Source organism: Bacillus rossius, chromosome 5, assembly GCF_032445375.1.
Source record: "Bacillus rossius redtenbacheri isolate Brsri chromosome 5, Brsri_v3, whole genome shotgun sequence".
Taxonomy (NCBI): domain Eukaryota; kingdom Metazoa; phylum Arthropoda; class Insecta; order Phasmatodea; family Bacillidae; genus Bacillus; species Bacillus rossius.
Genome location: NC_086333.1, coordinates 34862200 through 35002734, shown reverse-complemented (window position 1 = coordinate 35002734; position 140535 = coordinate 34862200). Strand labels below are relative to the sequence as shown.

At 42.3% G+C, this 140535-nt stretch overlaps 2 protein-coding genes across 2 annotated transcripts; one reads left to right on the top strand and one right to left on the bottom strand.

Moving 5' to 3' along the window:
• Window positions 1-49734: 49734 nt before the first annotated feature.
• Window positions 49735-99798, top strand: LOC134531695 (uncharacterized). Its single transcript, XM_063367506.1, has 7 exons — window positions 49735-50308; window positions 58078-58222; window positions 65694-65792; window positions 68067-68423; window positions 73276-73549; window positions 79469-79648; window positions 96908-99798. The coding sequence occupies exons 1-7, from the start codon at window positions 50040-50042 to the stop codon at window positions 97789-97791; spliced, it is 2208 nt and encodes a 735-aa protein (XP_063223576.1). The 5' UTR covers window positions 49735-50039; the 3' UTR covers window positions 97792-99798.
• A 15177-nt stretch (window positions 99799-114975) lies between these two features.
• LOC134531694 (large ribosomal subunit protein bL21m) lies at window positions 114976-127981 on the bottom strand. The gene is made up of 5 exons (XM_063367505.1): window positions 127840-127981; window positions 125491-125643; window positions 118467-118630; window positions 115874-116030; window positions 114976-115209 (listed from the first exon to the last, which is right to left on the bottom strand). The coding sequence occupies exons 1-5, from the start codon at window positions 127943-127945 to the stop codon at window positions 115106-115108; spliced, it is 684 nt and encodes a 227-aa protein (XP_063223575.1). The 5' UTR covers window positions 127946-127981; the 3' UTR covers window positions 114976-115105.
• Window positions 127982-140535: the final 12554 nt, after the last annotated feature.

The window sequence follows — 140535 nt, the reverse complement described above, 5'->3', positions numbered from 1 at the left end:
GAAGTTGCGAAACGCAAGGCTCAGAGACTGAATCCTGCTCGTGCTGAAAAATTGAATAGGTTCATTGTAACAGATCACTTTGAGAAATTGAAAGAAATACTTCTCTGCAACAATTTGTTGGATTTTCCTGAGAAAATTTATAATGTAAGTAGATGAAAAAGGGGGTAGGTTGCAATTTCACAAAGAACCTACTGTGTTTGCTAAAAAGGGTGTGAAACGTGTTCATGTGGTTGCTAAAGAACATGGCGAGAGTGTCACAGTTGTAGCATGTGGTAGTGCTACAGGGTCTGTCATCCCCGCAATGCTCCTATTCAAAGGAATGAGGAAAAGCCCGGCTTGGGAAAAATATTTGCCCACCGGATCAGTAATTGAGATGACTCCGAAAGGTAGCATGATGGCCGACACATTTGTCCAGTTTTTGAAACACTTTACTCGATTCAAGCCTAGTGGAAAGTGTCTTTTAGTTTTTGACGGAGCCAAGTCTCACTTGGACTATAAAATTTGTGATTATGCTGAAGACAATGATATCCTGTTGTACTGTTTGCCAACAAACACAACTCATGAATTGCAACCATTCGACAAAAGTTGTTTTCGAAACTTCCAGATTTACTTGAACCAGTATGCACTGCTCTATTTAGATTTACACAAAGAGGAAAGCGATATTTCAAAACTAAATTTTGGGGACGTTTTCACACCAACTTGGGAAAAGTCAATGTCTCAGGGAAATGTGAAAAGTGGTTTCAAAGTTACAGGCATATTTCCCTTCAACTCAATGATAATAACTGAGGAGGCTTTTGCACCAAGCGCAGCAACGGCATTACCTCCACCCGAACAAGAGATGGCTGACCAAGACCGAGGTTAACCAATTCCACCACACCCACTCTTGGCTCACCCAACACCAGGCACCTCCAGGTTGTCGCAGCTACCCCTCTGCCGAAGTACACCAGTGACATTGTCATTCGAATGCCGTAAACGTCATCGCACTCTATCGACATCATCAACTGACTCTGATGATATGTCTTCCCCAGCAGATTCTTCAGATTCTTACGACATCGGGGATCATGGAAAATCCCTAACACCAGATTCGTCAGCGAAGTCGTCTTCTCGTAGCTCCTTTAGCGAAATGTTACCAACGCCATTGAGGAAGAGGAAGACAGCTGGTAACAGGAAACCGGCTATGAACTCACGTGGGCTGCTATTGAGCAAGCAACTTTTTCAAGATATCGAAACCAGCAAAAAGAAGAACGAGACCAAGAAAAATGCCAAGAGAGGCAAAAAAACAGCAACCAAGAATGAACCCGATGATTTCAATAAAAATGGAGGAAAAATGAAGAGCAAAGCGATTCCAACACGAACTGAGAGCTGGTACTGTACTGTGTGCGACGAAGACGAGGTGAAAGTCATGAGGCGTTGTGCAGTCTGCAGTGAATACATTCACGAAGAGTGTGTAGGTTTGACAGCGATGGACAAGGAGGTGTTTGTTTGCCCTAAATGCCATTTGTGATGTGAAATTTTTATTAAGGTCGTTTAGATTAGTGTAATGTAATGTGACTTGATTTTAAATTTGTATTCTTATTAAAATTTTGCATATTTTACCTATTTTAATGAACTTTTTTATCGCGATATTTTGTTTTATACAATGCTACTTTAAAAACTTGGATAGTTTCGCCAACAATGTGCTTCATGTTACGTAAAGTTTGAACCATTTTACTTTCTAAAGAAATATAAATAAGTGGGCCATATTATATACATATGTTGGGAATATGGCCCGGAGGTAGAGATTTGCAAAACCGTTATTTCCAAAAAAGCATTAAGCATTATGATTGGAAAACATTGTAATATTTTTTTCCCTGAGAGTTAAGAAACTGTACTATAATTTTGTACAGTTTTTGATTGTTTAGTTTACAAAAATTTATGTTGTAATAACTGCCAAACCTTACGTGGGCCATAATACCCTCAGGTACCTTATATTATAGAGCTCTTTTTCGAAAATTTTGGCAACAATTGGTAATAAGCTAATGGGCCTATAGTTTGCTGCCTATAGTGTATTTCCCTTTTTATAGACAGGTAGTATTTTTGCTTTTTTTGAACAATCTGGTACAATACCTTCCATAAAAACCTCATTAATTAATAGTGATAACGGCTTAGCAATGTGATGTCCAGCAAGTTTTATTATTTTGTTAGATATGCCATAGACATCTGTCGAATTTGAGCTTTTAAATTTTTTTATTACTTTTAATATTTCCTTTAACGATGTTGTGCATAGGTAAATTGATTTATTGTTAAATGGGCAGTTAATTTTCAGGTTTACAATAACATTTGTTATTTGACTGTTATTTGTAGAGTTTAATGAATCGGCAACATCAGTAAACAACCTGTTGAATTCTAAAGAAATCTGGTCACTGTCATGATTTATTTTACCATTTATTTCCAGATTATTTACTTCTTTTTCGATTTTAGTGCACCTGCTTAGTTCAGAATTAATTATTTTCCATGTGGTTTTTATTTTATCATCACTTTGAGTGATCCTTTTTTGTATATTCTTTCTCTTTGCCAGTCTTAAAACTTTCCTGTAATTTTTTTGTAGTGCTTATAATATTGCTGAAATTTTGTGTTGTGACAGTCTGTTTTACTAAGATAATATACATTTTTGAGATTTACACTTTATGTAATTATTCCCTTGGTTAACCATGGTTTAGGTTTTTGGTCAGTCCTAACTTGTCTTATTGGAAATGATGCATTAGTGATGTTTATCAATTTATCAGTCAGTAATTTAATTTTTTTTTCAATGTTTGTCATTTCATCAATATTTAGCTAAGTTTATTTACCTAAAATATCTAAGAATGTTTATTTACTATGTCTATTAATGCATTTGCATTTTAAATAGTTAAATTTTCTATCAGGTAGATGTGCTGATTGCACTCTAATTACCTGAGCCATATGAAGTTATACACTCCCTTAACTGATTAATTTCAAAAACGAAAAAAGTAGGTATACTACATTATCTACGCTATTGTACATATTGTTCGGCAACTGTTTACTCAAAAAATAAACACCCAAGAATAGATTTATTCAGTTCATTGTTTTATTTGTAACCCTTTTTTGGAGTTACATTGCGATATTTCAAGAACTTCGCGTGTAATTAACAATTTTAAACGTTCGCCTGTGCAATAATGCGGGCGATACCATGCTTCAGTCTACTACATTTCCAGCCACATGTGAAATATGTATGGTATTTTCGAGTTGAGGGTTGGTGTAAAATTATTGTAAATATTACGTGTAATGTAAATATAGTTACGCAAACCTGAGCTGTGCTTTAATAACTTACCCGAGACTGCTTTCCACAAGAGATTAGCTTGATTGTTGCAGCAGCTTTACTGGAGATCGTTAGGAATATAGCGTAGGCGAGACTGTTTTCAAACAGATGGGGACTTTAATATAGTACCTACGTTACGGCCGGGACGAAGACAGTATTCCACCATAATTTGTTTGCCATTCCAAGTTAATTTAATTTGTTAATATTGTGCAATGTTTATTATTCAAACAGAATACTTTTACGTCAGCTTGATTAAACTTGGAGATATAATTATTTTATTATAAATTCTAATTCTACCTTCTTCACCACCTAAAGGTCTAATTTTAAAAATTGAAGGGATAAAACCCAAACGTTCCTTTTACGTATATTGTTTTTCTTCAGTTTCTTTATTACCTTTTGATTTTTGTCGGAATGTTAATGTTTTTACAAAACTACCCCAATTTCACCTACTTAGGCCCGTTTCGCAATGACACGGAAACTTAAAAACATAAACAAATCACGGGACCTCAAGATATTTATTTTTCACTATCCCTCTGCCATTTCCACAGTGAATGGAAACGTAACAAATAGCAACCAATGAGAGTTAATTTCATGGCTACGAAAATTTAATTAAATTGAAGGGAAAAAAAGTGTCATAAAATAATCTAACACGATCGGGATTTACATATATAATATAAATAAACCACAAAGTAATGATAGAAAACTGGATAGTATGGTATTTTAATCAATTTTTAACAAATTTAAAAAGTAAACAAACATGGTTAATACCACGGCCAAATACTTGGTTTATATTGGATGCACGGAGAAACAAAAACAAAAGAGCTGGAATTGTCTTGCTATAGGTAATCCGTACGGGTCCGTTTCCGCATACGTGCCATTGTTGGTACTCAGTTCCATGAGATTCGTCTCCGTTTATATGATCCGTCTACGCTTCCGTGTCAACTGTAGAACGGGCCTTAGTGGTTAAGTTACGAAACATGGGAAAATGACATTTTGTTACTATTATTACGATTTATTAAAATGAATAAATTGTCGTGGGAAAACTACTGGGTTCGTAAATGGATAGTCCAATTAAAGATTTTACTACACAGTTTTATTGATTGCCAATATTTACATCACTAACAAAGAATCTTCTAAAAATGCCTAATAATCAATTACACTTAAAAATGTTTATTCCCCAGTCACTCGGTTTTCACACACCGCACACCTCGCTGAGCCGCACCTCTGGCGCAACTCTCGCCGCAGAACCCCTCGTGGTTCTCCTTCGCGGGACTCCGTCGCTGCACTCCGCCGCCGCCGTCGCACTTCCCTTCGCCGAGGATTCCCTCGACGCTTACCTCGGAACTTCGCTCGGGACTCTCGCCGCACCCGCGGCACTCTCGCCACCCAACTATAGCCGAGAAGCTCGCTCGCCGAGGAACTACTCGCCCAGGAATTCCACCGCACTTGCGGCACTATCGCCCAGACACTCGCCCCGGAACTGAACTCCCAACAGCACTCTCCTCGGAGGCCGGAGTCCAAGGCTTATATAGGCCCAGGCGCCACTTCTAGTATTCGCGAGCGTGGCTGGGGCCAGTCGCGTCATTCCGCGCCGATTGGTGGAGGGGGGGGGGGGGAAGCGACGACCCTTGTAATCCACTAGGCGCGCGCGGCACGTCTCGTTGCGGCGGCCACGTGACATCAGGGGCCGTGCGGGGCCGCCAGCCAGCTCCGAACCTGCACGCGCCGCGGACCTGCTCCGTTCGTAACACTATGTAGAGCTAGGTATGCATATTTTTTTCTTATCTCTTGCTTTATTTGCTATAGAGATATGATGTATGTATTACAAAACTAAACTCACTTCATTATTGCGCCTTTATAGGTAGAATTTATAAAAAGAAAAAAATCCTAATACATAATTATGTTCGCTCAGGTTCTTGCCTCTCGCATAAGGCAACGGGAACCTCTAGGATTGTGGTGGGCTTAAAATCAGTGGCGTAGCAAGCGGGTGGCAGGGATGGCCCCCGCCAGGGGCGCCGGAGCAGGAGGGGGTGCCGCCATGACGGTTTCGCGTTACTGAACCCCCCCCCCCCCCCTCTTTTAATCCAATAGAGGGCACCATTTTCACTTCTGGCCAGGGGCGCCATTTTCAATTCTGGCCAGGGGCGCCAGTCACCTTAGCTACGTCACTGCTTAAAATCACTCGGTCGTCGTTAAATGGTATTAAATCAAATTCCTTGATTGCTATTCTAAATAAATTACCTTTTATTTAGACAAAATATCACTTCGAGTAACGGCAGAAGGAAAAAAATTCGAAATTAAAATTAATAAATTTGGGGTCCCGCGGAACAGTAACTTTAGCCTAAGTAGTGATAAGTATGTGTATTTATAAATTATAGTGGTACAAGTGGGAAAACAAGTCCGGAAAGAGTAGTTCAAATTAATACTATATTATTTGACTACTATTAACATTTTTTTTGCCCTAAATTACCAAAATCTAAATGATTGTCCACAAATTAATCACACTTTCATCACTTCCAATATTTACTCTCCCCAATGGAGCTCGGCTCGACAGTGGCTCTCCCTACTGCTAGTCTGTTACCCCACACCGCGGACCCCAACTGATTCACGTTACTGACTCGTCCTCCGCGCCACGACACTGTTCCCAGTGCTCCGATATCCGCACGCGAAGCCCCGTCGCTTTTCGCCCGCTATCGCTCGCCAAGTGGTCACTTACCCACTTCACTTCACTGCCGTTCGCTGTTGGGTCCTTCTTTTATACCTCTCAGCTCGCCCCACGGAAAGGTCTCGTAGCCCTCCGAAGTTTCGCGTCCTCAAAGTCCCCCGATTTAACACTCAAAGCTGCGAGCTGCGAGAACATTGGCCTTCTAGTTACACCACTTGACGCGATAGGACTATGGCAACCTGCAGAATCCTCGAGAGGAACAGACAGGCACTGGAAGGTGCTCGCTGGGGCGAGAGGGGTTAGGAGTTAGGGGTTTCTCAGAAAGCGGCCACTATTAAAAGGTCCTTCTAGTTAGCTGTAAGTGGATGGATGTTTGCTACCTGCGCCGCGCCCATTCCAGTCCAGAAGGAGAAAATTTTCGCCAGGAATCCACCAGGCCCGAGCGCTGGTCTGGCTGGCCGGACCTTATCTTGAGCAGCCTCGTAACAATATAAACATACTAGCTATGGTACCTGCCATAGGTGGTGTCTAGTTCCGTTTCGTCAGGAAGTGTTTTGATGTCCTCAGCTCTTTAGACTGTATATCTATGACGATATAAAATAACTGCGATATCCGCAACTTTATCACTGTTGAGTGGTAGGAAAAAAGTATTTTAATGATATGTTTTATTGCGAAATTGAAAAATTTATTAATGACAGGGGTTGGGCTTGACCCACTACCCTCATCACACAAATGATCATGGCTATCAAGCAACCGCCAACACCTCTTGGGTCTTAATACATTTCCACAGACATTATTTTCGTGTTGGCTGTATCTTTCTTATACGTGCATGAAACAATGGGCTGCAAGACCGTCCCGTAGATAAAGATGACATATCTTGATGTCGCCGGACGATTAGCAGAAAGAAAAGCAGTCAGGTTATCTCTTTGTGATCGCCCACTAATCAATTCCCACATGACCATGGCAGTCATTTGAGTTAGGAGTAAAAAGAAGACTCCGGTACGGTACTTATCCTCGCGAGACTTCATGATCATTGTATTTACATATAAATAGTCGACCTTTAAGTGGTAAAAACAACAGAACCCAGTATTTTGAATTTTGCATAACACTATACCAACAAAACTTTAGGTAATAAACTGAGCTTCACAAGCAATTTAATTTCCGAATAAGGGAAGAGGTCAATGCAATCATAGTGTGTTTGACATTAAGATTGGCCAGCGATTGCAGAGATTGGTGTCATGACTATCTATAGACTTACTCTAACTAGGTGGGCCCAGGTGAAACTTGCATAGACACAGAGAAAACTCTGGGCTTGGTAGCTATTTCAGGCGTACAAAATAGGACTTACATTGAGAAAGCAGGATATATCCCCTACAAGAGGATGGTGCGGTACAAGATTTTGACTAGCAGAAAAGGTCTGCCATGCAACATTGGAGTTTGTTCAATGTCGGGTTTAGTAACCAGGGTCGCTTGTTTGGCCCTAATGGTGATGGTGATATAAGTCATAGAATTTTCCATTTCTCGGGTGTAACTTTATAACTAATTTTTAACTACTACTACTATATTTATTTATACACATGAATTCCACATCCATCAACTAGAGAAAAGAGATGAGTATAAAGAAAAAAATTAACAAATTTTCATGAAAGATGCTCCTTCTCTCATTATGGTTGGGCTTCTTTCAGTGGCGTCTTAACTAAAAGCAATGTTGCTACACTTCCATAGAGACTTTTTTTAATCGGACAATGTTGATTTCGATACCCGCTGTAGCAGTTTCAAGAAGAGGCTTTTAGCTTTCTACTGGAATTAAACTATCGGATCATTCCTCTAGAGGAATCATTCCGAAAGCAAGATAGGGCCCCAGATAATATTGTTACGAACTATGTGGGGAGAACTGGGTTCGTAAGGGATAGTCCAATTAGGTTTTATTACAGTTTTATTAATTACAAATATTTACATTAATAACAAATTATTGTACTTAAAATTGTTTGATCACAAATCACTGGCACTTAAAAAACTTTATTCTCGTGTCACTCAATGTCAAGTCAAGTTCCGCAGCTCACACTCCTCATTGGAGCTAGGCTCAAGAGTAGTTCGCCCCTTATCTCGCGCCTGTCCACTCACGCAGTCTCTCGCCACTCAGTCGCCGCACTCTCACGGGTCTCTCACCCTCTTCGCCGATGTCGCACTTCCCCTCGCTCCCGGAACTCTCGGAAACTCCGGAACTGTCGCAGGACTCGTTCTGAACTCCTCGTAACTGTAGCGGAACACTCTCCGCACTCTCGCGGAGACCGGCGTCGCTGCTTAAGTACTTGAGGCGCCTTTCTCGAAGCTGACGTGTCGCGTCATCCTTGGCCGACCCGACGCCTGAAACATCGAAAAAGGCATCGCCCATTCACGCCACTCCGCGCGGCGGCCCGCGAGATTCTAAGGCCGCTCAGCGATGGATAACAGCGCCGAGGAAGGAAAATGCGCATAGGGAGCAGGGGGAGAGGGTAGCGACGGCCCTTAGTAGTATACAAATGGGGACCCGGGGACAGGCTTCAGGCTGTGGATTGTTGTCATAGTTCCTCCGAACGCAAAGATGCTCATGAAGAGTCGATGTCTGCTATCTTGGATTGTTACGTCACTACAGTCATCTTAAATCACCTTTACCCTGACCTGTGCCCTTGACCTTCAAAATTTGCCAAAATTGGGCCAAAAACCGCCAAAATTAATTTTTTCGGAAAAAAATTCCACCAAAAAATTTAAAACATTTTGAAAAATAATTTTTTTTTTATCTATTCTGAGCTGAAGAATCTAGTTTTGAAAGGAAATTTCCCGTTTTAGTTCCCAAAAATTCAAAAATTCTGACTTCGAAAAACCTAAAAAGAATTTTGCCTTATAAGAACGAAAATTCCCCCAGATGGCTAAAATTCCCCGACTTCAAGCCGCCCCTAAGCCACCGAGGTCACAACCTTGACCTTGACCTTCACCATAAACTTGAAATCTTTAATGTTTGACCAAAAAATTCCAAAAACATTCCAAAAAGTATTAAAACAAAATTTATTACTACAACAGTTTAGTTACTTAATCGATTACGAGCCTTGGTTTGCTTCCCGGCGAGAATAAAAATGTAATTCGTTATTAATATATTTTAAAAATTCTTAATAAAAATTAAAAAGTTATAAAAATTTCTTACTTCATTCTTGCATTCTTGGATCCGCCATTTTGGATTCTACATTTTGTTTCCTAGAACTATCCACCATTTTGAATAATGACATCACCACTGCAGTTTTCCTTATAGCCGCAATCTTGAAAATCCGTAATTTTCATGCTATAAAATCAGGAAAAGTTTTAAAAATGTATTAAAAAATGTATTAAGTCAAATTTTTATAAAATGTTATTTAAAAACACCATAGCGATTTTCGTTACGGCCACCATCGTGAAAATCCATAATTGTTATTAGAAAAATTCGTAAAAAAATATAAAATTAATAAAAAATAATAAAATTTTAATATAAAAACACTCCTCCATCTGGAATTATGTCATAAAATCCGCCATTCTAAAATTCTGTTGTTATTATTATTGTAGAAAATCTGGAAAAAAATTAAAATTTATAAAAAAATTAGTTAATCTAATTTTAATAAATTATTATTTAAAAATGTATTTACATCCTTGGTTAAAACCTGGTGAACACAAAAATAAAAAGACTGTGATGGATCCTTCCTCCACTGAAGCCACCAACAGACTGAACTACCAACACAAATTCCATGGTATATATATCGCCAGCTAGTATGATATCACGTCCGAAAACTTGTTTTCGTTTGCTGGAGACATCATCTTGTTTTCATTTGCTGGAGACACCATCTTGTTTTCGTCTGCTAGAGTGCGCACCACCACGTTAAATTAATTTTTACCTACTACAGTGCAGTAATCATTTATTATTACTGAGGCTCCCACCATCTTGAAATTTGAATGTAATCTTGGACATTCGTAATTTTTTACCTATAAATTCGGGAAAAATTCCAAAATTCATCAAAAAAATCACTTATTAACATACTGATTGAACCGATGGATTCATGTCCTTGGTTCGATACTTGAGCAATGTAAAAAAAATTAATGTAAATAATAATTTCAATAATTATATTGGAAAGTCCTAAAAGAAGCTTAAATTACTCATCTACCAGCCTCTAGCAAGCCGATGATAACATATTGAACGACATCTTGAAATTTCAAAATAATTAACCTAGAAAATAGGAAAGAAATTCCAAAAATTCATCAGAAAATCTCTTTTTAATTTACTGATTAAATCGGTTGATTCCCGTCCTGGGTTCGATACTTGATCAATTCAAAAAATAATATTCCGGACAAAAAATAATTATTTCATAAATCATGTTCAATATACTAAAAGAGGCTTACGTTCCTTATATATAGGCTTGCAGTAAGCCGAAATGACCGACATCTTGGAAATCTCTAATTCAGGAAAAATTCCAAAAATCATTTTAAAAAAAAATCACTTATCAAAATAATGATTGACGCGATATATTCCTGTCTTTGGTTTGATTCTCAGCTTAAAATAAGTGTAACTAAAGATCAAAATATTTTTTTTAAAATTTCTGTTTCTCTTTACCTTTCTGGAGTTCATTAATCATTTACTCTACGAAAAACAACACTAGACAAGATACCTGTTCGACGAATTAAATATGTTGACCCGCTGCCTAACACGGAATTCTATATTTTTTTATGCATAAAATACAGTCCAACCAGTTCATTTACAATGCTATACCTACATATAGGCCAAATATCTTCGAACCACGAGATCAGGTCATGAACATTGTCAGATGTATAGACCAGACATTTCCAAACCTCAAGACCTGCTTCGTCGATAGCTAATATAACATATTTCAACCTATCAAGACAAAGTCTTCGAACTGTCAGACCCAAGGTATCATAAAATCAAATACAATCAATTAGACCAATGGAACATGTTTTACGCTTACTAAAAGGCCAAGAATCCCTGGAAAATGTTTTATCAAGACCAAGAGGTTTTGAACGAGTAAATATTCAGAGTTACTACAGATTTTACTACGCACATTTAACGAAATTACACACACATTCAACAAAAAAAGACCACACAGTGCTCGCACTGAACACACAGTACACACACTGGACACACAGTACACACACTAGACACACAGTACACTCAGTAAATGCAATGGACACACAGTACAAACAAGAAACAATGAACACACAATACACACATTGGACACACAATGAACACAGAAGAACACACAGTACACACACACACACAATGGACCCACAGGAACACACATTTAACGAAAAGAAAGCACATTTAACGAAAAGGACGCACATTAGGAAGAAAATCAACGAAAAGGATGCACGATCAAATAAAAGGATGCACAATCAACGAAAAGGTAGCACAATCGGAAGCAACCATTAGCCACCCTAGTGGACACGGGGGTCAGTTACATGTTCGTGGCAAAACAGCTTGCCCAGCTGTCAGACTTCACCCCGCGATGCTGCATGCTGTGGCTGGCTATGAGCACATTCGAAGAGATGGTCATTGGAGAGGCATAAATTTAGGTGAGTGTGCAAGAGCTTGTATCCCAGACTACAGCAGTTGGGTTGGAGGGTCTCCAAGAGGGTTTTTTTTTTGGCTGGGATAGCCATGGCTAGTGACGAATGATGCTTAATAAAGATGTGCTCGGGTCGTGTCAATGTCGGCAGATATGAGCGCCTTGCTATCTATGCCATCCGGAGTGCACAACACCACCTAGTGTTGTCAGACTTAGACCACAGTGTACCCCCAGCTTTCCAGGATGTTATAGGTAGGGTTCAGAAGGAAAGGCAGGGTACATTTGCAATTGCTGATCTGCTACAGCGAACTATGGTGGTGGATCAGTGGATTCCCACCATGCATGACTGGCCTGTCTGGTTTCTGAAAATAGAGTATCGTATGTGAATATTTACATGACATGCTAAGAGACCACATCATACAGCCCTCCACAAGCATGTACAACTCGCACATAGTCCTGGTGTCTAAAAAAGATGGAAAAATGAGGTATTATGCAGACTTTTACCCAATGAACAACGGGGCAGTAAGTTCCCCACCCCCTCGAGTCAACATGAAGGAGGCCCTGGCTGGCCAAGGCAATAATCAGGTATTTACAACATTTGAGCTGTGGTGGGTTATTGGCAGGTGGCTGGAAATCAGGAAAATGTCTGTGTTTACTGTCCTTAACTGTAGGCGGTTCGAGTTCTGAGCGATGCCCTTTAGCTTAAAGTGTGCTGATGGCCTTTGGTGCTTGAAAGATACATTAGGCAGTTCGTCATTACCTACCTCGACATTGTGACAGTGTTCTTGGAGAACCAGGAAGTACATGTTCACCACCTGTCACTTCTGTTAGAATAGCTAGAAACTCACAATGTGACCTGTGTGACACAAAAATGCCATATTGGCTAGAGTAGGAAGGTATTTATTAGGTAAATCGTGAATGAAGCTGGGAACCACCCCAACCCCACATACTTGAGTAAGATCACCGAAACCAAGCTGCCCAATATTCTAAAACAATTACATAAGTTTCTGGAACTAGAGAACTGGTTGCATAATTATGTTCCAAAACTCCTCTACCAATGCTACTCTCTGATAGACATTTTGTCACCATAACAATGGTACTGATGGATCCCCGGTTCACAGGTGGCAGTATAAAATTAAAGACACCCTTTGCCCGATCTCAGATCATCTAGTAGACTGACCTGGAATGAGTGCTCTATGTACAGATCCATGTACAAAAAGGGAAGATGCTGTGTTGTATCAAACAAATGGCAACAGTAGCTTGTGCATAAAACACTGTGTTAGTGCCAATTTTGGATGAGCCGAGAACCACGAACAAGAATGACAAGCTGTAGTATGGGCCCTAAAAAATTATAGTCCTCATCTGGAGGGGAGGACTTTCATACTAAAGATGGACAACCAATGCTGAAGTGGTTGCATACTCTGAAGGGACGAAGAAGAAAGCTGGTTAAAGGGGTGCTCTTCTTACAGTCGTTTGATTTTATGGTTCAAAATGTTCGGGAAGTCAAGAACCAGTGGCCCGATGCCCTCTCCCCAGAACTGGACGAAAATATATGCTTGCCATATAATGTATAGTGGGAGGAAATTCTACCGACGAGTTATTAGCACCAGGATCAAGTAACATCAGATGACCCGATCTGCAAGCTGTTCACATTGGGGATGGACGACGACCTTCCACCTGCATATCTGGCAGAGCTGATGCAAAGGGTCCTGTATGTCCAGAAAACAGATGCAGAGTGCAGACATGCCCAGAACGAACATGAACGGTGTAAAATGAGGATGATGAGAGAAGGGGCAATATACTTCCAGGGAAATAGTCCATACCAAGAGTGGCACATGTCACCAAAGACATGGGAAGCCATGTTTGTTAAGTGTACGACAACAACTTGGCGGGTTACTCAGGAGGCGACCAGACATGGAAGGCAGTGAGATAACACTATCTCTGGCCAAGAATGGCACATGACATGTGGGAGCATTTACACACCTGCGAGACAGGTCAAGTGCGAAAGGCATGACAGAATGATGGGGTGGAACAGCAGTAATCCCGCCTCTTCACCACACTGTCATTCCATCGCTCTGGATGTCATTGGGCCGTACCCCCGCATGTCCTGAGGAAGACAATTCTCGTGGTGGTCAGGTATCTACTTACATGCTGAGTCGATGGGTACAACATCAACAATATCCATGCTAGCATCTTCAGCAACTTAGAGAAGGCTAGCAAATCTGCAAACTACAAACTTTCAAAATTCAGTGGAAAAATTCCAAAATGCGAGGGCAAAAGTCAGCGCACTAGGACAGCGCAGAATCACCTTGCTGTTCGAGATAAAAGCGCTTCTAGTTACGAGGCATTGTATATGGATCATAATTCATCTTCGTGCCGCTCTAACAGCATACACACTCTTATTCTTAGTGTACCTACCTACATTAATGACTTGCCTTCTCACATTTTACAAGGGAGCACAGTTCTCTTTGCTGATGATACTTCAATATTAGTGGAGGGAAATAATGTAAATAATGTCATACCAAAAGATAAACTATTACTTGGACAACTAAACAATTGGTTTGAAGCTAACAAACTTGTTTTAAATCCATCCAAAACGAACTGTATAAATTTTAGTAATAAAGGTTGTATATCATGTGATAAAAGTATTAATTTGAAGTTCAACGACAATGTCATATCTGGAGTCACAAAGGTAAAGTTTCTGGGTGTAAACTTAGATGAAAAACTAAAATACAATGATTATATTAACTCAATAGTAAGCAGGCTCAGTAGTTCATGTTATGTGTTAAGACGACTAGCGGATATGGTAGAATTAGAAATGCTGAAAACCGTTTACTATGCCCAATTTCACTCTGTAGTGTCGTATAACATTGAAATCTGGGGCAATGCAGTAGGAGTTTATAAAATCGTAAAAGAGCTATTAAAATAATAACAAAAGATTAAAAAAATCATCTCACTGTAGACCAAAATTCAAAAAACTTAATAACCTGACTGTCATAAATGAATACATTCTGAGAACCTTTTTATTCATTCATTAGGAAAAAAACAATTTAAAAAAACATAGATATTCACACATATAACACCAGAAATGCTAGAAAATTGAGGATAGTTGAACATAACACTGGGCGATTTGAAAATGGACTAAATTACATGGAAGTAAAACTTTACAACTTAATATCATAGAAAATAACTAACATAAACAGTTTATCAGTAATCAAAAAAAGTAAAACAAATACTTATAGAATATTCTACCTACTCTCTGAAGGAATTCTTTAACTTGATTGATAATATAGAAATTGAACTGTTAATTTGTTGAATGGACTTGTGATAACAGCTGCTTCATGTTTTGCATAAAGTATCAAGTATCGCTATACAGTTAAATTGTGTAACATGTTCTATACTTTATTTTTTAACTTGCATCATGTAAATATTAATGTCTGCACATACATATTTGTATGTAAATGGAACTACATGTTGACGTCCCTCGGCTTCAGGTCCCCGTTTTCCCGTTGAAATAAATGTCCTGTTATGCCCGTACTGCCCTCGTCGGAGAGGTGTGGGTCCAGGCCAACGTGGCCGGGACCGGGAAAGGCGGGACCTGGAGGGAGAGTGAAGTGATTGCGAGGAATGTTGGTAGGTTGTCGCAAGCAGAACACGGCATTAACGAATTTCACGAGCCGTCTTTTATTAACGCTTATAAAGTCCTGCCGCAGCCTGGCGGAACCGTCGCGGAACAAGTGCCCTACCACGGCGACACGGACTCCCTGATGACGGGGCGGTTCTCAAATACGTTTCGGCGCGAATCGTAAAGTTTATTAATGCTAGGCTGACCCAGTGAGAGAGGGCCCGAAGACGGAGCGCTGTACATACGCGGCCCGTTACGTAATGTTCCGTGGACGGCGAAAAGTTCAGAGACTCGTAGCACCACGTTCGCGTTGTAGAAACTGCCCGCTAGACACGTCTCCCGATGACTCGTAAGTTAACAATGCTAAGCTGATTCACGGTGGCAGCTCAGCTGCCGTGACCGACTGCGGACTGAGCGAACGTTCAATCCCGAGCGCAACGTGCGCGGCTCGCGGAGCAACGAACACGTCTGTCTCCGCTCGAGACCAGGACGCGACTGCCTCTCCCCGCTCGCCCGCGGGCCGGCGCCCGCGGGTGGCGGGGAGGGAGGGGAAAATCGGCCGGCGTGGGAGAGAGCTCCGTCCCGCGGCGCGCCAGGCTGCAATTACATACTACGGCGAAACACTTCAGAAAAAGTTATTGAATTATTTACAAAAACATACACGAGACATTGGTTACACAGCGAACTTGCACAATGAATAATAAATAAAATAAGTTAATTACACACATTCAAATCCCTTAATCGTTTACAAATATATACACACTGAAATAAAAGATAAAGTCACATAGAAAAAACACTCGTTGGCATGCTAGGGCGCACGCGGGTGCGTCCCTGGCCGTCGCACACACTGGGGTTCACTGGGGGGGAAAACAGGCCCCCTCAGGCCCGCGTCGGTGGCCAGGTACGGCCTCTGTATCTGGGAGGGTACGACGACTGTCGTCATATGCCCCCCCTCTCCCGAGGCCGTCCTGGCCCCCGACGCCGACCTAGACCGGCAGCCGCGTCCGCGTCCGGCCACTTGTCTGGTCGTCGGAGCTCGTCACGTCATTCCGTCCGGGTCGGGCAAACTGGGGCAGGAGCTGCATCACGCTGCAGCGTAACCCCCCGTCGGTCGTTTGTCTTACGTCGCGGGGTTTGCACTGACTCCCCCACTCGTAGTCCCGGAGGTAGTGGGGGGCCGTCTTCTCACGCGTGGACCGGCGCAACGCCGGTCCCCTCCCCGCGTGAGCGGTCATCCTCGGCTCCCCGGAAGGCAAGTCCAGGACCACCTGCTGGGCCCTGTCGACATCGCCCTCCCCACTGAGGAGCCGGACCGTTACCCCGTCTGTCACGTCCTTGCTCACGTCCGTCCCCGTCACCCGCCGTTCCCAGGAGTGGACGTACCTCCGTCCACGTCTCTGGGTAGGCTCCGGCAACGTCACCACTGGTTCACTCAGGTCGACCAGGTCGCCCTGAGCAGTGTTGTCATGTGTTACATCCTCGATGAGTGGTCCATCAGTGTCGTTGGCGTAGGCGCTGACGTCATCAGGCGGGAGCACCCGGTCCACGAAGCGCTCCAGCTCTGCCATGCTTGCGCCACGCGGACCCCTTCCGCCCCTTCTGACGGGCGTCCGTTCCCCGCCCCCTCTTGCCAGTTGCCAACCACCGTTCCCCTTTTGCTGTCCCCCCGTAGGAGGCTGAGTCGGTGTCGTCGTGGGGGCCCGTCCATGTGTCGTGCCCCAGGTGTCGTCGTCCCTGTCAACGTTCCTGCCAACCCCCCGCAGTGACTTGGGGTGGGCGTGTCCTCGTCGACGTCCCTGATCCGGCTCCGGTGGCGTCACCACGGGGTCACCAAGGTCGACCAGGACCCCTACTGCGACGTTGTCATCGGTCCTGTCCCGTGTGTCACCGTCCCCGTCAGCGTTCTCGCCTGCCACTCGCCGCGACCCGGGGTAGGCGTGTCCCCGTCGACGTCCCTGATCCGGTTCCGGTGGCGTCACCACGGGGTCATCGAGGTCGACCAGGACTCCTACTGCGACGTTGTCATCGGTCCCGTCCCGTGTGTCGTCGTCCCTGTCAACGTTCCTGCCAACCCCCCGCAGTGACCTGGGGTGGGCGTGTCCCCGTCGACGTCCCAGGTCCGGCTCCGGCGGTACCACCACAGGGGCGCCGAGGTCGGCCAGTACACCTTCGGTGACGTCATCCTCGGCCTCGTCACCGTCCACTGGTCCGCTGTCGTCGTGGTCGTACTCGTCGTGCGGGTCGCCTATCAGTCGAATGTCGTCCCTGTGCACCTTAGTTGTCCGTCCGTCGGCGCGACGCACGAGGTACGAGGTGGTGCCCAGTCTGTCTACGATCTCCTGTGGCCCCGCCCACTTAGGAGCCAGACTGGCGCAAAAGCCCCGCTCGCCAGCCGACAGGTGATGACACTTAACAAACACCTGCTGGCCAGGCTCTAGTCGTGCTGGGGGCTGGTGCGTCTGCGACGTACGTCTAGTCAGGTAGTCAGCTTGGCGACGTCGGGCGTCTTCGCGCAGATCGTCCGTGGTCATGTTGTGCAAGTCGGGGGTTGCGCGCGCTTCCCCGGGCAGGGCGAGGTTCCGGCCCTGCACCAGTTCAGCGGGGGAATGGCCCGTGACCGCGTTCGTCCGACGGCGCAGGCAAAACAGCAGCGTCGGCAGGTGCAGGTCCCACTTGGTGTGGTCCTCGTCCAACCGGATGCGCAGCTGAGTTTTAATGTCCTGATTCCGCCTTTCGGTCGGATTCGCGCGCGGATGGTAGGTGGGCGTCGTGTGATGCTCCACCCCCCAACACGCGCAGGACACTCGCCAGCTTCTCCCCGTGAACTGCACCCCGTTGTTCGTCAGCAGGACCGCGGGGTACCCGTATCGCGGGAAGAACTCGCGCTCGAGCAGGGCAATCACGGTGCCGGCTTTCACGTTTGGTACTGCGAACGCCTCCGCCCAGCGGGTGAAACATCCGTGACCACAACAATGAATCGCCGACCACGGGACGTGCGAGGATACGGCCCCATAATATCCACCGCCACAGTGTGGAAGGGATTCCGGGGCCGTCGTGGGACCTGCTGCTCCTTGCCGTCGGGTCGCCTGGACTTCCGCTCCTGGCAACGCAGGCAGGCCCGCACGTAGCGTCTCACTTCTGCCGCGTCGCCAGGCCAGCGGAACGTCCGTCTGACCTCACGCAGCGTCTGCTCCGCGCCCGGGTGTCCCGCCAGGGGGTGGTCATGCAGGTAGCTCAGGACCCAGCGCCTGGCCTCGGGCGGCACGTGGGTCCGCCACCCGCTCGACCTGTGAGCCCCCTTGGTCTGGAGCACCCCGTTCAGGCTCCGGCAGCCCGGTATCACCCCCTCCCCACACTCTGTCAGTCGGGTCCGGGTGTCGGGGTCCCGGAGTTGCGCCGCGTGGACCCACGCCAGCAGGTCAGTCATAGTCTCGGGTCGCGCGTCGGGTGCAGGAGCAGTGGGGCTTGTCAGCGCGTACAACGCGCACGGTCGCGGCACCGAGTCCTCTACCCCGCGCTCACGCTCAGGGAGGAGCACTTCCTCCCAGCCCTGGTCGTCGTGGAACTCATTCTCAGGGTCCGGATTCCGGGACAACTCGTCGGCCAACTGATTTTCACGTCCAGGAATGTGCTCGACCGTGAACGAGAATTCCTGGATCAGCATGGCCCACCGAGTGAACTTAGACTTCCGGCCCTGAGCGGAGTCCAACCAGCGGAGGCATTGGCTGTCGGTTCTCAGCGTGAATGAGCGGCCCTCGACGTGGTGACGGTACCTCTGTAGGGCCCAGACCACCGCAAGGCACTCTTGCTCATTCACGTGATACTTCCGCTCAGCCTGCCCAAACTTGGCACTGGCGTACTCGATCACGCGCCTCTCGCCCCGGTCATCCATCTGGTACAACACCGCCCCCATCCCCTCCCGACTCGCATCCGTCTGGATGAAGATGGGGCGGCTGGGCACCAGGCGTGAGAGCGTGTGACAGTTCCTGAACCGGCGCTTCACCTGTCGCAAGGCCTCGTCCGCGGCGGGGGTCCACCGGAACTTAGTCTTCGGCGACAGTAGGTCCGTCATCGGGGCCGTCACCGTGGCGAAGTCGGGGACGAAGGACCGCAGCCAGTTGAGCAGCCCCAGCAGCTTCTGGAGCTGCTTCCTGGTCTTCGGTGCCCCCTTTCCCTCTATTAGCTCCAACTGCTCAGGTCGGGGGCGGCACCCCTCCGCCGTCACTATGTGTCCTAGGAACTCTATTTCCGTGGCCCCAATGTGGCATTTCTTTGGGGCGCACGTCAGTCCGTGTCTGGCCATACGTTCTAGCACCAATGCCAGATGGTGCGCGTGTTCCTCCCACGTCCTGGACCAGATGATAACGTCGTCCAGATAGGCACTGGCGAACTCACCAATGTACCCATCCAGAACACGTACCATCAGGGTCTGGAACGTGGCAGGGGCGTCCATGAGACCAAACGGCATGGCGCAGAACTGGTAACGTCGACCGTCTGGTGCCGTAAATGCCGTCTTAGGGCGGTCCTCCAGACATACCGGCACCTGCCAGTAGCCTGATTTTAAGTCTAGTGTCGTGAAAATAGTGGCGTCCCCCAGTCCTGCCAGTGCGTCTGTGATATTGATCTGCGGGGGCGGGGCGGGAATGGTCAGTTTGTTTATCGCCTTGAAGTTTACGCAAAAGCGTAGACTTCCGTCTTTCTTGGTGGCCAGCACCACCCGTGAGTTATACGGGGAGGTGCTGGGTTCCACTACCCCGTCACGTAACATCTCGTCAATTTGAGTCTGTATGGCCTCCCGTTCCCGGATGCCAAATCCGTATACCTTCTCAAAGGGAGGGCGGTGCGGTACCATCGGTATCCGGTGCTCCGTCACGTTTGTCCGTCGTAGCCGGTCCGCGGCCGCAAATACCTGTGCCTGAGAGGTGAGGACATGGTTGATGACATCGACGTACTCCTCTGGAACACCGTGCTGAAGGTCTTCTAGGCGAATGACTGACTGAGGGGGACTGGGGGGAACCTGGTGCACGCCGTACACCGTCCAGCGCCCCTGGGTGCCGAAGTGCATCCGGCCAGCTCGTACTTCCACGGTGGCGTCGACCTCGTGCAGCCATGGGACCCCCAGAATCAGCCCCTCGCGGAGCTCGGGGACCACCCAGGCCTCGACATGGCTAACGTGACCAACGATGCTCATTGTTACCTGAGTGATGCCCCCTGCTGCAACGACGGCGTCCCTGGTGGCCAGCTGCACCAGCTCCCTCCGCGGTGTCACTGCCTCCGCTCCCACCAGGTGGGCCGCGATGTAGGTTCGGCTGGCGGCGGTGTCCACCAGGGCCAGCATCTCCCGCCCGTTAGCGCGGACAGGAATTCGCAGCAGCTCCGGCTCCTCGGGGCCGACCTGCCCCAGCTGTGCAGTCGTCTGTCCCCCACCGCCCCCGGCCACCTGGCCGTCCGGGCGTGGGGAACTCGCGGCGAGGTCCGCGGCTCGCTCCGGCGCCGACGTGTTGACGTTCCGGTGGTCCACCTCGTCGACGACAGGTCGACGAGGCGGCTGGTCCGGCCCTGGTATAACCGGCCTCAGGGCCGCGGTGGTGGCGCCGGCAGTCAGCTGTCCCTGCACGGAGATGGCCGGCGGGATGCCTGCACTGACGCTCTGGTTGTCCACCCCGTCGACGGCGTGTCGACGAGGCGGCTGGTCCGGCCCTGGTATACCCGGCCTCAGGGCCGCGGTGGTGGCGCCGGCAGTCAGCTGTCCCCGCAGTTGCCTCGGCGTGGGGACAGCTGATGAGGAGTAGTCCCGTTGTCCCCTGCTTCCCGGCGGCATACAGGACGTTAGTGCGGTAGGCGCCGGTGGTGGTCGACGTGTTCTGTCAGTTACTGGGACTGCAGGTGGCTGGCGGGCCGGGGAGCGGCACCCAGTTGTCCCTCCGCCCCCGGTCCTGCGTTTCCCGCCTGCGACGTGTTGCCTTCGCGCGCCTCCTCCCACGCGGCTCTGGTGGGGCAGAGGCGATGCCAATGGTACGCGTCCGGGCAAAAACGGCATCGCGGCGGACGTTCGTCCCTCTCTCTCGTATCTGTCCGCTCGTGACGTCCTCCTCCTGTCGCAGCTGGTTCCGGGCGTTCCCTGGTGCCACCGCGGTCTGTTGTCCTGCGCGGTCCCGCGCCGCCGGCGTAGCTCACCACGGCCAAGTCACTGTCTGTGACCTCTGTGACGGTGACCCCCCGCGGCCCCGAGCGAGCACGGGGAGCTCTCGCGCCCCTGAGTGCCGTCCTCCACTGCGACATGTCACGTTCGATCACGCGGGCGAGGGCCACGAACTCCTCCGTGTCACGACCAGCAGCCGTCCTCATGAAGGGGCGAAACTCTGGCAGCAATTGTTCGACAATGGTTGGCAACGCCGCACTCACGTCCCCACTTGTCCCCAATCGGCGGAACATGCATAACTTCTCGTAAATGAACTGCTCTGCACTCTCGTCCTCCTCCTGGTTTCGGCAATAAAATGTCCGCAAACACATTGCCCGCGCCTGATCGTTATCAAACCTAGTTTTGACTTGGCGTACAAAATGTCCCCACTCGGTATCAAAACTCCCGGCCATTGACCACCAGTTCCTTGCCTTACCGCGGAGCTGTCCCGCCACTCGCGGCGTCCACTCCGCCCGTCGCACTTCGTACAGTTTTAGGAGGTGTTCACACTCCCGCAAAAACTCCCAAGGGTCCTCGTTGTCTCTCCCCGCAAACTCTGGCAACTCAAACTGCGCGCTCACGTACCGCACTACCGGCCCATCTGCGTCCGCGTGCCTGTCCCCCTGTTCCCGATTACTGTCCTCAACTGTGCTGTCCGTGCTGTTCGCGCCCTCGGCCGCGCCGCCGGACCCGCACACCTCGTTTTTTACGTCCATTTTCGCGGAGTCTCCCTCCTCACACAAGTCCGTTTCGAAACTGATTAGATCGTATCTTTCTTGTCCCGCCTGTTTCCACGCCATCCTGTCCTCCTGTGCTACTGATCCGCGGATCGTGAACACAATCTCCCCCAGTAATACAATACGATCCTCCCCAGCGCGTTATCTTCAGTCCGGGATACCGCTGCACCGCCGTCTTGTATTTCTGTCCCCCACGACGCGCTATCTCTCGCCGAAACGTCTCGTGTTCGCGCCGTTCCCGCGCTGCGTTATCTCCCGCCGGCGCGCCGGCGCGACGTCTCGAATTCGAGCCGCTCCCACGCCTTGCAGCCGCACCTGCTTCCGTTCTGTCCTGCACCTGCGCGCTTGCGTGCGCTTGCGTGCGCTTGCGTGCGCTTGCGTATGCTTACGGCCCCACTTTGGCGCCAAATGACGTCCCTCGGCTTCAGGTCCCCGTTTTCCCGTTGAAATAAATGTCCTGTTATGCCCGTACTGCCCTCGTCGGAGAGGTGTGGGTCCAGGCCAACGTGGCCGGGACCGGGAAAGGCGGGACCTGGAGGGAGAGTGAAGTGATTGCGAGAAATGTTGGTAGGTTGTCGCAAGCAGAACACGGCATTAACGAATTTCACGAGCCGTCTTTTATTAACGCTTATAAAGTCCTGCCGCAGCCAGGCGGAACCGTCGCGGAACAAGTGCCCTACCACGGCGACACGGACTCCCTGATGACGGGGCGGTTCTCAAATACGTTTCGGCGCGAATCGTAAAGTTTATTAATGCTAGGCTGACCCAGTGAGAGAGGGCCCGAAGACGGAGCGCTGTACATACGCGGCCCGTTACGTAATGTTCCGTGGACGGCGAAAAGTTCAGAGACTCGTAGCACCACGTTCGCGTTGTAGAAACTGCCCGCTAGACACGTCTCCCGATGACTCGTAAGTTAACAATGCTAAGCTGATTCGCGGTGGCAGCTCAGCTGCCGTGACCGACTGCGGACTGAGCGAACGTTCAATCCCGAGCGCAACGTGCGCGGCTCGCGGAGCAACGAACACGTCTGTCTCCGCTCGAGACCAGGACGCGACTGCCTCTCCCCGCTCGCCCGCGGGCCGGCGCCCGCGGGTGGCGGGGAGGGAGGGGAAAATCGGCCGGCGTGGGAGAGAGCTCCGTCCCGCGGCGCGCCAGGCTGCAATTACATACTACGGCGAAACACTTCAGAAAAAGTTATTGAATTATTAACAAAGACATACACGAGACATTAATTACACAGCGAACTTGCACAATGAATAATAAATAAAATAAGTCAATTACACACATTCAAATCCCTTAATCGTTTACAAATATATACACACTGAAATAAAAGATAAAGTCACATAGAAAAAACACTCGTTGGCATGCTAGGGCGCACGCGGGTGCGTCCCTGGCCGTCGCACACACTGGGGTTCACTGGGGGGGAAAACAGGCCCCCTCAGGCCCGCGTCGGTGGCCAGGTACGGCCTCTGTATCTGGGAGGGTACGACGACTGTCGTCAATGTATAACGTGACATGTTCTATATCCCGGAGCCTTGACTCCATGTGGGATCAACGGAACAAAAATACAAAATTAAAAAAAATAATTTAAAAAAATACCTCTCCCACTTCTACGCCACGAGCCTGGCCGAACTCGAGCAAAGACAGATTTTTTTTCTAACCTAACTAAAACTATGTGTCTTTTGGAGGGGTCCGGGTTAGGGAGGGACCTAGGTGCGTCTCAGGCCGAAGCCTATACGCCTAGTCATGCTGGGATTAGCCATGCAGGGAGATGGTCGCATCTTTGAATATATATATACTGCCGTCGTCCGGGGTCTCGGGCTCGAGTCCCGGTGTGGCTCCTAGTGGGAAAAGGCGGTTCTTGATCTGTGTTGTCCGGGTGGGCGCCAGACTAGCTCGTTTCTAGTCGTGAATTTGGGGTCGTGGATGTATGTGCCCCTGCGTGGCCCACTAGGGCCGGCGGCGGTGTTGCGTGAGATGATTTTAAATAAGAGACGTGGAGTTGAGGTGGTGGTGTCGTACCTTTTATTCAGAGGAGCGAGTCGTACACGATACAACACTCTACAGAGGTCCCCGGGGGGTTTTTACTTGTTATTCCGTGGCGCCTTATTGTTTGTGTTCCGCGTTACGTGGCCTCGGATGCTGTTATGTCTCAGACGTCTCACTGGGTACGTAGGTAACGTAATTTCGTAACACAAAGGCGGGACACAAAATACACTGAATTAAGGGGGCGCGTACAGGTTACGTGGCACTCGTTACTCGGGTAACGTAAGTTAGCAATACAAAATACGGGATACAAAAATACACTGAATTAAGGTGGTGCGCACAAGTTACGTGGCACTCGTTATTCGGGTAACGTACGTTAGCAATACAAAACACGGGATACAAAAATACACTGGATTAAGGGGGCGCGCACAAGTTACGTGGCACTCGTTACTCGGGTAACGTAAGTTAGCAGTACAAAATACGGGATACAAAAATACACTGAATTAAGGGGCGGGCGATTGGAGACGGCCAATCCCGTATGCAAATGTCTCGGTGCGGGTGGTGTGCCCACTGTGGTGAAACACGCACCGCAATTAAGTTTGTCCAAGTTCCCTTGCGGGTTTGTGGTCAGCGCCGTGCGCGTGACCTTAAACAAAGTTCTGTACGTTGCGGGAGACGGCCCGTGCCGTATGCTGAAGAGCAGCCCCGTTGACCAAGTGTGGTGCGGGGTGTGCTTAAGTTGATGCGGCCGGATTAGGTCCGGGACCGAAAAAAGGGACCGGGTACTCACGGAGAGGTTAAGTAATAAAAGGGGTTTGGTTAATTAGTGGCTATAGTTACCGGACGTTACTTTCAATGTAGACAAAGGATGTTGCCTCTCCGTGGGACGTAGGTCCGCCCCGGTCCATGAGCTGCGCTGAACTGCCGAACTGGCATGGCGTCTGAGGGAGGCTCGGCCTCTCTCGCGCCAGGCGTGACCTCATTACGCTAGACTCCAAACGGGTGTGTCTGGAAGAGATTTTATTGTCGCTAAAATCCTAATTTAATGTTTTAGGAGGAATGGGTACGGTTCTTCTCTTGTCTACTCAGGTTTCCGCGGCTTTGTCTTTGATTGCTGTTCGGGTCGCCTGACTCGGGTGGGCCATGGTCAGGGGTGTGTTCCGTTAGCGGGAGCGTATACTGGCGGGTGCAGGTCGGGCTCTGGGGTGGTCGTCGGCCAGACGACGTCAAACGCCCCCCCCCCCCCTGTGAAGTCCGACCTTGCGCCGCTTATGGTCCCGCTAACATGGGGCCACCCCTAGCTCCGGCCGCTCCATCCCGGCGTGGTTCGCGGCTCAGCAGCTGGTTGGCTCCGCGTACTGGACCTGGTGATCAAGGCCGACTGGGCCAACGTGCGCGCCGCCCCGGTTGCCGTCGTGGCAGGCGTGCCGGGGGCGTCGTCGTGGCGTCTGGGTGGGGTCAGCGGCTGATAGGGTCAGCGCACTGGACCTGGTGAACGTGGCCGACTGGGCCAACGTGCGCGCCGCCCCGGTTGCCGTCGTGGCAGGCGTGCCGGGGGCGGCGTCGTGGCGTCTGGGTGGGGTCAGCGGCTGATAGGGTCAGCGCACTGGACCTGGTTAACGTGGCCGACTGGGCCAACGTGCGCGCCGCCCCGGTTGCCGTCGTGGCAGGCGTGCCGGGGGCGGCGTCGTGGCGCCTCCTAGCTCCGGCAACAGCTCCACCCGGGTGGTGCTCGCGGTGGCCGCAGTTGGTAGGGCCCGAGCACCTGTCCCGGGTCGTCCCACGCCGAACATCCGGGGGTTGACTCGTCGAGGTAGCCTTGTGGCTGACAGGCCCTGCGCCCTGTTCCCAGGTCGAAGTCGGCCAGGCGAACTGGAGTTCTGTGGGCCCGTCGGGGTCGTTCTGCGGGCTCGCTGGCAGGTTCGCTTGTCCCCAGTCGATGTCCCGGTCCGCGGAGGTCCTCCTTCGGCGGCGGTTGACAGTTCGTGGACTGGTACGGAGTCCGTTCCCGTTCGGGTATGGCGGCTGATGCTGAGGCGGCGATCTCCGGGTCGGTCTCTCCGGGTTGCGTGACGATCGGCGTTGGCCCGTCGTCGTTGCCCGCATCGGATTGACCTATGCTGTGCGACAGCTCGGCGATCTCCACGGCCTCTGCTTCATCGCCCCGTGGGTAGCATTGCGGTGGGGGGCTCTCGTACACCCCGCTTCCCTCCCAGGGTACCACTGCCGTCTCCGGTGCGTTCTCGTGGACCTCTTCTGGTTCGTCTGGCACGTCGTGGGCGGGGTCGCCCCCGGTGTCCCCCGTGGCCATGTCTGGGCATAATCGTCGAGGTACGTGGGCGGGCGCCGCCACCGCCGTGGTCGTGGCCTCGCCTCGTCGTCTGACGCGGCCTCTGCGGGTGATGTCCCGGGCGTGTATGCAAGTTCGTCGCGGGGCCTGTTGGACGTGGTGCGGTATGGGCGCGGTTCGGGTCGGCTCCTAGCGGGGGTCGCTTCTGGCGAGTTGTCCTCTTCCTGGACGGCGTCGCTCTCCGGTGTACGGCGTCCGTTGTCGTCCGGAGTGGGGGGTCCTGCGTCCCCGTCTGGGTTCCTCTCCCCAGGCAGGGCGGTGAGCCGGATGTCGTCCCTGTGCACCTTTTTCAGGCGCCGTCCCTCAGTGTGGACTAAGTACGTCGTCCTGCCTAGTCGTCGCCGTACTGTGTATGGCCCGCCCCAGCGCGGGGCCAGGCCCGCGCAATAGTTGCGGGGTGCGGCTGAAAGTGGGTGTAGTCGCGCGAACACCTGATCGCCGACCTGCACGGCGGGTGGAGGATGATCTGTGATTGGGGTGATCCGGTTGGCGTACCTCTCCTGCCTACGTCTTGCCTCGTCGTGCAGAGTCACCCGTCGTTGGTCGCGTTCCTCCGTCGTCTCGTCGGGGTGTGGAGTGCCGTGTGTGGCCCATTCTCCCGGTAAGGGCAGGTTGTGGCCCTGTATCATTTCGGCCGGTGTGCGGCCGGTTGCGGCGTTGGTGCGGCGTCGTACACAGAAGAGGGCGTCAGCCACGTGCAGGTCCCACTGCGTGTGGTCTGCCCCCAGCCGGATCCGGAGCTGTGCCTTCAGTTCCTGGTTCCGGCGCTCTGTCGGGTCGTCGGGTTCCTGCGACAGTAAGTCGGGGAGCTGGTTCTCCGTGCCGGGAACGTGCTCGACGTCGAAGTCGAACGACTGGAGGAATAGCGCCCATCGTATGAGTTTGCCTTTCCGCCCCTGCATCGTACGCAGCCAGGTGAGGCAGCTGTTGTCCGTCCTCAGTGTGAAGCACTTCCCCTCCAGGTGGGGCCGGTACTTTTTCATGGCCCAGACTACGGCTAGGCACTCTTGCTCGTTGCTGTGATACCGGCGTTCGGCCGGTCCGAGCTTCGCGCTAGCGTAGCCGATGACCTCGCGGACCCCGTTCGGGTCCGTGTGAAAAAGCACCGCGCCCACACCGAGTGCGCTGGCGTCGGTCTGAAGGTAGAGGCGGCGTCCGGGGTCTACTCGTGTGAGGGTGTGACAGCGAGTGAAGGCGGCTTTTATTTCTTCGAAGGCGCGTTGCGCGGGTTCGCCCCAATGGTACCGTGCCCGTGGTGACAGGAGGTCGGTCAGTGGTGCGATGGTACGGGAGAAGTCGGGGATGTACCCCCTGAGCCAGTTCACCAGGCCGATAAACCGTTGGAGTTGCTTCCTCGTCCGCGGTGGTGCCGCTTCAGCGATCTTGCGCAAGTGAACGGGTTGGGGTCGGTTGCCAGCCGCGCTTACTAGGTGGCACAGGAATTCGACCTCCTGGGTCCCGATATGACACTTGTGGTGTGCGGCCGTGAGATGGTGTGTGGCCAAGCGTTCTAGGACCAGCGCCAGGTGTCTGGCGTGGTCCTCCCACGTCTCGGAGAAGACGATCACGTCGTCGAGGTACGCGATCGCAAACCGGCCCAGGTACCCCTCCAACACTCGGGTCATCATTCCCTGGAACGTGGCCGGTGCGCACTTTAGCCCAAAAGGCATGGCGCGAAATTGAAACTTCCGCCCGTCTGGTATCGTGAACGCGGTTTTCCCCCTGTCTTCCGCCCGTATGGACACTTGCCAGTACCCAGCCTTCAGGTCGAGCGTACTGAAGACTTTCGCGCGGCCGAGTCCGGCTACGGCGGCGTCGACGCTGATTTGAGGTGGGGGTGAGCTAATCGTGATCGCGTTTAGCGGCCGAAAATCGACGCAGAAGCGTAGCGAACCGTCTTTCTTTGGGGCTAATACGACGCAAGCATTGTAATGACTGTTGGACGGCTCGACTACCCCGTCGCGAAGCATGTCCGCCACTTGCTCCCGGATGGCCCTCTGCTCCCGGAACCCGTAGCCTCTCGGGGCCTCGTGTACTGGGTTGTCGTGGGTGGTCGGGATGTGGTGTTCGGTGATGGTGGTGCGTTTCAGTGGGTCGGCTACCGCGAAGACGTCCTGCCTTTCTGCCAACACGCGTTCCACTGCTGCTCGGTACTCGTGGGGGACGTTGTGGCGGAACTGGTCTAAGGTTACTTTCTCCCCCTGACTCTCGGGGGTAGTGCCTATGGCGTACACCGTGAGCCGCTCGCGGGTGCCAATGTAAACTCGTCTGGGTTTCATTTCGATCACCGCATCTTGTCTCGCTAACCATGGTTGGCCTAGTACTATCCCTTCGTGTAAGTCCTCTACCACTAGGGCGGTTACCGTGGTGACGTCGTCCCGAATGCGTACCTCGAGTTCGGCTTGCCCCACTGTCCTTCCCGGTTGCGTGCTGGTTGCTAACCGTAACTCGGCTTGGTGGGGCTGCAGCGCGCCGGGGGGTACCAGGTGGGGGGCCACGAACACGTGGCTCGCGCCCGTGTCTACCAGGGCCGCCGTGGGTTGCCCGTTGACTTCCACTGGGATACGGAGTAGGCCGTCGCGAGGGCGGACCAGCTGGTTTATCTGCGGTGTGGCTGCTTCCGCGGCGGGTGTGGGTTGGCTCGGGTTACTCGGAGGCGCGGGTTTTACCGCCGTGCCCCCGGGTGGGCGTTTCCCGACGTGTTGGTGAAGGGTGGTGTTTGCCGGCGTGGGCAGTCGACATGCCAGTGGCGGGTACCTGCGGGGCAGCCCAACTGGCATCGCGGTAGTGGGGGTTCCTGCTGTGTCAATGACCCATCGGGCCTACCAGGTGGTGGTGCGTCCTCGATGGCTCGTCGCGGGCGGTCGGGTGGGTAGCCCCCTGCTTCCCGGTTCTGGACGCTGGCTATTCTCTGACCCATTGGGCGTCTGGCCAGGTCCCGGTCGGTGTTCGGGGGGTCGTAGTGTCGCAGTCCCCGGATGTTCCGTTCCGTGTCTATGGCTTGTCGGACGTAATCCTCGACTTCCTCTGCGCGGTAACACCGCATGAACGGTTGCAGTTCATTGTGTAGGAGGGTGGTAATGGTTGCGAGCGCGGTGGCTGGCGCGGCGCCGGGTGCTACTCGATTGAACAGTTGCATTTTCTTGGCCAGAAACTGCTCGACGGGTTCGCCGTCGTGTTGGCGTTCGCCATAGAACTGTGTCGTGCATTGGACCAGTGCATGTTCCGTGTCAAATCGGCGGTTGAATGACGTGGCAAACCCCTCCCAGGGCATGCCGAAGCGTCCCCAGATGTTCCACCATTGGCGGGCGGTCCCCTTCAGCTGTTCGCTCGCTCGCCCCGACCATTCATCGGTCGGTATTCCGGACCGTGCCAGTCTAACCTCGCAGTGTGTTAGGAAGTCTCTGGGTACTTCGTGCCCTATTCCGCTGAACTCGGGTAGTGCTAACTTCCCTGTGTAGCACGGGTTGCGTGTATGCATCCCCGTGTAAGGTCCGGTGATTGCGCTTGGTGGTGGGATGTATTTGGGTGCCAGATTGGTCCGGGCACTCGTGAGGCCCATAGTCGGTAGTATGCCTCCCAGTGTGACGTTAGCTTGTGCCTCCGTCTTAAGCGGTGCCCATGACCACGGTAATTGGGTGTGCGGCTCGCCGAGTAACGTCTCGCTCCAGGGCTTGCCCCAGGTCTGTTCGGTGACGTTGTCCCGGGTGTTCGCGCATTGGCATGTCCTGTACCACGGCAGTGATCCCGTCAATAGGTCTATTTCCCTTGGTAATAGGCAACGCGTGCACACAAGGTCTGTAGGTGGTGCCTGCATGTTGAGCTGTATGTTGTACGTTCAAGTTCGCCGTCTGTGACGGGCTGTTCGTAGTCTGGGCGCGTGTTGTAGCGCGCGGGTTTGAGATCGGCGGCGGGCAGGTGCCCGGACAGCCGCACAAAGAGGAGGCGAAAACGGTCCGCGCGGAGTGGGGGTATCGGGATGGTTGCCCGAAGCGGAGAGCGTGAAGCGGGGTGACGAGGTGGGGGTAGGTGCCCGGACAGCCGCACAAAGAGGAGGCGAAAACGGTCCGCGCGGAGTGGGGGTGGTGACGTCGCTCCGTTGCTCGCCTCGCCGTGATGACGTGCGGGGGTGGGGGTGGTTGGAGTGTCCTTTGTCCGCTCGCCTCGTCGCGCCGGTCTGTCTGGCCTTCGACCCTTCCTGTGTCCAAAATGGCCGTTTCGTGTTTCCGCTGTCGCCTGTTGGTGAATTTATTTCGAAAATGTCCAGAAGTGAAAAAAAAAATTTTTCACGTTATTTTCTGCCCCACGCAGCGGGCGCCAAATGCCGTCGTCCGGGGTCTCGGGCTCGAGTCCCGGTGTGGCTCCTAGTGGGAAAAGGCGGTTCTTGATCTGTGTTGTCCGGGTGGGCGCCAGACTAGCTCGTTTCTAGTCGTGAATTTGGGGTCGTGGATGTATGTGCCCCTGCGTGGCCCACTAGGGCCGGCGGCGGTGTTGCGTGAGATGATTTTAAATAAGAGACGTGGAGTTGAGGTGGTGGTGTCGTACCTTTTATTCAGAGGAGCGAGTCGTACACGATACAACACTCTACAGAGGTCCCCGGGGGGTTTTTACTTGTTATTCCGTGGCGCCTTATTGTTTGTGTTCCGCGTTACGTGGCCTCGGATGCTGTTATGTCTCAGACGTCTCACTGGGTACGTAGGTAACGTAATTTCGTAACACAAAGGTGGGACACAAAATACACTGAATTAAGGGGGCGCGTACAGGTTACGTGGCACTCGTTACTCGGGTAACGTAAGTTAGCAATACAAAATACGGGATACAAAAATACACTGAATTAAGGTGGTGCGCACAAGTTACGTGGCACTCGTTATTCGGGTAACGTACGTTAGCAATACAAAACACAGGATACAAAAATACACTGGATTAAGGGGGCGCGCACAAGTTACGTGGCACTCGTTACTCGGGTAACGTAAGTTAGCAGTACAAAATACGGGATACAAAAATACACTGAATTAAGGGGCGGGCGATTGGAGACGGCCAATCCCGTATGCAAATGTCTCGGCGCGGGTGGTGTGCCCACTGTGGTGAAACACGCACCGCAATTAAGTTTGTCCAAGTTCCCTTGCGGGTTTGTGGTCAGCGCCGTGCGCGTGACCTTAAACAAAGTTCTGTACGTTGCGGGAGACGGCCCGTGCCGTATGCTGAAGAGCAGCCCCGTTGACCAAGTGTGGTGCGGGGTGTGCTTAAGTTGATGCGGCCGGATTAGGTCCGGGACCGAAAAAAGGGACCGGGTACTCACGGAGAGGTTAAGTAATAAAAGGGGTTTGGTTAATTAGTGGCTATAGTTACCGGACGTTACTTTCAATGTAGACAAAGGATGTTGCCTCTCCGTGGGACGTAGGTCCGCCCCGGTCCATGAGCTGCGCTGAACTGCCGAACTGGCATGGCGTCTGAGGGAGGCTCGGCCTCTCTCGCGCCAGGCGTGACCTCATTACGCTAGACTCCAAACGGGTGTGTCTGGAAGAGATTTTATTGTCGCTAAAATCCTAATTTAATGTTTTAGGAGGAATGGGTACGGTTCTTCTCTTGTCTACTCAGGTTTCCGCGGCTTTGTCTTTGATTGCTGTTCGGGTCGCCTGACTCGGGTGGGCCATGGTCAGGGGTGTGTTCCGTTAGCGGGAGCGTATACTGGCGGGTGCAGGTCGGGCTCTGGGGTGGTCGTCGGCCAGACGACGTCAATACTGTATAGAATTCGCGAGTGGATAGGATTTACTCTACGTTTTTCAGAAGCGTATGCTGAGCAGCTTGGGAACTTCACCGCTGCCGTGCGCTGCCGTAACGCCCTGTATCGTCTTAGTTGTTATTTACACGTTAGAGTGCAGCACTGTCGCCCGCTGTCATTCCCCGCACCCCCCACCCAACATTCACTGCAGCTCAAGGTTGTTCAACGGGAGGGGGAAGGGGTGTTTGAAAAGTTTGACACTTGTCCGCTAGGGACCACCACAAGACGATGCCCTAGAGATGGCGATTGCGGCGGTGAATTAACCAACTACCTCAAAACCGTATTAGAAATTTTAACCTGGGCTGGCGACTTCTATACAGTATATATATTCAAAGGTCACATGCATCATGTGGTAGGAGGGGATTGGCCAGCAATGGCAGCGATTGGCGCCGTGACTAACTCCCCTCACTCTTAAATCTAGACTATAACTAGAGATAGGTTGGGCCCAGATAAAACCTGCATAGACACAGGGAAAACCCTGGGCACATTCATGCGGGATGCAAATTGGCATGCATTACGTGTAGGAATTTACAGGAGACAGAGGATGGTCTGGATGAAGTGTTGGGCAAAGTAGAAAAGAGTCTACCATGCGAGGGTTGGGCACTTGGACTCGTGGTCCACTTTGCTATTTGTCCAGTACTGGATTTAGTGACCAGGGATGCAAGCACCCCTGATGGTGAGTGGTTGCACTGACCCAGGGGCGTGCCTGTGGGGGGGCCACCCAGGGCTAAAAATATTTTCATATTAAATTCATAAAATGAAAAAAATAAATATTTAGTATGATATTAAAATAAATTCAATGACACAAGCATAAATGTTTAATTAAAAAGTATTTTTAGATAGCCTAAATCAGTAATATTAAACACGTATTTTTCAAAATTTTCCCGGGCGAGGACCCCCGGACCCCCCGCCTAGCTGGGGGGTATTCCATACCCCCCAGGCCCCCCGGAAAGGCACTAGCCTTCTGCCTGACTCCCCCCCCCCCTCCCACCAGAGCAAAATCCTGGGCACGCCACTGCACTGACCACTCACTCCGCTGCCAGTCAGCACCTAAAAAACTAAGAAACTAAGACAGAAACAGATAAATGACTTACAAACTAGACATTTCGTTACGAAATATGCAAACACCCAACTCAGGGATGGACATGCAGTGCTTAAGATAAAACTAAAATAATAACTATAAATCAATATTTTTATTTTTATTATTTTTTTAGTTTTTTATTATTATTTTAGAAGTATATATTTTTGATGACTATTACTTAGTAGCTAGGACTTATTACTAATTTACAAATCTCTAATATCTACTACTATACTACTAGTTAAATATAGAGGAACTTTCGGCGCATAAAGTTACAGGTGAATTAAGTAAAGACCTATTCACATTTTGGTATTTGTTGCAAGCTTGCAATTCAAAATCCCATGTTTTTCAGAGACACAACCGGCACTGGAGGTGAAGCCTGCCAGGCGGGCCATGCCCATCGGACATAGGGAGTCAGCCCTAACACAACAGGCAGTGAACTCCCGGGAGCCAAACCTACACCTGCGTGCTTCGGACCATTTTTTAAATAGCAAACTATATTTTAAGATTTTAAGAACATTGAACTACATTAGATTTTTATTATTATGAATTTATGTTACCCAATTCAAAATCCCATGTCTTTCAGAAACACAACCGGCACTGGAGGTGAAGCCTGCTAGGCGGGCCATGCCCATCGGACATAGGGAGTCAGCCCTAACACAACAGGCAGTGAACTCCCGGGAGCCAAACCTACACCTGCGTGCTTCGGACCATTTTGAATTAGCAAATTATTTCATTTTAATGTTGTCTATAATTTTAAAGTTTCAACTCGCGGGAGAATAATTAAAAAAAAAAACTGTGTTGCGCTGATTGGCCGATCGCTCAGCCAGACACAGCACACTACGGAGGTCTGGGAGCTAGATTGAATTTGGCATTTTATATTTTCCATGCAACTCTGGATCTTGTTCGCCCAGTGATGAAATATATGGGTTTCTGCTTATGGCACATTTATCATAGAATTTTTTCGCAGTTCGGAAATAATCATGTTTTAAAAGTTCGAGTTTGAGCTCTCTGTGCATGGCCCTGACGGGGCAATACACAGGCGCATCTGTCGCAATACGAATACGCTTATTCTTAATTCTCTGTAGCTTGATTAAGTGAGATTCCGCTGCTGTTGCCCACACCGGCGCTGCATACGAGATTATTGGTTTTATTAGCGCGTTATAATTTATTATTCCATTTTTAACAGAGCTACCTAATCGTCTGCTCATCACAGGGTAGAGGGCCATTAGCCTAGAGAAAGCTGTTTTTCTTTTCGCCTCTATGTGATCGCGCCATAGTAGTTTCCTATCCATGTGCACGCCTAAATATTTAACCACATTTTTGTGAGGAATTTGCTCATTGAAGAGTGTTAGTCGTGGCCTATCTTTGGGTGGCGGGATATGTTTACGCGTATAAACTATAGCTTCTGATTTAGTAGGGTTTGCCTTAATTCGCCATTTTGTGCACCACTTTTCTATTGAATTTAACGCGGTTTGCAATATGTCTGCTGCAAGTTCTAGAATACAAGATCTGCTAAACAATACCGTATCGTCCGCGTAGCAGCCAAACTGAACTGATCGGTGTGCAGGCTTAGGCATATCATGGATATAAGTATTGAATAAAACCGGCCCCAAAATGCTGCCTTGTGGGACTCCTGCTTTAATTATTTTTAAATCGGACTGTGTCGTGACTCTAAAAGATCGATTTTCTAAATACGAGGCCAGTAATATAATATAACAATCGGGGAAGCCAGTTTTAAATAATTTATAAATTAAGCCTTCATGAAGTAGGTAACTCTATCAAAGGCTTTTTCTATGTCTAAAAACGCTGCGAGATTATAGCTATTCTGATTGAACGCAGTTATTATTTGTTGTCATACGGACCAGTTGATGCATTGTTGAATGCGCGCTGCGAAAACCAAATTGTTCGTCCGGCAGTACGTTATTTTCTTTAATGTGAGCATTTAGTCACTTCAGAATTATGCATTCGGCTACTTTTGACAATGTACTCAGCAGACTAATGGGCCTATAATTTTGGGGCAGTGACTTGTCTTTTCCGAATTTATGAAAAACTATCACATTCGCTTCTTTCCACTGCGATGGAAAATACTGTAGTTTAAGTATTCCATTTATTAATTGAGCTAGGTATTCCTAAATTTCGTCGGGCAGTTTCTTAAGGACTACTGCCTGAATGCCGTCGTTTCCCGGTGCCTTACGTGGTTTCATACGCCTGATAGCCTGTTTAACTTCCTGAGATTGAGTTAAGTAAGGTTTTTAAGTTAAAGGCTGATTAAGTTTAATTTTAAGGTCTCTGTACATTCCGGCATTAAATTGCGGATCACAGGGTTCGATATTAGGTTGAAAGGCTAATTAAAGGGTATTCGCGAAGGCTTGTGCCTTGTCTGTCGGTGTAAAAGCGAACCCAGTGCGAGTTTGTAGCGGAGGTATTTTATCTATCTTATGGAGGAACCGCTTTGTCATACTCCAGGTGCTACCATCTTGCACCTGTAGCTGAGAGACTTTCGTCTCCCATTGGCTGCTCCTCCATAGAGTTATTTCATCGGAAATTATTTTCTGTAATTCATTAATTTGCGCTTTAATGTCGCGCTACCTACGTCGAGTATATTCGCGCCTTAATCTATTTTTCTGAGAAATGAAATCCCTAATATACACCGGCAGTTCATCTTGCTTAAATCTAACCACCTTTCCTAGGATGCACGAGTTAATTGCAGTTTGAATTTTAACTGTAAGTTCAGTGACTGCTGATTCGATGTTATCAGTGGCGTCTCGTCAGGGCAAGCAAGGCAAGCAGTGCTTGCCCAGGCAGTTTCCAGACATTGTATTTTTTAAATAAATATTTTATTCAGAATAGTATTTTACTTTGGCTCGTGCCATTAGGTGTATGTATTTTTTACACTATCTTCTTGGGACCCAGTACTGTGCGCTGTGCGCTATAAGAAAAGAACTCGTTGACACACAAAACATGCTGTTTTAGAAGCGTTGCTCGGTTTAGAAGCGCTGGTAGGACCGCTTTCAGCAGGAAGGCTGCCGCAGTAGTTTCCTTTCGGAAGGGGGGGTGGCATGGTACAAAGGTTCAGGGAGGGGATTGGCTGTAAAAACACGTGATAGAAGGTACGAAGGTAGCGCTTTCTTGCCGAACTGAAGCGAACATGGCCGAAGCAGACGGTGGAATTCTTCCGCCGACTGCTTCGGCTATGTCCGCCACAGTTCGGCAGGGCAGGTGGCGAGGTCGCGTTTCAGTCAGCGGTCGTCTCTTGGGGCGCGCGCATCTCTCTCGCGGGCTGTTGGCTGGCAGTGCGTGGAGGATTTGTGGGCGTACGGGAGGCGGCCTAGCAGTGCCAATTGCTACCGACCGCGTCCCGCGGGTGGCGGATACGGGATCCCACCTCGAGAGTTGCAATCTCGCTGGGGTGACTGTGAATAACCAATAGCAGTCCGCGGACCAATGGCCGGCCTGTGGAGTCGTTATTACGGCTATCGGGGTGAAATGTAGCCTGAATGCAGCTCGGCTCGTGGCAGAAAGCAGTTCCGTCGGCGAAGGCACCGCAGGGGAGCTCGATGTGCCCTAGATGCGAAGTGTAGACGAACTGCGGGCTGGAAATTGCGGAGCTGTGAACTGCCGCGCGCGCAACGGAACTGAACAGCATCGTAACTCTGAAGGAAGAGATGGCGGCGCCTTTAAGTTGGGGCCCTGTTGGAGCCAGTGGTAGCCCTGTGTCTATGCAGGTTTTACCTGGGTCATATTAGCTAGCTTTTAAGCTAGGCGACCAATGGGGCGTCTGTCATGGCGCCAATCGCAGCCATGGCTGGCCAGTAAACCCCAATAGCACACGATGCAAGCGTCCTTGTCCCGCATGGTTAAAAACCCGCATGGTAGAGTGTATAGGCTTCGGCCTGAGACACACTTAGGTCCTCCCCTAACCTGGACCCTCCCCTTACACACTTAGAATAATTTAGGCTAGGAAAAAAAATCGTGGCGTTTCAGGAATGATTGACGTGCCAGTTTCTTGGTACACGTACCAGTTAACAGAGTTTCTGATCACGTATGAAGATAATTTCTTTTGTGTTGGTACGAAAAATACCAAGATTTAATTTTTACTATTCTAGTACATTTTTGTGAGGTTCTTCTCTTTATATTAAGTACTTACTTTGCCATGTGTTGTCTGTTTATATATTTTGTACCAGATATCGATGATACTACACTCCCACTTTGTATATAAGTAATGTAGAGTAGGTATTTTACTATCAGAATAATGTAAGTCAAACATTATTTTTTAAAAATAATTTATTTGAAAAAAAAAGTCAATTTTTCTACCTGTGGAATAGTCAATGTTCAGTTAAGAAAACTACTTAAATCGAACCATTTTGTACCTTGAAATCCATATTTTCCCGGGGGAGGGCCCCCGGACCCCGCCCCCCCTTACCCCATCATGTTTTGATGTGAACGGAGTTGTTGCTTCCCCTCATGTAAACCTCACGCCTCGCCACTGGATGTTATCTTTCGTTTCGAAGTTGGCAGCATCGGCTGCAGGCAAATTATCGACTAAATACGTCTGAAAGCCTCTCCAGTCGGCTTTCTTGTAGTCTTTAATTTTTCTCGGAGGACTGATGTCAGTGTCCACATCATCGAATAGTAGAAGTACTGGAAAGTGGTCAGACGACATTTCGTGAAAGACTCTGAGTTCGAATCCCGTTTGAACTCTCTTATTTAATGCAATATCTAAAATATAGGGGTTGTGCCTTAGTACTCCGCTATCGTGCGTGGGCTCTGAGGGAGCATGTACTTGATAATTTTTATTAGACTCGTGTCTTTGCAGCAGTAGGCCATTGGCTGTATTGCTCCGACAGTTCCAGTCTTTATGCTTGGCATTAATATCGCCGACTGCTAGGAATGTGGGAGCTGAGCCATATAAGATGTCCAGCTCGTTTTCAGTTAGTGACCTGCCCGGTGGTGCATACATCGAAATAAGCACTATTTGTTGTTTATTGACTTTAAAAGTAATTGCAACTGCTTCTAATTTATTAAATTCAGGTAAATGAAATTTATTATGTTGTATACTTCTGTGGATTAGTAGGGCAACCCCTTCACTTCTGGTACCGCGGTCGCGCCTATAAATAGTGTAATTTAAGATAGTTAGACGATCTGTTGGAATTAAGTGTGTTTCGTTTATCGCCACAATTTTAATATTATGTTTAATTAAATGATCGGTAAATTCGATTATTTTATTTCTAATTCCTCGTGCATTCCAGTAAAGGATGGTACTTAATCTACTGTCTACGGGGTAAGATTAATGGCAAAACCTAAATTAAGGGTGTGCGAAATTAAAGCTGGTCGCTAATGCTGTCACAAAGCCAGTGGTGGCTTTTATTTTGTCCTCTATTGACTTGGACGGATTACACCAAATAGCCATTAAAATGCACATTGGTTCCAGGACGTGTGCCAGGTTAGGGTCCTGTGTAATGGCATCCGATTGGCCTACGAGCTTCAGAAAGTCGCTCGCGTCCATCGCTGGCTTCTCCGCGGGATTTAGCTGCGGTGAAGCAGTTGGCAATACTGTTGGTGAGTCAGTCTGCAATGGGCTGGCTTGTTGTTTCCCAGGCGCGACTTTCTTGGAATAACTGGGGGGAGGGGTAGAGTTGGGTGGCGCCTTAGTACCTGGCTGATCGTTCACCTGACCTTGCGCCGGCCTTTACAGTTTTTGTGCCCCGAATGGTGTTTCTTCGGAGGCCTCTGGGACAGGGGCTGGCCTCTAGGCCTGGGTGGGTTTGCCATGACAGGATACTCCAGTTCATGCCTATCGCTCAACACTGAATATTGGTTAGGGCTCTGCCATTGCGGGGGGGGCGGGGTAGCTCGGGGCTCGCCACGACTGCCTTGGGGGCTGGGGGCAGTAGCCTGAGGGGCCGGCTTGTTGTGGGGGCGGGTGGACTTGAGCCGTGGCTGCTGCTCGCTTGTTTTCGCGCAATGCGCGTTTGGACTGCAGCTCTCTGTCTTTCCGCTCCTGTTGCGGGAGGTGACGCCAGTTCTCCCTCTTGTAGGCCATGTAGCCTCTGTAATTGGCACAATGCGGGCATTCACATCGCGCGCACTTTGCCTTCGTCCTGTCTCCTCCCTGGGGGCAAACCTCAGTTTTGTGCCCTTGGCTGCACCATGGGCACACAGGAGAGGCTCTGCAGCCTTTTGCCGGGTGGCCAAACCTCTGACAGTTGCCACACTGGAGGGGGCCTTTGGGGTGTCGATAGTCCTCAACACGAATGCTAAGGCCTCCGAATGACTTCAGGTTGTAAATCCTTTCTGGATTTACGGCCTTCGGGAGCTCTACAACTAACTTATTTATAGGTTGCCTGGTCTGCCTGTTGTACAGAAACCAGAAGTTCTGCACTGGAAGCCCCATGCGGCGAACTCAGCCTGACGCCGCCATCGGTGCTCCCTCTGAGAGCACAGGCCGTTATGTGTCCTCAACACCTGAACCAGTGTCAGTGTGACGAACACGCCCGCGCGTGTAACATAGTGCAGTGCCTCGAACGGCGTGACATCAGTCACGGCTGGCTGAATACACGAAGCGCCCGGCCGGGTGTGGCAATGCGCAAAGGGGAGTTCAGTGCATATGCAATTTAACTAACAAACACAAACTAAAACTTTTAAGATGTCAAATAATTCTAATTAATTAATGATTTTGTAAACTCTTGTCGTTCACAAAACTGGCCGGCATCATCTTCCCACGCTCCGTGGTTTCCCGCGGAATTTTCCCCCTCCCTGGCCGGGTTGCCAGGGAGAATCGTCAGTAGCCTTCCAGCACTCACCAGGCCCGGCAGCCCCGCGCAAGTGGAGCCTCAAACTTTTCGCGCCTGATCCAGCATGTAATGTCCATAGGTAATATTTCTAAATCTTCTTTCATCAGCTCCACGGTCGGCCCTAATCCGGCCGTATGACGGGTCGTACGGTCCGTAACTAAAATGTGTGACTCGACTGCGAGTCTTTTCAGTGTGCTACATAAACTGGAGTGTTTTTAGGCAGCTCACCGAGGTGCCTGCGCTTCATGCCTTCATAACTCCATACGGAGAAATTGAACTTTTCCCACGCGGGGCGGAATTGTGCCTAACGCGAAACCAAACTTAAGAACGCATCACATCCTGGGATGTGCTGCGGTCGCGAGTGAGTTACCGTGTCAGGTACCACCGCGCCCGTACCGAGCTTAATGTGGCCCACGCCACCATGAGGAAAAGCCTCGATTAACGTAATTTCCCTTAATGTAGGGACTAACTTCATCCCAAGCCCGGGACTCGCTTGTAGTAACATTATTGTCAGATTTAAGTGTTAGTGTTAGTGTTCGCCATTAATCATGCGTTTGTGTCCATTTCAGTGTTATGTATAATTTCCCATTCAGTAATTAGTGAAACATTCTGTTTAACGCACCATCCGGACTACCATGTGCTAATCACTTAATCCGCCACGCGCCTTAATTATTGTCGCCGTAGCTCTCAGGATAGTCTGCACTCCTCGATGTGGTAGTCTCCCGGAATAACGCCAAACGCTAACCAGTACCGCCAATCAAGGGTCGTGTGAGCAGAGACGAGGTCGACGATGATACGACCAGCCACTTGACAGTGTATTATGCGAAGTGAAGTACTGTAACGTGTGTTAACAATAAAATCAGTAATGTTCACGTGTGTTATTTTAATAGTACGGCATCCTGGGTGGCCATAACAGCCCGGGGGGCCCTTTGTAGACACATCCCTGCCTGCAGCCACGAGGCAAAGAACCCCGCCCTCGAAACCAAATCCTAACCGACTTAATTTAATTATCATATTTTCAGGGCAGGCAACAGGGACGGCGTCAAGCCTGAATGAATTGTTTGTCGGTGCTGCTATGCACTCGGCAAAACACAAACTTGTTCGGGATCTCGTCCCGTTGCAGCAGCACAGAGTGTTGCACTCCGACCAGTTCCAATGCACGCACTGCCCTGTGGTACTCCTCCACAGTGGCAGTGTGAATCATGAGCTGGTCATGGCCACGACTGACGCACGACCATCGCTCCTGCATCCAGCACTGTTTTAATGGCCGGGTAGCTGTGGCCAGTATCCACGAATACGTACAGGGGTTTCACCTGTATTTTCTTTGCCTGAGGAGCAGGGTTTGGTGGGGCAGGGCTCAAACCTGCGGATGTGTTGGCGGCCGTTTGACTAGCCGAGTTGTTTGCCCTTCTGACGGGCTGCTTGCGAAGTCGCTCGGCCTGCTGCCTGGTGATCGCGGGGTTCGTCAGTGGGGGTGCAGCCTTTCGCCCTTTCCTCCCGTTTTTTTTTTTTTTGGGAAGACTGTAGTGAAGCCGTCATCACTAGACATTTTAGTTTCGTCGTCGCTCGGCAGGGGCACGTCGATGCACTCCTGCATGACCTGCTCGTCACTTAACTTATCAGTCATGTCGCTAGTGTACACCCTACAATGCACTAACACCCACTGACGACGCACCCGGGAAGCCGGGTTTGTGGCTAGGCTGTAGGGTTAGCTACAACCCGGGTTGTTTTGCACGCTTACACTTCTTAGAAAAACCTGGGAACACCACATGGCCTGTGTGCGAGTAAACAGGCTGTTCCTGGAATCTTGCAGCTCCGCTTGATGCGTCCGTCCTCGGCCAAAGCTCGAAGCGAACTCGAGCAAAGACAGCTTTGGCTGAGACAAGCCGAACTCAGTCGAACTCAACCGAATGACTTCACTCCACGATACCGCTAGTCCGCGATAACTTCCGCGTGGCAAGAGCTGAGCATGCACAGGCCCTTTAGCTGGAAGCAAAGGAAGGCAATATTTTCTACCTGTCTGCGCCTTGCCATTGATGTCCCGACGCCTGAAAAGAACAAGGAAATAGCAGCTGAATTCTTATTATTATTTTATTACAGCACAGCCCTATACATAGTGCTGCCCGTCCTGGCCGTAACGGTTGTCCCGAAACGAATTGTCACACGCGCGACCACTCATTCAGTGGCAGTTCAAGATTTTACTACCCGGTAAGGTCATTTACTTTGGACACGATGCGGCGATTACAAAAACAAACCCTAACATAACACACTAGAATCCTGAGCAAGATTGCACTTCACAACTATAATTACGTAGTACACTGGGCTAATAACGCATAGGCTCGTAACTCCGGCGACGCTACATAAATCTTAGGACTGTCCCAGAAATTGATGCGTTAGTAAGATTGTTTGTTACGTGTTGCCTACAGGCTGCCTCGTGCGGGCTGAAACTAATTAGGCGATTGGCTAGGATATCGCATGAAGCGCTGACATACCATCTCGCAGTTCGCACATAGTACTTACATATCACATTGATCGCTCGTCTTGGAGCACTGAATAATTAGGTTACATACCACTCGGTAAGTCGAGGCCGACCATGGGACTGAAAGAAAAGGTTTGCGGAATTATGCAGCTATTGAAAACTACATATCAGTGAAAATAAGAAATGCTGGTCCCGTTTTGTGCGGAAGCTGCCGGCCTCTGTGAGCTCCGGAAGGATACTGCCGCTCTCACCGCGCGCGACCCCCCCTCCCCCGCCGGCCCTCCTGCGGAAACGTGTGATTTTCGCGGGAAACTGAACCGGCCAGGTTCGGGACAATGCACACGGTGAAACATAATTTTGAAAGAAATTAAATATTAAACAATGAAAATAAAGTCTAACATGTTCATGTGGAAAAAATACATAAACATTTATTGTAGTTCGGCGGAGGGATATGCCACACCCGGATCCTTCCGCCGACGTGTCACTTGTTACATGGTTACATGGTGTTCATCCTGTTGCACTTTCTACACTCGAGTGCGTTCGGTGCACACGCCTTCGTGAGACGTTTATGAGGCATAGCGGTCTATGTGACATACAGGAGCATTGGCGGTCGACTTCACATTTCTGCGAAGAATGGGAATTCAGCCACTTAAAGTTTTTATGTACCTATTTTAAATAATTTAAAACTTCACAAGTAGCATAACTATTCAAAAATCCCATCAAACACTGCACTGCATTATTCAAATTCAAAATGAGGTTGAAATTGGAAAGTTTGAGATAACTCAGACACAAAATATTTTTTTTATAAGGTGAGATTTTTTGAAACATTTTGGAGGTTATATGTTTGAATTTATTTGAGGGAGAAATTTGGAAGTTATTTTTCATCCTTTACAGTCATCGTACGGCCGAAGGCCACCCCAAAGCCCGACCTGCACCCGCCAGTACTCGGCTCCGCTAACGGAAAGCACCCCTAGCCATGGCCCACCTGAGTCAAGTGAGCGGACCGCAGCCCAAGGTAGAGAATAGCAAACCATTTTAATTACGCATGCAACGCATTCCCCGTGCCTACAAAATTCCCCACACAATAATAAAGTAATCAAAAACAAACAAAAGCCCCTAATTAATAAAGTGCGACGTAGGAGTGCCCGGGTCACTCACGTGTAGTTTTCTACTAAAACAGCTGTGAGTGCAACCCTTGTGGCCTTCAGCCTAAATTTAGTAGTGAAACGAGTGTGACGTAACGCAAACCGCCCCAAATTAGCATTATCATTCGCCACTGGAGTAGTTATCAAGAAACAGACAGTCTCCAGCTTGACTCTAATATTGAAACTTATTTTAGACAAACTTATTAAATGTCAATTCTGAAACATATATAGATACTAAGTTAATCATTAAGTTATATTGTATGAATTTAGAGCCACTTGCTTTTTATTATTAATGTAATTTTTTACGAATAACGGAACTTTAGAAACTCTGGCGCGACAGGGAGCTCACCCCTCGCCTCGCGCCAGGGCCAGACGCCAGTACAGCGCGACACGCAGACCGCGACGGACTCACGTCCCACGGCGAGCCAGCATCTCTTTGTTTCACCGAACGTCCATCTGGTAATTATAGTCACAACCAAAACCTTTTTTTTAAATACTCCCCGTGTGCGCCCGGTCCTTTTCCGGTGTAGGGCCTACCCAGCCGCGTCAATTTAACACGCCCCACACAAAGCATTATGTGGGGCCGTGCAGTATACGGTACGGGCCGTCTCCCGCCACCCCAGAAATTTAGTTAATCGCCCAGTGCACAGGCATAGGCTACATTCAGGCTTAAATGTGTTTTTAATTTAGTAGCGAGCCCCGGTCCGCACAGGTGGGCCCGCGCGTCGCAAGTTACAGATTACGAGATTAGCCGATGCTAATCGAACGCGCTCTCCCTCGACTGCGACTGGCGTGAAGACTTAATAAGTAAACACACGTAGAGGCACGCAGGTGTCCCTCTCAGATTACGTGTGCAGTGTAATCGTGTACGTAAAAGCACCACAGAGTGCCGTTTTATCAAGTGTAATTGTAATAATAGTGTAATCAAAACTTCTACGTGTTCCGACGCCTCATTGGCAGTCATGTACCGCCGAGTAAACCTCGCGCCCAATGTAATGAACCAGTGTAAATCGTGAACAATAAAAGTCCACCCCGCACCTCCCGTGCGTGACGTGCGACCCGTAGAACAACCAGAACAGTGTATGTAAATTAACCTAAACAACCCAACCTAATCAGGAAACAAATTCCATCACCGCCGACGGTTCTAGCGGACCACGCTGGGGCAACGAACCCACGACCATCACACGGTTAGACACCGAGCTAGCCTGGCACCCTCCCGGAACAAAAATCTCTAAGAAAGCCAGCCACCCCGCTAGGACCTGCGCCCGACCTCGAATACGAGACCGCGGCGGACGGCATTACTACCCCTCCAACTGTACTGTCAAATATAGTAGTTGACAAATATTACACTAAACAAAGATTTTGGAAATGAATAGTAAATCAGTGTGGAGTCAGCTAGTGTAAATATTGAAATTATTAAATGTATTCAATAATTTCGGTTTCTCTAGCCTACCTCTTTCAGTTTTAAGAATTGTATCTAGAAGCTTGTGTTTGAAAGTCAAGGTAAAGTGTGTTAAAAGTATTTAAATACTAATATCGTGAATAGACCTTGGAATAAAATGTAAACAAATTCAACTGTACGGTTTATATTTGTGTGTAATGTTTGTGACGACAGTGACAATACACTTTGACATGCACAAAATCACACTTTATATAAATAATCTTAACTTAAAATAATTTATTTTAATATACAGATGGAATTTGTTATTACTCTCAACTTCAAAGCATCTGACAATTCTTTCACTTGTGTAAATTATCTTTACAATCAAATGTTAATTATTTGGATGTTATTTATTTTAACTAACTTCAGTCCGGTAGAGCTTGGACTACTGAGTACGTAACTTGCAGTACCAGTCAACCAAAATACCAATACGTTATTCCAATATCTGATTCCATCTATACTCGTTAATACTATCCAGATCGGGATCGCGATTCCGGAAATTGATTTGTAAATCTAAAGATGAAAAAAGTTATTCGGTTTCTTTTACAAAGAATATTCAATATACTATAACAGATTCTAGTTCTGCGAAAAATGTTCGTCTTTTTTAATTGTAATTCGTTAGGGTACTTCTATATTCAGCGAGTCTTCGGGTGATGGGGTAGGGACCAAACCTTGCTGCAGGATACCCACGAGACGTGTAGGTTCTCGGAGACTCCTTGGTTCGTCTTATTTAGGACTGCAATGTTGGTGTTTCTCCTCCGTCCTCTAGCGTGCGGTAGGAATACGCGCTGTCACGACTCCATCCTTCAGACTATGGGCTGCAACTGGGCTGGACTGCACGACGGTCATCCTTCCCGGGCTCGAACTGCGACTTTTCAATCTTCGACAGGATTCTTCTTTCTTCGGAATTGTAAACAGCATTTAATCTTCGTAGTTTCAAAGCAAATTAAAGTCATTTGACGATCTCTTAAACATAGATATTTGTCGACTTCTCTTCTTAAGTAATTATTTAAAATCTTGATGTCTGATTCTTATCTTCGTCGATTAAATTACTATTTTCTTCAAAATCTCACATAATATTGGCATTAATAACCATTTTCAATCTTCTATAAATATTCAATTATAAATCAATGTCAAAAACATTGCGTTCTAGCTGTTGTCTTAATCAAGATTCAATTCATTCTAAAAGAATATTTTTCCCGTCACTATGATGCCGACCGCTAATGCTCCTCTATGTCGCATAGACCGCTATGCCTCATCAACGTCTCGCAAAAGCATGTGCACCGAACGCGCTCGTGCGCGCAGCAAAGTGTAGTTCGTGCGACGAGGCGAACGCCATGCAAAGAGTGCTACGCCGGCAGAAGGATCCGGCCGGGTGTGCATATCCCTCTGCCACACTACAACAAATTAATTTATGTATATTTTTCCACAGGTTTTTATTAAACATTATTTTTCATCAATTAATATTTCAGTCCTTGCAAAATCATGTTTCACTGAGCGCTTTGTCCCGAACCTGGCCGGTTCAGTTTCCCGCGAAATTCACATGTTTCCGCGGGAGGGCTGGCGGGGGAGGGGGGTCGCGCGCGGCGACACCGGCAGTGTCCTTCAGGAGCTCCGACAGACCGGCAGCCTGCGCGCAACGTGGAACCATCAACCTTTGCTTTCACCGACATGTAGTTTCAAAAGTTTAATATTTTCATAATCGTTTACGTACAGTTCCGCGGCCGGCCTCAATCTACCATGAGGTATTTCACTTAATTAAATCAGTTCTCCAAGAAGAGTGTTCTACATACGTAATATGTGATGACATTGTATGGCCGAAGGCCACCCCAAAGCCCGACCTGCACCCGCCAGTACTCGGCTCCGCTAACGGAAAGCACCCCTAGCCATGGCCCACCTGAGTCAAGTGAGCGGACCGCAGCCCAAGGTAGAGAATAGCGAACCATTTTAATAACACATGCAACACACTCCCCGTGCCTACAAAATTCCCCACACAATAATAAATTAATCAGAAACAAACAAAAGCCCCTAACTAATAGAGTGCGACGTAGGAGTGCCCGGGTCACTCACGTGTAGCTTTCTACTAAAACAGCTGTGAGTGTAACCCTTGCGGCCTTCAGCCTAAATTCAGTAGTGAAATGTGTGACGTAACGCAAACCGCCCCAAATTAGCATTATCATTCGCCACTGGAGTAGTTATCAAGAAACAGACAGTCTCCAGCTTGACTCTAATATTGAAACTTATTTTAGACAAACTTATTAAATGTCAATTCTAAAACATATATAGATAATAAGTTAATCATTAAGTTATATTGTATGAATTTAGAGCCACTTGCTTTTTATTATTAATGTAATTTTTTACGAATAACGGAACTTTAGAAACTCTGGCGCGACAGGGAGCTCACCCCTCCCCTCGCGCCAGGGCCAGACGCCAGTACAGCACGACTCGCGGACCGGGACGGACGCACGTCCCATGGGGAGCCATCATTTCTTTGTGTTCACCGAACGTCAATCTGGTAATTATAGTCACAACCGAAACCTTCTTTTAAATACTCCCCGTGTGCGCCCGGTCCTTTTCCGGTGTAGGGCCTAACCCAGCCGCGTCAATTTAACATGCCCCACACAAAGCATTACGTGGGGCCATGCAGTATATGGTACGGGCTGTCTCCCGCCACCCCAGAACTTTAATTAATCGCCCAGTGCACAGGCACAGGCTACATCCAATCGTAGACGTGTTTTTAATTTAGTAGCGAGCCGCGGTCCACACAGGTGGGCCCGCGCATCGCAATTTACTAATTACGGGATAGCCGGCTCTAATCGAACACTCTCCCTCAACTGCGACTGGCGTGAGGACTTAATAAGTAAACACACGTAGAGGCACGCAGGTGTCCCTCTCAGATAACGTGTAGAGTGTAATCGTGTACGTAAGAGCACCACAGGGTGCCGTTTTGTCAAGTGTAATTGTAATAATAGTGTAATCAAAACTTCTACGTGTTCCGACGCCTCACTGGCAGTCATGTACAGCCGAGTAGATCTCGCGCCCCATGTAATGAACCAGTGTATTTCGTGAGCAATAAAACGTCCACCCTGCACCTCCCGTGCGTGACGTGCGACCCGTAGAACAACCAGAACAGTGTATGTAAATTAACCTAAACAACCCAACCTAATCAGGAAACAAATTCCATCACCGCCGACGGTTCTAGCGGGCCACGCTGGGGCAACGAACCCACGACCATCACACGGTTAGACACCGAGCTAACCTGGCGCCCCCCCGGAACAGAAATTTCTAAGAAAGCCAGCCACCCCGCTAGGACTTGCGCCCGACCTCGAACACGAGACCGCGGCGGACGGCAGTGAGTACTGTGGGGAGTCTACCAGACTTTACGTCGGCGCTTCACGCCCCAACTTAGCTTACCAGCTACTTAGTTTTGGCCCGCACGGGGCAGCCAGAAGGCGACACGTGCCACCGAACGTACTAACGAATCAGTCCCTGGGACACATCTAGGTATCACGTAGAGTCGCCGGAGACACGGGCCTACGTGCCACTAGCCCAGTTTATTAAGTGTTATGAAGTAGTGAAATATTTGCTCGTCAAAGTGTAATCGTTCATGTTAGAGTTTAGGTATTACCGCTGCACGGTATCGTGCCACCAAATGTACTAACGAATCAGTCCCTGGGACACATCTAGGTATCACGTAGAGTCGCCAGAGACACGGGCCTACGTGCCACTAGCCCAGTTTATTAAGTGTTAGGTAATAGTGAAGTGTATTGTTCGTCAAGATATCGTACGTCATGTTAGAGTGTATTTTTGTAACTGTCGCATCACGTGTACAAGTCCGCCCCTCACGCGAATTAAAATCGTGAGCCACCACTGAGGAAGTGAGCTGCCCGTGTGACTAGTCGCGTCGGGAAAACCGTTACGGCCAGAACGGGCAGCACCTGTATAGGGCTGTGCCGTAATAAATTCATCAAAAAACTTCCAGAAACTTTGTGTTATTCTTCAGGCGTCCCGAGTGGCCATAACAGTTCGGGGGGCCCTACTGCGTTAACTCCTACCTCTAGCCACAAGGCCGAACTTTCCCTGAGATCTCGAACCCAAGCAAAAATCACGTAAAAATCATAGGAGGTAGCGGGGACGGCGTCAACTAGTAAACGATTTTCTTTAGTTTGTTGATAAAACAAAAACTAGTAAAATTACTAACCATTACTAACGTGTTCATCTTTAAATTAATAGCGGTTTCAAAAAATACTGCTATGCTAGCCTTGACAATATTTTAAAATAAAAATTAACATAGAGTAATACATAGACAAAACGATAACCAAAGAAATTTACAGTCTGAATCAATCATAGATTACAAATTTAAACATACGGATTAAAATGTAACTAAACAAAATAAATATTAAAGGAAATTAAACATTTACTTTCTATAAAGTGTAAATTAAATATTACCTTTATATCAGGAAAAATATTTTTGTTGAAAAAAAAAAAAACATATTCTTAAACCCACGTGACTGTTGGCAATTTGGAGTGTTGGTATTAATGTAGAAAATTGTATTTCAAGCTTTGGTTACTTGTATCGTATTCGCGCGTAAACAGAAAATATTGTAGCGCAGCTTGAACACCAATCATCTAAACAGCGCGATAGTATATTGTATTAGAATTCACCACCTTGATATTAAAACATGTTTAACTTAAATTGTATTGTTTTGAATTCAATTTGTTTATTGAATTTTGTGCTTGTCGTTTTGACATAATGCTAGGAAAGATAATTGTAAGACGTCTGCATGTTGAAGACAGAAATATTTATACGTACAAGTATTCGAAATTTCTGTAGATCATATTATTCCTCAAGATAAAGCAACTTTTGTTGTTATAAAGATGGAAAATTTTCATGAAACTAAAGGTGTGTTCAATGGTCAGCTGATGTCTCCTGATCGAAGAGTTCTTGGTAACATACAGAATAAATTTGCAAGTGATGCAATGTCACCCACTACAAATTTGAAACTTCTTACTGAAGTAGCCAGTGATTTAGAGAAGCAAAGATATGAAACAGATCCATCCAAAGGGAAGTCGCATGCAAAATGCAAGACATCTTCAAAATTCAATACAGAACGGAAACTGAAATCGCTAACACTTTTGTGTGAAAAGTAAGTACATACTTCTAATATAAGTAATAAGTTTATATCCTATCATAAATTACTGAGTTATAATGACTCCTCATACAGTAGATACCCAGGATTTTAAGGCAGTCAATAAATATTGTTTGTTTGGTTTATACTATTTTACTAAATATTTACAGTAATGTAATTTAGAAAATTAATTGAACTCTTGTGAGCTATGAGCACGGGGTGAAAATCGTGAGGGGTAAGCTTGACGACAGGGAAAGTAGGAGAAAGTAATCTTTATCATTACGGTGTAGCAGCACTCTACTTTCATTCAGATGATGTTGACCATTTGTGAGAAATGACAATGGACCCTAGCACTATCTTTGGAAAAGCAACAATAATAAGAATAGTAAGAGATATTAATGAAAAAAATAAAAGTAAATGGTAAATACAAGTACTTATTTAACAAAACGCTTTCTATTTGGAGGATACTTAGTGTGCGGATCTGGTATCACTGTAGAGTAATAAATGAACTAACTTAATAACCTACAATTAAATATATGAAATGATGAATACTACTTGAAATATAAATTACATATTTTTTCAATAAATTATGCTGTCATTTTGCATTTTATGAGTTTGCTAAAAGTGTTGCCAGGGGGATATGTGTAATAGGCGACAGTTACATTACTCAGAATAAAAGGAGCCACCACAAGATTGGGGCATGTAGACCTGGCTCGAGACATGGCCCATGTGGAGGCTAGGCTCAATCCCCCTTCAAGCTGTTGAACCAGTGGTCTCTCTAAGCATCCCACATGTCTTGAAGTATAAGCTGGCGGACTCATGGTTGTACGGATAAATACAAGTTAGTGGAAGGTATTTTATTCACATCGAGGCATAGGGAGAGCATAGTCATGGTTGGCGTCAAGAGAAAGCTTGAAGCAAAGTCAATCACTAATAAAAGTGGAGAACCACATTGAAAATGTGTGTGAAAACGCTATTTAAAATTTTAAAAATGTGTTTGTGGAGTCCATGCATGACATAAGTGAAACTTCTTGCTTATTAGGTATAGATATAGATAAATTATTACTATTTTTTTATGGAACAAGAGAGAATTATTGAGAATAGTAAAAAAAACACTCCAACCGAACATAAATTACACTTATAAAAGTCTATCCCACAAGTATGTAAGTCTACATTTTTTTTACATTTTCATTCAGACTATTCACATAAAAATGAATGATATCATAAAGTTAATTGCACAATTCAATAGTAAATCTTTTCCACATAAATAAATCAATTGTACATACTTAAATAAAATAAAATAAATAGGGTGGCGTCAATCGTTAACTGTTACGAAAACTGAGTAGTAGACAAACACAAGCAGCATTAAGAGAATTCCGTAGCATTACTGCTGCATCATTTCTACCCTTCCCCTGCCGTCTCTTCTTCTGACCGTTACAACTAGAATAAAGCATGCTATGCTACGTACCTATTCCCCTCCCCCTTTTCCTGCCGTCTTCTCCTTCAACCGCTAGTTCAAGCATAGGAGTGGCGTCACTGGTTACACACACTTCTTTACCTAGCTATTCTCGTGCGATCAGAATTTTTGTAATGTTCAAAAATTGTAGCCCTATCAGCAAAGAAGTTTCACTTCAATAAGCGATAAAAGAAAGGGTGTTGTAAGTAATTCTCATTTTAACTTAAAATAATACCATGGCAAAGATTGCCCATGCTTCCATGGCTGTGAGCATCTCGTGTGCATAGAACTGTGTGAGCCCAGCTCGCAAGACTACTGGGACTTTCTCAGGTTCTCCCTAGAAAGTTGGGAATATTTTCATCAGGAGAATTAATGGTGTTTGTACTGACAATAACTCTTATCTTACAGCAATAACGGTGTAAGTGGTCAAACAGACATGCTGTGGGCATATCCTGCAAACAAGTATCTAATTGTGGCTGGCAAACACTCCACTTTCTTTAGTAATGGGTCTGCCTAGCGAGGGAGGTTTTTGTAATGTGGAATTAGAGGTGCAGTATCGTCGCCTCTAAGCGCAAGGCTTTGAATGCATAGGGCAAGTATGAGATTTGAGTGATTATATGGTGAAGAAATGAATGTAAATGTGTATGGCTTGCAAGTGCCTTTAATGCTTTCAAGAACTTCTACTGGGGATTTAATACTTAATATTATTCTAAAAAAAAACCACTTTCTGTTTTATAAATAATACATTTTAAAAATGAAATGTGTCAACAAGCACAATTAAAATATCTTGAGCAGTAATAAAATTGCTTTGCACACTGTATATGTGCCCAGATAGGATGGGACTTAACTGTGTAGTTGACGATGCCTTGCTGTAACTGGTTTTTGTGTGCAAAATCCCCATGGAACTGCTTTCACTGCATGCATGTTCTTGGCAGATTTTTGAATTGTCTAACATTAATGTAACATCTCCAGGCCAAAAGGATGTGGATTAACTACCTTCACTATGATTATTGACTTCATCTTCCAATCTAAATTTAATTTTATTGCTGATGGCTGCAACCGACTCAGCAAGTTGTGACGTCACAAGAAACTGTAATCGTGCAGTTTCTTACGACAAGCCTGCAATTGTGTAATCATAAAACCAAAAAAAAAAGTAATGTTGAACGTGGAAGAAACCAGAACAGCGATGGTGCCATAATTTTTTTTTTCCCGCATGAGTGTCTTAATAAATAAGTTTTTAAGGACTACCATAAGTAAAGAACATGTATCTGTTAATTTAGATTTTACCATTACAATTAGTTTTTAGAAACGTATATTTTACAGCTGGTATTAAAGTGCTTTTTAGTGAATAGTAAAATAAATAGAATGGTCAAGTAGGCAGGTACTTCAACAAACTCAATATTCATGATGTGCAGATTACTGTGATTGAAAGGTTCTCTATGAAAAATTTTAATCTAGGAATATGTTTTTATTGCTCTCAACTAACAAAAATAGTTACTGGTGAGAATTTTAATTGTTTATGTTAATAATTATTATTTTAATGTGTAAAATGTTTTCATCCCTGGAAACTGCTGAAATAATTTGTTATGCCCTTAGTGACTTTTTGTAACATTTAGCTGTTGATTATTACAAGAGCTACTAAATTATTTTCAGAAACTACATTTTTATCACTAAAGTAATATAGTCTTACAGGAATGCTTTCTATTTTACATAATATTAAATAGTTGGAATTTAATATTAAATGATTAATTTGGTTTCAGCTTTGATACAAATGACCTCATTAACTAAGTTGTGTATATTTTTATTAATGTAGTAACATTTTATGAAATTTCATAGACAACTTAAAAAATTCTGGAAAAACCTGGAATTTGGTTCTGCTAATGGAGTGACTACTCTGTCATGGATCTTTTCTCAGACTGATAATTACTCATTTGGACTATGTCAATATTAGAAAATTTAGAAAAACAAATTTTCTTTTTTTGGTGGTGAAATTGAAAAATTTGTAAAAAGTAATGTAGCTACCCCTAATTTTTTCTGATTTTTTATCCTTGGGCTTTGCCATTTCAATAATTTTTTTAGCCATTGTACCTATTTAAAATAAACTTTAGTGATTGGACATTTTTCATGTGTTATTCAATAAATATTGAAAGAATAGCAATTCAGTTCTATAACTACTATTTAAGTTACACTTTTCAAACAAAATATAAAAAAAATATCCAGACATCAAAAACATCAATAAAAAAGTTTCAGGGTTGTATATTTTAGTAGGTATTCAAATATCCGTCATAAATTGGAGATGTTTATATTTTTCAAAATTTCTTAGTAAAATTTTAATGAAAATTTGTTTTAAAGAAGTAGTAAAAAAATTTTTACAGGAAATTATAATTGTAAGCACTACAGTTGAATAATGTGACTAACTTAGTTTTGTGTTAATCATTGTTCTTCAAATAGTTTCATAAATAAATTAGGAAAAAAATTACAAAATCATATTAGATTTTTAATTTTAAAAAGTTTTCCATCATACCTAGTTATGCGTAGAGAATGTTATCCGAATCTTACTCAAAACAACACAAAACTAAAGTATGGTGTTAGTCTTAAAGCAAAATCAGAAAGTACTGTTTGCGACATTTTTAACATCATGCCTTAAATATAATTGTGTTATACTTCTCTTTTTCTTGTTCCTGACTCAATGGATGCAAGGTCTTGCATGGTTCGAGGTGATTGGTACAAGCTGCAGCAAGGAGTGTATAGCTCAGCAGGAACCATTACAGGTGTGATGGGCCTGTTGCCGCCGTAAGATGTCGCCATTGCCATTTATGATGGCAGCTTAGCTGTGCTTGGTAAAGTCGGACTAACACTGTTATTAAAATCCAAGCAGAAACTCAAAGGAACTAGCATTAGGGGGGGGGGGGGGGGAGGAAATGCTCAAAAATTGCATAAAGTAAAAAAAAAAAATTGTTCAGTGTAAATCTGAGCTTTGTATAATGCATGGTTCTCAAGATATGAGCACGCAAAGTATATGAAGCTACAGCATGTGCCAATCTTGTCTGTTTAGGTTACGGTGTGCATCGTCGTTTGTTGTTTCTTTTCCTGTGTACCTTTCGTTAATGAGTTCTTGTGATGAAATGATTTGTAGCATAATGATGATTGGTTGATTGCAAAGTTCATTGAATTATGTCTAAAAGGTACTGTGTTGTTGGCTGCAGAAATAACTTATAAGAAAGTATACTTCTGTAAGTTTTAGGTCTGTGAAAAATTACCAGTTAGCTATAAGCAGTGAGTGACAAAAATTAACCTTAATTCCTTTGTATTGAAAGAATACACAAGTGTGTGTTCTGTTCACTTTTAAAATAATTATTTGAACTGGCATTTTTTTTTCTTTGGAGTATGTGTATCAACCACATTAAATAGCACAAAGGTGAAACAGTCACATGCAAGTTCATATGAAAGTGAAAAAAATGTAAAACTACGGTATCTAAAGAAGACAGTGCTTGTTCGTTTGCTTTATATCCTTGTTTTGTTGATTTCGATTGCAGTTTAGGAACTCGGCGAGTACAGTAAATGCAGTACTACTGAAAGCATGATGACAGTTGAATTTATTTTTGAGCAAGGGCAGTTAATAAGAGTTAACATTTGTATTTTATGCATAACAGCTAAAAACCTGCAAGAATTCTAAAAATAAATATTAGTAAATGACAAGGTATCATCTTGCCCTTATTCAGTGTAATTTAATTGTTACACATATTCTTAGATATCCTGCTCCTTCTGATGAAAAACTGTTACATACTTTATAAAAGAGGAGAAGTATTCCAAAAATAAGGAATTTGTGTTTTTATTGCACAATGACTTAACAAAATGCAGGTGGAACAGAACCAACAACACACAGGTCTCATTTTATTATGTAGTCCACAACATACAAACATTGAATTATTTATTTATAACTCAATGACAAAACTTTAAGGAACCCGACTTCTCACTTGGACCTATGAATAAGGGAGAAAGCATAAATTACTATGTAACATTAAATTCACTTCAACGCTATAAAATCAGCTATAGGGTATTATAGATTATGACTTTCATGAATTACTAAAAGTGTCTTTCTTAAAGCCAATTAACCCTGCAATAAAACAACCTAAGGTTTCTTAATAGTAAGTCACGAAATTTCTTTTAGGCCTTGTACACTTTTAGTCTAGTTTTCATTCATTAAGTGGAAACATTACGGCTCACTACTAAACCCTCGAGTTCAGCCAAATGATTTTCAAGACTTTAATTTATCACTCGCCATCGAAATGTGGGGCTAGAAAATAGTTTCTTAATCGCCTTCAGTCCTCGGGGTGTAGTCCTCAGCTCGGGTTGACCATTCTTTTTGGTGCCCTGAGCCTCCTGCTCAACTAAGCTGCAGTGCCTGGACCCTCATTTGAAGATGTTACGCTCTCGGGGAAGCTTGTTCTTAGTCTGCCGGTCTCGTTGACCCACCCAGATCTCTGCTGGATTTTCAAATTTCTGATTGAGACTCATTCAACGTGTTTGGGTTCACACTACCTGTTGACACTCGCTCGACCGGATCATCTCCTACTTTCTTCTTACCACGTTTCCCGACTTGAAAGCCCCGGGGATCATTCCTTGAGTCACTCAACTCGATGAATCAACACTCTTTCACCTTTGCTTTGGTAATTCTTTGAGTAGCACGTGTTATCTAGTCTGGATGTAGCAAAAAAGGTTCTCTCGCCACTGGTGAAACTTGAATACTACTTGTTCAGCGAGTCTCCACTCACTCGGACCATCCCACTCGTTCTGGACATCTGGCATTGATCGTTACTGTGTACCTTAACGGTCCCTTCATGATCATCACTCTGATTGTGCTGATTTTCATTACAATTCTCAGCTTCGGGCAACACGAGTGTCACATTACATGCCACTCGCATATCATTTCTGACTGTCTGCTACTACTGTCCACCCACTGGGGTCTTGCTGCTTACAGTCTGTTCACTGCTAATCACCTCCCATACATACATACATATATATATATATATATATATATATATATATATATATATATATATTGGCTCGTGCCTTGATGTCATATAGCTCAAGAATGTTTTGCCATATTCTTCACATTCACTGATCTACAGTCTTGGTCCATGCCATAAGCAGCCACTGACTCTTTGCTTCCTTTACTCACTGTTCTCGAATTTTTAACAATTTCTTTGACTCCCTTGACATTGCCCACACTTCACAAGCTAGGCCAGCAGAAGATTCACTGACTTTGGGTACCACAGAGGAAATCAACACACAAGCAAAGGCTTAACGGGCATACAACCTGTTACAAGGAGTTTCAGTATGAGGTGATTAAAATATGTTACAGAAATATTTCTCTTTATTTGAGTGACAGCATTAGGTGCGACATAATATTTTATAGATGCCTCTTCCACAGGGACAGATATGCAGGAAAGTGAACTATATAAACATGTTTATGCTTTCTGATGATGTAGAGAAACATACATTTTCCAGCAAGGATTTCTTTGTTTTGTGGGAGTGATCATTAGAGTTTTACACATTCTTTTTAAAATGTGGCAGTGTTTTATGTGAGGAGAAATCTATAGAAAATGGGCCTTCCCTAACGATAATAAGAAATCTTTCATAAGAGCACAAATTTGTATGGTAATCTCAAAACTGTATACTTCTACCAAAAAATACTCTTAGTCTTCAGCGAGCCACAGCAATGTACACATGGTTATTCTCTTTTCTTAAACTTATTAGATACTATATGATTGTAATTTATATTACGCTGATTACTATAACATCATAAAGAAATTTGTTGGCTTAAACAGAAGAAATAACATTTTGAAATTTAAAAAGCATTGAACCGGTCTGGGGATGGGGGGATAGACTTATTGCTGCTTCTTTAGGTCTATCGTTGATTACTTTGTTTTGGTTCCCATGAGTTTTGTTCGAAAGACAGATGTACACACATTTTTCATGTTTATTTTCACTGCAAATATCCTAAGCTTTCAATGATTATACAGATAAAACAATTACTTAATCACACACAGTTATTCTGAATGAAAACAACGAACCTGCGATGTGAGAATGCATTGTAAGCTAGAAACAGAGTATTGTGTACCGCTGGCAGTGCAGAGTTAGTCGCTGATGTCTCGCCACTGAACTAGGGAATATATAGCCCTCTATATCTCTGCTTCTAGGAAGCACACAGCACTTAGGTTTCCTTTCCGATTTCTTTCGTGAAGTGCTTGTACATCATAAAATGTAAAAATTTATTTAATATGTTGCCAGTTCCTTTAATGTTAAATTTGTCACTTTTTTTTTTTAGGTTTCTTCAGATTTTTCCATTAAATGTTTCCCCAAATGAAAATATTGTCATTTCGCTCGACAATGTTGCGGGGATGCTGGGGACAGAGAGACGCAGGCTGTATGACATCATCAACATGCTGGAGTGTTTGCAAATGGCTCAGAAGGTAATTAACACATCTTATGTCATATTTTTTTGAAGTGAAACTTCTTGGCTGAGGGGGCTACAATTTCCGAGCGTTACGAAACTTCCGATCACATGAGGGAATAGTGAGGTATGTGGTTAGGTAACCGGTAGAGAAAAGTGCGCCAGCAGTAACGCCACTCCAGCGTATGCACTAGCGGTTGAATGGGAGGACGGCGAGGGGAGTGGGGAATAGGTACATAGTGTAGCATGCTATAAGCTAGTTGTAACGGCTGTAAGGGGAGACTGCAAGGAATAGGTAGAAAAGACGCAACAATGATGGTATGGAATTCTTGTAATCCTGCTTGTGTTAGTCTACTCCTCAATTTTCGTAACGACTAACAATTAATGCTACCATAGTTTTTTTTTTTTTTTTCATTTGAGATCTTGCACTCATCCTTACTATTCTCAATTATTATCTCGTGTTCAATAAAAAAATACTAATAATTTGTATCTATTTATAACTAATAAGCAAGAAGTCTCACTTCTGTTGTGTGTGGACTCCACACACACATTTTAAAAATTATTGGTTAAGTGTTTTGGCTTCTGTGAAAAATGGATGGTTGCTTAAAATATGTTGTAAATTGTGATTGTGTGTTGAAGCTCTCCAGTACGAATTAAAATAATGTGTTCATATAAAACCATGCAGGAGCAGCAAAAGGTGTTTAGAGAATAATAAACCTTTTGCGTGCAGGTTGCCAGATGCTGGGGACTGCGGGTTGGTTGTTCTTCGGACAATGGGACGCTTACGGCAGATTATAGTGTTTTATATGATAGCTAGTTCACTGGTTTGCGCCCTTGCTTTCATGACTTCAGATAGTGGAGTGAAAAATATTATCCATTGCAAAATAAAATTTTGCTTGTAGGAACTGGGGCACTGAACAAATATAATCTCAACATCATGTTCTGTAAGAACTCTGTTTTTGGTTTTCTCATTACATGTATACCAGATAAATTTAACTGTTTTCTAGATCAGTTGATTATCTCCTGATTGTATCTAATTGATTTTTGTAATGATTAAACTGCAATTGGAACCAGATGTGTTTAGTAAAAAAAAAATATTATTGATGAATTTTAATGTAATGAAGCAGTATTTTCAGTTGATTTGATAATGATGGATCTCATACTACATAATCTTCCACATGTTATCAACCATTAATTTCTATTCTCTACAGAACCTCTTCTCTTTCCCCCTTGACAGTTGAAATAAATACAGCTTAATGAAAAAGCGAGTAAATTTAGTTACGTTTATCCTTCATAAAAAAATTGCTTTATAAAATCAAATTATTTTGCATACATTTAAATTAGTATAAAAATGTAATGAAGTGCATTAATTAATTATTTTAATGGCAAGCATTAAAAACCACAAAACACCTTCACATGGAAAAAATTAATTGTGAGTTCATGGTAAGGTGCAGTATCTAAATATCTGAATTAGGTATACACCAATCCCTTACTCAACACATCTTCAGATTGTGCGAATTCATTTAGCACAAAGTTAACTTTACTGCCCCAGTCTTGAATAGCAGGACCTTAAGTAAAATTCATTTAACACAAAATCGTCACAAGCAAAAAAAAAAAAAAAAAATCGGGCATGATGCCTCTAATCTGCTTCAACTCGGTAAACAACAGATGTATCATGGCATACAGTTAGCCATACGAGGAAGGAAGAGATGTGCGTGCAGGTCTGACTACGCTATCGGCTGTTGCACAATCAACTATGGCAAGTTAAGTTACGGCTTTAGAGTGTAAAAGACCAACTGTTTTTACGTCCACGCGTTTGTCGCAGTGTCGTGCCGTATCGTTGTTGCCCGGCCACAGACCGGACCGTGATGAACTTTAGTCAAGCCAGTGGCAGGGAACTCACATGCTCAGACACAAAGCAATGTCTGCCTATTCATCTGCCGGTAACTGAACATGCATTTGAAATCATAGTTGAATCATAGCTTCCAAGTGAGAGCATAATGCAACGTGTTCCAGTATTTCAGGCAAAACTAGAAGTATTACAACATTAAAAATGTCATGAAGGGTGCACTTATGTTGGTCGCTTTTTAGTATTAAGCAAGTCATCTGTGCGCCTGTGCACACAATGTACGAAATAAGGACTCACTCCAACAATTTAATAAGTCTGATGCTGTTGATTGTACTAGTGGTAATATATTTGACATAATTTACCGAAACAGAAAAGAACAAATGATTCATATGGAAAAGGTTGTTAAATGAATGGTGCAATGAAAAAAATTACAGGCCTGACAGGATTGGTGTTAACCAAGCGGTGATAAGCACTTTAATTTTAGAAGACATATTTATTGTTAATGGTTATTCTACGAATTTATATTACATTAGTGACCCTAATATCGTTTTTAATTGTGAATGTTCAAAAATCTAAGAAAAAATGGAAAAAATCTAATTTTGTATTAATTTGTATTGAAAATATGACAAAATTGCAAAAAAAAAAAAAAAAAAAAAATTGACCCAATTGCTAACAAACTTCACATGATCACTGGGCTAATCTAAAGATTGCCTGAAAATTTCATCAAAATCACTCTAGCTGTTTTGGAGTCCATAGGGAACATACACACACATACACACACGCACACACACACATATTTCCATACACATTTTGGAACATATTAAGTAAATTAGCCTTGCTATTTATGGAGACCAATGCTTCAGAATATGTGATTTCGGGATAGCACAAACATTTTTAGGAACGCATTAGTCGTGCTAAGTGAGGGATTGGTATATTGAGCTTAAATGGCCGTGTTTACGGTTAAGGTTTCATTTTTTAAAGTGGTAAAGTTTACCATGCATGATTGTACACATAGGCTTAAGGTGAGAAGATCTCCAAGATAAGAGTGGGCTTCAGATAATTAGCTATTGAGTAGGTTTTCATAAATATGGGTCTTGTAGACTTGCAGACCCTCACCTTACGAGATTGATGCATTTGCGATCACAGCAACCAAGGACACCAGTGTACGATGGTAATCTGCATTTTAATATGAAGCACAATCCAGGAACAAAATAAAATTTAAAACATGGTTGTAGCACTACATTATGTATTTAAGAGTTCGCTAGGAAATTATTCATTAATTTACACATCTACATTGCTTACAAAATTTTCCTCATGAAACCACTCTACTATTTGACCAGTGAAGTACGGAGACCATAGATGGTGACATGGGTTTTCCAAATATGGTGAAACGGTGCAGTTGCGCTGGGCCAGAAGGACTAATAGAAGAATGTTAAGGCGTATTTAGTAAGTTGCCGCAAGATTCAGCATGAGGTTTCATTTTACAGTTTTAGAGTCCTGAAAGGGTTTGGAGGGGAAAAATTGTGATAGGTGGAAAGATTTAGGTGCCATGCATGGCCGGAACTATGGGATATTAAAATTCCTCAAAAATTAAAAAAAAAAATGGGGCTATAAAATTAATTATAAATAGCTCAACCTAAGAAAGCAATGCACTGTTAGCTACCAGCTTGTATTCTAAAAATAGCAAGCGCTTAATTTTATTATTGAGTTTATTTTTAGTTCAAAAGCTTTCAAGACTGCAATATTTTATGTATTTCATGATGTTTTTGATGTGTTAACATATTAGCTCTCGGTATGTAGCATTTGGTGCTTGTAATTTCGTGAATGGAAAGGAAGTGAATTGGAACAGAAATGTTTAAACACTTGCTGCCATCTGTGGACGTCTCAGAAATCTTGAAAATATGGAGAATCCGCAGACTAATGTTTGTGAACATCGAACACCATATTGGTGTGCTTTATATTTATAGTAAATGTAATAGTACAACTATCCTTTAATACTTTATTATAATTTATATTCATAAAATAAATTAATGACAATTTATAAAATACGTAAAAATGCTGGCATTACAATTTTGATTAGCCTTAATATTGAAATGTAGAGATAGCACATATATTTGATGTCATGTTAAATAAAAGAATTTCATTATGAAATTTTTTCTGTTAAATCTGAAATTTTGAATCAGCTCAGTAAAGTGAAGGTTTGTTTGTAGGTAGTATTTACAGACTGACTTACTGTTAGAATATGTGTTTTAAAATGTTTCGGGTTAATTTTGTTCTAATGTCTCTATTGTACTGCTATTTTAATTTTAAAAATACGTAAAAGATAGCACCGCGTTTATAATGCTGTAGAGAACCAACAAAATGTTAAATAACTTTGATGCCATGTTTTTTCCAACACAATTGACTATTCAACTTTACAAAATGTATTCCAGGATAGTTTTACTAACATGAAGATATTTTTGGCACACCAATACACTTAATACATTCCTCGATGTTCAGGAAAGTTAATATATTTATATGGGTGCATGTTGCCACATGCGGTCTGTCATCTTGATGACTTCAACTCGTGGCTATAGAAGTTTCTTCATGCATGCTCATTTGGACTATATACTTGTTTAATTTCTGCTGTGTAATGTGTGCTTATTTCATTGCATTTCTGCTGCATATAAAAATTTCATCCTCAAAGCCTAAAGAAATATAACCTCAAAAACACTGGCGATAATTCCGGTTTAGGGGAAATGCCACAGGTTCAGCGTTGAGGCATTTACATACGGCACGTTTCACGTTTGGTACTCCTGTTGTTCGGCTAGCCCTGAAAACTCAATTGTACCAGTTTTTTTAAACAGAATTATAGTTAAGTTTTATACAGGGAAAAATTTTCTAAGTGTAATTTTGTGCTTGAGTTTAGTATTATAAATTTATTAGCAACATGAGAAAACATGAATTAGATTATTACAGAGGTTAGATGTTTACACATAATTGGCAAGTACTGAAAGACTCACTCACAATTTTTTTTTGCAATTTGGAATGATTCATTGATTGATAATAGTGTTTTAAAAATGTTAAACAGATACAAATTTACAGTCGTTGATCACATTGGTATTTTGCTCATAGAGCTACTGAAATATATTAGATTAACGAAACAGAGTGAAAGTTTTTATTTAATAATTAAAAATAGTTTAATTTAGTTATCTTGCAAGATAGTGTGTAATACACATAATTCAACAGAATGTCGACCTAGATACCTTGTTGAATTCTTTAAATTTGTTGAATGCCGGGCTCTCCATCTCATAAAATAATTTTACAAGTCGACGTGCTTATTATTTATTACGAAACTTGAATCCACCGGTACCCTATTGAAAGTGACGGCCGCTGCAGGGGAACGGGAACGTGATCCGAGGCGGATGTGTCGGTGCTAGTGGTAGCAGTGCCGATGAGCACTTGATCATCCCCAACAACTATCTGATCCTCTTCAAGTGCATGTGTGAGGTCTCAGCGGTTGAGTGAGCAGACTTGTCTCCCACCAAGGCAGTCCGGGTTCCATTACCGGCATGGTCGAATGCATGTTTTTTTGCTAGCGGGAAACTTGCGGACATTGCCACAAGCTGGTGGGTTTTTTCCTTCGTACTCTAGTATCCCCCACTCATTCATTCCTTCACTCCTCCAATTCTCATCTCATCACCCCTAATGATGTTGATGTTTGGATTTGTTATTCATTCATTCTTTCCTTGCTTCAAGCACAGGGACCATCAACAAGGCACAGGGGCAAATTTTACGTGCGGTTGGATGAGACCTCGTTGTCATCTGCATTCGTGCTTCTATGTGACACTCTCTCATGCCATTGATACTTACAAACTGTTTGTCCGTGCGCCAGCATATGCTACGTATAATATTGGGTATGGAGAATTTCTTTATGACTGATGTGACTGCTTAGTCTTATTGGTTTGTAATATTTTCCTAGTTTGTGAAGTATACTTAAGAAACCTAAGTGAGCCAAAAATTCATTCTGAATAATATTTGGCCAGGGTCGCAGACATTAGCTAGTGTTACATAAATTTACTGTACTCGTATGCTGTAACGTAAAGACATTTAGTGATTTAACTTAAAAATAGGGTAGAATCTTGCCCAAAAAAAGAAATCTTTGAATTTTATTGACAATGTTTTATGACATGTAAAATTTTGCAGTAAAGTATGAAAAAGTAGTGTTAGTTAATTTCGATGTTAGAGCTTTCACTTTTCACTGAGCTTTATTTAAATTAAATGGAATTATTAACCTCTTTCATTCAATAAATAAACTTCTAACAAATCAAATAAGAAACTATGTTAAATTAAAAATATTTTTTTGAGTTATCAAAATCACTATTAATGAAATAAAATCCTTATTGATTGAATAATGAATGAGACATATTAATTTGGCCAAATTCACTGATTTTGGAAACCCAGATTAATCAAAAACCCATTTAATGAATATTGCCACATTTAAAACATTTAATCAGATACATTTGATTAATTAAATGTAAATCCAAATTTTTAGGTGTTTTCAAAATCAATTTTATACCATGGTCAAAATAATATAGTATGTACTTGCAATTGATAGATTTTACTAGTAAATCAACCAGCTTAGATTCCAAAACTGCTGGATTCTGAATTGCGTGATCATATTTGATGGAATTGGCTGATTGCGTAATCAAAATAGACCCATCACTTTCTGAACTTCTTTACGTGCTATAAATCACATTGTGATATGTCTTTTTCTGCAAAATACTGCAATTGTCTGAAGTCTTATTCTTTACATTTCTGGCATCATCATTGCATTATGAGGTTCTTCAATTTATTTAGTAGTATTATGTAATGATCAGTGGGTCACCACTGACTTAACCATGCATAATAACAGTTTGTAATGAAAGGCATAAGAACTGTCTTTATTTCCAGTGAACCAACAATAGTATCCATATAAGATCATTTCTATGCCAGATTTTAATAAATAAATAAAGAAATTAACACAATATTGCACATAACACTTGTCAAAAAAGTCTGTTGCCTCAAAACATTTGTTACGTTGTCTCCTGTTATACTGAAAATGTGAACATTCACTTTTAAATGGAAATTATTTTTAGTGAGTTAACATGTAATAAACTATCAAGTTGAAAATAATTGATTTAAACTATTTAGTAACATGTAGGAATATAATTTTTGCCCAACACTAAAAATTTGTAAATTGTAAACTGTGAAGGGTCTCATTATTTGTTCGATGCCACCAATTATTGAACTAAAACTCTGAAACAAAATAGTAACCAAGTGATTACATTGTAAAAGATGTTTTTCTACTGTAACTTATCAACCATCGCCACATTCTCACAAACTCCATGTACAGCATGTTGAGATATTGCTGGGTATAAATTTAATGGGTGGCAGGGAAGTTCATAAATAGCTTGTTTTGCCATTTTCTGCCAACCATTAAATTTATGCCCAGCTATATCTAACATCCTGACTATGTAATTTTGTTTTATCTGAACTATTCTCTTCACAATACACTAGTGCTGTCTTTTTCTGTAACTTATGTTAATTTTAGGTACAGAATACTGCTAAGTAATGTAATTGTATGTGTAGAAAGCATATAATTGACAATTTTTCATTTTAGGTAGCCAAGAACCGCTATAGGTGGTTCGGTTGCCAGAAACTTCATGTAACGCTCGCACATCTTAAATGTTTGGCAATGAAACTTGGACTTCAACAACAGGTATATATTACTACGGTATATGTAAAACCCTGTTATAAAATTCCTGGATTTGGTATTGTATTGCAGTCCTGAAAACCACTGGCATATCTCACGTATACCTCCATTCCCACATGTATAGTTATACTTGAGTCACAGATAACTGCACCAGTCATGCTCAAAATGCATTGCTGCACTCATGATTTTGGTCGGGAACAGCTTGTTTCATGCATATTATTTTACACCTGAGAAGGATTTAATTTGCCCTTTTTGCCTTTTATTCCTAGTTGTCTATTTTCTGATCCAAATTTTTATTTTTGTAAGATATTATTTAACATAACCGTTAAAAGCTACTGAAAATAATTGCGTGCTCATCACTAAAACTAGTGCTTTACTTGATGAAAATGAGACTTTTCTTGTAACTATTTCCAAAAATATTTTTTTTTTTTGTAAAAAGATTTTTGGAAGCCTATGCCACTAGCAAAATTTTTTTTTGTTTTTATAGTAAAATTTTTATTTTCTAGCAAAAAGGCTTCTGAAAATTGATTTCGTGCTGGCCACTTGCTAAAAATCAGGCACAGTTAAAGATTGTGGGCTATTGTTTAATTGGGGACACATCTACCTCCTTAAATAAATTTATATTTATTAAAAATTTGGTTAAAGTTTTATTTGAAAGCTCTTTAAGTTGATTTTGTTTACCATTTTGCTGAAACTTGCAGTGCATGTGCTTGGTTTTTTTTCAACAACAATAATTTGAATTAGCCCTTTTTTGGTTCAGAAGAAATGTTGCTAGTAAAATAAATTATAATTTTAAGAATAAAGTTATTTGTTTGCTTGCAACAGCTTACTGAAAATGGACATAACACCACTTTCTGAAGTTTTCGCCAAGACTCGGTGTTTATGATTTCTTTGGCATAGAGATGTTTTATGTTCAATTCTTAAGTATTGATTCATCAAAAAGACATAATGTTTTAAATAAATTAATACTTAACTAAATAATTGTCCAATTTGTCTTTAAGACACCTCTAAAGGATCATAAAAAGTATTTCAACACTGTGAGATTAAATGCTATTAGTCATATGTATCACATGTACATTAACATTGTGGACTATCTGAGAGTTTTAAGTATCCGTGGTGTTCCCATTAAAACTATATGAAAGGTTGATAATGTAGGTGGCACGGCTGGACAGAGTTTTGCAGATGGGTTTTAACCGACACTAGTTATTATTGGATGGGTGCTTGCATGTTGTATACTAGTCATATTCTGGCCTATATTCATACAATATGCAGAAAATATTTAAAATTAAAAAAATACCTAAAGTTATCCATATAACATAGTTTTGTCATTTATGTTTACCAACCTGTTTCACAGTCACAATTTTGCAAGCACAAGCGGGCGCCCCTCAGTGAGGGCTTCTTAATTCCAGTTGCCCCCCCCCCCCTCCCCCCCTGGATCTATGCCCATAGTCCCAAATGTACCAGATTAAAGACCTTTTCTGTACTTAATTCTATGTGACAATTAGTAACTCATGGTTGGTGATTGTTTTAAAATAAATTTAAAAAATAAATTTAGGTGATTAAATATAAATATAATATTAATATAAATATTCCACTTATCTACCTCAGTAGCGAAAGATACTTTAGTTAAAGAAGATCTGCCACATCCTAATCTCAATATTAAAATCTTGTTTTCTAAAACTAGATATCTCAAGAAACTTTGTTCAAGTTAAAACAAAATAAATTTTAATGTCTACAGTGTAGTTATTTTTTAGTAACTCTTACATGTTAGTTCTGTTTTGTTTAGTTATTAGGGTGTTTGTTTTATGTTATAGTTGTTTTTTTGAATTGGGTAATGTTAACTTGAAATTTTATTTATGGTATATAGTTGGTTTTTTTTTGTAAGATGCAAGTCATGTAAAAAAAAAAATACAATGATTGTTAATTCTTGTAGAGCAGGCTGGAATTTTTAATAGAGACTTTTTTGGCATACTAGAAGAAATTCATAAGTTCTTAATGGATGCTAATTCTTGTAGAGCAGGCTGGAATTTTTAATACAGACTTTTTTGGCATACTAGAAGAAATTCATAAGTTCTTAATGGATGCAATAATTTAGTCAAGAATTGTATCTGGAAATAATTTCTTTGGATTATATTTGCATGCCTAATCTGTGTATGCAGTTTTAGTAAATGAAATGTCATGATATTTTTATATTGTTTTATAAAAATAACTGGTGCAATTAGGCTATAATGATCATCATGTTATTGAATTGTGTCACTGCTATATGCTAACTTGTTGTAGGTGCACGACATGCAGACCGCGAATAATCTTGAAGCTCTAGACAGGTGTAGCGAACACGAGCCCCTCTCGTCCGTCGAACCTGCCGCGACGCCGCAGGGCAAAGCAGACGCGCCGATCGTCCAGTTCATCATCACCGACGAAGACGCGGACGGTGATGGCAGCATCACCACACTGAACTTGGACATTGTGAAGAAAAGGTTCGAACCGGTTGTGGCTCCGAGCGGCAGGGCGGACACTTCCGTCGCGGATGAAACCCCAGACTTGGCACCGTCTGAGTTCATGAAGATGCTGCCAAAGATCAAGTCACTGGGGATGCTCTGCCAGAGCTTCCTAATGATTTTCCTGGTTGCAAACAAGGTAACGTGGTTGGTTGTAGTAAAGCAGCAGGAGAAATTTTCTCTATACCTCTTTTTATTAGAATATTCAGTGTATTAATACATTAAAATACATTAAAACCTCATTAATGAAAACTCTCTTTATGCAAAACTCTTATTAATACAATTTGTTTTCACAGTACCTAGAAATTACATTGGAGATTTAGTGTTAAGTATTATGTTTAATATGAAAGTATGGTTATTATTTTTATTTATTTAAGTTTGTCTCATGCTCACCAACAGTTAGGTAAAATTTTTAGGTGGGCATGACATACAAACAGGTGCAAAGGACTGTGTAGACCCTACAGACAGGCAAGTGCAGATCCCATGCAGGCACTAAGTGTAGGTAGGCACCACCTGCAGGGGAAAACCTGCAACATGTAGGCAATACCAGCAGATAGCCAACTGACACTAGCAGGCACACCATACCTACAACAACTGAAACATGCAAGACAAACACTAAGTATAATACACTTAAAGACAAGAACAGACATTACAATTACAAATATCAACAAAAATTCACAAATACAAATATACTTTTCGTAACTATGTCGCCCCCGGGTAGGGGAAACAAGGGAGTTAGAGTGACACAAGAAAACTGTGTTGTGAGAGTAGCAAATTTTATTAACATGCAATAGAAGAATGAACATATTAATACGATACACTCATCTTGTCTTCTAATGTGATTATTCTTTCTTGGACTTTTCAGACTTGAATATTACTTCTAGCTGTCAACACAAAAATAAGGCATGTCAGCTATTAGTATTATACCTTAAATGATAGTGTATTTAAGTGTTACAAAATAATAGAAAATCTCTAAAGTTCTTAAGCTCAATTTTCTGTGAGCACCAATATTGAGTCACAAAGTACATTAAATAAAAAAAATATATATATAAGAAAAATCACAAAAGAATATTAAGTCTTTGTTTTACCAAAATATTATTGTTTTTTTTTTTTTAAGTCTTTAAGTTCAAAGCCGTCTTGTGGCTTCAAAAAATATACGTGTGATAGACCCCTCGTTTTATCAGTTCCAATACGCCCGGACACTCGCCTCATTACTCGTTGGGTCGTCCTGTCCCGGGCGTCCCCCACTGAGTCGCCTCTGCAGATTGTGCACCGGCCATCCAGCGCCCTGCTTCCCTTACAACACCGTGGATGGACTTCGTTGGCGCGCTGTTGTCTCGGAACAGGGAAAACTTCTTAAAAGGGAATACAGTAGAACCCCGATTTTGCGAACACGGATTTAACGAAAACAGCGATTTAACGTAAAGGTTTTCAGGAACCATCAAAAAACACCAATTTATTAAAATAATAATATAGATTTCCAAAAAATGAAAGTAAATTGTAACAGAAACTTATTAAAAAATGCACTCTGTGGTGTCAGTAATAGAATGGATGTACTATATATTAATATGTGCCTTTGCATCATCTGTCCAAACACGAAAAAATAAAAAAAATTGTTCAAATTGCTTAAAAACTCCGGGCGCTGTAACTGAATTGCGTAGGTGCGTGCCATTGCGCGCGCCTGGATAGATAGACTGTCCGCGACACATGACGTCATGAAGGGTTTCTTTGTCCGCATCCCCCTCCCCCTCCCCCTCCCTTACACTGGCTTGACTCACCACGTTATCTTCCAATCATGCCCACATAGTAACAGTGCTAGCCAATAATCACACATTTCCAAATATTCCCTTTCCCATCCTCCAGGTTTTTTCAACTTGTGATCACGTCACACCAATATGCCATTATCATTATTCTCAGTAAGAGCTTTGCGCGCGGTGTTTAGTTTTTGGAATACATTTTTTATAAGTGCTGTTCTGACTTTGATTTTTTGCTTTTCTTCTTGGATTTTTTGCTTTTCTTCTTGGATTTTGACTACAGATTGTGATTGGAATTGACTACACTGCCTGTTGACGACCTGCTTAGCTTTTTTTATTGGTACATGACTTTATTTACTGTTTTTGGATATCGACTTTGTTACGTTTTCTTGACGATTCGTTTATGTTACTGGTATTAGAACTGGACAAAACTGGGACTTGGGCGGTGGAGCTTTTATTTTTTTCTGCTAAGTTGCATCTATTGGCTGGCTGCTGATGGAAGATCACGAGTCTGGGCGGAGCGTTGAGTGAGTTATACTGCACATGCGCAGCTCAGCGAACAGAGAGAGCCAGCCGGCGGCTACGCCGCACCGTAACAACAGCTGACCAAGTACAATTAATTACCTTTCTCCGCGTACGGCGCTATGGACGGTAAATTTCCATCAATTTGCTGCCATTTTTTTTTTTTTTTTAATTTTTACTGTGACTAATGTGTATGTAGCTTGTATTTGTTATAAACGCTGCAGGTTGCGACTGTATTTTAATAAACTTTAACTTAGTTCTTACACGTTTCATTTTTTTTTTTTGCCTAATTTTTCACGGTTTCTGAAAATCTGTATGTACGACCGAGGTGTACGTACGAACCGGGGGCCGTACGAGCGAGATCAAAAACGTTGAAGATGGAAAGTTGACAAAGTCTGAGATAGCACGACAGCACAAGATATCAGCGTCGACCCTGTCTACGATATGGAAACGTAGGGACGCGATTATGAGTGCGGGGGTCATTGAAAATCGGTAAATCGTATTTAACGAAACATCGATTTAGAGTAAACATTTTCGGTAACCATAGCACTTCGTTAAATCGGGGTTCTACTGTATATTACAGATCAGTCGCTACATTAAAAAAATCATTAAAATGACATACTTAGGTTATGCACTGTTCAGCTTTCTCTTTTAAATTTCGACCATTTTTGGGGATTCCATTACCGCAAATATTTGTTGTTGGTTAAAAGTCTCGCAATACTTTTAAATTTTTATTTAATTAAGTAATTATTCAAAATATTGAATTACCTTTTAAGTTACCATGAAAACCACACATCGGAGACCCTCAGATGCCCTGGTGCAAACTTTACCGTGTTTGCCTCTCTAATTTTGTATTATTTATTGGTAGTAGACACCTGTAGGAAGGCCCTTATTTATTAGTTCTATCATTACCAATGGCCAAAGTGGATCGAGGAACATTAATGTTTGTGACAGATACTTTGAAAACCACACATTGGAGGCTCTCAGAGAGACCGATGCTACCTGTACCGTGGTTGACTCTTTGAATTTTATTTTTAATGTAGTAGACACGTGTAGGAAAGTCCTTAGGTCTGTAGGCATCATTGCACATTTTGATACAAAAAAATTAAAATTGCAACATAATTTGCCTTAGTTGTGTGGCATCGCTTACGCCTTTTTCCCAAGCTCTCTGTACAATGATGCACCCGGGCAGTACATACATCCAGTGGATAGAGCTAACTTCAGCACAGTTAGCATCTTTGGTACTGGTGTTAACTTCTGTGGTCGTTTTTGCAGCATTTTTTAAATTTGCTTCAAGGGTTACAAAATTCTTAAATATTTTCAGTACAATTAGGTATTTGTTGTACATACATGTATCTAAATATACTGGGTAATAAATATTTTATTTATGAATTAACTCTGAATAAAAAAATATTTACCGTGGCGGACCGGTAAAAAAAGTTATCAGTGTAATGGCTACCGATCACAGCTGTTTTGTTTACATCAATGAAGTGCCATAAACATCTCGGTCACGGACGACCGAAAAATCAATGCCATGTTAGAAAGATTATATAAAAAAAATATATAGGAAATTGCTGAGGCAGCAGACGCTACAAATTTTCACCTTTTAAATAAATTTTTTATTGCAATAACACCATCACTCAAAAGCAATTTCCCCCCCCCCCCCCCCCCCCCTCCAATTGCGTATACGATTTTCAGCGATGTTTTTTCTACCCAAAGCAAAAGTTTTCATATCCTGAGCTTTTTTAAAAAAAATAATTTTCGATGATCTCTACCGTAAACTTTCGGCAATCATTGCATCTTACAGAAAAACAAAATCATAAAGAACAATCAACAAGCAAGATGTCCATCGTTCCTTTAAGCAGTAGCAGGTCAACCAACCTTGGAGCATGAAGGAACCTGTCCATAATGCAGCATTGCCATGCTGCGTTGTCAAGTCTTGAATAAGCCTCGTGCTATAATTTTTCAATACACATTTTACCAAAAATTGGGCACAATTTACGGGTAAATATGGTATAAGTCCAGCCAAAAATGTAAATCATAGCAAGATGAGTAAACTAAAATGTTCATCATTACGTTCACCATATAAAATTTTTAGCACAGTGCTCAACCAACAATGAATCTTAGTTAGCTCCTCATAATGGTGTACCAGTTGCGTCACGTGTCTGCAATCAGGTCAACAAATGGTTAGTGGTTTATTTTTGTTGCGTATTCGTCAGACACTATGCCTCGAATGAAGGAAATGGTGTACAGATGGAACAGTCTCTCAAAGGATACAAATGCAAGCAGATGATTAGTTGAAAAATATATCGTAACAGCGTGCTGTGTGTGGCAAAGGTTATGATGGTCATGTTTGTTGTTGGTCATCAGAACCACAGAAATGCTTAACTTTTATCACTGTGAAGATGAAGAGAACTGTGATGTTCGCAGGACAAAACCTTCAATGCCAGTCATGATTGGTAATCGTTACAAACACTCGTTCTCAACAATCATAGTGCAAAATATTACCATGTTTTATTTATAAGCCATTGAAATTATTCTTGAAATTGATTTCATGTATAAAATAAAATTGTAAAGATGACATGATTGAAAAAAACAAATATTGAATCTGACTGTAAAATATGCTCATTGTGTAATTTAGAAGGTCTTGTTTCAGTCTAAATGCTGTGCAAAGCATGTTATTTTATATTTATTTATTTTCTTTTCTTTTTTCAGTCCTATCCAATAACCCTTGATAACATTTCTAGAATACTACATTTGCCAGTTTCATGCGAAGGGGAGGCTGATAGTGGATCGTGCATGGCGGATGCTTGTCCAAGAGAGAGGGCAATTTCATTCAAAACTAAGCTTCGCCGTCTCTATGACATTGCTAACGTTATGTCATCGCTGCACATAATATGCAAAATCAAACGGTACGAGCTTCTGACCAAAAAGCCCTTGTTTAAGTACATTGGCCCAGTTGTAGACGTCGGGGATATTTTGCAATCAGGTAAGTTCACAGTTATTTTTAAATTTAATAGTGAATTTAAAGGTTTATTAGTTAAGCTTTCATGTAATATGTAAAAGTGAATGGCTGCTTAAATATCTCTTTTAAACAAAAGTGATACCTTTAACATGTTTTAGATCTTGGAATAGTATGTTCGTTAGTTAAGTGAACATTTATGTACAGTATGTCCATAAAAGAATGTTCCAGTTATAATTTTTAAGAGTATCAACCGTAAGCATTTTATAGTGTTGGTTAAAGGTAGCAATTAAAAAGTAACTCAAACAGTTTTAGATAAGCACATGCAGAAGTACAGCTTTGTTGTTTTCTCACTTGCAGCGCCACCTACACAAAATGATGACTCCTGAGCGTAAAGCAGTTTGTGTTTTACTTGAGATCATAGGTTTTAAGTTGTAGATAAGCAAGTGCATGTAGTTAGCACTTAATATTCTTTATTGTCCGTTCACCGTGGTACATATACAGGCGCCATAACCGGAACTGACATTCACCTGTTATCAGTGATGCCAACCATCACGAGCAAGGCAGATGTACAACACCTTCCCCTTTATACTGCGAGACATGTGACCACTTGCTAGGGTTCTAAGGTTTACTTGTTGAGACCAAACTTACATACAAAGTTGTGCAATTGCTTATTAACAGTACACACTATAATTCAGAAAACAAGTATACTGCATGAAACACACATGTGCAATTCACAACTCACTTACAACACACTAATTGACAAGCAGACAACATTACAAATTTAAGCGCTTCACAGGCTTCACCTCCCTTCCACTTTTGGTAGCCAAGGTATGGCCACTGCTGTCTGTTGCTTCTTGAGATTTATCACCCTGCACAGTAGACACATCAGTCACTGCATTCGTCGAAGTTTGAGGCTCAAACCCCCGGAAGTCAGGCTCCAATGATGAGGTGCGTGGAGTCTGCTTCAGGCGGTTACCCTCCTCGCCATCAGTCTTGGTGTTGGGAACCTCGAGCAGGCGTGGAGCTGACTGGTGGGGCTTCTGCGAGGTAGTGGTTTTTCTCAGATGGATCACATTGCGACGCACTATCCTATCACCTGATCCTCGCACCCAATAGGAGCGAGGTGATGAGTGTTTGCCCACAATGACTCCCGGCTCCCACTTGTCATGTTTGTGGGTTTTGACAACCACAGTTTCCCCCTTAACGAATGTTATCTCCTGTCGCCTGGCCGTTTTGTTGTATACGTCTCTCATCTGCTTCTCCTTTGACATTAATGCTCTCACCACGTGTTCTGGGGAGATGACTCTAGGTCTGAGGGTGTTATATGAGACAGGCAGTTTACTCCGAAGTCTCCTATTAAATAGTAACTGAGAGGGGGACCAGTCTAAGCCAGGAAGAGGGGTGTTTCTATATTCACGAAGTAAGTTTCTGAAATCAGTGCCCTGACTTTTGCATAGCAGCATTTTGCTAATCTTTACTGCCATTTCTGCCAACCCATTACTGCGTGGATAATGAGGACTACTAGTTCGTAGCTCAATTTCACTCAGGGCATAATACTGACGGCATTCATGAGAATTGAATGGCATGTTATCAGCCATCAGCACTCGTGGGAGGCCATGAGTGCTGAATACTTGTTGCATGGCACTGATGACGGCAGAGGAAGTCTTTTTGGGAAGTTCACACACATCTATCCATTTGGAATATTTGTCCACAAGAACCAAATAATCTTTCCCAGCGAAGTCAAAAATGTCTGCACCTACTGTGTCATATGGCAGCTTTGGAATGGGATGTGGGCAGAGGGGCTGTCTGTAGTTGGCTGGGCGAAACTTCTCACACACAGAGCATTTTTGAATGAACTGCACAATATCAACTGACATAGATGGCCAGTAAAACAACTGACGGCCCTTGGACTTGGTCTTCGATTCTCCACAGTGGCCTTCATGAAGCAGCTGTAGAACATATGGTCTTAGAGCCTCAGGAACAACAACCTTATCGCCGAGGAAGACTAAACCACTTTCAGCACACAAGTCATCCCGCATTTTGTAATAAGGTTTGCATACTTGAGGAACTCTACTGTAGGGGGGCCAATCTGACTGACAAAATTGGGACACTTGACAGAGAGCCGCGTCCTTAGTTGTTTCCAACTGGAACTGAAGCAAGCGTTTGTTTGACATAGGCAAGTGCTTACTGACGGAATGTACTACCTCAACCATTGCAGGATCGTCGAATACCTTGTCTGTAAGATATGACCGCGACAGGTGGTCTGCGAAATACATGAGTTTACCAGGTAGGTAAGTAACGTTTAGGTCATACTTCAACAGTTTAAGACGTAACCTCTGAAGGCGTGCTGAGCCTATATGATGAACTGGTTTGACCATAACATTCACAAGTGGCTTATGATCAGATTGCACTAGGACCTGCTTACCATAAATATAGTAGTGAAATTTAGCTGAGGCAAAAGAAACTGCTAAGAGCTCCTTCTCAATCTGGGAGTAGCTCTTTTCTGCTGCTGTAAGGGACCTGGAGGCAATGTGCACAGGGTGGAGACCCTTTGGGCCCTCCTGAAACAAAGTAGCACCAAGCCCACTCTGTGATGCATCACACTGTATAACAAGTTGGTTTGTGGGATCAAAAGTTGCCAGAACAGGGGCACTAGTGATGAGCGACTTGAGTTTACAAAAAGCCTCTTCATGACACGGGAGCCACAACCAGTCTACATCTGCTTTAAGAAGTTCATACAATGGGGAACACACACTAGACATACCTGGAATATAACAGCGAACAAAATTGAACATCCCCAAAGTACGTTGAAGTTCTTTGCGATTGCTGGGAGCCTGTAGACTAGTTAGAGCTCGGATTCGCTCAGGATCAGGTGACATGCCTGCGGCGGAGAAGATCTGGCCCACATACCTTACTTCGGAAACCTTATATTGAAGCTTATCTGGGTTGAACTTGATGCCAAGGCTGGCTGCACGCTCCACCACTTGCTGAGCACACGTATCATGGTCACCTTCTGTTTCGCCTGTGCAGAGGATGTCATCGAAGAATGTCACCACTCCAGGAATAGAGGCAAAGTTCTCTTCGATAAACTTCTGGAAATTTTCTGGGGCATTGGCAATGCCGTATGGCATGCGTAGATAGCGATAGCACCCAAATGGTGTCGAGAAGCAGCACTTGTGAGACGAGTCTTCATCTAGTTGCACTTGGTGGAACCCTTCCTTAAGATCAAACACTGAATAAAATTTTTTCCCTGTGAGCTTCTCGGACATTTCTTCCAATGTCGGTATTTCATGGTAGTCTCGAATCACCACCTTATTGAGGTCAGTCGGATCAAGACATAACCTCAACTTCCCACTTGACTTTTCCACAACAACTAGGTTGCTCACCCAAGCGCTAGCACTGAGCTTGTCAACTTTACATATAATGCCTTTCTGTTCGAGTCTGTCCAGTTCTTGTTTTAACGCAGGTCTGATTGCTCTAGGGACCCTTCTTGGAGGCTTACAAACAGGGTTGCTATGGTCGCGAATGTTAATTCTACATACTTGGGGGAAACAGCCAAAACCAGTGAATACTTCATTGTGTTCTTTAATGAATCTGTCCTTTGCCTCGTGGCAAGCTGAGTGAACCCTTTTCACAAGATTGAAGTCAACACAAGACTGTAGCCCTAACAAAGGAGTGCTGTCAGAGTCTACTATAACAAATTCAACATAAGACTCTTGGCCTTTGACAGAACAACACAAATTAACTACTCCTTTTGCTGCAAGAATGGTCCCACCCCAAACCTCAATTTTTAGGGATGTTGGCCTGACCTTGAACTGTTTGTCAACCATCCTGAACAAACTGAGTGGCAAAATATTTATTTCAGAACCGGGATCCAATTTTATGTTCACTGCTTTGTCCTCAATCAGTATACGCTCCCTCCACTCATTGATGTGGGTTGTTCTAGTCCCTCTAGGATACACAGAATTGACTGTCACCGCATCACAGTATAGACTCTCACTAGAAGAATGCTTTGCTTTTACCTCCCGAACTTTCCGAACTCTGCACGAGGCAGCAAAGTGATTCATAATGCCACATTTGGCACATTTTTTTCCATATGCTGGGCATTGTCTGGCCTTGTGCTGTGTCTGGCACCTTGAGCAGTTGTACTCACCGTTATCACCAAACTTGCTGTTTTGTCTTGGGCGTGACGACTTCCTATCCTTAGTGGACACAAAGTCACAACTTACACTATCGTGAGTATAACTCCGAGCTTGAATCTCCTTTGCTTGTTGTTGACTTTGTTCCATCAGACGGCAGTGTGCAGCAACTTTAGTAAGAGTAGCATTGTCTAACCTCAGCAGAGACTCCCGAACGGACGAATCTCTGATGCCCTGGACGATGCGGTCAACCAGCATATTCTCTTCCTGCGAAACTGGGCGCTCATAGCCACATGTTTTAATCAGGCGGCGGCAATCAGTCAAGAAATGATCAAAAGTCTCACCCTCAAGTTGCACACGCTGGTTAAAAACAAACCGTTCATACAAAGGATTTGTTTTTGGTGCCACGAACACGCGATACGCTTCCTTTACTTTAGAATACACAAGCTTGTCCTCCGGTGGGATGTCGAAAGTTTCGAAAAGGGCTCGTCCTTGGGAGCCTAACATGTTTTTGAGTAGGGCGATCTTAACCTTATCTGGGCCCTCATCCTGGCCCGTTGCGATTAAATAATTTTCAAAATCTCCTTCAAACACTTCCCAGTCTTTTCGGGTCGTGGGACTCTCCAAGTCGACAGAGTCAGGGAGCTTTACAAGATTGAGGCCTGCCATGGCACAAACAGAAAAAAACTATACGATTCAGTCTGTCAACAACATTGTTCGATATTCACTATTAACCACCGACGTCCGACAAACACGTGTCGACAAACAAACGCACACCTACAGGTTATATCACCTATAGCACACAAATCCAACGAACATGGACGAACTGAAATATGAACACAATTCCACACGACTGCGCCATGTTTTACTTGAGATCATAGGTTTTAAGTTGTAGATAAGCAAGTGCATGTAGTTAGCACTTAATATTCTTTATTGTCCGTTCACCGTGGTACATATACAGGCGCCATAACCGGAACTGACATTCACCTGTTATCAGTGATGCCAACCATCACGAGCAAGGCAGATGTACAACAGTTTGTGTTCTGCAATTTGCAGAACTTGCATTTTGTTTAAAATTTAGTTGAGATCCCCCATGTGGCAAAAACATCCACCGATGGTATAGGCAATTTGAAACGACTGGTTGTATTTGTAAAGGGAAAAGCATGGGACTGACATATCATGCAGTTTTTTTTTGGGGGGGGTTATAAAAGATTCTGTGTACGTTCCGCCGGTCCCTAATGATTTGCCAGAGTTGAGACACCGAATTGAAGAGGCTATTGCTTCCATTACTCCGGACGTGTTAACCAAAGTGTGGGAAGAATTGGACTTTAGTTTGGATGTGGGCTATATAACTAAAGGTGCATATTGAATATGTGTAAGAAAAACTATGTTAGTTTACCTTCAATTTGATGTATGATTTGTTGTAAATAGTCTAAATTATACAATTGAAACTGGGACTTTTTTTTATGGACAGCCTGTAATTTTGGTAATGAAGCTTTTATTAAGAATATATATTTAGTGGGAAAATATTGAGCTTGATAGTGCTTGGAAATAAGGAAACTTATTTGTCATATTGTCATTTTTCGGTCAGCTATTTCTTTGTATTTACATGATTTGTGGTGTTATTTTGGTTTTATTGCAATTTACCATTTAATGACCTTTGAATGTTTTTTTTTTTTTACTTGTGCTCTAATGTTTTTACAATCTAAATAGGTTAATAGTATCTAAACAAAATAACAAATTATATATTTTTTGTAATAAAAATATAGTTATTTTAGGAACTAATGTGTATATGTGTTCACAGAAGAACTAAATTTTTCAAATTTGCCTCGTCATTCTCTGCTCGGAAGTGAAGCACTGGACAGAGAGAGTGAGACGGTGCTGGAACTGAGACTCCAGGCGGGAGGTCACCCGCAGTGGGTTGTGTCTGCTCGATCTGTCGGCAGAAGCACCCAGAAGAGGAAACTACTCTTTCGCAATTCAGGTACTTCTATACGAACTGCTCAGTTATGTCAAATCTAGTGTTTTAATTAAAAAAACCTTTAATCTAATAATTTATTAAGTTGTTTTGACATTTTATCAAAACATTAGTTATGTTTATTGGTTTTTCTATTCTTGGGAAATTCTAAACTTAATGTTATGCAGGGTGGCCAGCGACCGGGAAAACCGGGAAAAGTCAGGGAATTCCTGGAAACCTAGAAAAGTCATGGAAAAGTCAGGGAAATTTTTTGTAGGTGATTCAGTCTGCGTTTATTTACTTTTATGAAAAAGGTCATGTGTTTAGCGATTCAAAATCTTTTCTAAACATAAATCTTCATTCCAGATTTGAAAAGCACGTGTGTATTTATTAAATGTATCGTGATGTTCAACTAGTTAACACGTCAGACTACGTCTTCGAGAGCAGTCGAACTTTTCGTAATCGATTGTAATGCGTGACTGTGAAATATTGAGATTGGTACCCAATGCAGTCGAAAATATCGTAATTGAATGTCAAATGAGCAACTGCGAGAAAAGTGAGTGTCGCTATGCACTTATTCGTTATTGACTTCTTGGTTACATAATACGTTGTTAATGTGATTGATATGCGAAACTGCGAATGCTGATTGAAGTGGAAAGTCGCCGCAGTGTTTTTTTATCACGTAAGTATTCTCCACATTTTAATGTGTTTCTACACAGATTTTGTGGTTAGGCTGTACCCCAAAATGGCGGTTTGCTAGTTTCGTTTTTGTGTTCGGTATTTTAAAATCAAACACTAGGCTCTTGGTATTATCATTTCTCTGACACTTTAAAATGCAGAAGTGATATTTAGGTTTTTATCTTAAACTTCATGTTAACTGCTGTCTAACTCAGTAACATTTTTGTAAGAAAATGGTATGAAGGCCTTGTGCTTTGTGTAGTCAATAACTTAGTACCTATTATATTTATTAATTTTGTTCAACTGTTCTTGTGTTCACAGGTAGCCCAGACTTTCATATAAAAAATGTCAACTCAAAAACAATGTAGGTTTCAGTCGAACTGGTTGCAGAAGCCCCAATTTTCTTCTTGGCTAGAGAGAGATGCCACAAGCATAAATATGGCATATTACAAGCTGTGTTTCAAAAGTTTATCTTTGAGTAATATGGGACGGCGTCCGGTGAATAGCCACATTATTTCTAAAAGCCATATGCTGGCTAGCAACTCTGCAAGGGATTCTACTTCACTGAAGAATTTCTTCATTTCAACGGATTCTGTCTCAAATATTATGCCACATGCATTAAATCCAGTTACAGTTCAGCCTGATGTGATCCATACTAATGCAATTCAGTCTGATGCGATTCATACTGATGCAATTCAGTCTGATGCCAGCACTTCATTGGGTGTTGTGGAGCAGCAGTGTGACAAGTCAAAAGGATTAGGCAAAAGACTTTTTTATTCAATGACAGTGTAACTAAAGCAGATATTCTTTGGTGTCTTCAAACTGTTATGACTCACAAGTCACTCAGGTCTGCAGGCAAAGATGTTCTTCTGTTTAAGGAAATTTTTCCTGACAGCCAAATTGCCCAAAAGATGCAGCTTCAGAGGTTGAAAATAGCATACACAGTGGTTTATGGACTTGCTCCATATTTCGAAAAAGAACTGTTAAGCAAGTTATCAGAGTGTGAGTTCCTAGTGTTTGGGTTTGATGAATCCCTTAATAAAGTATCACAAAAGCAACAGATGGACATCAATGTAAGGTTCTGTGACAGTTTTGTGAGTGAAGTGAAAGCTCGTTACTTAAAATCAGTGTTCCTTACACGTACCACAGCAACTCATATGGTGTCTGCATTCAAGGATGGAATTTCTCCTATCAGTGCCAAGAAAATTATGCAAATATCTATGGATGGACCAAACGTCAACCACAAGTTTTTGAGGGATCTCCAGGCAGATATGAAAGCTGATGGTGTAGATAAAGAGATGTTAGACATCGGAAGTTGTGGACTACATATAGTGTAAGTATATTAGTTATTTATGTTCTGTTGAATTTCCTTACCTGACAAATTTATTATGTTTTATAGCTTACTTTTCTTCCCCAGACATGGTGCTTTCAAAGCAGGACTGCAGATCACCAAATGGAGGATTGTAGAGTTTTTGAGAGCCCTCCACAATCTCTTCAAAGATGTCCCAGCAAGACGTGCAATGTACACATCATGTACAAATTCTCAAATTTTTCCTGTGAAGTTTTGTGCTGTGCGGTGGCTTGAAAACAGTTGTGTAGCTCAGCGGGCTATTCAGATGTTGCCAAGGGTGATTATTTTTGTAAATTAAATGGAAAAAAGTAAAAGTTCTCCCTCTTCGGGTAGCTTCAGGGTTGTAAAGGAAGCCATTGCTGATGCTGATCTTACTGCTAAGTTAACATTTTTCAAATCGTTTGCTGAGGAATTGGAACCATTTCTTTCTGAATTTCAGTCAGATGCTCCACTTTCTCCATTTTTGCATTCTTGTCTCACTGCAATAATGAGAGAACAGTTGGAACGCATTGTAAAACCTGAAGCAATTGAAGTTGCTGCTTCAGTTGTTAAAAGTTGACATCAGTATAATAATATTTTGCTGCCTGCAAAAGTTATTAAGCTAGGTTTTGCAACTAAAAGTGTATTAAAAAATCTAAAGGGGCTAAAAGAAGTGCAGATTCTTGAATTCCATCAAGATGTTACACAGTGTTTGCAGAAATTTTTACTCAGCATGCTTCAGAGGTCACCTCTTAAGTACAAACTGACAAGAGCAGTATCTTGTTTTGATCCCACGTTGGCAGCCAGCAGTTAGTCTCTTGCAGAAAAGAGACTTGATGTTCTTCTGACAGAACTAGTAGATCATAATTGGTTAGATGGTTCAAGTGCTGATAAGGCTGCTCGAGAATTCAAAATGTTGTGCTCTGTTCCACACATCCAACAACAGCTGAAAGTGTATTCCCGCAAAGCTGAACATGTTGATCAATTTTGGTCTAAAATATTTTCTGAAAACCATGACACTAATCATATTTCACGGATCATGCAAATGGTAACATGCTTGTCCCATGGGAATGCAAACCTTGAGCGAGGTTTTTCGGTAAATGCTGAAAGTTTGATAGTGAATATTAAAGAAGAATCATTGATTGCAAGGAGAGTCGTGTATGATGCTGTCACCAACGTTGGAGGTTTGAACAAGTTAACCATCACCAAACCTCTGATTCATTCTGTAAAAAATGCCCATGCTCGCTACAAAGAAGCGAATGAAAATAAACAGGAACCAGAATATGCGTTATCAAAGGAAATGTTGAAGAAGAGGAAAGCTGCCGCTCTGGTAAAGGAGCTCGAGGCAAAAAAAGCTGCACTTATGTTAAATGCACAGAGGGAAGTTGAACTAATTGAAAAATAAATTTTGTCTTTGAATTAGTGATATGTTGTTGTTCGCAGCTACAAAAGAAAACAAGTGTGTATACATCTATGTTTCAAGTTTTTTCAGCTAGTGATTTCTTTACAATTTAGGATGGCTGTGTGGGATACTTATGGCCAACAAACATGAGAAGTGAGATTTTGGATAGTGTTCAGTAATTATACCTGTGTCTTCAGAATTTTTATTTATTAACAATACCAACTTTATTCAGATTTAGAACATTGTGCTTGTCATTTTGTTGAACATCACAACAGGCATGCTATCTTCAAATGTGTGATCAAATGTTTAAACTACTTAATAAACACACTATTAAAGTGCAATTTATTTTATGTGAACTGCTGTGAAGAGTTTGAGGCCGCCAGGGTGAGTAATCATATTTTTGTCAATTTTTCCATTGAATAAATTTATTACATGTTGCTTATTATTCACATATAATTTAAAAATTTCAGTAATTCTGTGTTGGCATAGTTGCCACATTGTTATTTTTGTATCTTTGCTGAGAAATTAATGCATTTTAAGTAGCTGCATTGATAAGCCTACACTATATAGTGTAAAATTTTTGTATTTTATAGTGGTCAGGGAATTTTCTTTTAGACCTGGAAAAGTCAGGGAATTTTTTCATACTGACTTGCTGGCCACCCTGTTATGATTTAATAATGATGTGGAGAAAACTGGGTTCTTGAGTGATAGCCCAAGTAAGTTTTATTACAGTTTTATTGATTACTAATATTTACATTAATAATAAATAATTGTACTTAAAAAATTTCTGATCTCAAATCACTGGCACAAAAAAAGTTTATCCTCAAGTCACTCAATGTCTGTCAAATTCCACAGTTTGCACTCCTCACTGGAGCTAGGCTCAACAGTGGTTTGCCCCTTACCTCGCACCCGTCCACACTAAGTCTCGCGCCACTCAATCACCTCACTTTCACGCGGAACTCATTGCGAAACTCATGCGGTACACCCCACGGAACTCTGTTGCCAAAAACCTGTTGCCCAACTCACCGCAGAACTCCGTCATGGGACTCTGTCGCCAAACTCTCGCCGCACCCGCAGAACTCACGGCACTCTCTGTTGCGGGACTCGTGGTGGGCTCACGCGACATCCGTCACTGAACTCTCATCGCACTCCGTCACCGAACTCGCCGTGGAACTATATCGCGGGGGACTGTCACTAAAACTCCGTAGCCAACCTCTCGCCGCACTCGCAGCATTAACTGGTCCTCACCGTCGCGAGAGACTGTCGGCCCAAGAACTCTCGCCACACCCGCGGCACTCAAAGCACTCACCGTCACCCCAATAACTCCCGCGGAGGTTGGCAACCCTGCTTAAGTGGTCTGTGGCACCCTTCTAGAACTGACGGGTGTGTCTGGGGCAAGTTGTGACATTCCGCGCCGACCCAACGCCCAAAGCGTCGAGAATAGCGTCGCTCGTTCACGCGGCGGCCCATGGAATTCCCAAGGCCTCTCAGCGAAAGATAACAGCACCGTGACATGGTGCCGCACAAGGAGTGGAGGGGGAAGGGAGGTAGCGACGACCCTTGTAATCCAGCCAGGCATGCATGCGGCATGCCTTATGTCAGTGGATGGCGCGTTATGTCAGTGGCCATGCGGGGCTGCCAATCAGCTCCAAACCTGGCATCACGGTCTGGTCTCACATTCTTAACATTAATTTTAATTCATATTTCTCTGAGTACCTGAGCCTGTATTTTTCTTTTTGTTTAAACTTCAATCATCTTGAACCTCTCTATTTTCTCAATTTATGCCTGAAACATGACGAACTTAGGGAAGTTTTATGATGTGCTGGTTTACTTTCAAGCCTTCTAGTTTATAAATTCTTTAGTGAAAAAAATTGATAAATTCAGTTAATTAAGAAGATATGTTGGGTTGTCTGGAGTGATTCAAAGTTATATGTATGTACCTAATTTTTGTTTTAAATTTTCTTCCAAAAAACAGTTGTTTATTAAATTATAAAGACATTGCTCTCTGTTTTCATGTGCTTCAAGTTAATTTCTTTATTTGGTTTGTAAAAAAAAATGTGGGTGAAAGATTATTTATTATCATTTATTTTGAATTCCATCAGACAAATTGTCGTAAATTATAAAGTATCCCTAAAATATTTGGTAGAAATTAAATAATTTTTATTTTGTATATTTTGAAGAAAAACTACCTTTTGCAGTAGTTAAAACTACCTTTTGCAGTAGTTACCATGATTTGGCTTCTGGGAAACTTCTACATATTTTTACTTTTCATGGTCCATAGACCCTAAAACCATCATTATTTTAGAAGTTTATATATATATTTATATACACACTATTTATTTATTTATTTATTTAAGTTGTGACAGGCACACCAACACCTCATAAAGAGGTATGCTTAGGGATATAAAAAAATAATACAATAAATTCATAACATGTGAAAAGATACAAAAAACAAAACAAACAATGTACATGAACACAATAAACAATTGATTAATGATATAATCATACTCCCCAGGAAGAAATGAAATAGATTTTAAACAGATAATTTTAAAGTTTACAGTAAATAGTTGGGTTCTATATTTCTAATTATTGTAAGATATAGAAATAAAATATGGAGATAATGTGATTTAATTAATTTAGTTTTCAAGTTTATCAATATTATTCATATTTGATCAAATTTATTGTAGTTCTTGACTAGTCTAAGATAATATCATTGGTTTTATTAATTGTACATAATGTAGATTTTAGATGACTATGAAATTGGGGAACCCTTAAACCAGTGTTGTCCAGGACATATTTACAGTTAATTTTATAACTACAGCAGTTTTTTATAAATAGTCCAGATAGTTCTGCCCATCAGAAGGAGAATTTAATTCAGGTGGAGGTAAATGTTTTAGAATGCAAAGAGTTCAATTTATTTATTTTTGAATATTTTCTAGTTTGTTCATATCAGATGAATTAATGTAGTTCTATAATGAACAATAGTCAAGTTTAGATCTTATTAATGCTGTGAAATGAGATAAAACAGAATCACAATTTGTTGCGTAAAAAGTAATGTATTTTATTAGAGCTAGAAGTTAGGTATTCTACATGCTGATGAAAAAATAATTTCGAATCTATTATAAATCCAAGGTCTTTTAAATTGGTAGTTATTGGGATTAAAGTATTTTCTAATTTATAATCATACTTAATGGGAAGATATTTTCTGGTAAAGGATATTAATTTAGTTTTATCATAGTTAAGAAGAAGAACTAGATTTGATTTACACCAGAGATTCACTTCATTATCAGATTGAAACAATAAGCAATCATTTAGTCTGGTAATTTTCCTATAGATTTTGAGGTCATCTGCAAACAAAACACCATTGAGTTCTTCAGAGTCTGAGTGATATCATCAATGAATAACTTAAAGAGTAGGGATGACAATGAACCACCCTGAGGAACACCTGAATTAACTTCAAAATTTGTTGAGTTACTGTTGTTAATAGAGACATAAAAAGTCTCTTATTAAGGTAACTGGAAAATCAATTAACAAATTTATCAGAAAAACAAAAAAATGGATAATTTACCTAATAATATTGGGTGATTGATTGACAGTGTCAAAGGCTTTGGCTAAATCAAAGTAGCAGTTGTCAACCTTGTCACCACTCACCACCTCCGGCTAGCTCAAATTAGGTGATGAGTGGAACATACAGGTTGCAGGTCACGAAGAAAGAAGAAATTTGTACACAATGTTCGATGTATTACCTGTTTTTTTTTTTTAATTCGTGGTAAAATCACACTATATTCCGTACAACAGAGCACCCAAAAAAACAATTAAACTAAACTGTACGTCCAGAAAATAATAAAACACAAGCCATGGCCTGCTCGGCCCGCCGCCCGAACAACGACCGCTCGGCCTGGTGCTCGAACAATGACTGAATTTTACAGCCTTCCTTCCCTTTGTGCGGGCAGTGTTCTGGGCTCACTGACGTAATTTTCAGCCAATCTCAGCGCATGGCAACAGAGCCTTCCACGAAATGCTTACTTCTGTTCCCACGACGCAGCGATTTTTTCTCTTTCTCACACTCCCGTGACCGTGACTCACACGCCTAGCATGTGAAACAAATCCTCGGTCATGGAAAAAACGAAGGAGAATTACGTCGCATGTCTTCCCACACAAAGAAGGCAGCAAAAAAAAATTACTTCAAAAATAAACTTATGAATTTTAAAAATATAAAAAATAAACCCGGTGAAACACTTTACGTCTAACTTCGAAAAAGAAAAACTTTACATCTAACCTGAAATTTGACAAACAAATTTATAACAAACAATTATTGCTGGATTGCATGAGGAAAGCTGTAATCTGGGTTGTTACAACCGGGCCCCTGTTCGAGACTTCAGTTGGTGGTTGTGGACATTTCTAGATCTAAAACCATGTTGACTATTAGATAATATATTTTTAGTGGAAAATTGATAAATTTAAAATTAGTGAAACCATTTAGAAGAGATATTGGTTGATGGTTAGCTACTATTGTTTTATGCACACACATCACTTTTTTATGGTCACTATAACTGCTTTAATTTTACACAAATCACCACTGGATTTCAGAATCCAACTTTGAATTATATTGTTTCCGAGTGATGGACTAATTTGTTTGAGCAAGTGAATTTGGTTGTTTCTGCAAATTTTATTTTTCATCGTGTAAATTTTTCTTGGTTGGCAGATGACTGCCATTATACCCTACGAATTTTAATTAATCAAATTAATAAATCAGTTAATGTTGTTTAGAGACTTCAGTTCTTTTAAATGTCATTGATCGTAACAGTTAATGGAATCCAGCAGTATTTTCAGCGCCAAGCAAATTATCTCAAGTATTTGCATGTTTGTAATAGTTGCACCTTTTAGCTAGCTGGCATTTGCAACTCGGTTGGCAATTTTCTACTTTTTTCTGGAAAACTTGAGTTTTTAAACTCATTTTAAATAAATACATTAAAAGAGGTACTAATAATTGAGAATAGCCTTTCAATATGAAATTTGGTATCCCAGCTGGACCAGTAGACATGGAAGCTTTTAAAGCCTTGATGCCCCAAAGCACCAGGTTTTCAGAGATACAGGAACAGAAAGTGTCACATAATAAATTAGAAGATGGAACGTAGTAAGTGTTGGTTGGTGACACATAATCACTTGAGAAGTACTTAGAAAATACATTTGATAATATGATTGGATCACTCAATACTCTACTATTCACTTGAAATAAGTGTTGTTCATGATAACCATTTTTCATTATTTTTACGTAGCGCCAGAACTTATTAGGATTGTTCTTGATGTTATTGTTTATAGAGTTCATCCAATTGATTTTGTCACGTTTGACAAGGTAGATAACCCATTTCCAGAAAAATGAAAATTTAGAGTAATAATATGCATTTTTTTTTCTTCTGTAGAGTTTTTGAAAATTTTTCTTCAATTTCAAAGCTTGAATGAGATTGTTTGAAAACCAATTTGTGTAATTAGAAACTTTTTTTACAGTAGCCAGGATTTAATTAATCTACAAGGTTGTTGACTTTAGAAGATTTATAAAAGTTAGACCAGTCCCGAGGAGAGGCGCCCTGTACCAAACACCCACACCACTCTCCCCCGACAGCTGTTTTCAGAGTGGGATGACGAGATGACGCCTTTCCACGGGTTTGACGAGGGCGTCAGGGGGGAGAATCTGGCACGCACCCCATCCCCCACCCCGATAATCTGGGAACCGGACGACGCACCATCACGCCCGGAGACACCCGATGAAGACGAACCCCGGTGGCCCCTACACCTGTCTCTGACAGATGCCACTCTTCACATGACCATCGAAGAGCCGCCGTAGCCCGCCACAGATGACACGGGAGGTGTGTGGGGGGCAGCGGGGGACAAGGCATCCATCCCCGCACCACGCTACAACTTCTGGCCGTGCCAGGTAGTCCAGGAAAGATAAAAAAAATGGACAAATTGCAAGAAAAGGTTTTTTTACATCAAAATTTGCAGAAAAATTTGTAGAATGACATATCCAAAATCCACCGAAATCCACTTTCTTTTGGTTTCTTTTTTTCTGGGTTTTGTCCCAGAAAAACGCGGGGAAAAAACTCAAAAACAGTGCATTTGACGACAAAACCTGTAGAGACAAAAATTAAAGAACATTAACTTTTCCATAAAATATCCAAAGTTCAAGAAAATCTGCTTATGTCTCCTGCTTCGTTTTCTAAGATTAGTCCTGGAAAAATATTAAAAATTAAATAAATAGAAAATTGTGCACTTACAGCATAATGGTTTAGGAAAAAGATAAAGTAAACAATGTTTTTCATAATATATTAGAATTTCACACAGTTCACATTTAATTGGTTTTTTTGTTTTCCAGGAAATGTCCCGGAAAAAAGTTATCAAAAGAAAAAAAACCGAAACTGTGCACCGTACTTCAAAATAAAACGTGAATTAAATTGAGGGCAAAAAAATTGCATTATATAATTGACCTTTATCAAAATTTGCTTAAAATTTATGTACTATTGTCCTGGTATAGTTACTATTTATACGATTGAATTCCCATTGCCTTGTATTGAGTGATTTTATAAACCCTTGTGTTATAACTCTGCAAACGATAAAATACATAAAATAAAATTAAATAATCTCGAGACCTGTTTGTCGGAAGTTTTTTTTTGCCTGAATAGCAGTTTTTAGTTTAATGACATACTATCTACCTACATAGTTCCGTGGCTACATATTTGCATTGTCTAAGAAGCTCTAAAATGTGCAAAAGAACAGTTGACAACAGTTATAGGAACAGACACAGATTTACTTGTCTTTTTACTCTACTACTTTGACACACAGTCACATAACTGTTTGTGTTTAAAAAGTGAACAAAGGCAGAAGAAAACATATCACATTAAGGAGCTAAAGCTGAAGCTTGGCGATGAAATTTGTAGTAATATTCTTTTCTGCCATGCATTCATGTATGTGACACAACATCTCAAATCTATGGTATAGGAAAGGGGAAAATATTGGATCTGATCCAGATTGACAGTGCCTTCAGGCAACTTGTTAAAGTATTTTCAGATAGTATTCCCAGTGTGTCAAAAGAAGACATTGTAAAATTGGGAGAACAGCTTCTAGTACGCCTGTACAATGGGTCGAGAAGTGACACACTCGACACTTTGAGTTTTAAAGTGTTTAGTGAGAAAGCAGCTACTAGTTCCAAATGTGTACAACCAGAACAGTTACCTCCAACTAGTGCTTCAGCTTGTTTCCATTTCTTAAGAGTTTTCTATCAGATACAAGAATGGAAGGGAATTAAGATGAATCCAGAAGAATGGGGATGGAGAAAATGTGGCCACCTTCTCTTGCCAATTTCGACAGACAAGCCAACAACTCCGGAATGCCTTTTGAAGGTAATCAGGTGCACTTGCAAGGAAAATGGTTGCGGTGCATCCAACTGCAGTTGTAGGAAACATGGCATCTCATGTTCTTCGGCTTGTGGAAACTGTCATGGATCAACCTGTAAAAACCGGCGTGAATTACCTCCCGAGGACTGCAATTACTGTGACGGTTTTTAAGGTAGGGTGTTCCTACATATCCATGCATGTTTATTCAGTATTGTGTGTTGCAGAGTGCATCCCAATGTGTGTATATTTTTATATTTCTTCTCGAAACAGGTCACTGGAAATCTTGTGTAAATTTAATTGTATGGTATGTTTAGTGAGAATGGACGTGTCAAATTTTTCTTTCAAACTATAAGCATTTGAAATGAGTATGATTTTTTTTTTCTGGAAATTAATTTTGGTAGATTTCAAAAATATTTTAACACATCACTAACTGAAAAAGGAATATAATTTAAGTGACTTAAAAATATATTATGAAAAATGAATATAGTTCAGATCTGTCATAATTTGACATGGGATACAATGCTTTCTGTTATTTAGCCTACATATTCAATACTTTTTCCGTGGCCGATAACAAAATAAAATCTATTTACCAGATTTCAGTGAATTTAGGATCTAGTATAGGAAATCTTGTGTGCTTCTGTTTGTCCCACCAAAACTTTTTCAATGCGATGTTCCGTTTTCGTTTTATTGAATTTTTAAAGATTTTCCAGGACGAATCACAAAAAAAAAAAAAAACTATATACATATATAAATATATATATTTATATATATGAGCAGATTTTGGAGAATTGAAATTATATTTAATACAAAAAAAAGTCTTTAATTTTAGTCACGACTTTCTTTGACGTACGATACGTTTTTTTTTTTTCAGGAAATTTTCTGGAAAACCAAAAACCTATTTTTGTTGATTATTGTGAATTTGTAATATATTATGAAAATCGTTGTGTACTTTAACTTTGTCCTGAAACATTTTGCTGTAAAATGCGCCATTTTCAATTAATTTCAATATTTTAGGTTTTTCCGGGATGAATTCCAGAAAACAAAATAGTAGTTATTAGTGGATTTTTGTACTTTTTTTGATATGTTATGGTAAATTTGTCTCTCTTTAATTTTAGTGTCTATACCTTTCTTTGTAGAACGTACCGTTTTCCAGTTATTAATTTATTCCGCATTTTTCCGGGATTTGTCCCGGAAAAAACGTTACCAAAATGAAGTGGATTTCGGTGGATTTTGGATATGTTATTCTACGAATTTTTCGGCATATTTTGATATTAATAAAACCTTTTCTTGCAATTTGTCCATAAATCTACCCCTTTTTCTCATAAAATGCCTGGACTAAGGGGGCAGCACCGCCCTGGTGTTGCACAATACAGGAGACGAGCCGACAGCAGCACTAGGCCGCCGAGGACGACTAGAAAGATGTAGCAGAGTCACATGGGGCTCCTTCGGGAGGGGGGGGGGACCTTGACATTGAAATCGACCAGGGCTACGCCTTCCCTAAGCCCGATGTGCCTCACACCACTGCTGACACCCTCTCCTCCCACTGACACCCTCTATTTCAATCCTCCCGTCAACAAGTGCGTGTGTTTTTGATCGCACTGCGCGTACACTTTTGGTGCCCACCCTAACTGAAGCAGTGGAGACTGCATTTTTTTTAAATAATGTAATTCTTAAATATCTGTAATATGTAATCCTTAAATCTTAATTAACCTGTAATTTTTCAAAGGTTTTAATAGTTATGTTTATGTCTTTAATATTGATTTACTAACGGTAAGTGTAGCACTTCCTGCGGCCATGACACCCGGGGCCCGGGGCAGTCTTTTCCGTTCGCTGTGCGGGGTAGAACGCATCTCAGCACCTCGTCAACTTCAACTTTTGCTCGTAACCGATCCGTTAAAATCCACCGTCATAACTATTTTTTAACTTTTTTTAATCAACCTTCGAGGCCTACCCCGGCGGCAGACTGTATAACTTAATTAATTAAAGCTCCCCGGAGTGTTTTGGATTAATCGACGCACTTATACTTTCGGGGCCAGGCCACGCGGTGTCCTGGTCAGCATGAAAGCTGGACTATGTGCTGTTTTCTGTGTGCGTCGTCAGTGCACGTGTCGGCGCCGATAAAGCTCAATATTCACCCGACTCGTTGCACTAATTCCCGACCACGAGTTTCCCAGTACAGAGACGGAGGTGTGTGGGGCGCCTCAAGACCCCACAAGCAGTAACATAGCGTGCCCGCCACTGAGAGCGGGCCGGTGAGTGCTAGCGGGGGGGAATTCGAGTCTAGCTCCACACGGGTCACGTCACGGCCCTGGGACAGAGTCGGTAGCCGGGTCCATGTGCCCATCGACGTGGTGGCGCCCAAGGTACAAACGTACGCCGATTCAAAACCTCCCCTCACGACAAAGTCATCAACCGTGGCACAAAGTGAATCTACATATTATTTAAGATTTCAACCTTAAAAGTTGCAAACTTACTTCCATCTTGTGTTGTTGGTTTAGATCCAGTCAAAGCTAAATAGAGACAAATAATTTTTAAATATTAATTATTAATTCACTATTTTGTGACATGACCTCCGACAGTTAAGGGACTTTAATGGTGGGTACAAACATACAAAATCTACAAATACATAGTAGATACAGTCACTGCATGTGGCCAGGCACCACGAGCATTTCGGCACTACACAAAGGTGGACACCATCTACAAGAGGAACAATTCATGCAGGTGGTCACCACCTACAAGTAGTTACAATATAACTAGCAGGCATGCAGACATGCAGGGACCACATGACAACACAAAACAAAGAGATACCAATACATAATTACGATACATAAACACAAACAAGTCAAACAATAAGAAAATAACCGGCAGTAATACTTATTAAGTATTACTTACAAATAATTATATAAGAAATAAGAGAATACTATGTATATATTAGATAATTACTAAGTATAGCAGAGTTAGTGAAAATAGAATATTAAATGTGTATTTATGGTTGGGCAGATGATATAATTTTTTTTGGATATTTATCTTATTGCTAGTCAAGAAGTGTCTCATATTTATTGAAATTGGATATAAGTTTATGTATTATATTGGTATAATTATTTAATGTACCTAGTAAAGGAGGATTTCGTCTTGAAAGTTTAAATTATTATGCCAGTGGTTTCAAGCACATATAGACAGTTTAATTTATATTTATTACATTTACAAATAAATATGGCATCTAAATTATCTCTCCTGGCTTTAACCTAGAATATAAATTATGTTTAAAGTCATACCACATTGCATTTTAAGTTTAATAAATTTAGAAAATTTAATTTGTACTTTATTGATTTTTTTTTATATCAGTGTTGTTAATACTGTTCCAAATGATAGATACATATTCAAATTTGGATAATCTACTTAGAGCTATGTACAGAGATCTAGTGGAATTAAAATTATAAGCATCGAAAGTAATATACTTAATGAGATCGAGTTTTCAGTTGGAAGAGGATGATTATCAATATTGTTTTCAAAAGTAATAGGATGGAGATTACTTGAGAATGTTAAAGTAGTGGTTTTGTCATTGTTAAATTGAACTAAGTAATACTTGCATCATTCGACAATCGCAGAAATATATCTCTGGAGTGAGTGGCAATCATGGAGAGATGTAATTTTTCTATATATTTTAAGGTCATTAACAAACAACGTGCCAGTAGAGTGGTTGAGAACTGTAACTAATTTGTCAATGAAGATGTTGAAAATTAGAGAGAGGGTACCTACCCCAGAACTCGCATATGTAAATCGATTTAACATAATTGAATCTATATTAGATTAATTATGTGTAATATTTGTAAGGTTTCTTTCTATTAGCATTAGAAATAAGTGACTCAATATGTAGATCAAAAATTAATTTGGATTGAGTATGATACCCAAATATTTAACATAACGTGATTCTACAATTGTTTGTTTTTCTAGTTTATATTTAAAGTTAATTGGATGAATTTTTGTAGAGTAAGTTATGGTAATAGTTTTTCCATTACACCTATCCCTCACTTAGCACGACTAATTCGTTCCTAAAAATGCTCATGTTATTAGATATCGCGTATTCTGAAGCATTAGTTTCCATAAATAGCAAGGCTAATTTATTTAATATGTTCCAAAACTGTGTAGGAAAATATACTTTACATAATATAAATGTGTTGAATAACACTCAACTATAAATATGTCACACTATTTATCTTTATATGCCTCCCATCGCACTTTGTATCACAAATACGACACCGCGTAACGGGAGATACGTGGTTATGTACTTTATTTTCAGTTGGCTGGCTGATTTGCCCGTTTGGGTGTGACCTTCAACTCACGTTGCGTACCTTTCCAAACCATCCTTTACTGACAATGAAACTGATATTACTGTCCGGATAAATACATTTTAATTATTCAAAAATTAAAGTGCTTATTCGCTTATCACCACCTGGTTCACACCAATCCTGCCAGGCCAATGATTATTTTTTTCATTGCAACATTCATTTAACAACCTTTTCCATGTGAATCATCTGTTAATTTCTGTTCCGGTATCTAATGTAAAATATATTCCCGCTATTACAACCAACAGCATCAGACTTATATAAACTTTTGGTAAGAGTCCTTATTTCGTACGATTGTATGTACGCACAGTTGACTCGCTTAAAAGTAAAACTAAAGTGCGACCAACATAAGTGTTGCCTTCATGATAATCTGTGCGCCGTAATACTTCTAGTGCTTGATCACGTACAGTTACCGGCAGCTGGATGGGCAGACATTGCTTTTGTTTGAGTGAATTCGCTGCCACTGGCTAGACTGAGTTCACGGCCTGGTTTGTGGCCAGGCGACAACGGTACGGCACGGCGGCATACGCGTGGACGTAAAAAAATTTGGTCCTTTACACTCCATAGCCGCAAATTAACTTGCCGTAGTTGATGTTTGTACAACAGCTGATAGCGTAGTCAGACCTGCGCGCCCATCTCTTCCCCCCTTGTTTGGCTAACTGACATCTGTTGTTTACAGAAGTTGAAACAGGCTTCGTGGCGTCGTGCTCGACTTTTTTTTTTTTTTTTTTTTTTTTTTGCCTGCTGAGATTTTGCGCTAGCTGAAATTTACAGACGTGCTATTCAAGACTGGGTCAGTAAAATTCACATCATGCTAAATGAATCCGCACAATCTGAAGATGTGCTAAGTGAGGGATAGGTGTATTGAGATCGACCAAGTTTGAAGTACACCACTCTCTAGTGGTACATCATTCTGAAGTAAGTGACGTGACTGATAGATAAGGAGGTAATTATTCTCTATATTTTTAAAACATCAGTAAATAAAGTGCCAAGGGAGTAATTTAGTACTTAAATAAAATCATCAATAAAGATATTAAATAAAAGAGGTGTTAGATTACCTTCTTGAAGAACTCCATATCTAGTTAGATGTGAATCAGAATTGAAGTTATTTATCATTTAAATCAAAGTTAGCTAATTTTTTTTATAATATACAATGATTTACTGTTTCAAAGGCCTTTGCTAGATCACAAGCAAATGTCTACCTGTTATTACTTGGGAATATGTAGGATTGAGAAAAGTTAGCAATAGTTTTTTTTACAAGGTCTATAACCCTGTGAATTATTATAAAGTTTATTTTGAAAATTAAATTCAGTGTGTGTTAATTTTATTTTGTCAAATCTTATGTGTAGGAATGACCTTGGCTAGTTTCCAGTTTCTGATTAAACAAAGAAAAATATTAGCACTAAAAAAAAAGTTAGTGCAAAATCACTTTGAAAAATTAAATTTTGCACATTTCTTCTTTAAAAAAAGTAGATGGGTGCAACTTTAAATGTTATCTATTGTTTTCATTAGATATCAACAAATTGTGTGCAATAACATTTTGTTTTATGTAGTGCAAAAGTAAATTTTAGCTTATATACCATATTTACCTGATTATAATGCTATGATTTTTACGAAAACTGTGGAATATAAAAGTGGGTGTTGCATTATAATTGCAGACTTGTATCTCGCCATATGGAATGGCTTGGTTGAAAACTACGCGCTGCACGTGTAAACTGCATCACTTATGCCACTGTAGTCCGGGCTTCTGGCGTTTGTCACTGGGATATCTCTGCTTTTCTTTACTGTGGCTGCTAAGGAAGGCCCCTCTCCCTCCTCCTCTACCCTCCCAGACAACCACACACTGTACATCACCACATTATGTGCTTTCTGAACTGTTGCTTTTGAACTTTGAACTACAGTCATAAAACACCATCTTTTTTCTAACTGTAGCTTGGTGTTTCAAAAGAGACCATGTAATACTACTGATGAAAGTGGCACCAGAAAGGTTCTAGTAAATATGCTAGATATTAACTAGAATACTTCTAGTTTGCAACAACATTAATAAAATGCAATCCATAGAGAAAAAAAAAAAACAATTTTTTGTGTTATAGTTGAAATGTTTTGGCTGACACTTATCGTGATGTTATGTGCTTGCAGAAACAACTCCAAAACTGCTGCGCACAAAAAGCAGTGATGTACTGTGCAGAAAGAAGAAAGCTATTGATTCCAGACACGAAAAGACCAAGTCATCGTTGGATGGAATATTGAACATTGCGGAGATGGAACTGCGCAGGTTGCAGTCTCTGGAAGGCGAGTGCTTGTCAGGAGCTCCGGAGAAGATGCGAGACGCCAGGGAGGAGCAGCCCACGGCCGCGAGGCGACGGCTGTTTGCCAGACACCATTCCGATCCTTGCATCAACACCGGTCACAGCGCGGGCGGGAGCGTGCTTCTGGAGTCGCGAGACTCCCCGAACGACCAGCAGGTGGCGAGCTCCACGTCTAGCAGCGATCAGATCGGTCACGACGCACGGCAGGAAGATGGTGCGGCGGCGCCTGCGACATGCGACGATACCGACCCCGTCGTGATGATTAAGTGCGCGGGATTCGGCGGCCAGCAATTGGAGCAAAGGACGGACGAGACGGCGAAACAGCCTGCTCCGTTTCCCGCCCGTTCGGGCCAAAAGCTGAACATAGTCAGGAGATTGGGGAAGTTATCGGGTGATTCGTTGCCGCGCAGACCGATAGTGGTCAAAACGTACACCTGCCGACGGGTGAAAGTCCTGTCGGCGTGCTCGCCAGAGATGCTGCTTGCGAAGCCTGCGGAGCCCGGACCCGTGAACGAAACCAGCTCCTCCTCGACTGTCCTGGAAACGATACCTCAGGAGGGGTTCGCGAAACCGGGAAGCACTGTGGCCAACTTAAACCGCATGGTAATGTTTAAGGATGTGGAGTATTCAAAGCTGCCAAAATTAAAGCTGGTTAAAATAGGAAACATTACTAAACTCGTTCCTTTATGCAATAGTAATGGGAAACATCAATGACAAAGTCTGCTTTCTTTTATTTTCAAGATACTAATGAGTTACACATTTTGTGTATGATCTCTATGTTATTGGCCTACAGTATTTGTACACAGCCCAACTTCAGAGAAATTTAAGTGTGCAAGTACTTTGCAATAAACGTTGCAATATTTTGAGGGGTTCAGTCTCCATAAAACAGTATGTTTCACATTGTTGTCATTGTCACAGAGGTATATTTAATACATATGAAATATATTTTAGAATTATTGAGAGTGAAATGTGACATAAAACCAGATATTTTAATATTGTTAAATATTTCAATATTATTCTTATCCTATCTATATTTTCAATAAAATTGCATGTATAACTTTTTCAAATGTATAAACATTACAAATTACACATATTAGTTTTATTTTTGATAAATAGAGTTTATAAACTAAATAGGGTGACCACCTTTGTTTTAATTTTATTGATTAATTGTGTAATTTTTGTTTGTAAACTTTTTGCATGCAATGCTTAATAATTCTGTACCTTCATCACATAAATGTGCATTTACTCATTGCTCATCTTTATAAAATTGGTTCTCTCTGGTTCATCTTTCAAATTTATTTTATTAATTCGAACTTAAAATTAATTTTGAAATTTCGGTGTAACTAACAAGCCAGCAAAACTGTATGTGTGTACATTGTAACCAGTTTATAGTGTCATTCCATAATATAAAGATGCACTTAAAAACATTTTTGTTAATGAAAATCAGTTTCCATGGTAACTCAAAGTTCTTGGCTCATTTAATCACGCTGGTCAGAAAAAAGTTTTCAACTTTTCTTGACAAGTATCATTACATGGTCATGTAAACATTTTATTGATCACTAGCTAAACCTGGCCACGCTTCACTGTGGCTCAGTCCTAAAATGAAATGAATAGTAAAGTAAATCAAAGTACTCTAGCGAACTTAGATTCACAGAGGAAACACATAATTGAATTTAATACACTGCTTTGCATTGCTGTAGGTATGGTTTGGAAGGAAAGGAAAGGAAGAAATTTTTTTTTTTTTTTCACTTAAAATCATTTTTTATTTTAAAGCTAGTGGATGGACTACATTTTTTGTTTGTCCATTTTCTGCATAAACATAAAGATCAGATTGTTTATCGAGTCTTGAGTGCGATGTTAATTACCTAAGATAGAAGCATTCGTTTTCTAAATTCAATCCGCACACTGGCAAAGATTGCCCTTGCGCTTAAATGATAGTCATAGGTCATAGCGAATGCAAGCAGTGGCGTCTCGTCAGGGCAAGCAAGGCAAGCAGTGCTTGCCCAGGCAGTTTCCAGACATTGTATTTTTTAAATAAATATTTTATTCAGAATAGTATTTTACTTTGGCTCGTGCAGTTAGGTGTATGTATTTTTTACACTATCTTCTTGGGACCCAATACTGTGCGCTGTGCGCTATAAAAAAAGAACTCGTTGACACAAAAACATGCTGTTTTAGAAGCGTTGCTAGGTTTAGAAGCGCTGGCAGGACCGCTTTCAGCAGGAAGGCTGCCGCAGTAGTTTCCTTTCGGGAGGGGGGGTGGCATGGTACAAAGTTTCAGGAAGGGGATTGGCTGGAAAAATACGCGGTAGAAGCTACGAAGGTAACGCTTTCTTGCCGAACTGGAGCGAACATGGCCGAAGCAGACTGTGGAATTTTTCCGCCGACTGCTTCGGCTATGTCCGCCACAGTTCGGCAGGGCAGGTGGCGATGTCGCGTTTCAGTCGGCGGTCGTCTCTCGGGGCGCGCGCATCTCTCCCGCGGGCTGTTGGCTGGCAGTGCGTGGGGGATTTGTGGGCGTACGATGATACTCCACTCCCACTTAGTATATAAGTAATGTAGAGTAGGTATTTTACTATCAGAATAATGTAAGTCAATCATTATTTTTCAAAAATAATGTATTTAAAAAAAATGTCAATTTTTCTACCTGTGGAATAGTCAATGTTCAGTTAAGAAAACTACTTAAATAGCACCATTTTGTACCTTGAAATCCATATTTTCCCGGCGGAGGGCCCCCAGACCCCCCCCCCCCCCCCCCCCCCAACCTCATCATGTTTTGGTGTGAACGGAGTTATTGCTTCCCCTCATGTAAACCTCACGCCTCGCCACTGAATGCAAGGCATATTGGAAATTGAAGCCGTTTGAATTTGAACACTATGTTGGTGGGAATACAAGGTATTAGTGGAAGTAGTATGTTTTCATCTTTATAAGGTCCAATCAGAATTGTTGCTTCGATTAGATTGTTGATCATATTTTAAACAACATAACTTTGGCTGCTTGATGTTTCGCAGTAATATAATTGGCACTCCAATTTTCAAATTAAGAATGTGTGATGGTAATCCAGTAATTAAGAAATTCTGTTGTAAAATTCACTACTTCACTTTAGTTTATCACAGTGTCAGTGGATTTGTATGTCACTTGGTTCACATGCGATTCTGTTTAGAATGATGTTCATAACTTCATATTGTATGAGTCAATATTTTTAACTGCTAGGATAGCTCTTCTGCTTAACCATGCGTGATTTCGGTAATTTGCTTTGAAGCTTCGGAAAAACTTGTATTCTAATTATTCTTTTGAAATCATGATATTGCAGAAATTAGATGGGAAGGTGTTTTTTTCCTGTTTCTGGATTTGTAGGAAGAGTGTCGTTACCAACCTCGAGTAATTGTCTTGAAAACATGTCAGCTGTTGGATTGGTTTGAAGCTAAACTCTCATATTTGTTGTCAAATGCATTTTTTGACTGTGCTCCAATAAGTTGAATATTTAAAATAGGCATTCAGTTCATCAACTGGTGTTGAGCAAGGTATAAGTATATGCCTGAAGTCACTGGATAGTAACACCAGTGGTTCACAAAAATTGAACCTAATTATTTCTCAAGTATTTCAGTTTATCGTCTAATGCTTCCAATGACTTTTTGTGAGGCAACTCGTACTATGGCAAGCGAAAACAAAAGACAGCTGTAAAGTAATTTTTTTTTGTCTGTGCTTTTCAAGAATATATTCATTCCATGAAGAATATAATCTCCTTTCTCGCTAGACTTACAGAAATAATAGGTTCTAATATACATATTAGGAGAATGTGAATAAAACATAAAATTCTATTAAAAACATTTCCGCCCCGCCCCCCGAAAACACTCAGACCCATATATGTTTATTTCTAACCAAACACCATATCAAGATTCATGCATCTTACTTTGAAAATGACAGACTTCTTGCAAAATTTATTATTATTATTAGTATTATTATTATTATTATTATTTAATTTTACTATAATTCCACTTGTGTATTGAATGCAACATTGTGTCAAAATTCCAAGTCAATTGATGGACTACTTGTTCAAGTTTTTCAATCACAGAATTTTTTAATGTATATTATACATATATAATCACACAGAGTAGTAGGGAAACAAAACTCTCAGTTCCTTAAAGTTTTCTTACATGTCCTGCAGGCTTGGCACATATAATGATTTGATAAAACCATGTTTGAAATGATGTGTCTATTTATTTCCTTCAAAAATTAGAATTAAAATGGAATTTTTAATTTTATTTTAGTATCAATTTGTATAGAAATATACATTTGTTTGTATTTTCGGATATTTCCTAATACTATCATGTCAAATTAATCAAACTATATGTATTGATAAAATTGATATCACAAAATAGTTTAAAGATTATAAACAAATTTCTAGTAGAAAGTTTATATAAAAGTTCCAAAAATTTTGTTTCCTAGAATATAATTTACTTCCAAATTTTCCTTCAGCATGTCTGCAGTGATTTACAACATTTTTGAAGATGCTTTTAAAGTCTGAATAAACTCCATTTCGGTATTAGTTTTCCATGATTCACTAATATTCTTCATTTTTGTGTCTTATTTGAAACTTGGCTGTGACTCATAACTATTCGTTGACCCTGATTTGGGTTGCAATCCACTAATGTACAAGCATGCCTGCCAACTCTGTGATATATATTTCCTAACTTGAAGATGAGCACTGTGGCTTTAAAGAAGCACCTGTAGCATTCTATGCTTTGCTTTCTTTAAAACGTCTATACTGAATTTTTGTTCATAACACAACACTGACTTCCTACATTTTGAAATAGAGATTCTAAAGGTTTGTTGGACATAGATGATCTGAAATGTTTTGTTCTTATCAGCCAAGTGAAAACCCTGAAATTCTGTATTGCCATGGGTAATGGAAAGGATAGACAATATAATCATTGATACTCTTATCATACTTGAAACAGTAATCAACTCTTCAAACCTCAGATAGCTCAGGCCATTTGGCATCATCAGCAGAGATATCATGAAGTTGAACTATAGAGAACTGTTTTTGGACTTAATCTATAGAAATATCTCAGGTTTCACCTTCATTTACTAGTGATATTCAAGGGAACTAATCCAGTAATCCACAAAATAATGTACTCAAGGAAAGCTAGCATTGTCAAGGTCACTAACTCTGGAAATTTCTGCATTTCTTAGCTTTTAATTTTTTAAAGGGAATTTATTGTGGAAATAGTTACAAGCTGTAACAAAGCAGTTCCTAACTGAGGCAAAGAAAAGTGACTTTTCTTTCTGATCCAGATTTTTTACAATGTTGGATGCTTGGTTTCTAATTACAAGTTCAGTGCCTTTCTTTTGATTCTTGACACAGTGATAATTTAATTTGAATAGTGAACAGCTTCTCCAAACCTTTTGCTTCACTAAGTTTGATAGTAGTCGTATTAAAAACCTGAGTAACAGTTCTTTCAAAATGTACATGTATGGAGATGTTGACTGAAGTTTAATACAGTATTCAGATTTTCAAATGGTGGCAGCTCACTTAGAAAAAATGCCCAAATGCCTTGTTGCGTTCAGAAGTAACACCATAGTATTTTTCTTAGTATTTGCAGATTTACTTAAATTCTTCAAAATTGGTTTATCACTATTAACTGAAGTTGAAGATATTTCCTTACAGCTGGCAGAAGCTGAGTGTGAAGGCCTCTTCTTTACATTCATGTTTTTCATGTTGTGTTCCATCAGAGTTCAGACTAAATGATGATTGTTGCACTTTTGGAATTCTGTAAGTGGTCAGACTTGAAAGATTCTGACCAACCTCTTCATTAAAAAAAACCTAAGTAATGGTCCCCAATGTTCAGAATTCCTCAAGAAACTTCACCAAACACATAGTTTACCGTTAGGCTGGTGGAGTATAAAATTTAAATCTTTTTGGAAACTCTTAAAACTTTCTTCTTTTTTTTTGTTCTTTTTTTTAGGATAACTTCCGAAAATCAGAAAAGTTACAAATGTGTATCGAGCAGTGTTCATTACGAAAATGTAAATTTCATAACCTCAGAATGTGGAAATGAAAATTATGGGAAACTTAAAAAATATGTAAACAGAATTAGATTCTTGTTTTATGTTGTAATTATTATTGTCAATATAATTTTTATATTCACTCATTCACAAAATTAGCAAGTTAGCACAAACTTTGCCATTGTTAAAGTGCATTCTTAAGTGAACCATACTGGCAATTTTTTTACACTCTACAATTTTCTTACTTCATTTAAATAAGTAAAAAAGAGAGAAAGGAAATGAATTGAAAAAATTAAAACTTCTCAACATGAGATTAACTTGGAATGTTATAGCTATTAAGAGAAGAAATTCTTTAGGTGGTCACCCTTAATTCAGATTTATTTAATTGTATTAACCATTTGAGTGCAATACTTTTATAATATCCTCAGAAATGTAAATATTTTTTATCAAGAAATTAAACTTATTTCTCTTATATATATTCTTACTTGTGGCAAAGGATTGTGGTGTTACAGAAAAATATTAGCATTGGTTTCATTAAAAATCACTTGTAAGCTTGTTACTGAATGAGTGAGTAAATGAGTCTTAAGGTATAAATATTCTCTTTATCCTCTGTGTTCCATATATACCACATGCAGTAAAGTCTTGATTAAATGAGGTTCCGCATTATCCAAGCCAATGTATTTTTAATTAGCCCATAACTGTATGAGTTCCTTGAGGGATCATTATGCTGCGGCGTCTACGCAACATGGTGTTGAAGGAGGGCAGTGCAGTGAAGATTGTCAAAGACTTTTTTTCTAAACATGTAAATTGATTTTCAAGCTTATTTAAGGTATGTACTGTAATGTCCTTCCATCATACGGTACATAATGCTACTGCTATTTTTGTACTTCAATCTAATTTTTCTTGTGAAATGAACTGTTTGCAGTACATTTTCAAAGGTCTTGTTAGGTCTAAGACAATTAAAACTACTAAAAGTTCTCTTCTTATTGCATATAAAAAAAAATTATTTGAAATCTTTCAAAGTAGGCAACCTGTTTTCTTATTCTATCTATGTTGGCCGAGATTATCCTAGGTTGCCGCTGTCATTGTAAACTCGATTAGTCGAGATTCTACTGTACATGTTTTACAGGACATTATGAAGCATTTCTTTTGGAGCATGTGTGCTAGAAAGACTTTCTTAAGGTAAGTCTAGATCTGGGTTTTGTGTTGGCAATTGTGTATGTTGTCAATCAACAAAGGTGCCTTTTTTTGCAGTCATTATTCGAATGTGTTAAAAATATTTTAGTAATATTTGACTTCACACAATGAGATAAGAATAAGGTTCGAGCAGTGAGGCTGATATATTTTTATACATTGATGCATTCCACTTATTTTTGGCTTTACTAAACTAAAATTTTAATAATTGAAAATACAGTCATAATGTGTTTCTAGGAACTTTCTGTCAGAAAAAGCCATGATAATTGGGTGGGAGTTGGTGAATTGGTATAGACAGTTTTTTTCTCAGGGAGAGGAAGTTGTGTGTTTATCTCTTTGACTCGGCCGCTAGTTTGTTTGGTGTCAGGTTGGGTTCTCATTTCATCAGCTTCAGTTCAATTTATCTGGAAAACAGTTACAACATTTGGATCAGTTGATTTATGTAAAGTCTGTTTTTTTTACTATATAATTTGTAAGTTGTTGAAAAGAATTGTGTCAATGATCATACGTCTCTAATAATTAATAACATATAATTTTTTTTAACTTATGGTTTGATTCTGACATTATTCAGAAACATTTTTAAAAATTGTGCAGTCTGCTACCAGCAATGAGTTTATAAATACTGTATTTGATCAATAAACAGTATTAAGCAATTTTCAAGCAAATCTGATAAGTTAAAAAAAAATTTATCACTTAGCATTGCATAGTCAAGAATGTGTGTGTTAGTTACCCATGTTTACCTTGAATAGGACTTGTGTATGTCCGGTATTTCATTAAAAACAGTACTGGTACCATCGTTTAGGATTAGTGCCAAATAAAATAATTCATTCTGAAGAGGCATGAAAAACAACCTTCAAACATGGATAATTAAAGATAGTAAAATGATTTTTGACATTTTGGTTCCAAATGTGTGAATTTTTGCCAAATAATATAACAATGTTGAGGTTGAGCATTTAAATATTGAGACATTATAAGCAAACCATTTTAAAAATACCCTAATACATTTTGGTACTATTTCTTATAGTACTGACAACTACATTTTGTTTCAAATCAAACACCCAAAATATAAATTTTTGATAGAATTACCCATGTTCCTAAAACAGAACATTCACCATTAATCATTCTTATTTAAACTCTACATTTTAAACAGTGTTGACAAGGCGATTACTAAAATTAGCAGTTAATCATGGGTTTCTTCGGGTATTCTGTTGCCATGCCTTAGAATCACTGAGGCAGTGGAGTTAGCAGTTTATCTACGCATAGCTGTTGCTAAGAGCTCAAAATGTTTGTCTTTGAATATATAAAGAAATTTGCTATCAGTTGCATAAGGAAAAAGGAAGATAAGTTTTAAGATATTTTTAAGTTATAGTGACACGAGAGAGATTATACTTAAGTTAATGTATTTTTATACCAACTATTATGGTAATAACCAAATATTGGGAGGTCTGTGTGAGAAGCTATGCGTAGCAGTCACTCCAGTCATGTATACAGACCTCATGCTACCATAAATTAAACACGAGAGATAGAGTATTTTCGGAGTAATAATGTTTAAATTGCACTTTAAATACCTAAATATTAGTTATATTTAAACATTGAAAATATTCGAAAAAATTATGATGTTTGAAGATTGAATACTATAAGTGTACTTTTCTTGTACCTTCTCTCCCTTGCTTAAAATTGAATTGCCTGTTTAAGAAATCCTGTCATTTTAGGATCATGACCTTCAGGGGCCCGCCTAGTCAGGGGTGTATTTGTGTTAGTGCGGCGGGATGATAAGTGCAACACTCGCTGGTGCTTCTAGCGCGGTATTTCCTCTAAGCGCAAAGCTGTGGACTAGCACGCAGTCTTCTTGTCATGCATAGGGAAACTATAAAATGTACACGGCAGCCATAACTTTAGATGGCGGAGAAATGAAGTTAAGTGTGTAGTGCAAGTCCTTTGAGTGGTTCCAAGAAACTGTACTGGATGTTTCATGTCTAAAAATTACTCTGAAAACACACATTTTAGCCATTTTCACTCTCCTAAAAATACAGCTTAAAAACTTAATATGGTAACGGAACTACTCATCCACCCTCAGCGCAGTCTTAAATTATTTTCGTAAACGGACGTCTTATGGATATCGTAAGCAGTTTTAAAATCGTGTGGTTTCTTCTGGAGCTCTGCACCACCGTATGTCCTCAAGACTCAGTCTCAATGCTTCATTTTTTTCATTATTACTATTATTTGAAGGCTATTTATCTAAATATTAACTTAATACCTCTCTTGCATTGGTTGCTCTATCACAAACGCTTTCAACATATATTCACCAAGAGTAATAAATTGGCACAAAATGTCGCACTAGTGATTAGATAATAAGATAATTACAAACACGTGACATTTCACAGCCATTATATTACACTTGGTGAATATAGGAACAACTTTTTGTGATAACAAAAAATTAAAGGGAAGAATAGTATTAAACTAATAGAAAAGCCTTTAAATAATTGTAATGACATTGAAATTTAAAAAAATCAGCATGGTGTGTGAGCTCTAACCTTAAGGTTTTATACTACAGTAAACTCCCTATTATCCACGGGCGGATGATCCGCGGTGTGGATTATCCGTGCATGCAACGAAAAAATACAACACATATGTAAATCTGTATTTTATTACAAGTGAACAAATTTGAACTGTACTGACGAGTGTATTGTGTGCAGTATACAGTAAAACGCACAGGCCTTCTCGAAACTCACACAGTAGGCTGGCATGCGTTGCTATTTTTGTCTCTGTCGCACTTTGTTTCTAGTCGTATGGTTGAGCACTTTTATGTTTACCTTTCTGAAATGTATTGTATGTTAATTATTCAGTAAAATACTAAAATTTTAGCAACATTAAATTTTTTTTAATGTTAATTATAACTTTTACTGTACATAAATGTTTAGATTTTTAAGTTGAAATTAATGTTTCCTTTTTTGTTTCCCATTTTCTGCTCTTGTGCACATTATCCGCGATTTTCACTATCCACTGTGACCTTGCCACTTAATTTCACGAATAATCGGGAGTGTACTGTGTACTTGCTTACTTTACAATGATGGATTTTAAATTTACATTTTTCTTTAAAGAAAAATTGGAGTTAGGGAGTTCAAAACTTTATTCTTTTCTTTTTAATTTATGAACTATGATTTGTTATTTTTCTAAGATTGTCTAAGGCAAAGTGACTCAAAGTGTAGCATTGAAGTGAATTAAAACATTCCTTGAAATATTGAGAAATATACTGACTGAACAATAATTATTTTAATCCCTTAAAGTGAGTGATTACAGACATCAATTAAAGTTCCTAAACTTACTAATCCTGTATAGGAAGCTAGTTTTGAATTGTTATGGTAATTAAATACTCTATCCAAGACAATAAACATGAGAAAAGAATTAAGAATCCTAGAATATATGTATTACTATTACTAAGAATTTTATGTGCCTGTAAGTGGACATGTCATTACTACATATGTACTATTTTTTACATTTTTAATGTATGTCTAACATGTTTAGCAATAGTTTTTGCTTTTCAAATCAGCTAAGTTAAATACTAAGCTTAACTGCTTGTCAGCTAAGAAATAGTTAGAATTTCGTATGGGATTTTTTTAATTTACAATTTTTTATGGGTTTGCCAATTTATGTTATGAAAAATGTTTGATAAAAGGACTAAGCTTAACTGCTTGTCAGCTAAGAAATAGTTAGAATTTCGTATGGGATTTTTTTAATTTACAATTTTTTATGGGTTTGCCAATTTATGTTATGAAAAATGTTTGATAAAAGGCGCTAAAATTTTGACTATTCAAAATGTGTGCAGTTTTATCTTTAACATTTGTTGAGTTATGATTTTTCTAAATGATTATTTTTTAATGTAATAACTTTTTTTTGTTGGTGGTTTCCGAATTTCATAGTAAAATGTATTTCAAATGTATCATCAACAGTAGGTTTTTCTAGTTGTTTTAGTGTTCAAGTTAATATAAGTAGGTTATATGTCATATTCATATTCTGAAGCTAGAATATTCACATGTTTGTACATCTAAAATATAAATTTAAGTTTTACTTAGGTGGTGGTTCATTTAGATTGCATTTAAAATGTTGCTTTCTGGATGTTTAGTTCAATGTTTATTTTTTGGTAATTTATGAATTTGATAAGCATGTCTTGCAAAATACTGCAGCTGTACATATCAATCATCTTGTGCAGTGCCTTTATCAAGCCTATATTATTGTTAATATGTATTTACACACTTATTTGTTAAAACTTTCATTACAATGTTTTGTCATAAAATATTCTAGGTCGAATAACGATCTTTACATATTTTTTAATTAATAAGTACATACTTAATTGGCAGGCTGAGTTGGAATTTGGCCAACAAACTTTGGTTCATCAGAGAAAATAAGTTCAATAAACATAGAGTGAAATTATATGATAAAATATCTGAAGGGGAAAAATCTACCTTATTAGTACTGACGTCGTCTGGCCGACGACCACCCCAGAGCCCGACCTGCACCCGCCAGTATACGCTCCCGCTAACGGAACACACCCCTGGCCATGGCCCACCCGAGTCAGGCGACCCGAACAGCAATTAAAGGCAAAGCCGCGGAAACCTGAGTAGACAAGAGAAGAACCGTACCCATTCCTCCTGAAACATTTAATGAGGATTTTAGCGACAATAAAATCTCTTCCAGACACACCCGTTTGGAGTCTAGCGTAATGAGGTCACGCCTGGCGCGAGAGAGGCCGAGCCTCCCTCGGACGCCATGCCAGTTCGGCAGTTCAGCGCAGCTCATGGACCGGGGCGGACCTACGTCCCACGGAGAGGCAACATCCTTTGTCTACATTGAAAGTAACGTCCGGTAAATATAGTCACTAATTAACCAAACCCCTTTTATTACTTAACCTCTCCGTGAGTACCCGGTCCCTTTTTTCGGTCCCGGACCTAATCCGGCCGCATCAACTTAAGGACACCCCGCACCACACTTGGTCAGCGGGGCTGCTCTTCAGCATACGGCACGGGCCGTCTCCCGCAACGTACAGAACTTTGTTTAAGGTCACGCGCACGGCGCTGACCACAAACCCGCAAGGGAACTTGGACAAACTTAATTGCGGTGCGTGTTTCACCACAGTGGGCACAATACCCGCGCCGAGACATTTGCATACGGGATTGGCCGTCTCCAACCGCCCGCCCCTTAATTCAGTGTATTTTTGTATCCCGTATTTTGTACTGCTAACTTACGTTACCCGAGTAACGAGTGCCACGTAACTTGTGCGCGCCCCCTTAATCCAGTGTATTTTTGTATCCCGTGTTTTGTATTGCTAACTTACGTTACCCGAGTAACGAGTGCCACGTAACTTGTGCGCACCCCCTTAATTCAGTGTATTTTTGTATCCCGTATTTTGTATTGCTAACTTACGTTACCCGAGTAACGAGTGCCACGTAACCTGTACGCGCCCCCTTAATTCAGTGTATTTTGTGTCCCGCCTTTGTGTTACGAAATTACGTTACCTGCGTACCCAGTGAGACGTCTGAGACATAACAGCATCCGAGGCCACGTAACGCGGAACACAAACAATACGGCGCCACGGAATAACAAGTAAAACCCCCCGGGGACCTCTGTAGCGTGTTGTATTGTGTACGACTCGCTCCTCTGAATAAAAGGTACGACACCGCCACCTCAACTCCACGTCTCTTATTTAAAATCATCTCACGCAACACCGCCGCCGGCCCTAGTGGGCCACGCAGGGGCACATACATCCACGACCCCAAATTCACGACTAGAAACGAGCTAGTCTGGCGCCCACCCGGACAACACAGATCAAGAACCGCCTTTTCCCACTAGGAGCCACACCGGGACTCGAGCCCGAGACCCCGGACGACGGCAGTACTGATGAATGAAAGTACTTTATTTTTAAAAGTAATGTAAAACATCTTGAAGTGTTATGAAAATGTATACTTTAAGTGAAAAATCCTTTAAAGTGAGGTAGATACTTTATAATGAGGTATCACTGTATATGACTTATGGTCTTAAGTACTTCCCAATTTATTTGGCAAAGAAAATTGTGTCAGAACATTCATGGCAGCAATGAAAATGATCACTTTGTTGGTTCTCTTTATATGACGAATGCTGTGCTCTCCTTCAGTTGGAGCTGAACAATTTTTTGTTGCAAATAACAGAGAAAGTATTTTAAGACATATCACTAAGCGTCTAGATAACTGTTAATTAAACAAAGTCTGCACTCATCAATAAACTTTGATGTTGTAAAAACATTTCATTGAAGTGACAGGGGGGTGACACCAATATTTTCCATACATTTTACTGATATGTTGCTACCCTTAATTATGTCAAAACAAATAATTTTACAATGGCAACAAGTTTTTCTGTGGCTGTAGAACTTTGTTTAGTTAAACATTATTCATATGCTCAGTGTTTAATCCTAAATACCTACTTTTTCTGTTGTTTTCATTAAACCAGTTGTTTGGCTTCAGCTTCAAGAGTATATATACCAGCCTTGGGAAGCACTTCAGACCATAAGTCGTATATGTTTTCAACTATTTTCTTCATGCTGAACTTGCTCCCGAAGTTTGTTGGTCAAATTCTGACTCGCTCCGTACTTGCGCTTGTAGGTTATTTTTTACCTTGCATACCCTCTCTATGTTAAAACAGTGGGCAGCATTTCATTATTTATTTCATTAATTTGTTATGATACATTGGTTTTCTATGTGCTGTTAATTTAATTTTGTCCAAACCTTTTACCATATTAAATGAAGTATTATTTCATTAATATAAATTTTTGAATAGACTTGTAAAAATGACGTGAAAATAGCTACGTACATAGTTTGTAAAATTATCAGTATTTATTAAATTCTCACGAAAGAGGGTTGAATTTATGTGAAATTTGGTCATTTAATCAAATTAGAAAAAACCTTATTTATAAAAATAGCCAAAAACCTAAATTATGCTTTAGTTTACTTATCTTAACAAAATGAGATGTTTTAGGGGAAAAAAGCAATGTTTTGAAAAATCAGACTGGCATAAAAAAGGTTTTCAGTGCTAATACTACTGCAGTGGTTATATATGTAAAATGTAACTAGTAATTTAATGTTGTGTAACGGAAATATAGTGTTATTTTTATTTTTCTTCCAATTGTTGAAAAAGCACAGAGATTAAAATATTATGCTAAAAGTCAATTATAGAATATTTCAAGTAAATATCATGCATTAGTTGTGTTATATTTAAATCTTTAAATGTCATGTTACGTATAAAAAAAATTTTATTGTGATTTTTTAATGCAATGTGATATCTAGTCATCTGCAAGGCACATATAGCCAGTATGGTAATTCATTTTTAAGGCACCTACCTTGATCATAGTATTTGTGTGTGACAGAGAACAAGAAAGGTAGATATTCAATGATGACAATGCACTTGCAGTGCACTATGCACAAGAATGGCAAGGTAAATATGTAGAGGATCAGGAAATTCATGGATATGAACAATGCCATGTGATTTTAAAATCCTTCTTCAAAAATTGGATTACTCTCACAGGTTTTGAGAGGAAGTTACTTGAAAGATGGCAATGCTGTGCATGTAAATATGAAGTGAAACTGTTTAGATATCTCCGAGGACACCTATGATAATATAATATCTTTTTGCTTGTCTCTACTACTGTGCTGTCCTAGACACAGTTTGACTCGGGCTAGGTGAAGACATACTAATACGTGTCAACAGTTCATGACAATTGTGATTTACTACAGCTAGTAATTTTTCATCTGACACCTATAATGTAATAAATGGGTGGTGTGGGGTCATATGTTCATCACGGTTGTCAGGCTGATCCACAGTTAGTTGTTTCTCTCGGGTTGCTTCTGGGCTATGGCCCTGGCCGAGCAGTAGTGAAATGCTCATTCCCCAACTCACAGGTTCAAATATTTGTAAGACTGCTCTAAAAGTCAAGAAGCTCACTTCTAAACCAGAGTGCCGTTACAAATAGCACGATTAAGGCTGCATTGGCAGGCTCTCGGGCTCTCTCATTTGAATGATAATCTCACAGTTCATGACCCCAAACCTGGTCACAGGCCCATGGTCATCATTCGTATGGAAAAATGTATTGCAATGCACAGATCAAAATGTGAACGCTCGCTTATAATACCTTCAGAACTTTTTCAGGACATTTTTATAAATTTTCTTACAAATTGTTTTATATCATATAATCATAACTAAATGTAATACAAAATAGATCTAATATTCACAGTAATGTTCCAATTTGTATCTTGGAAAGCAATAATCTTTCCTGAGATAATTTAGACATTATTTAAGTGGACCGTATCCAACTATGCCCACCCCTTGAAGTAATGCTTTTCGATTTTTGCGGTTTTGAGGAACGATGCCAATAAATTACGGCATGATTTGAAGTGATTTTTTTCTTTTACGTGAATTTTTATTTCATTGCGTCCACTATGGAAACAGCACTTGTGAAGCATTAAATACAATGCAACTAATTAATAATGTGCCGAATCAAAAAGCAATATTTTGTTCTTTTCTTAATGGCTATTTGCCATATTCTTTATGTATTTATCCCCGGTGTTCAGCCAACGTTTATTTTACGCCATCCCACGTACCTATCAGTAGCAACTCTGGAGGGTAAAGCCAAAAGCTTTCAAGGCTAGTTTACCTTGCGCCTACTAGGATGCACTAGTGGCAAATAATGGCGCACACACATTTAGTAAACAATAGTGTCTGGAATTACGTTAACAGGTTATTAAATAATCTTGGCAATAAAGAAATCATTTAGTTTGATTTTTTTTTTTTAACTTATTAGAATTGAAATATATCTCCTATATAAATACCATTAATATTTTGCAACTCAGAAATGTTAGAGCTTCTTAGGAATGTTATGCCCAAGCTCTGTTATGCAAACAATGCTGTTTTTTTTTAATTTTTTAAATTTAATTTTAGGTTTTTAATCTCAAAATGTTACTCAACATTTATTTAAATATATTTAGATTTTGTTTGAAAAACATATTTGATTAGCCTTAATGATTAGTGCTCGCTCCGTTTTCCTGGAACGATTTAAGGTGTTACTTCGAGGGGTTGGGTGTATTTATTTTTAAGAAATGAGTCTTCAAAAACAAATTGTAAGTTAAAACAATATTGCTGCTGGAAATTAAAGTTTTGTGACTTCAAACACACTTTCTGTGACAATTCATGATCAGTAGACATCCTGCTACAGTAGGCGAGTGAATAAATCTGGCACAGTATTGCCCCGCTACCTGACTTTCAGGTAATTTCTCTCAAAACATATTGACGTAGCAAATTTTTAGCAAGTATGTCTTTGGGTTTTTCTTATGGCATTGTCTGTGACAAAGACAGAGGACATTCTTCATGCTGTAGTTAAATGCTGTGGGGCACACATGCATGCACTTACTGACCAAAGCAGGTCCCTTAATATTATAGTTTTATGGTAAAATAATTTCGTAATTTTAATTTGGAAAACCAAGGGAAACCTTATATGGTGTCTAATGCAAATCATTATTTTACAAACTATGTTGAGTGTTTAGATTTACAATTATATGTTATTTGAATCCAATTATGAAACCATAATTTTATCATCATGCAACAATCTTTATCATGTAATGAGAAATGTGATTACACCAGTTTTACCAGAGTTTTCTTTCTTTGTTTCCCCCATCTTCCCTGAAAATTATCATGGCATGTTCATGAGAATTGTTAATTTGGACCAACTGGGGCTCACACTTGCCCAGGTAGTTAAAATTGTGAATTTACTTGATTCTAGGACACTTTTTTTTTATAGTTTACGAGATTGATTAATGGTATTGTACAGTATCTAAATTTGTTCAGATTTCAGATGTGCCTATTTATATTGTTTAAGAGATTTTAAGATGAGGTGTGGCTTAAAATACTAATTATTGCCTACATTTGCAGGCAATTTCAACAAACATTTCAGCCTGTATACTATACCTCCTATAACATAATTAAAATTCACCTTTTAAAAATAAATGTGTTACTGCAAGGAGGTGACTAAATAAAAAGGTGTCACAGCAAGGGGGTGATTTAAGGTGACTAAAAAGAGGTCACAGCCAAAATTATTCATTACTCCTGTAGTAGATACAATATTTTTACTCTTTTCAAAACTTTTGAATACTACCAAAATCTTTTATCTGAAATATTATTGTGATAACTGTAACCCTTAGTGCAAGGAGCATAAATTTGTTTCATCTAAGCTGTTGGGAATTGTCACAAGTGGCACAGCGAAGTATAACTCCCCATCAGCACGGGGTCAAAATCAAGTTAATTGCCATGTCATTCTTATTGAGAATATTCTAGCAACTCTACAAAAATGCTGGATGCCTTGAACAGAAAATATACGAGACGTTTTAGCTGTATGAAACATGTGAAAAGGTCTTATTTTGGAATATTTGAGAACATGCAGGCTGAATGTTCCAATTAAATATAAATTATTGAAATTTACTTGCGCATGTAGACTGAGCCGAAAGGGGTTTTACTCTCCAGTAAGGTAGGAGGCAATAACCAAATCATTCCTTCTGAAGTCCTTCTATATCTGTACTCCTGAAGAACTGTGACAGTATGGACAAAAATATATGGCCATTCCATTCAAAGGGTTAAAGAGTAAACCCTAAATCATACATCAATTGTATTGATAAATGCCAATTTAATGTTAAAAAATATTTATTTAAGTTGCGTGGAAATATCGTAACATTATGTACATTACTCATCACATTCATGTCACTGTCACACACTAGTGAATAGAAAAGTGTTATTTTTCAATGCTTCGAGCACTTTAAAATATCCTTTCCTCAATTCCTTCAACATCTTTCTTCTCATTGACTTTGCCTTTAATTTCAATTGTGTTGATTCTCAACATGGTATATGGAGAACGATGGACTGAAATAAGAAGAAACAAACCATACATTTTTGGCTAACAGCAGTACATATAGGGAATAAATTGTGACTATGATAATTGGTAATTATTTGCACATGCGACAATTCTAAGAAGCCAAAAAGCCCCCCTTCCCCTCCCCTCAACCCACCATTTCCAATAATTTTTATTTCAGAGTGAGGGCCTTCGCAGGAGAATATACAGTACAAGGAACACAAACATGATAGTAATGATATATGAGCTACCATTATTTTATTCTTAAAGAAAACATATTAATTATTTGTTTGAAATTTTTTTTTGACATTAACAAAAATTATGAATGAATATTAATAAATAAAGAGCACACTGACACCAGCCCTTACCTACAAGCTTCTAAGAGCAGTTCTATTTATATTACAAATCTTGCAGGAAAATATGATAGATATGAAATCAGATTATTTTGTAATCAATAATGAGGTTATGGAGTCATTAAGAAAACATAGAAATAAACATTATTAAAGCAATTTTAAATGTTATAAAAATCAATCTTACAATTTCTATATTTAAAAAAAAAATGAGATTGGGAAACAGGCTACACATTTTTGTGGGGAATTTTTTAAAGCTTGACGTCTTATTTGATTTTAAATGATTTACAAGCATTCTCCTCAAGTCAAATAACACTCCACTTACAGTTTATCCTCATGTACTGCTTCCTCTTCTTCTTCCTGAATCTTGTTTTCACATATGACAAGGTCTTCTCTATAACAGTGGCATTGACTGTGACAAGTTCCGCAGATAAAACAGGGCGTCCAATAAGAGTAAAGTCAGATCCTCCCACCATGAGAACCTGCCAAAAATTAAATTCAATACTACATCAATGAATAATTTAGAGTAGTTTCTAAATACTTAACAGATTTTGGAATGTGAAGTATAACAGCTAGGCATAATAAATAAGACACAGTCCTACACAAATCAGTGACAAGTTGTGGATATAATTACATTGATTTTATTTTAATTATATTTTAAGTTATTCTAAAATGAATGAAAAAAATATTTTATGAAAATGTTAAGCAAACTAACATAAAAAATTACAACAGCAAATCCAAACTGACCATCTTCGTGTTTTTTTTTTGCAAAGGAGTTCTTTAAAAGAAGTTAATCATACCTAACTATTTTCTGTTATCCTTGTATCAAACATAACATCATGTAAAAATCAGAACTTCGTTGCCATTAAAATGTAAACTATTTTTGTTTGTGCGACAACTAAGTTTTTTGGCATTACTTCAGATTTTTACCTACATTTGACCCTTTAAATTGATGGTTACATAGTTTTGAATATTCCCAAAACCATAGTGTTTAACCAAGGTCATTTTAAATTCTGATATGATATTCTTCAATGAAACAAATTTTTTTGAGTTACACGTATATTGGAGTGCCTGACAAACATTCATTTGGTTATTATGAAATTACTGTACTGGGTTATAGAGTCCATTACTTTCTTTTACAATGAAAAAAATAAAGGAACTGAGTATATAAACTGTCAGTTAAAATTAATTAATTTTAAAGACCCTCCATTCATACAGGATGACCTGGAATATATTTAAAAAAAAAAAAAAAAAAGGACCTCTACTGTAAGACTGTCTCAAACATAAAACAACCTAAAATGAAAGAGGTGTAAAATTATAGATGATGACTACTACTGTAAAAAAAAAAAAAAAAAACAGCTGAGCCGATCCAGCTTTTGGGATTGATTAACTGGCCGATATTTTCGTCTTACTGGTCGTTGCAATTGGAATTATGCTTGCTGATCAGCTGCTGTATTTACCCGCGGAAGTCAACGCGTATCAGTCACATCTATAGCTTTGGACCTACAAAGCTGCAAGGTTTGCCCTCAAATATGGTTTGCACCATAAATCTGTCTTCAGTAGCGTTCGCAGACACAATAGAGGTCTTTTCTAGTGTCAGCGTTTTGGAGCACCAGAAATAAGGCACTGGTGTTCGTAAGTTCTTTGTCTGCTTTCTGCCTTATTTTATTACCCGAGAAGGGTTGAGGTGAAAATCCTGTGCCCACTACTCTTCCCCCTCCAAACTTTATGACACGCCCTTTTCCTGCACCACCTAATAAATAGGCAAATTAAAATAATACTATTTTTTTACACCCGTTTTCTCCTCCCGTCCCTTTCCTGAAGAGAGGAAAGGCAGGAAACCACTCTTTATTGTCATTTGCTTCTATAAAAATCAGCACACACATCACTAAACACACACTCTATCTCTCTCTCTAACTCGTTCTTTCTCTATATATATATATATCTTTATCTCCATATATATCTCCATAACTCTACATCTCTCTCTCTATATATATAAATATCTATCTCTCTGTAATGTTGAGTTCACATTGAACTAATAGTAACTATTTCTTGAGGAGTAATAATTTGCTTTATTCTGTAACTTCAAGAAAGAAGCATTTCTTCTGCTTTGCAGATTGGTTGTTAGTGAGGGTCACATACACACTAGAAAAATTGTTTGCAATACAGTAGCATCATTATAATAACAGTATCATTGACTCAGAGAGATAATTGCTGATTACATCCTTGTGTCATGATTTTTACATAGCAGCACATTTTCTTGGATTTTGTTTAATTTTGTTATTTAGATTTTGCAACCAACATTTTTATCTTCTGAAATGAGAGTTTTTTACAATATTGTGAAAACAAAGCATGGTAATAAGGATTAATTTTTCTTTTGTATAATTTATGAAAAAAAAAATTTTAGATTTTAATGTTTGTATAAGTTGTTTTGAATACCAATGCGGGTAGTTGGACATAGTTATCACAGTAAATGGCATGTAACTTTTGATATATTCATTCAATGTAGTAGTTAAGTAATCCACCATGATATTAACATCACCAATATTGTATTTAGACCGCCAATATTCTGAAATAGCACTAAAACTTTGGTAGTCAATTTCAGATGATTAAGCATTTTATTTGCTTTATCAATAAATATTACAAAATTAATAATGTTTTATTAGAGAATGTACTAAATGGCATCTTTTGAGTTTTCACAGCATGATCAAAAACATAAACAGCATACCTTTAAAGTTACACAAAACCCACATTTGAGAATCCCATGATTTAAAACCTATCTACAAAAGTTTACAAAGTGTATTACCCTGGAAATGAAACTTAATGGTGCTGCTTTGAAGTTTTGTTTTAGTTACACACTGAATACAGGTGATGCCAGTTACATTCAAAGCAGGCAACCTAAAAAGTTATTTTATTACCTTTTCCAGTTTCAACTCATCTCCCATTTCTGGTGGCCAGTGACCTTCTATTATAATTATATCCTCGTCAGTGATCTTGAACTGCTTGCCACATATGTGGACGATGGCAAATAGTCGACCATGCGATTTACTCTCTATCTGTTTGTTAACCTTGGATATAACATCTGAAACCAGAATACAATAAATACAAACTTGCATGCATAACTCACAAAACCAATTAGCTTATTCTATAAAAATTTTGACAATGTAGATATTTTAATGAAGAAAAATTAAAAAAATACAAACGACACAACTAGTGGCATAGCGTGGTATTTCCAAATGGGGTCCACATGATTGTACAAGTCCACAAACAACTAATAAAATGGATGTCTGCAGGTTTCTCCCCAGGGAATATCTGAAAACCATGTCCTAAATATCTTACAAATTATTTTTACTCACTGCAAACCTGTGGTTATGGTTTACAGCATTTTCTTCTTTTTACAGTGTCTACAGGCAAAGACTTAATTTAACTAAATAGTCATTACAAGTCTACTAATACACAATTTTCATATTTTCCTGTAGATAGTAATGAATACACTTAATGCTGGCATGCCAACCAGAGGATATTTTTACACACTCAAATTAATCACCAGGTACCGTCAGTTGGGGTAACATTGGCCCTTTGAGGGTAACTTTGGCCCAAGACAAAAAAAATGTTAAACCATGTTACAACTCTTCCAAATATTTATTAGATGTGATGATACATATGTAACATGTATCATCACATCTAATAAATATTTTGAAGAGTTGTAACATGGTTTAACATTTTTTTTGTCTACATATGTATCATCACATCTAATAAATATTTTGAAGAGTTGTAACATGGTTTAACATTTTTTTTGTCTTGGGCCAAAGTTACCCTCAAAGGGCCAATGTTACCCCAACTGACGGTAATCGAAAGGCAAAGACAAGGTTCAGAGATGGCTCTGAACCATAAATTTACGTCTAAATGTGGTTTGGAATCAAACTCATGACCCTTGCCACGCGAATGTAATGTGTTAGCACGGCATCAAGAAGGGGGGAAGGAATCCGGGAATCCCTGGGGCCTGGCATGGGGGGTTTGGGGGGAGGGGAGGCCTGGTTAAGTTTTAATTTTTATTTTTATGTTTGTTAACCCAGATAGTAGAACAAAAATTACAAGTCCATTGCTAATAAAATTGATACCTTATAAGTTATGTGATACGCATGTGCTGTGCAGATAACAGTTATGGCCATGGTGGCGTTTAGTCTTTATTTATATTTATATATATATATATATATAAATCTGGAAGTTCAAGAATTGTAACATAATTAATTACGGCTAAATGAATGTTATAGAAGAAGGATTTAGCAATTACAATTAAGATGTCAACCAATGTTTACCCAGTGCGAGATGTGTTGATGAATAGTCATACGAAGAAAAGTGTCGTTGATGTTTTCAAATAACTATTAATCGTAAAGGGACTACCAAGAAAGGCAAGCCGAAGGAAGTAAATCTACCACAGTCTACAAGACATCATTCCGAGGTCCAAATCCAGGAAAGAAGAAAGAAGGACTGCAGCAGCTGATCTCTCTGACCAGTTCGTCCAGGGCAAACGACGTCAGTTTTCTGAGTTCTTCCAACCCGATAGTAGACGTCGGAGGGGCAGTTTTGGTTTACCGTAGTTGATATAACAAGGAAATTGTGTTGAACACGATGTAGAATACAAGTTGTATTCATTTTTCAAACAAGTAAGACATATTTAGTTGGAAACAATTTTAAACCATTTGTTCATTTTAAATATGAAATGTCAGTTTGGTGTTTAGTACACTAGTTTGTTAAGACATAAATTTGTCTAACTTGAGAATTGCAGTTAATGATAGTTATTTTTGTTAGTTCGGTTGAGTAATTGTTATTTGAATTCACCAGGAACTCAGAGAGTTATTATTATTAATGTATGAGAGTTAACTTCGTCAATTTGTTACATAATAAATTTAAGTATTCAAATGCTTTCGAAGTTTGATGTTAACACAAGGTATACTTGTTTCCAGATTGCTTAATTTTGAGAAAAGTTTACATTTTGTCTTGAATTTAACTTGCATGCTAATCCAGTGGTCCAGTTCTATCGCTGACTAAAGTTGAGTTTAAATATAGTCACACACAGTAATCATTTCTTTAAGTAATTATTTCATTAATTTTTTATGTAAAATATTTTACTAAATAACTCAGATCTGTGCAAATGGTGTAATTCCATTGTTATATTTTCAATTATTTTTTTTGGTATTATGTTTGAATGGAGATGATAAATTTGACATTCTCAATATCCTTTGTAACAATATTATGTTCATGATTTGAAATTTTAAATAATAATAGTATTAATTTAAATTTGCTCTAAATTATTTGTTCAGTTAGTTATTCTCAGTCATAACAATGGTGCCCGGGTATACTTGAATGTGTGAAGACTCCTATTATCTGTACTGTTACAAGCGCAAGCAGGGCCGTGACACGTGCCAGGTTCGGAGCTGGCTGGTAGCCCTGCACTGTCACTGACGTCATGCGCCATCCATTGATGTAAAACATGCCACACATGCCTGCCCGGACTACAAGGGTCGTCGCTACCCCCCCCCCTCCTCCTCTCCACTCCCCGCACGGCTCCCTGCCCCGGCGCCGGACAGCCTGTGGAAATAAGGCGGCCCTTCGCGCGAGCTGCCGATGCCCTTCTCGATGCTTCGGGCGTCGGGTCGGCACAGGATGACGCGACTGGCCCCAGCCACGCTCGTCACTTCTAGAAGAGCGCCAGGGTCTATATAAGCCTGGATGCCGGCCTCCGCGACAGTGGCTCGGCGAAGTGAAGTGTGACAGGGCGGCGGTGACGGAGTACGACGAGAGTTCAGCGATTGGGGTCCACGAGGAGTGCTGCTACGAGAGTTGCGCTAGGAGTGCGGCCCAGCGAGGTGTGCGGTGTGTAAGGACTTGAGCTACTGAGTGCGAGTAATTGATTAGTAGGCATTTTAAGTAAGATTATGTATTAGTGTAATAAATATTAGCAGTTAATAAAAATGTGCAATAAAAATAATTGGTCTATCCCTATACGAACCCAGTTCTTCCCACTCAACGATTATTAAAATCGTAAAAGTACGAATAAAAGTAGTCCTTTGAAAGTAAAGACATAAATTCTTCTTTGTTATAGACAGCACCACTTATACAGGTTAAATTTGTCAACAACTTACAGTTTAGTACTGAATACATTACAATGACATAAATGAAATTAAATTGTGGCACAAACTAAATTAAGTTACTCTAAATACGTAATTAAAAAACCAAAACAATATATTTTACAAGAAAATATAACCCTTTTAATTATGACTATGAATTAGAAAACACTTAAAATTTCAAAACATCACTAATAAAAGATCTTGGCATCATTTTAGATTCTAAATCATACTTTCATCAGCACGTAGAACGTTTAATTTCCAGTTCCCGACGAACCCTAGCCCTAATTAAGTACATCACTTTTCATGCTATTATTTCTGGGTGTATTCTTTCACTGGCTTTAATTAGATCTAAATTAGAATACTGTGTACCGCAAATAAAGATTTTTTTTTTGGCACAGATTTTTCAGTTTTTAATTTGTAAACTTTAATTTTACAGTGACTTTGGAGTATGTTCTCCCGAGGTGTTTCTACTGCCAGAACGGAACCCTTTGTGGGCACAGAATGTAGTTCATTTTTCTCCCACCTCACTGCATTAAGACCCCTGAAATTACTGCCGGCCAGCGTGACACCGTGCGCTTCACTCAGCTGCACCCGAGTGCACCGTCCTTCTTATAGCTCGCCTGAGGTGAGCGATTTAGCGATTTAGCGATTTAGCGATTTAGGTCAGGCTCTGGATTCAGATTCCTTATTTTCCCGGCATGTCTGGAGGCCCGGTTGAGCCCAATTCCTACTGTAACAGCAGTTTTCACCCACCCCACCCACAATCCTCCTTTCCCCGAACTCGACCAAGAGCACTGACCGGCCATAACCCCGGTGGTCTGTGGCCCCGCGACCAAGGCCAGTCCTCTAGCTTTCGAAGCCACTGCACCCACCATATATCGGGGAACTCTACTAGTCCCCATCCTGCTCGCTAGAGGGTGACACCTGTCGGTGCACTCGCCCATGTGCTCCAGGCTTAGCAGAGGCGCTCTGCGCACCCTCTCGTGGTTGTCTCGAGACCACAGCTCGAGTTAGTTCTGCCTCACGACAGAGCACACCACTGGCTAACTTCAGTTGCCCCTGAAGATAGGCTAACTGTGGGTCTGCCTAAGTTTTTTTAGAGCGGCCTCCTGCTTCGACTGGCCGATGAGAAGGCACCTTCATCTCCCACCATCTTTCTGTGCCCTGTGGGCCGTTTAATTTCATGGGCCACTTGTCTTTCGAGTGATTCGCACCTGTGTCATCGGCCTGATTGTCTTCGGCTTGCAAATCTCCCGTGTGTGCTTCCCACTCGATTTCCAGTTAAGTCCCGATAACTTATATAGGAAATGTAGTCTCGATGTTTGAGGGAAGATTTCCCTAAAATAAACTCCAGTCCTTTCAGTGTTGAAATCTAGTTAGGGCTGGACATACTTGTTCCACTACTCGCGAGTATTTACCCGTCTCGTGATTATGTGACCTCTGGAGTAACCCCACCAAAAGGGTGAGTTATCTTTATTCTTTCCTTCCCTTTTGCGACACTTATTGTCAGGTTTTTCCCATTTCTTTTTTGACTTGCCTCTTCTGACCACTGTCGACCATTTGTTTACAGTGGGGTTCTTGAAATCACCTTTCTAAGTTTTTCTTCGCGTTACTCCAAAATTCTTATCAATAAGATTACTAGCTATTACTGAAATATTCGGCCCACTAGCGGAAGATCATCCTCGAGGCGGAGAACTGTTTACGTCTGTTTAATCTGCCACCAGCTGGCGACAAATAAATGAAGAGAAAATGTACTTTATATGCTTTATAACATACTTTTAATAACTCCCTTTGATTTTGAACTTTAACTTATTAATTTCGAAAATGAAGATTCTGTCAGCATAGCTAGTGTACCATTTCCTAAAGATGTATGGTTAATCTTTGTCATTACTGTAGCATAATGAATGTATAAAACTTGCATTATGTTACCTTAATTCTACTCTGGGAAGCTTCATTGTAACTACTGTTTGAAGTGATTATTTTAAGTCAAACTAAAACAACAAACAAAAATAATGTCCTACGGTATACTAACTCTGTGATACAAAGGGCTATTTGAATAAAATAAGAAAATAATAAAAACCAATAATTTTTTTTATAATAAAGGCCTATTTAAGTAGCCCGAAAATCTGGAGTTGTTATTTATTTGCTACTTTCCGATCCTTGTGTTTCTCTCCCCCTTAGTAGGGGTATACTAAATTTGTTTGCACAATGTGCAAGCTCGCCTCTGACAAAATTTACTTAATGGAAATTATTTCCAGCCAGCACGCCTTCCAGGACATTCCTTAGCCCACAAAGGGAACTATTATTATGTCTTACAGAGCATGAGCATTGTAGCAAATGCTCAATAATTTGGAATAGTATTAACACATCCGATAGTGACAAAACAGAAGAAATTCAAATCAAAATTATCCAACTAGTAAATGCTAAAGAAATTCCCTCAACCCATTTTAACTTCCCTTTCAAATCACAGAGCTTGTTTACACATGTTACAATTCCAAAATCAATCGCAAGTATAATACTAGCCTAAGAATGCCCCAATTCAATATTTGCTTATCAGCTATGTGTACAGTCAACAAAAAAAATGATAATTACAGATTAACTTCTAACTTAACAAATTTGATATGAATTTCGATAGTTCAAATATTTATACTTTATGTTAATGTTATTGTGCTAAATTATCTTTGCTAGTATGTAATGTTACTATTTATGTTAATTATTTAAATTTTTTTAAACTGCAAATGTGCCTGTCTGTTTGTCATTTTATCTTTGTTATTGTTGTAATTGTGTGTGTGTGTCTGTTGTAGTGCCAGCAAGTGCGTGGTTCAGGCTGCCTACACTGGTTGCCCAATTGTAATAGTGCCCACTTGTTGGCGTCTTCTCTTACAGGTGGTGCCTGCTTGGTGCCGTGCCTACTAGTTGGTGCCCTCGCACTAGCAGTGACTACATTTGTCCTTTCTATTTGTCGTGCCCACCACTAAAGTCCCTAGACTGTTGGTGAGCATGTAACAAAATTAAATAATAAATAATTAAATGTGGTTTTAAGTTTATCTGTGCACAGCCACTACAGGTAACCATTTGGATTTCTTTTATTTATTTTCTGCAGTGGCATCCAAGAGTTTAAAAAAGCTGGACATAATGGTTGAGTTGCCAACAGTTGATACTTGACCACCCACAAAATACAGTAATCCGACTTTAAGAAATTACCAACATAATAAGCTTAAAAACTTTGGCACTTTGCATATAGTACGTACATACATATATATATACAAGATTACCCTATTAATAAATTTTAAATTCTAAATACCTTGAGCAATTTCTTAACTGGGATTTACTGTTAACAACATCAAGTAGGTATGTATTACAATACCACACAAATTTGATCATTTTTTTCCTCCACTGGAACACAATATTTAATTTATCTATGATCTAGTTATCAATGTTAAAACTTTAATATTTGTTGCTATAGTTTCTCTTTGTTTGATATCTGGTAAAAAAACATTTTTAACTAATAATACAGTACTGCAGTTTACTATGGTATGGGCAGGTCACCAAATGAAATTAAAAACAAAAATTAAAATATAATCAAAAACTTAAAATGATGAGGTTATTTTCATTTCTATAAGTTCATTTAGGAGTTAATATTAATCTTCCTTGAACTTGTATTTTAAACATAAAATTTGATGCCAGTTTTAATTTTAAAAGCACACCACTTTGAGTAACACTTTAGTTTGGGAGTTCAAGGTGCAAGCCGTCAGCTAGTTCTAAAATGTCTCTACAGCTATAATGCGCAGCTGCACCCCGTGAAACACACCTCTCGTGATGTGGTCATCTTGTTCGTGGTCTTCCACGACCTCCTCCTGGTGGACCGGCTTAGCAAGGACCTCCGGCACGGCTCCCTGGGACAGCTGCCTCGTCACGCACGCCACGAGCGGCTCCGCGCAGGCCATCGCCGGGAGTCTTCCGGCTGTGCTCACACACAGGCCGCATCATGGTGCGTTGAAGCACGGCACAGCAGGAGCGCAGGGTGGGGTCGGGTACTAACTCACAATTTCATGTTTCAAAATTATGCAGCAATGTATGTATTACAAGTGAATTATTAAATTCAAAAGTAATCAAAACACTATAAGTTATTAAATTAATAACCATCACATAAAGTAGAAGTAAATAAAAAAAACACAGGAAATCAAAAATTCAGCCCACATATTTACTAGGGTTGGACTAGAATTTTTTTTTAATCACTACTAAACGTGACTTGCTACATAAAAATTTTTAATCCGAATACTATCACCATTATACAGATTTAATTCCTCTGATAAAGAGAAATGGACTTTGGTGATATTCATAGCTTATTGCCAGCAAAGTCCAGAACTGGTAACAATTATAAATTCATTAAAATTGCATGGACTTTCATTAGCATACATTAATTAATTCATTCAGTGATTCATATATAGGAGGAGAGACCCAAAAATTACTGGAATTGTAATGTCACGCAAAATGTACTTGTAGAACCAGTTTCCATCGCTGGAGAGCTGTTGTATGACTACTCCTGAGTCAAGCTGCCAAGTGGAGTTACAATGAGTATGGTTTATCTGGCAGTTAGTTCTGTGTGTGTGTCTATAGTGCATTTGTGACACAAAAAAAATGGTTGATTCTCCCTAACAACATATGGCTGCGAAGTTTCCCCTACATTATTGCCCAGTAAAAAAAAATAATAATAACTTCACGCTGCATGTTGTTTGTGAGAACCAGCCCATTTTTTGTGTCATGAGTACACTAAAGACACAAACACAGAAGCTGTTCCTCGCTTGATTTTTGCAAACATTTGTGAATTTGCATGACCCCAGAGAGCCAGCATCCCTTCTCACTCATGCAACTGTTGACACATGACCTGGGCAGTCAAGAATATGAAAGAGGAAACAAAAGAAAACCTCTCCCTCTCCCCCTCTCTCTCTCCCCCTCTCTCTCCCCCTCTCCCTCTCTTTCTGTGCTGGAAAACTATGAAGGTAATACTCTGATATTTCTGCTTTTTATAACGGAAAGAAAAAATTGGAAAACATGTTTTTCACACACTAAAAATACGTCCCTAAATTTACTCCGGAGGGATGGTTTCGCATTTCTTTACTAGTTTGATAAAAAAATTAAATTTTTATATCTTACATTACAATACTGCTGCTCTTACGCTGCCACTGCCATTCCTTGTTTACCCACGAGAAATAGGAATGTATGTTTTCCATATACCTGAGACATTCCTGAATTAGCCTTGAAAGGAAGGTTTTCTTAATCCTTACTGGTTTGTGAAAAAATAACAGTTTACAGCTTACATTACAATACCTATGTATTTGTGCGATAGCAGACATTCATTGTTCACCCAAGTGGGTTTTTAAAAAAAATGTTCAAGAACTTTAGACAATATAGATGTAATAATGAAATTTGTTTAATAAAGACAGTATTGCAATTGTAAGGAATTTTTAATGGTTATATTTCATGTTTGTTGTTTTATTAGAATAAATAATTTTTTACAAAATGTTTGTTTTGTTACATTGCAATTAAAGTACGTAAGTACTATTTTGAGTGATTGAATAGCTGGTTCAACACAGGGCAGAGAGTTGGGAGATGAGTATGTTGTGGGAAGGGGGGGGGGGAATAGAAGGCAGAAAGGGGGAGATGCAAAGACCGTTGGTGATGATCCAGCTAGGATGTGACACGCTACAAAAAGAAGGAAAGTAGAAAGACAAATGAAACTGTGGAAGGTGATTATGAGGGAGGGGAGGCTGGGGAAAGCTGGGAGATAGGCTGAACAGTGGAAGATATAGAGAGAGGAGGGGTCATGAGTGGAAGATCCAGGAGTGGAGAGGAACGGAAAGAGGGAAGCAAGTATTCCCGGTGAGGGCGGGGCGGGGCGGGGCGGGAATGGAATGGGCTTGGGTGTAAGTTGCTGTATGTGAGAGGAGAAAAGGACTTAAAAGAGGAGGCCTCATAAATTGGGAGAATAAAGTAGAGGGGGCATGTGAATCCTTGCCACCGAGCAGAAACCTAATCGTAAACGTTTTACTTCGCCAAAAATCTGTTGTTTTGGTTACATACGAAAACACACAGGTTAAGCGGACGAGGTTCTGATTCCAATACGTGTGAATTAATATACCTTCATAAAGTGACCTACCTGAACTTGAAATAAAATTTCTGTAAATAATTGCTTTTTCCAACAACGGTGCAATTACTTTGGAATAACATTTCTGTAACATTTGTTTTCGAAATACAAGCGCCATTGTGCATAGAATACCAGTTAGGTAGTAGTGATGGGTCGTTCGTTAACGATTCGTTCAAAAAGAACGAATCTTTGAGAGAACGAAATCTTGCGATTCGTTCGCGATGTAAAGAACCGGCTCTTTGAGAGCCGGTACGTTGAAAGATTCGGTAGAACGAAAATGCGGAGAGAACGAGAGAACCAACCGGCTCTTTGAGAGCCGGTACCTTGAAAGATTCGGAAGAACGAAAACGCGGAGAGAACGAGAGAACGAGATGAGAGAACCGGCCACGCGCCCGGTCTGATTCGTTCGTGAAATGATTCATGACGTCAGGAGTCTGAAGAATTAGTAATCACAGCGTGAGCATGTTCATAAGAGCAAACGATAACTGATCAAATAAAATAGGGTAACATGAAAAGTATCTATACCTGAAAATGTCAACTGTTAAGTAGTGGTTTAAAATTGCGTTTTCACATTCAAATACACAAATTTGGGGGGGAAAAAAAACATGAATTAAAAATAACAGGGATGACGTCGTCTGGCCGACGACCACCCCAGAGCCCGACCTGCACCCGCCAGTATACGCTCCCGCTAACGGAACACACCCCTGGCCATGGCCCACCCGAGTCAGGCGACCCGAACAGCAATCAAAGACAAAGCCGCGGAAACCTGAGTAGACAAGAGAAGAACCGTACCCATTCCTCCTAAAACATTAAATTAGGATTTTAGCGACAATAAAATCTCTTCCAGACACACCCGTTTGGAGTCTAGCGTAATGAGGTCACGCCTGGCGCGAGAGAGGCCGAGCCTCCCTCAGACGCCATGCCAGTTCGGCAGTTCAGCGCAGCTCATGGACCGGGGCGGACCTACGTCCCACGGAGAGGCAACATCCTTTGTCTACATTGAAAGTAACGTCCGGTAACTATAGCCACTAATTAACCAAACCCCTTTTATTACTTAACCTCTCCGTGAGTACCCGGTCCCTTTTTTCGGTCCCGGACCTAATCCGGCCGCATCAACTTAAGGACACCCCGCACCATACTTGGTCAACGGGGCTGCTCTTCAGCATACGGCACGGGCCGTCTCCCGCAACGTACAGAACTTTGTTTAAGGTCACGCGCACGGCGCTGACCACAAACCCGCAAGGGAACTTGGACAAACTTAATTGCGGTGCGTGTTTCACCACAGTGGGCACAACACCCGCGCCGAGACATTTGCATACGGGATTGGCCGTCTCCAATCGCCCGCCCCTTAATTCAGTGTATTTTTGTATCCCGTATTTTGTACTGCTAACTTACGTTACCCGAGTAACGAGTGCCACGTAACTTGTGCGCGCCCCCTTAATCCAGTGTATTTTTGTATCCCGTGTTTTGTATTGCTAACGTACGTTACCCGAATAATGAGTGCCACGTAACTTGTGCGCACCACCTTAATTCAGTGTATTTTTGTATCCCGTATTTTTTTTGCTAACTTACGTTACCCGAGTAACGAGTGCCACGTAACCTGTACGCGCCCCCTTAATTCAGTGTATTTTGTGTCCCGCCTTTGTGTTACGAAATTACGTTACCTACGTACCCAGTGAGACGTCTGAGACATAACAGCATCCGAGGCCACGTAACGCGGAACACAAACAATAAGGCGCCACGGAATAACAAGTAAAAACCCCCCGGGGACCTCTGTAGAGTGTTGTATCGTGTACGACTCGCTCCTCTGAATAAAAGGTACGACACCACCACCTCAACTCCACGTCTCTTATTTAAAATCATCTCACGCAACACCGCCGCCGGCCCTAGTGGGCCACGCAGGGGCACATACATCCACGACCCCAAATTCACGACTAGAAACGAGCTAGTCTGGCGCCCACCCGGACAACACAGATCAAGAACCGCCTTTTCCCACTAGGAGCCACACCGGGACTCGAGCCCGAGACCCCGGACGACGGCATTTGGCGCCCGCTGCGTGGGGCAGAAAATAACGTGAAAAAAATTTTTTTTTTCACTTCTGGACATTTTCGAAATAAATTCACCAACAGGCGACAGCGGAGACACGAAACGGCCATTTTGGACACAGGAAGGGTCGAAGGCCAGACAGACCGGCGCGACGAGGCGAGCGGACAAAGGACACTCCAACCACCCCCACCCCCGCACGTCATCACGGCGAGGCGAGCAACGGAGCGACGTCACCACCCCCACTCCGCGCGGACCGTTTTCGCCTCCTCTTTGTGCGGCTGTCCGGGCACCTACCCCCACCTCGTCACCCCGCTTCACGCTCTCCGCTTCGGGCAACCATCCCGATACCCCCACTCCGCGCGGACCGTTTTCGCCTCCTCTTTGTGCGGCTGTCCGGGCACCTGCCCGCCGCCGATCTCAAACCCGCGCGCTACAACACGCGCCCAGACTACGAACAGCCCGTCACAGACGGCGAACTTGAACGTACAACATACAGCTCAACATGCAGGCACCACCTACAGACCTCGTGTGCACGCGTTGCCTATTACCAAGGGAAATAGACCTATTGACGGGATCACTGCCGTGGTACAGGACATGCCAATGCGCGAACACCCGGGACAACGTCACCGAACAGACCTGGGGCAAGCCCTGGAGCGAGATGTTACTCGGCGAGCCGCACACCCAATTACCGTGGTCATGGGCACCGCTTAAGACGGAGGCACAAGCTAACGTCACACTGGGAGGCATACTACCGACTATGGGCCTCACGAGTGCCCGGACCAATCTGGCACCCAAATACATCCCACCACCAAGCGCAATCACCGGACCAAACACGGGGATGCATACACGCAACCCGTGCTACACAGGGAAGTTAGCACTACCCGAGTTCAGCGGAATAGGACACGAAGTACCCAGAGACTTCCTAACACACTGCGAGGTTAGACTGGCACGGTCCGGAATACCGACCGATGAATGGTCGGGGCGAGCGAGCGAACAGCTGAAGGGGACCGCCCGCCAATGGTGGACCATCTGGGGACGCTTCGGCATGCCCTGGGAGGAGTTTGCCACGTCATTCAACCGCCGATTTGACACGGAACACGCACTGGTCCAATGCACGACACAGTTCTATGGCGAACGCCAACGCGACGGCGAACCCGTCGAGCAGCTTCTGGCCAAGAAAATGCAACTGTTCAATCGAGTAGCAACCCGGCGCCGCGCCAGCCACCGCGCTCGCAACCATTACCACCCTCCTACACAATGAACTGCAACCGTTCATGCGGTGTTACCGCGCAGAGGAAGTCGAGGATTACGTCCGACAAGCCATAGACACGGAACGGAACATCCGGGGACTGCGACACTACGACCCCCCGAACACCGACCGGGACCTGGCCAGACGCCCAATGGGTCAGAGAATAGCCAGCGTCCAGAACCGGGAAGCAGGGGGCTACCCACCCGACCGCCCGCGACGAGCCATCGAGGACGCACCACCACCTGGTAGGCCCGATGGGTCATCGACACAGCAGGAACCCCCACTACCGCGATGCCAGTTGGGCTGCCCCGCAGGTACCCGCCACTGGCATGTCGACTGCCCACGCCGGCAAACACCACCCTTCACCAACACGTCGGGAAACGCCCACCCGGGGGCACGGCGGTAAAAACCGCGCCTCCGAATAACCCGAGCCAACCCACACCCGCCGCGGAAGCAGCCACACCGCAGATAAACCAGCTAGTCCGCCCTCGCGACGGCCTACTCCGTATCCCAGTGGAAGTCAACGGGCAACCCACGGCGGCCCTGGTAGACACGGGCGCGAGCCACGTGTTCGTGGCCCCCCACCTGGTACCCCCCGGCGCGCTGCAGCCCCACCAAGCCGAGTTACGGTTAGCAACCAGCACGCAACCGGGAAGGACAGTGGGGCAAGCCGAACTCGAGGTACGCATTCGGGACGACGTCACCACGGTAACCGCACTAGTGGTAGAGGACTTACACGAAGGGATAGTACTAGGCCAACCATGGTTAGCGAGACAAGATGCGGTGATCGAAATGAAACCCAGACGAGTTTACATTGGCACCCGCGAGCGGCTAACGGTGTACGCCATAGGCACTACCCCCGAGAGTCAGGGGGAGAAAGTAACCTTAGACCAGTTCCGCCACAACGTCCCCCACGAGTACCGAGCAGCAGTGGAACGCGTGTTGGCAGAAAGGCAGGACGTCTTCGCGGTAGCCGACCCACTGAAACGCACCACCATCACCGAACACCACATCCCGACCACCCACGACAACCCAGTACACGAGGCCCCGAGAGGCTACGGGTTCCGGGAGCAGAGGGCCATCCGGGAGCAAGTGGCGGACATGCTTCGTGACGGGGTAGTCGAGCCGTCCAACAGTCATTACAATGCTTGCGTCGTATTAGCCCCAAAGAAAGACGGTTCGCTACGCTTCTGCGTCGATTTTCGGCCGCTAAACGCGATCACGATTAGCTCACCCCCACCTCAAATCAGCGTCGACGCCGCCGTAGCCGGACTCGGCCGCGCGAAAGTCTTCAGTACGCTCGACCTGAAGGCTGGGTACTGGCAAGTGCCCATACGGGCGGAAGACAGGGGGAAAACCGCGTTCACGATACCAGACGGGCGGAAGTTTCAATTTCGCGCCATGCCTTTTGGGCTAAAGTGCGCACCGGCCACGTTCCAGGGAATGATGACCCGAGTGTTGGAGGGGTACCTGGGCCGGTTTGCGATCGCGTACCTCGACGACGTGATCGTCTTCTCCGAGACGTGGGAGGACCACGCCAGACACCTGGCGCTGGTCCTAGAACGCTTGGCCACACACCATCTCACGGCCGCACACCACAAGTGTCATATCGGGACCCAGGAGGTCGAATTCCTGGGCCACCTAGTAAGCGCGGCTGGCAACCGACCCCAACCCGTTCACTTGCGCAAGATCGCTGAAGCGGCACCACCGCGGACGAGGAAGCAACTCCAACGGTTTATCGGCCTGGTGAACTGGCTCAGGGGGTACATCCCCGACTTCTCCCGTACCATCGCACCACTGACCGACCTCCTGTCACCACGGGCACGGTACCATTGGGGCGAACCCGCGCAACGCGCCTTCGAAGAAATAAAAGCCGCCTTCACTCGCTGTCACACCCTCACACGAGTAGACCCCGGACGCCGCCTCTACCTTCAGACCGACGCCAGCGCACTCGGTGTGGGCGCGGTGCTTTTTCACACGGACCCGAACGGGGTCCGCGAGGTCATCGACTACGCTAGCGCGAAGCTCGGACCGGCCGAACGCCGGTATCACAGCAACGAGCAAGAGTGCCTAGCCGTAGTCTGGGCCATGAAAAAGTACCGGCCCCACCTGGAGGGGAAGTGCTTCACACTGAGGACGGACAACAGCTGCCTCACCTGGCTGCGTACGATGCAGGGGCGGAAAGGCAAACTCATACGATGGGCGCTATTCCTCCAGTCGTTCGACTTCGACGTCGAGCACGTTCCCGGCACGGAGAACCAGCTCCCCGACTTACTGTCGCGGGAACCCGACGACCGAACAGAGCTGACGGACGAGGACGACTGGGAGGAGATTCTACCCCCGGACACACCACACGGACACGCATCGCACGACTCGGCATGCGCGCGAATCACGGCCGACGCGGACGGGGACGAAGACCCACCCAACACCGTGGCCGACGTCCAGGACCGGGTACGTCGAGCACAGGAAACGTCAATAGACGCGGCAAGACGCCGCCAGCAAGCGACCGCCGGACACGAGGCGTGGCGCGTGCAAGACGGCCTGATTCAGACTCACACACCCGGACACCAGGAAGACTGGAGGACCTACGTCCCGACGGAAGCCCGAGAAGCGGTCCTTCGGTTCTTCCACGACCACGACCTCGCTGGACACCCGGGGACCGATCAGACACGACGAGAAGTCACCCGGCACTACCACTGGCCCCGCGTCACGTACGACGTACGTACGTACGTGCGCGAATGCGAGGACTGTCAGGCGAGGAAAGCGAGGCGGCGTGACGGCGAGGAGCAACAGCGACCCAGGGAACCCACCACCGCCTTCCAAACGATAGCCTTAGACGTAATGGGCCCCTACCCCCGCACGCCGCGCGGCAAACGCTTCCTCCTCGTCGTGACGGACCTCTTCACGCGGTGGACGGAGGCGTATCCATGCGGGAACGTGCGCACACCTACCATCATCAGCCTGCTGACCAGGGAATTCCTGTCCCGTTGGGGATACCCCCAGTCGGTGTTGACGGACGCCAGTCAGTTCCTGGGGCGACATTGGAAGGGCTGGTGCGACGAACACCAGATCGAGCACCACACGACGCCCGCCTACCACCCGAGAGCGAACCCGACAGAGCGCCGGAACCAGGAACTGAAGGCACAGCTCCGGATCCGGCTGGGGGCAGACCACACGCAGTGGGACCTGCACGTGGCTGACGCCCTCTTCTGTGTACGACGCCGCACCAACGCCGCAACCGGCCGCACACCGGCCGAAATGATACAGGGCCACAACCTGCCCTTACCGGGAGAATGGGCCACACACGGCACTCCACACCCCGACGAGACGACGGAGGAACGCGACCAACGACGGGTGACTCTGCACGACGAGGCAAGACGTAGGCAGGAGAGGTACGCCAACCGGATCACCCCAATCACAGATCATCCTCCACCCGCCGTGCAGGTCGGCGATCAGGTGTTCGCGCGACTACACCCACTTTCAGCCGCACCCCGCAACTATTGCGCGGGCCTGGCCCCGCGCTGGGGCGGGCCATACACGGTACGGCGACGACTAGGCAGGACGACGTACTTAGTCCGCACGGAGGGACGGCGCCTGAAAAAGGTGCACAGGGACGACATCCGGCTCACCGCCCTGCCTGGGGAGAGGAACCCAGACGGGGACGCAGGACCCCCCACTCCGGACGACAACGGACGCCGTACGCCGGAGAGCGACGCCGTCCAGGAAGAGGACAACTCGCCAGAAGCGACCCCCGCTAGGAGCCGACCCGAACCGCGCCCATACCGCACCCTAGTGTTCACGAACACCACGTCCAACAGGCCCCGCGACGAACTTGCATACACGCCCGGGACATCTCCCGCAGAGGCCGCGTCAGACGACGAGGCGAGGCCACGACCACGGCGGTGGCGGCGCCCGCCCACGTACCTCGACGATTATGCCCTTAGCATGGCCACGGGGGACACCGGGGGCGACCCCGCCCACGACGTGCCAGACGAACCAGAAAAGGTCCACGAGAACGCACCGGAGACGGCAGTGGTACCCTGGGAGGGAAGCGGGGTGTACGAGAGCCCCCCACCGCAATGCTACCCACGGGGCGATGAAGCAGAGGCCGTGGAGATCGCCGAGCTGTCGCACAGCATAGGTCAATCCGATGCGGGCAACGACGACGGGCCAACGCCGATCGTCACGCAACCCGGAGAGACCGACCCGGAGATCGCCGCCTCAGCATCAGCCGCCATACCCGAACGGGAACGGACTCCGTACCAGTCCACGAACTGTCAACCGCCGCCGAAGGAGGACCTCCGCGGACTGGGACATCGACTGGGGACAAGCGAACCCGCCAGCGAGCCCGCAGAACGACCCCGACGGGCCCACAGACCTCCAGTTCGCCTGGCCGACTTCGACCTGGGAACAGGGCGCAGGGCCTGTCAGCCACAAGGCTACCTCGACGAGTCAACCCCCGGATGTTCGGCGTGGGACGACCCGGGACAGGTGCTCGGGCCCTACCAACTGCGGCCACCGCGAGCACCACCCGGGTGGAGCTGTTGCCGGAGCTAGGAGGCGCCACGACGCTGCCCCCGGCACGCCTGCCACGACGGCAACCGGGGCGGCGCGCACGTTGGCCCAGTCGGCCACGTTCACCAGGTCCAGTGCGCTGACCCTATCAGCCGCTGACCCCACCCAGACGCCACGACGCCGCCCCCGGCACGCCTGCAACGACGGCAACCGGGGCGGCGCGCACGTTGGCCCAGTCGGCCACATTCACCAGGTCCAGTGCGCTGACCCTATCAGCCGCTGACCCCACCCAGACGCCACGACGCCGCCCCCGGCACGCCTGCCACGACGGCAACCGGGGCGGCGCGCACGTTGGCCCAGTCGGCCTTGATCACCAGGTCCAGTACGCGGAGCCAACCAGCTGCTGAGCCGCGAACCACGCCGGGATGGAGCGGCCGGAGCTAGGGGTGGCCCCATGTTAGCGGGACCATAAGCGGCGCAAGGTCGGGCTTCACAGGGGGGGGGGCGTTTGACGTCGTCTGGCCGACGACCACCCCAGAGCCCGACCTGCACCCGCCAGTATACGCTCCCGCTAACGGAACACACCCCTGGCCATGGCCCACCCGAGTCAGGCGACCCGAACAGCAATCAAAGACAAAGCCGCGGAAACCTGAGTAGACAAGAGAAGAACCGTACCCATTCCTCCTAAAACATTAAATTAGGATTTTAGCGACAATAAAATCTCTTCCAGACACACCCGTTTGGAGTCTAGCGTAATGAGGTCACGCCTGGCGCGAGAGAGGCCGAGCCTCCCTCAGACGCCATGCCAGTTCGGCAGTTCAGCGCAGCTCATGGACCGGGGCGGACCTACGTCCCACGGAGAGGCAACATCCTTTGTCTACATTGAAAGTAACGTCCGGTAACTATAGCCACTAATTAACCAAACCCCTTTTATTACTTAACCTCTCCGTGAGTACCCGGTCCCTTTTTTCGGTCCCGGACCTAATCCGGCCGCATCAACTTAAGGACACCCCGCACCATACTTGGTCAACGGGGCTGCTCTTCAGCATACGGCACGGGCCGTCTCCCGCAACGTACAGAACTTTGTTTAAGGTCACGCGCACGGCGCTGACCACAAACCCGCAAGGGAACTTGGACAAACTTAATTGCGGTGCGTGTTTCACCACAGTGGGCACAACACCCGCGCCGAGACATTTGCATACGGGATTGGCCGTCTCCAATCGCCCGCCCCTTAATTCAGTGTATTTTTGTATCCCGTATTTTGTACTGCTAACTTACGTTACCCGAGTAACGAGTGCCACGTAACTTGTGCGCGCCCCCTTAATCCAGTGTATTTTTGTATCCCGTGTTTTGTATTGCTAACGTACGTTACCCGAATAATGAGTGCCACGTAACTTGTGCGCACCACCTTAATTCAGTGTATTTTTGTATCCCGTATTTTTTTTGCTAACTTACGTTACCCGAGTAACGAGTGCCACGTAACCTGTACGCGCCCCCTTAATTCAGTGTATTTTGTGTCCCGCCTTTGTGTTACGAAATTACGTTACCTGCGTACCCAGTGAGACGTCTGAGACATAACAGCATCCGAGGCCACGTAACGCGGAACACAAACAATAAGGCGCCACGGAATAACAAGTAAAAACCCCCCGGGGACCTCTGTAGAGTGTTGTATCGTGTACGACTCGCTCCTCTGAATAAAAGGTACGACACCACCACCTCAACTCCACGTCTCTTATTTAAAATCATCTCACGCAACACCGCCGCCGGCCCTAGTGGGCCACGCAGGGGCACATACATCCACGACCCCAAATTCACGACTAGAAACGAGCTAGTCTGGCGCCCACCCGGACAACACAGATCAAGAACCGCCTTTTCCCACTAGGAGCCACACCGGGACTCGAGCCCGAGACCCCGGACGACGGCAGGGAAAGTAACTACAAATGTTCACACTTACCATTTAGGTGTTAATTAATGTACCTACTTCATTTTTCTCTCTTCATACTGAATCGCAGTAGTAGTATTCAATTTTTGTCTTTTTTTCTCTAAATGTGTTGGTCTACATGTAAACACTTTACTCTCTCTAGAGTGTAAATAGCCTGTATATTAATATTTGTAACTTAAAAAGTAATACAATATAAATAATCTTGTTTCATATACGCAACTGTGATTCACTGGCTACGAAAAGCAATGTTCAAGTACTAGCTATAATAGTGCGATTACAAATTAAAGTTAAGAAAGATCACTTTCGTACCTAACATTCTTAGATTTAATGCTCCCGTATTATATAGAATCACTGCATGAAGCATTTGCAGCGATCAACAGTCAATAATTTTATAACAGTCAGTATACAACTAGACGTTTGAAATTTCATTTACCCATGCAGAGTAGATAAAGATAACCACCCACGCGATCCAGCCTCCTCTCGTTATCGGGTCACGCGATAACGAGGGGAGGCTGGAAGCAAACACGTAGCCAATACTCTAAAGGATGAACGAGTTACGACACCTGATAAAAGAGCCAGATCCTATTCACAGAAAAGAACGAAATGACCGAGATGAACGAATCGTTCTGAACGAATCTTTCACGAAACTGATCCGAAAGTACCGGTTCGGTCAAAAGAACCGTTCTGCCCATCACTATTAGGTAGGTTTAACCACTAACCAAGGCCCTATTTCATAAACACAGTAATAATATTAGTTCCTAAATAGTAGTGAAATAAAAAGTAGCTATTAGTGTAGAAATTTGTGTTTCATAAACAAAGTTGAAGGACTGCTAAAATAGTTCACTAATTTTATTAGTTTAATAGTCAGCTGATGTTGGTAAGTGATATTTAGATGTTTACATTTTTGAACATTGTGTAAAAATGGCTAAAAGAGAACTTAAAAACAGGAAAAATGAAAATTTTTGAGAATAAAGATGTTCTGTTTGGTGCATTTTCTGGCACTTTAACAAAAGATGTGAAGAAATTGTGTTGGACAGAAATTCGTGATAATGCAGTAACAATCGGTTTAGTCACAAACGACAAAGACTATGCCAATTTCCCTACAGACAGTAGCTTTTAGTGATGGGCAGAACGGTTCACTTTAATGAGCGGTTCAGAACCGTTTCGTTCTTCGAAGTGAATCGGTTCGTTGATATGGTTATTCGGTTCATTTAATTTTTTTTTACTAGAATTTGAATTAACTGCGTACTTATCGCAATTACGATGTATTTGTACTATCAACTTAATTTTTATAGAAGAAAAAATTTAATTGCATAGCTAACCAATTAAAAATATTGCCATTATTGGACTGCAATTAAACAAATCTGTTGATTAAGCCCAATAATAAAAAGTATATAAGTACTAAGTAGTAATAATAAAGATGTACTAGTAACACAATATATATTTACTAAGTATTTTTAATAGTCAAATGAAAATAAAATTGAATGCATATTTGCTCATAATGTGAGAATTATAAATTGTATGTAGAAAAATCCAATTTAGAGGCCTCTCGTGGGTACTAGAGCAGTTATTGTCACTATTAGTTGAAAATGTATCCGCAAGAGGTCAGCACGAATGGCAGCGACGAGTAATGCCATGTGAAACTAAAGAGAAAGAACCGTGATAAGAGGGAACCGATAGCTTTGAAAACCACGAGCATGAGAGCCGGGCAGGTCCTTTGTGGAGGTGAGTGGACGAGTAAAGAAAGAACCGAGAGATTTGAACCACGAGAGCCGATAATTCCGTAAGAGCCGAGCAGCTCACATAAAAATATTGACGCCAACCGCCGGTGTTCCCTCTGGTCCGCAAAGGTCGTTATGCCACAACAACATTTGCCCCTAAGTGCATCGAACACGCCCGAACGTGAGTGTATTAAAGTGCGCCGCGACGAACACCTAAGCGACGTCAGCGCCCGGCCGGGTGTGTGAATGCGCCTAACTAATTATATATAATTATTTGTCAAATTAAAACAACTAAATTAATAACAATTTAAAAGAAGATTCATGTAAGGGAAATTATGTCTCATTGTTTTATAAGCATATATTTTGTAACTTGTCTTTAAGTCCAAAACTGGCCGGGTCGGTTTTCCCGCGTTTCACGTGGTCAGGCGAGAGGCCGCAGGGCGGTCATGCGCTCAGTTACCGTTTGGAGCTCGAAGGGGTCGGGCACTCCGCGAACGTCGGGTCATCAACTCTAGCATCTCTTCAACATTTCAGCAATAGTGTAAGTTTTCGGAAACCTTTTAATTAACTCGGCGCCGACCCCAACCCAGTCACACAATGTTTTCGTGCGGCTCTTAATTTATTAAATTCCTCCCATCGGGGAACTTTATTTTTCATACGTAATTCCATGTCCAGTTTAAGGACCGCGTAGTAGTGGTACGCAATTTTCGGCTGAATAGCCAATTAATTGTTATCGTCGTAGATCCTCAATAATAGGTGTTGAGAATAACACTGACTAACTTTCGTCTTGTAACTTTCTCCGTTTTTGTAGTGCAAAGTGTAATGTGTATTTTAATTGACTAACTTTCATTTGTAAGGGACTTTTGCGTGTACGTCTCCAGTTGGCGTGTCCACGTAATTACTGAAACGTTAATAATTCGCAGCAGGATAGACTGCAAACCATCCTGAACATAGGAACTTTTCTACGTTTTTACCAGCCCGCCTAAGTTGGGGCAGTACCAGTTTCATTCACTTGCTAAACCTTTCACAGGGACCAGAACACACTGTTTCCGATTGTCGATATAACTTTGCAATCCATCTTGGTCGCGCGAACCCTCACGTATAGAGATACGCGTGTCATAGCGGTCCGACAACGGACGCGGCCAGTATCGGGACGATTTAGTGTATCAATACTGAATAAAGTGCAGTGTCCTGTAACTCGTTGCTTATTCATTTACAAGGCGTCCTGGGTGGCC

Bases quoted from the DNA above. Each gene is read 5' to 3' on its own strand.
- LOC134531695 (XM_063367506.1), top strand. From the start codon at position 50,040: ATGGAAAATTTTCATGAAACTAAAGGTGTGTTCAATGGTCAGCTGATG. The intron at 58,223-65,693 runs GTAATTAACACA...TTTTCATTTTAG, and splicing joins GTTTGCAAATGGCTCAGAAG to GTAGCCAAGAACCGCTATAG. The intron at 68,424-73,275 runs GTAACGTGGTTG...TTCTTTTTTCAG, and splicing joins TTTTCCTGGTTGCAAACAAG to TCCTATCCAATAACCCTTGA.
- LOC134531694 (XM_063367505.1), bottom strand. From the start codon at position 127,945: ATGGCGCTTGTATTTCGAAAACAAATGTTACAGAAATGTTATTCCAAA. The intron at 125,644-127,839 runs GTAGGTCACTTT...GTGTGAGCACAG, and splicing joins AAATTTTATTTCAAGTTCAG to CCGGAAGACTCCCGGCGATG. The intron at 118,631-125,490 runs GTGTGTTTCACG...TTCTGGTTTCAG, and splicing joins AGATGACCACATCACGAGAG to ATGTTATATCCAAGGTTAAC.